Below are 144179 nucleotides of genomic sequence, written 5' to 3'. Positions count from 1 at the left end.
AGTGAGCGCGAGAAGTCATATGGATATGTTTTATTTGTTTTTGAAATATTTATAATATATAAGAATTTATGAAATATTTATAATATATAAGAATCGATAGAAATTGACTCTATAATAATCTATACGAAATCGGTATGTATCAAAATATCTTATTTAAGTGTATTTTATGACCTGGCTACGCCGAGCGTCCTTGCTTGCTTAGATAAATACTATTGCAGTTTTAACAAAATAGCTACAATAATATCAGGGCATTTCTATAGACGTTGAACATCTAGAGAATGCCAACACCAATATATTGCATATGAAAGAGTCCACTGTGGAATTTCTACAGGCCCCGCTAGTCGGCAATGTTGTGATATTGTAACATGTACCTCGCTTTTGTTACTCCTGATTGCATAGTTTGCTTGAAATCTCATCTTCGGGATCATTGAATAAGCGAACACATTCTCCAGCAAAATGAATACGGTAATGAACAGCAACACGAAACAATTGACGGCTGAAAAAATAAAAGAAAACTAATGAAACATGTAATAATATCAATTCGTGTACGTGTTGTTCATCATTAGCAAATGGCCGATTAGATTTTGTAAGAAGAAAAAAAAAACTGGAATTTAATTAAGTCTTCTGAAAGCGAAGTTATATTCATATATTCTGATAGCAGAGACATGAACCCATCATGCATCTCCAGTTAACTCAACTATGGTTATTTTGTTTCGGTATTAAATGGTCCAAAAGTGTCTGAATTTCCGTAAAATAGAGACGCCAGAACTAACTATATAAGAATCAGTCCAGCGCTTTGGCTACTCCCACAAAGGAGGGTATGTTTTCAGTCAACTTTCTCACTAGTTTTGTATAATGCCTAGTGTACACATAGCTTGACTAATCGTCAGGCAAATTGGTTAAACTACCGTTTAAATACCCAAATGAAAGCATTTCGTTTTCTAACTTGAGACTCGCGTTCACAAATTAATCTAGATGATGTAGTAAATTCCTGGATATCATTGCAATAAGTGAAGCTAACCTACACTCATCAATCCTCTCTAACTATTTAAACTGACAGGCAAATCTTTGCACTGGATAAGGCATGAAAAATTCGAGATGTAGACTCATATATATATATATATATATATATATATATATATAAATACTTCATTTACTCACATAAAATTAATATACGAAAGTATAGATTTATGCGTAAACTTTAAGTATTTACTTCAAAAGTGCTCGATACGTAGGTAGAGCTAGTTAGTAATTTATAAAATATATATGGCGATTAAGCTACACTGAATATTCGGCGTTTCATCCACTCTAGGATTCGTCAGGCTTATGCGCATAAGCCTGACGAATCCTAGAGTGGATAAAACGCCGAATATTCAGTGTAGCTTAATCACCATATATATTTTATAAATTACTATATATATATATATATATATATATATATATATATATATATATATATATATATATATATATATATATATATATATATATATATAGTCTGGCATATATAGCTGCTCGCGAAAATTAAATCTAATGGCAATTCTGGATGAAGGGTTAACACACAGAACCGCTAAAGATAAGATAAAAATCCAAATTTTCGTTGATGGCCATGTGACTAAACAGCAGGATATTGATGCAAATATGCTCTTGAGGCCAATCCTTGAACCTTCATTATTTCTTATATTCACAAATGACTTCCTGGATTAAATTGTGTTTGAGATGGGTGTGTTTGTTGCTGACAGCATGCTTTATAATAGACATGAGGGAAAAGCGAATTTTCCCATATTCATGGGGGTTGTTCTATATTGTTCTGAAAGCGTTTAATCGTTTCGTTCATTTCCGTTTGTAAACATTTTTCCTTGATCATTAAGATGGGAACAGAGTTCAGAAGAGGGACACTAACGACGCGGTCTTAACAATATGCGAATACAAATATGTGTGGAAGAAGGTGACGGTTAATGAGATATAAACGACGCAGACTAGCAACCTGGGTGTTTCAAGTTCGAATCTATTCGTTCTATATAAACATTTTAAATTAGATAAGTTAGCAACCTTAACGTGAATTTTCCCGTAAAATCCAGAATAACTTTAAAACTGAAAGGCCAGATGAACGATTATTATTATTATTATTATTATTATTATTATTATTATTATTATTATCATTATTATTATTATTATTATTATTATTATTATTATTATTATCATCATCATCATCATCAGTACAATTAAATAATAAGTAACACAGTTTAATGCAAACGACTCACTATCATGAAGGTGTATTGTTAAAGTGTCGATACAATAAAACGTACTCGCCATTGAACGAAAGCAGGCAGTGATCGATATGTATGCATTTGTTAAGTACGTTTGATAATGAAATCAACCTTAAATCGTCTGTGAACGATTCTTGATTGGAATGCTGTGACCAGTCTAAAGTAGTGACGCTGAAATGGCTATAAAAATAACGTATTAATATCAACGTGAAAACGTAGAGCAAAGTGAACGACTTGATCTTCACTGCAGATGAAAAACAGGCGGTTTTCAATCACTCGCCAGTCTTAATTTTAGTTAAAAAAAATGAAAAGTCCAGTTTCACTTGTTTATTCATGAAGGGGAAATGATATGAATTAAAGACAGAAATAATTCTGAAGATGTAACGCAATTTTTGACTCGCTAGCAATATTTGTCAATAAAAGAGACAAACAATGAAGTAAAACTAAAAAGAGCAAATTATAACTACACCCAGAATGTAATTACGTTCAATTATATTAATATAAAAAAATATAAACCGTTGTTTTTGCTACCCACAGTACAGTTTACCATGTTAACAAAGTAGCATCTAAAAGTATACCCCCCTCAAAACGCATTACATTAATACATAACATTTTTTTTTCTATATAAGAAATAATCCTTTAAAAAATATCCCCTCGATCGAAAACAGTTTGTTAATTACCAAAACCGATAAAAACAAAATGACGAAAGAGGGGAACTAATCTCGCTTTTATATCGTAAGATAAAGAAATCCAATATTGGTCTTAAATACGAGTTTAAAAACATTAGGACATGCAATAAAATTTTTTTAAAAGTGTCTTTCATAAGACCGTCTTGAAATATTTCTTTCTTTTCCGTCGTGTTCTCATTGCAATAGTTTTCCTTTCAAAATAGTCGCTTTAGAATTCTAGTTTTTTAATACTAATTCTTTAAAATGTTAAAGGTTCTTTAGTTTCTCGCCGAAAAAAAATTAAATGAAAAAAACAAACAAACTGTTCTTTTTATATTTTTCATTAAAACGTTTGTACTTGTCATTAGAGTTTCTTTTCATTGTACAATGCACTTTCCCTTCCATGAAAAAGGGTTTCATATTTGAGACTCTCTTTTTTTGGAATCTCCAAATTGTTTCGTGCTTTCTGCACCAGCAGTAGCATATATTAACCGACAAGATGAAAAATATAATTTCAGATTGTCCGACAAGGGAACAACTATAAGTTCAACTTGGCCGACAAGAAAACAACTACAATTCCAGAGATTGGTTAACAAGGGGAAATTACAATTCCAAAAATTGGTAGACAAGCGAACAACTACGATTTCAAAGATTGGGCAACAAGGGGGCAACTACAATTCCAGATATTGATAATCAAGATGACAATTACCATTCCAAAGATTGGTCGACAAGCAAAGAACTACAATTTCAGAGATTGGCCGACAAGGACACAACTACAAGTTTAGATTTTAGTCCACTAGGTAAAATTGAAAATTAGAAAAGAGAAAGAGGGTTACATAAGGTTACTTGTTTATAGCATTGCCAACGTTGACTGCTAAAAAACCCCACCCATTCAAACTTGCCAAAATATTAGGCGACAATGATGATGATGATAATGATGATGATGATGATGATGATGATGATGATGATAACCAAGCTTTACATAAAAAAGAAAATGTTGATCTTTCCCCCACCACACTGACACTGCTTAAAGGCAGAAGAAAATAACATTCTCGAAAAATTAGTTTTTAACAGTATTATATGATGAGTATTCAATTATTATTATAAATGTGCGCCACTATTGTAAAATTGAAAAAGAGTTCTTTAATCTTGTACTTACTTCGGAATTTAATCATATTGATTGTATTTGTTGGTCTGATCAGAATTCTTGACTTGTTTTCGTGCAGCCAATTCGATGACGACTCTTTTTTTATATTAGCAATTTCCAGCAGGGAGGGGGCGTTTATAAGATTAAGGAGAAAAACGAATGACGTGTTTTTCATTATTTCAGTTATATTATGCTTCACCTACCTTTATTATGTCAACCAATCAAAATAGTCGTCGTCTCTTTTTTCTTTATTTTAGTCATATTATGCCCCCGACACTTTTCTTATGCCACCCAATCAAAATGTACGTCTTCTTTTTCTTTTGATGCTCGACGATTAAACTGCTTTCCACGCGTCCTTTTAAATCAATTTCTTGTTTAACAACTATCTTATTCTTTAAATCCTTTTAATGACAATTTATAATACCGTAAGATATAACACTATCGTCTGCCGGGGAAGAGTTACTTAGTTGAGGAACAAGTTCCCCGGGTGTTAGTCACGATAGTAAACGATAGGCACGTGGAAGCATCAACATGTCTATATGTTATCGGCTATAACCGGCTGCCATGGGTCGCTTCTTTAGTCTTCATTGCGTACAAGGTTTTATCATTATTAATAACAGGAATCGTTGTGCTGAAATTGAACGCTGCATAGAATAAAGAGAACAATATATATTTTTAATAGAAAAATATATATTCTTTTTTTAACAATGGAGGAGCATATTGTGTATTAAGTGATCGTCGACCCACGCGTGCAGAAAAAAATGCTATGTATGTCCGTCGCCCACCAGATGCAAGTCTCAACTCCTTTTAAAACAATAGAATTATGATTAATATTCCCTTCTCTTCTTCATTGAACGAGAGAGAAAGGGAGTGAAAGAAAGAGAGAGAGAGAGAGAGAGAGAGAGAGAGAGAGAGAGAGAGAGAGAGAGAGAGAGAGAGAGAGAAAGGTTTATCGCCCATTATTTTTTTTAATTCAGCTACTCGCATGCAGGGTTGTCCTTTTTGTCACCTCGACTCTCGAATGATTTTCGACACCGCTGAACTTTTACAAACACTTGCTAGTCAAATCTGGTTGATATATTCTAAGATTTTTAAAATACAGCACCTGCATGACACGTGTGCACTTCTCTACAAGTACAGTACAAGTGGGGCACAAGGTTAGAAGTTAGGTGTATTTATGTTTATTAATGTAGAAGCCCCAGTTCCCCCAAAAGTGGCGCTCTTCATTGTGCCACAACGAAAACAATAAATAAAAAGTGTGATGTGGTGTGATGCAAATCTTTCAGCGAATTCTTCTCTATTTTATTTTCATGACAGACATCGAACACTCACTCTTTATGTAGAAGGAGACGAATGCGAGAAAATTAAAAAAAAAAAAACAACCTTAGTTTGTAGCACCCCCCCCCTAATGAACTATACTCTCTGGCGGATCAATGCTTCCCTGTAAGTTCTTCGGCCATAGACTGGCCAATCGACAGGCAGGGCGCATTGATCCTACTGTCCCCAAAAAAAGTGCAGGGGACATCCGACAGTCAGCACAGAGCCGCGAGCGAAGACACACCTTCCTCTCCTCCTCACCCAGCACCGACAGTCCGACTTGGACCTGACTCAATAACTTCGAGCTCCATCACTATTATCCCGTTGAACTAAAAGTTGTTAGGTAGAAGATTTTGCTAAAAATGTGATAGTTTTTCGCTGTTATAAATATCCAATTATTTTCGAGTAACATTTACAGCACATCTGATGAGTATTCTTTCTCAGTTGTAAAGTTAAAATCAATCCTAGCAACTTATCATAATAAAAAGTCTCCTCAAGGTAAACGCCATACATTTTAAATAGGGCAACAGTTTATAGTAAAATCAACTTTTTCATATAACTTTTTTATTAGTGATATGGACTTAGTCTACAAAAGATGTGCATTGTTAAAAAAATGTACATTTTTATGAATCAACATGATTCTATTTTTGACTTGTTCGATTTTGGTGCATGCATTTGTTTCATCGAATATCACTCACATTAAAAATTGGCCTTGTGTTTAACTTTTCCCTTGTGGAGTAGAACGTAAACAAGAGCCTTAATAATGCAATTATGTTATGCAACCGACAGTATTCGAACTTGGAAACGCCATGGTCGCTATTGCAAATTTATATCGACTCCACGCCAGGCAGCTGTTGTTTATTGGTAATTAAATGTCATTTTTAAAATAAATAATTGAAACAATTTTTGAATCAATATCACGATTTTATGCAAATGATTACATATTTACATATTTTACATAGCATTAATTGATTGATTATTTAATTTCATTACAATCAATCAGATATTTACGTATTCCTTCTAACATTACTGCTGAACTAGCAAGGCTATCCAGCGTAACCTGGACAAAGACAATCTAACAAAATAGAAGATGGTTAAAAATTATTTGTAGTATTTGAAAACTTTAATCTATCTTACTCTATCTTTCACTTACCTAATCTATTGTAGCCCTCTCTCTCCTCTTCTTCTTCTCCCTTTCTTTTTATCCCCCTTCTATCTCTCTCACTCATCCTCTTAGTCCATAATTCTCTTATTCATTAAATATATTGACATTTTAATAAAAATTACATGTAAATTGTGTGTATAACATGTTTATATTCAAACTTATATCAACCTAACTCCCACTTTTGCCTTCTCTCTGTAGATATACCTTTCTCTTCAGTTCTCTTTTTTTCAGTACCTCGTTCCCGTTCTCCATTGTTTATCATACTTGTTTTAAATTTGATTACAGATGAGCATGACAATATAAAAGATCAATTTGTCAAATGTTCATCGAGACAACACTGTGAGAACATTAAAGCAACACTGGATCACTTTTCTTAAAAGATGAAAATACACAATATATTTGTTTTAATGCATTCACAAGCAACGCCAACTTTATTATGCTATCTATTTACCCTGATAATATAATAGCACTTATACTTATTTTAACGCATTTACAGGCAACACCGACTTTCGTTTCCCCTCCTTATAAATATAATGGAAAGTATATTTGTTTTAACGCATTCACAGGCAATATGCAATTTCTTCCCTTTCCTCTTTTAATCATAAAATGAAACCTATATTTGTTTTAACGCATTAACGGACAATAAGCACTACCTTATGTTTCCATTTCACCTTAATAAACAATGAAACCTATAATTGTTTTAATGTATTCAAAAGCAACTCCGACTTTCTTATGTTATCTCTTCACATTAATAATATGATTACACCTATATTTGTTTTAACGTATATTTAGGCAACGCACACTTTCTTAGTTTTCCTCTTCCTTATATTATAATGAAACCTATATATGTTTTAATATTTTCACAAACAGCACCGAGCACCGACTTTCTTATCTTAGCTATTCGCCTTATTAATATATTTGCCCCTATATTTGTTTTAACGGATATTTAGGAAACACCCACTTTCTTAGTTTTCTTCTTAATAATATTAGGAAACATTTGTTTTAACGAATTCAACAACAACTTTCTTTTCCTCTTCTTACTTATATTATTACACCTATATTTTGTTGAAAGCATTCACGGGCAATAAGCACTTTCTTATCTTTCCCATTAAGCTCAATAATATAATGAAACCCATATTTTTCTATTGCAGTTACAGGCAACACCAACATTCTTTTCTTCTCTTTAAATATATAATGAAAACTATATTTGTTTTAATGCGTTCACGAGTAATAGGCACTTTTCTATTGTTGTGGTGTTAGTAGCTGAATAATTGCAGAGGAAGACACAGTAACAGTTAAATAAGTATGTATCAACGAAAATACATGAAGGAGTTATTTGTGCTATATCTTGGCTCATTGTGGAACTTGGGGTTACCACCATTATTTGTGCTATATCTTGGCTCATTCTGGAACTCGAGGTTACCACCATACTCCCCGCGTGTCCGTCCCCGACTGATTTGTTAAACAGGTTTTCGGTACCCGGAAGTGACTTAATGGAGGGAAGTGACGTCATAAAATAGTTCATTATTCTAGGCAGTAAGGGTCGTCCCAAACACCCTCCCTCCCAAGCTTTTTGTTCGTAAAAGCTGTTAGTATTTCTTTATGACCTTTCTTTTCCGAATCGACCGTCGTTGTTCAGGTATTGTTTGGGGAAGTTAGAGATCAAATTGCTTAAAAATAGTGTCGATCGGTTCTCGTTATATCGTTTGTGTCATCTTCCCGATATCTTAATTGGTTTTGGTGACATTTATGGTATGCTTCGGTCCTTGCACGATATCACAGACTCTCTTACTCATCGTACCCACACCCCATAATGAGGTGTTATTTATGTAAAATGTTTTGACACTTCATGGGGTTATGAGACGAATTAATTCGCCAATCATTTTTATAACCACCGGCTGTGCTAAACCACCGATGAAAACGTTTAAAAATTATTATAAAAATTGTCGAATTTTGGATTCAATCAGTTCGCCGTTAACTACGCCACGGATCGAATTTGATTCTTGGCCGCCATCTTGGTTACTGATCTGAACTACGCCGCCATCTTTGTTCAACACAGTGTCTAAAAACTTAACAGGTTATGCGCCCAGCCATCGTCTTTTCTTTAACGGATCGGAATCTAAATTCGAATTGTGGCAGGTAAAATTTCTGGGATATCTAAGGATTCGAAAACTACACAAAGTCATACCATCTCCAACAGAGAATCCAAACGACCCCGAATTTGTCGAAAAGAACGCGACTGTTTTTGCAGAACTGATTCAATGTCTAGACGATAGAAGTCTGTCTCTGATTATAAGAGACGCATTGGATAATGGACGAAAAGCATTGAACATATTAAGAGAACATTATTTATCAAAAGTGAAACCGAAAATTATATCCCTATATACAGAACTAACGTCTCTGAAACGTAACGAGGATGAAACGATCACCGACTGTATTATAAGGGCAGAAACAACCGCGAATGCCTTAACACTCTCAGGTGAAATAATAAGCAATAGCTTGTTGATATCAATGACCCTCAAGGAACTTCCAGCCGATTTTAAACCATTTACAACTGTTATAGGTCAGAAAGACAAACCCATAAATTTCAGCTAATTTAAAGTGGCATTGCGCAGTTACGAAGGGACTAATCGTATGCTCATGGACAATAATAACTCCAGCAATATTATGAAGTTCAAAAATGCTTCTCGAAAGCAGACACCACCAAATTACATACCTCACCGCAAAAGGTTAAAAAGAGAGTCGCCAATTTGATAGACTCTAAACTGGCATCTAAGCTTCAGTCTCTGTCCCATCGACGAAACTTTGCATCCCTCTGCCTGGTTCTACAAGTATTTTAATGGTGAATGCTCTGACGAACTGCAGACACTTGTGTCCCCACGACGTAGATATCCTCTACAAACCCGACTGGCAGCTAAATCCCACCCCCACACAGTAGAGATCCTTAGATGTAAAAGATCTTTCTACTCTAGTAGTTTCTTCCCCAGAACCGCTAGACTCTGTAATTCCATTCCAGTTCCCTGCTTCCCCAACTGTACTGATATGTAGAAGTTCAAGTGTAACGTGAACCGACATTTTGTTGCCCAAATATCAACAGTGGCCCAGTGGTTGTAGCCCCTGATAGTAGCCCCCTACACCAAAGTGGCAATGTGCCTTGTTTGGGGTGAAAATGTAATAAAAAAAACCCTATTCTCCAAAAGTAATTTTCCTAAGAAAAAGAACGAAATTATCTGCTATAATCGTGGACGATCCAACCACAAAAGTTTCCAATGTCGATATAAACGCTCTAAAATGGACTCTGTAAAAAACGTTGATAACTTTCATGAAGAACATACATTTCTATACACATGTAACTTTGACAATACCACAAACGGTAAAAATCTCCTTGTAGACTGTGGTGCTACAGCACACGTTATTACTAAGGAATCTGATTTTATTAATTTTGATTCAAACTTTAATCCTCAAAGTCATTTTGTCGAACTTGACGACGGTAGTCAAATAAATCATATAGTCTTGAAAAGAGGCGATGCTAAAATATCCCTAAAAAATAATAAAGGCGAAATCTGTAACTGTATTATAAAAAATGCTCTTTTCATACCTACATTTAAGCAAGACATATTTTCCGTGCAAGCTGCAATTAAATAAGGCGCGAATATACAATTTGGCCAAAATACATCAAAATTGATATACCCCAATGGAACTGTATTTGACATTAAAGAAAATGGCCGACTATATTATTTAAAAAGTGTGGTTCCCTCAAAAACTGCCTGTCATGACTTGGAAACCTGGCATAATATTCTAGGACACTGCAATACAGCTGATATTAAAAAATTACCAAATGTAGTCGAAGGCATGAAAATAATACCTTCAGACGATCTCCCAAATTGTGATGTGTGTGCACAGGGGAAAATGACAAAAGATATAAGCCGAACGCCAGACAAAAAAAGCTACGAAAATTCTTTTTACCTGTGCATTGTTACCAAGCAGGTTCGATCAGCCCGATGGGGAGAAATAATCTAAGGTACGTTTTAAACTTTATTCATGATTTTTACCGGTTTAATTATGGCTTATTTTCTAAAAAAACAAATCCGACACTATCCTCGGCAGTAAGAAATATTTAGCTGATATTTCCCCGTACGGTTCAGTAAAATGTATTCGCTCAGATAATAGGATTGAATTTACTAGTAAAGACTTTGAACTTCTATTAATTAACCACCGTATTAAACACGAAAAATCAGCGTTGTATTCCCCCTTCGAAAATGACACCGCTGAAAGGGCATGGCGAACCCTTTTTGAGATGACAAGATGCCTACTTATCGAATCGAAATTAGCGCATAGTTTATGGAAGTACGCTTTAATGGCAGCAGCATATATCAGAAATAGATCGTTCAATAAGAGGCTAGGAAAAACGCCATATGAAGCGTTTTGCGGTGTAAAACCTAAAATGAACAGAATGCATCTATTTAGTTCTAATTGTTTTGCATTCATAGAAAACACCAGTAAACTAAATACTAAGAGTGAAAAAGTACTTTCGTAGGTTACGATAAAAATTGTCCGGCATATTAAATCTACTTCCCAAAGTAAAATGCCATAAAAAGGGTTAGATGTGTAAAATTCAATGATACATTAAATTTAAAAAAATGGCGATCCAGTGGGTGGAAAACTTGAAATATTACCTAGCATCTTAATCGATCACAATGAAAATATTAATAACGACGACAATTACAGTAGAACTTCTGACGAAAATATTAACCAGACACGTCGATACCCAATAAGGGAGTGAAAAAGACCAGACTTCTTACAAATTGAAAAGATACAAGATTACGCCGTGGATTACTGTTATTCGTTGAACAGCGCACCGGAAAGTTATAATGAGGCGATTAATTCAGAAAATCACCAAGAATGGGAACAAGCTATGGTATCCGAATTGAAAGCTTTATCTGAAAATAACACATACGAAATAGTGGAAAAACCAACAGATAAGAATATAATTTCTTCACGCTAGGGTTTTTAAAAAAATTCACAGCTTCTAGTAGTAAAACTTTTAAAACAAGATTTGTTTGCAAAAGGCTTTTCACAACTTTCTGGAGTGGAATATTTTGCAACATTTTCAATAACGACAAATTTAACGACAATTAGAATTTTATTACAACTCGCCGCTCAATACAATTTAAAAATACATCAAATGGAGGCAATAAAATGCTTATTTAAATGCTCCGATTGACTGTGAAATCTACATTTACCCTCCAGAGGCATTTAAAATGAAAAATAAAAATTGGGTGTGGAAATTAAATAAATCGTTATATGGACTTAAACAAAGTGCACATAATTGGAATTTAATAATCCATAATTATTTAATAGAACAGGAATTCAAACAATGACCCGTAGACGCGTGCATGTATACCAAACATGTAGGTAATAAATTGTTGATTTTGGCTTTTTTGGGTTGACGATATATTACTCGCCTCAAACTGTGACAGCACTTTAAAAGATGTTAAAAATGAATTAAATAAAAATTTTAAAATGGCCGATCTTGGACGACTGTCATGGTTCCTCGGTATAAAATTTACCTGTGAAAATGAAACTATAACTATGAATGAATCACGATACATTGAAACAATTCTACTCAAGTTCGGAATGCAAGATTGTAAGCCGCGTTCAACTCCCGTCGAAATGAACATGAATAAAAATATAGGGACCGAAATAAAATCCATAGATAATCGAATATACAGATAATCGAATATGTAGGGAACCTCATCTACTTGATGACTGCAACAAGGCCTGGCATATGTTACACTCTAACAAAGCTATCTCAAAACTTATCGAAACCGACAATTAAAGACCTTAATCGTGCAAAACAAGTCCTTCGTGACCTAAAAAACAACCAAGGAACAATCTTTGATATTTAAAAAGTCTACATATCTTCTAAATTTAGAAGGCTTCTCGGATTCAGATTGGGGTAACTCTGAGGATAGAAAAAGTATAGCGGGGTATTGTTTTAGACTGTCAAAGACTGGACCTATGATCCCTTGGAAAACTAAAAAGCAACAAATTGTTGCCCTTTCTACTTGTGAAGCAGAATATGTGGCTCTTACTCATTCCGTGCAGGAGGCAATTTTTCTGAACACCTTTCTAAAATCTATTTTAAAACTAGATCTAAGTAAAAAACCTATAGTAATTCATTGTGATAATCAGAGCAGTATCTTATTAGCAAATAATTCTATGATTCATCAAAGGTTGAAGCATATTGATATCAGATATCATTTTATAAGTGATGAAATAAGGAAAAAAATCTATTACTCGTATGTGACGTCTGAGAATAATATAGCCGACATTTTCACTAAACCTATAAAAAGAATAAAATTAAGACATTTTATAACCGAACTTTTTTGGAGTCTAATTATGAATAAATCTCTTTTCAGAAACCCAAAAAGAGAGCATGAACAGTCAAAATCACACACAAAAAAATTGTAAATTGTCCCGGGCAGGACGTTAAACTGCGACCGTTTCTACCTTATTAACCAAATTAACAAACTAATACCTAACATAATGTTTCCAGTTTTTGTAAAAAAAAAAAGGTAACGTGTTAAAACCTTTTCTTTGTAAATTTCTTATTTGTCGAATAATTCTTTTTGTATCTATTTTTGGCAAACATGTGTTAAAAAAATGTATATTTGTGAATTTTTGTGCATATGTTTATACGTATTTGAAAAGTATTCTATTTGTATGTTCATATATATTTGAAGTGTTTATTTTTATGTATAAAAAACCAACAAAAAAACTCAATGTCATAAAAATGGCTTCTTTTTGCACACATTATACCAATATATTAATAATTCTTTTTGACCAATAAGAATAAAGACAAATCTCCCAAAAACCAGAAGAAGAACCCCCCCCCCAAAAAAAAAACAAACAAACAAAACAATTATTACTTATTGGTGCATTTTTCTTTCTTCATTTATTTGTTTATTTTTATTATTATTTATTTATATATTTATTTTTCTTTCCTTTTCTCAAGTCAAACCAAGTGCGTACTAAAGGTAAACGTTCTACTCGTTTTTAAGAAGAAACGTACCGTTTGCTGCAATTATGAAAACCGATAAGAAACTGAATTGGATACAAAAGGCCGAAATATTATCGAAAGTGAGCACCAATGATTGAGCAGCCCCTACTGTATATTACGCCAAAAGACCAATTAGTTTCGCCAACGTGCAGATTTCTCCACATGCCTGAATGCAGCTCTAAAAGATTACAACTATCCCATCCCCAGACCAGAAGAGACATTCAACAAAATAAACGGTGGTTAAATATTTTTAAGGTGGATTTATCCATCGGGGAGGAATGTTCAAAACTCTTCTGTATCAATACGCACAGGAGAAAGTTAGAGAGGTTTGTTTTCAGGGTCAACGTAGCATCTGCGATCCTCTAACAGGTTATGGATACCCTGCTGGGCAGTCAAGACTCCACTTGCGCTTACTTGGACGGCATCGTCATTGCCAATTAACCCACAGGCGATCATTGCAAACACATAATGAATAATAATAAGAAAAAATGCTATGCTGTAAGCTTGGAGGAGCGCGGTCATCATCGTCAATATCTCCGCAACAATCAGCAACAGTGCCGTCACTACCACTGCTATCTTCTCAACAGTCAAGCAGCAGCGTCGAATCTATTATTAAAATCAGGAGCACTACTGGCGCCTCACGATCTTCTCAATAATCAAGAAGCAAGGCTACCGCCGTCATCGCCAGCAATAAATAATACGATCAACAACTCTGGGACAAAGACTACTATTTATAGTAAACCAGCTACTCTTCTCGATTCGGTGGACAATTGTAACACCTTTTCTGATGAAGCTCGGTTAGGACCCCTGTTTTTCTGGAAATCTCGGCTCGTATCGACTAATCCTCCTCTGAGGGTTGTTACATTGGATCCTGTATGCTTAAAGCAAATATCGAAGCCGAAGGCAGGAAGAAAACAGACGTGAAACTCTAGTCTACAAAATTAATTTCACAAACGTATGTACAATTTTTTTTACAAATATCGTTCAGTTCTTAATAAGTTTTCAAAGTTTCAAATCTCTTTACAGACAGCGTCAGACGGGTGAGGATGAGGGAAAGGAGGGACATTAGCGTCCTCAGGGAACGGCGGTCTCTATACGATCTGTTCTCCCCGAAATCAAAAGGCAATCTCTCTTGGAACTCTCTGACTAATTTTCGCGCGACAGTCGTATATATAATGATGTATGTGGATGGGGTGGAAGTTTCCCCACCCAATAAGATTTCGCCACGAAATCAAAAAGCCCCAGATTTGCGTGTGTGCAATTTCCGAATCTAGGATATGAGTTCTACAGACATATTGATTCTCATGACCCCCCTAAGGTCAGATGTCAGTTCTGACATCCGACTTTGAGTTCACCAAGGCCAGACAATGTTATGCTTCCTGTCATCAACTTTAACTGCAAAATATATTTCTCTGGTTTCAAACAATATCTATTTTGACATGAAATAAAAAATATATATTTATATTCTCTATTTTAAATCCTCGAGGTATCAAGCGTCACCCGGGAACGATTAGCTATCTAGCATAGTTACTCGGCCCCTCCCAGGCCCTGGGGGGGGGGGTTTAACGCTCCCCAATGAGGGATTACGTCACACAGTGACATATCCTGAAAAAATAACAGAGGACAATACCAACCTCGCTAACCCATGCGAAATAAAAGTATTGATTTAAACTTCTTTGTCTGCCCTTCTTGCTTCTATTCACTCATTTATGTACAATAACTCATAACATGGGTTAAGATACAACAACTGGTATATATAGTGTAATATAACAGTTATTACTTTGTGGAGATAGAGAATATTGTTAGAAATTGAGTAATATTCTAGCAAGGTAAAGGGATCCCAACTGCTTTGCATTAACTATGGCATGTTTTCAACGTATTTGTTCTAATACAAATTGCCTGTGAAGGTTAAGCTTCGGAGTTTAAATGAGGAGATGTCTCGTATAGTTTTATTAGTCATGGCAACCGGTGGTCGAGAGATATTTCTTGAATTGTTAATTAATCCTTATTCCAGTACAAGCTAGAGGTCATGTTCTAAGTTTTCAGTCATTGCCTTGGATCTGTGTTCATTAATTTTGCAAAATGTCTCTTATAAAGCGTAGTATCCAGCAAATATACCTATCTCAGACACACTATTATGAGAGGAGTCATTTATGAATATCAGGAATAATAAAATTTCATGGATGTTTAACCCCTATACTCAACAGCATTAATATTATCCTTTCTGGACGTATAGTAATTAAGGGCGATATGGACTTTTTTATATTTTAAGAAGGATCTGATTATAGGTATATGTCCAGTAATATTGTGTGGTTTCATTCTCATAAAAATACTTTCATGCTAGACCTTGTCAGAAGCTATATATATATATATATATATATATATATATATATATATATATATATATATATATATGTGTGTGTGTGTGTGTGTGTGTATATATGTATGTATATATATATATATATATATATATATATATATATATATATATATATCAAGGGTGAAAGTCCAGATTTGTCGATCTGGTGTCCAAGGAAATCAAGGACGCTGCCACTGAATTTGCACTTCACGACATTGATTTTCAATCCGAACGATTGTAAACGTTGGAAGACTTCAGTTACGTAGATCAAGTGTTTTTTTCTGCGAGGAACTTACGATGAGGATGTCGATATACCCGAAAGCAAAGAGTAATCTAGGAAGGACTTCATCGATAAATCTTTTGAATGCCTGGGCGGCATTACACAATCCAAAAGAATTCAATATTCAAATAGCCCAAAAGGAGTACATATCGTGATCTAAGGAATGTCTTCCATGGTGACGGGATTGTATGCACGGACTAAATCGAAGTGCGAAAAAACTGTAGCGCCATATAATGATGCAGAAAAATCGTGCATGTGTGGAATTGGAAATCTGTCGGGAACCGTTGCTGCGTTGAGAGCTTGGTTGTCTTCGCAAGATCTCCAATCTCCCTCTGATTTCTTGGGTACCATGTAAAGTGGAGATGACCATACGCTATTTGAGGGCCGTATTATGTCGACATATATCGTGTGTTAAATTATGAGTGGCTCAAGTCTAATTTTTCCGGAGATAGCCGACAAGGTTTCGTATGTACGAGAGCACCACGAGTTGTGATATGATGTCACACGTGATACTTGATATTTTCTATGTGAGACAGGAAATTGATTCAACAGGTCTGTGAAAACTGCATTTCATGGACTTGCGGTGAGGATACTTGGTGTGTCATAGAATAACATACTTCAGTAGACAAAAATAGAAGTCTTTGTGTAGAATAAACGACGTTTTCTTAGATCGATGGAAAGTTGAAATTTCGAAAAGAAAATGAGCGCCACGAATACGTGTCTTTATCGGTGATGATGAAAATCAACGGGAAACTGCGCCGAAGTTCAAGGTCTATAGTGAGTGATGATGTACGAAATGTTCGGATAGAACTGCCGTTCGCGGCTTGCAGTGAAATAGGGTCAGCTGCTGTATTGTCATATCGTGTAGGTGGCATTACACTAACAGCGGTTAGTGTCTACAAAGAATTTCCGACGCAAGAGTGCATTGGATATATATAAGGGGTGATACGACTGGAGAAATGAAGTGGAATTTGTCACGCAATTCTACTAGTCTATCCGTTTAAATGGTCCGACCTTTTTGAAGCTGCACGTTTGTTCGCATTTCTTTGCCTTCTTCGCGAAACGACAGTGATAGTAACACCAGATGGACCGTGAAAGATCTCCGTCGTTGAGATGAACGTTTGTCTCGCATTTTGCGTCGGTGGCTGAGGCGTGAATTTTTGTCCGTCAGTAGCGATCTTATCGCTTTTGTAAACGCAGCCATTTCTGTCGATTTTGGGCTGGAATTAGTTGTAGAGGGTGTAGTGGTAGGTTGGGTCGCGACGATGGTCAAAGCTGATGTATGATGATAATTGCCTGCGACGCGGTCGACGATAACCATTAGTTACTCGAGATCCTTGTCTCCAAAAAAAAAAAAAAAAAATGAACAGCATGTGAGACATTTTTTGTGGAAGTTTGTATAACCACCGTTGCTTGAGAATCTTGTCGTCCATGTTGCGACTGCCAAGCAAACTTTTCATATTCCTTAAAAGCTGGAAAGGCTTTCGATTACCCAGATTTAAGTCATTGAAAAGTTTGACCGTTTCGTCTCCGATACACTTGTCCATTCGCGGATAACTTCCTTCAACGCCTCCGTATGGGGCTTCGCTTGAGGATGCTCTCAAAATGTCTTCGACTTCTTCAGCGACTTCTGCGGGCAGAGCTTTCACGATTAGAAGTACTTCTGGACTGAGGAAGTGATTTTTCTGTTATGCGATAATAGCCTCTATCCGGAAAAAACAAAATATGTGGTTTTAGCGCATTGAATTTAGGCACTCTAAAGAAAAAGAGGTTCTCTAGAGTGTCAGAAACAGACTTTTTCTCGGCCATGTCGATGCAGAAAAAATACATCATCGAATCAACGTATAATGAGGTTACTCTGTTTTTGTGTTTCTGAGAAAAATATTAAACTCCTTTTATTTATATATTTATTATTATTATTATTATCATTATTATTATTATTATTATTATTATTATTATTATTATTATTATTGATTGGATACTGCTATTTTGTTATTTATTTTTTATTCTTCTATGAGCACATAATATGGAGAAATTGACGGGAATGGGTTAAAACTCTGGCACGTGTTTTAAACACGTCGTTTGGCTATGCGTGTTTCTCTCCCCATCGCAAAGAAACGACGAAATGATGATTTTATTTTAAGGTTGTAACTCTGTGATGAAATGAATAACTACTATTTCTATTATATATAAGTGATACTTGACTTTTACATTTTAAACTTTAATTCAATCCATAATATATAATATAGTTTTATATACTCAACAGTAAGTTCTCTACAGTGCAATGCAGTCTACAATATATTGTGACTTAATCACTGTGAGAGTCATGTGGATCTTAGTCCCCGTGCACTACAATGAGTCACCAACAAAAGCAGTCAATGAAACGATTTGATTGAAATATAGGCAAGTTCACCGACTTTGATGACGATAAAAATATGTGAGCATCAATTATTCGTTGATCCTCATTTAATCGCAGCCAATATCGAGTCTCCTTGCGAGTATAAAGTTACATTTAATTTTAACACCATATCTAAAAATAACATGGCTCACAATGACGAATAGTGCAAGCTGAAAACAAACAGTGGAAGTTTGAAAAGCAGCAAAAGGTTAGTAGTAAATGACAGTAAATGCAATTAATAATCTTAATACAGCACTATCAGTGACTATCAGTGCCTCTCAGAGAGATCCTCGAATAGCCAGTGCGCGACAGTTAAAGAAAGACGATTTCAGTTGAGAGCATTCCAATAGAGGTCCACACTCATCATAACAGTCAGCAAGTTCCAGTTATAAAGACAGACAATGCCCATAAATAAACGCCAGTACTCGCAAGTAATCGCTTCAAACCAGTACTAATTGCCAGTAACAACTACTGCTGACAATCACAGTCAGTAGCTTCTGCTAGCTGCAACTGCACGAAATATCTGACAGTGGAAGCCAGATAATTACATTTTAGTCACTACTGTCAGTTCTAGCTATTTTTCTGAGCAAGCAATAGCCCCACTAACAACCGTAATTTAGTTTGTTTTCAATGGAAATCCTTCAGTGAATATGTTTTGGCGTTCTGTAATATTTCCACTGGACAATGCCAGTACACGGGTCCAGCTAGTAATACGATATAATAGAATAATACATATATCTTAATGAACGCGTCAATTACTTTTTAATTGTGTCGTTAAATTTCAGACACACACACTGTCTGGCACCGTCGTAAAGGAACAAATAAAGAAGAAATTAAATAAAAATCCGATTCAGCATCTTTTTAAAGAACAAATGAAATGTATTCATTCGAAGATCTTCTAAAATAAGGTATTTCATTATCTTGCAAAAGACTTGCGCACACGAGTATTTAAATACTTTCTCCTCGCTACCTCGTGCTGGCTATTAGCCAGCTCTTTCCTAGCCTCGCTATTTATACATTCAACTTCCCGGCACGCAACTTTCTTCTCTCCTTAACCATGTGGTGTATTATATCTCCTGTTGTTGTGACGGAAACTCGAGCACAATTACTAATTTGCGTTCGTGCTGCTGCTAATATTTTCACCAGCCAGTTATCCTTCGGCTGCTTCTAATTTTCACACGCGTTTTATTAAACAATACTACAATTTATTATTTACAAGTATTTTATGTGAATATAATATTTACTAGAGAGTCTTTAAAGATTTAATAAATTATATTGAAACGTTAATGTTAAAATGTTTAATTAATCGAATTATTAATTCACGAAATATGTTACAGTACACAGAAATCAAAAATTATATTAAACATTTTTTAATGAAATTTTTATTGAAAAATAAAATAATGTTAAACAACATTAAGCTTGTTACCTTTTTTTTTATTTAACCAATAAAATAAGGTACATGATAGTAAGCATTTATAAAATCTTGTTATTATAATCTCTTTGCTTTTTATTTACAGATTAGAGACTCTGGTAGAAAATATATGCCAGTACTGAGTGGTGAACGTACATTGGTGTAATTATTTTTACCATTAAAATGAACACAAAACAGAAAGCTTATTCTGAATTTTCTCAGATTAGCAATTTTTATTTATTTTACTGAAGTAAAATGAATAAAAAAGGGAGAAAAATGGCTGGCTTACAAACAGACGGCGAGTGCAGGTTCTGCCACTCACTTAATGTCTAGATTCCAAACCTTATTGCAGATGACCTTACTCTGTACGCCACAACAAAGTATGTAAATACCCCCATTGGAAGATCAGTGGAGAGGTGCGGCTTGAGAGATCGTCATACATCTAGGAACATGAATCATCACCGATAACATAAAACGGAAACGTGACATTGTTCTATAACAAAGACATATAGGCAGAAAGATGCATAAAAGAGGACTTAAAACCAGACATTGTAATGTGGAACAAGTATAAAAGAACTGTGCTCATTATTGATGTCACTGTCCCAAATGACTATGGTCTTAATAGAGCTTAACAAGAACAGATAACAAAATATCGGAACTTGAAGAATGATTTAAAAACGACATGTTCTCTTAAAGAAATCAGCATAATACACATACGGACATGACTGTATTACAAAGAAAAGAGAGTTAAAAGTCTTACAAATGAAAGAGAATAGCAATTCTACTACAAAATTAGCTCAACGAATCGCCAAAAACACACAAAGAACTTCTATTGCAAAAAACTGGACCAACCAACATCGTGCCAAGTATTTTACGGATGAATTCACCTAGGACAATATGGATGAATAAGGTACCATAGATTGGCTTAATAGAGGATCGCGCCAATACGATCAAGAGAGAATTATATTTGCTGCCCAAGATCAATGCTTGATGACCAATGCTTTTAAAAAACGAGTGTACTCTGCAATGACAGCAAGTGCAGATTCTGCCACACAGAAATAGAGAGTGTGAGCCAAGTGACACCCAACTTGAAGTTTTTGCTGGGGATGGCTATTATACGACTCGACACAATCGAGCGTGTAAATATCTCCACTGAATGATCTGTAAAAAATTGAATATTGAATGCAACAGTAAATACTTTAAATATATAGCAGAAAGAACAGTCGAAAATAAGTCATGCACCATCAAGTATGCTATGCAATTCCTACAGCTATGTAACATGCAAACAGACATAAAGCCTGGCAGAGTGATATGGAACAAAAACGAGAAAGAAGCAACATTAGTAGAAGTTAGTATCCCCAATTATACTGGGTAAAACAGAGCTGAAAGACGAAAGCGTACAGAATACCAAGGTCTTATGTATGACATGAAAAGAAACTAGAATCTGAAGAAGATATCTATTATTCAGTTATTATAAGAGCGACTGCCATTATAAAGTATTTCCAAAACTGGTAAATATACCCAGTGAACCAAATGCAAGAGAGATTAAGGCAATTGCACTTAAAGGGACGGTCAGAATCTTAAAAAGATCCATCGGTTACAATATCTGATAAAATGGGTGAATGTTTGGCATCAGGTAGGTTGTCCTATCTTCAGATTGAACAAATTGATAGGTAAAATAAAAAAGCAGTCGTGAAAATAAGATAAAAGAGAGATAAAGCACATGTGAATGCACATAAGGATTAAACCGTTTCGTTGTTTTATTATGCATTTTCAATGAATTCTTTTCTAATAGCAAACATATTATGTTGAGACTAGTAGCCACCACATTCTGTAACTTTACAGCTTCATTACAGACATATTTATCCCTCATAATAAAATCGTACATTACATTCTAGGTGCGACATTATCATCATCGACACTACCTTTAAGGGAAGTAGTTCCTATTTTCCCCTATTCCATAAGTCCTCTTACGACCCGATTCTTCACCGCATAAATTTATACTTTTTCCTTCTTTTTTTTATGTCTACGAAGCCATTTACTGGCCACTGAATTCATACAAATCGATTACTCTTACCACTTTTCATCTTCATAAAGAATGAGGTCTCCCTTGACGTATTCCCTGCATTTCGATTGGCTGAACTCTAAACATTCCTACATTCGAGATTAACGTTATCAGCCTCAAAACCGAACGCTTATATTTCAATATGGCCTCTTCAGATTACATACTAACGAAAGAGAGACCTTCTAGCTTATTATGGCATTAAACACATCGACAATGCTTACACATGTATTTACACATTAAAACAAAAAACGCAGCGTTACTGTGTGTGTGTGTGTGCCATTAAACTATTAGACCGTATAAACTTTAGCAGGCATGTGTTTCTGTTAATACAAATACATATGCGTGTATTTTTATTGTTTACTTGTGTGCGTGTGTTTGTGCATGTGTGTGTGTGCGATTAAACTAATAAGCCGCAAAAACGTGAGCACACGTGTTTGTGCTTATACACAGACATGTGCACGTACATATGTTGAATAGCAGGGGTCCATATTGGGACTGATTTTCGGGGACATATATAACGAATGTGATGATGAGATGGAGACATTTATACAAACTGGGATGCTTCTTGGGGACTTCATATTAATACGAGCTGGGCAATATATGAAGCAATTCCTTAACGCAGAGGAGGAGAGAGGAGAAGATACTTCACTTATGATGATGGTGGGGAGGACACATACTCTTTGAAGGGTTACACAATGTTCATCATAAGATGATAAACACAATTACCTTTCGTTCATGATGAAGGATGACACAAGGCAACAGTTGCAAATATAAATGGTTATTTCTTCATTCCTCTGATCGGCCGATCGATAACGTCAGGAATTCAAACTTGGATCTACATGATCAAATCTTCTACTCTTCGCTTCTAAGGGCTCTCTTCTCCAAATGACTATCCTCATCAACTATCGACTCATCAACTGACAACTAACTTGTAACTCCTAGATTCCTATATTGAGACAAATCTTTTGTTTATGACGTCAGAAGTGTGTTTACTAAACGTGACTAATTTTCACGTGGCTTTACATATGTTTGTCCAACACATTTTTGACAAACGAAAGACTCCTCAATTCTAATCTAACCTATTTTTAAACAATATATTTCTAATTTGCATTGTGTATTCTTTACTGACAGATTTGATATTCAGATTTCAAAAACAGTAAACAATAGTTTTGATTTATAACATTCCATTTCTTAACCTTACCTACATGGTTGGATTTTATGCTTTCCCTAATCTCATTTCCACTGACCTAGTATTCTTATTTACATGGGAAGGGGACATCGCTTTCCATGTAACACATACATACATGGTTGCGTGTTTATTTTTGTTTGATTGAGTCCAACTTTGTGTACGTGTGTGTGCGTGTGGCTACCATAAAACTAATTAAGTCGCATAAACTTGGGCACGCGTGTTTTGGTGTTCATACACATACATGTGCATGTGCGTGTATGTGTGGTATTTATCTTGCGTGAGTGTGTGTTTGCCTTGAGTATGTGTGTGTGCGTGCGTGTTTCTGTGTGTGTTTGTTGTACGTATGTATTCGTTATGTTAACATGAAGGTATAGCATCAGAATAGATAGTACACTTTCATCCTTAACCCGATAACCAAGTTATTATTCTATAGGGTGATCAAAAAAAGCAAAAAACATAGAATATATATATGCTGTAGAACGGAGAAAAAAAGGCCAAAGACCCTAGTGTTTTGATGTGATGTTTTTAATATAATAAACTACTTATGACCAAAGTTTCATTTCATTCAGACAAAGCACTAAGAAACGGGGCCTAATTAGAGTTGGGGCCCGTTTTTTGAGTAACCCTGTAGTTATTGTTATGGTGTTGTGGTCTGCCTTTTTTTTATTTCGTTTCCTTTTCGGTCCATTATATTCAAATAATTATATTTCATTTCAGTAAATATTACGAAATAGATTTCCTGAGTCTTCTGTATCCCAATTTTTCGTCTGCTACAATTGTATTTACGTGATTGTGGTAATAAATAAAATAATAAAATAAAGAGCAACTGACGAAATATTACTTTTTTTAAAGTACATTCTAATTCATTCATTGATTATTAAATTGTAAGGTGAAAGTACAGAATAGTTACAAAACAGATTTTTTTATAATTACAAATTTTAATCATTGTCAATTTATTCAAAGGATCCTTTATCTCGCTAGGTAAATCCCCTCTACCAAGAATATATATAATAGATGATTATTTGTTTTGCTCTAGAAAGACATATGCCAGCTACCAGTTGACAAAAAGACGGCGGACGGAATCTCTAGTGCAAAAACGTTAAGTATTTTTTTAAAAACTAATCCTAAATGTTTTTTATGTTACCTTGTTTTTAAACTTGTTTTTCGTGTTTTATTTATTTATTTTGTCTGTATTCTCCTGTCTTGTCTGTATTCTCCTGTATTATCCGCCCCCTCAGGCTACAAAGCTAAACGATAAAAACAAACAAAATGCCGGCAACTAACGATAAAAAAATGCCTGAAATTATTCTCTAATAGAGTAGATAAAGTTAGGACTTTATAAAAAAAAGGTTAGATCTTTTTTAACAATAAAAAATGTAAATTAAATATTTTACACATCCGAACGTAACGACTTTTATTCTATAAATAGTTGGGCACTCGACCAAGTTATTCGGAAGTAGAGATCTTCTTTCGCTCTAGAAAGACATATGCCAGCTACCAGTTGACAAAAAGACGGCGGACGGAATATCTAGTGCAAAAACGTTAAGTATTTTTTTTTAAAAACTAATCCTAAATGTTTTTTATGTTACCTTGTTTTTAAACTTCTTTTTCGTGTTTTATTTATGTATTTTGTCTGTATTCTCCTGTCTTCTCTGTCTTCTCCTGTATTATCCCCCCCTCATGCTACAAAGTTAAACGATATAAACAAACAAAATGCCGGTAACTAACGATAAAAGAAAAAATGCCGGAAATTATTCTCTAATAGAGTAGATAAACTTAGGACTTTATAAGAAAAAAAAGGTTAGATCTTTTTTAACAAAAAAAAATGTAAATTAAATATTTTACACATCAGAACGTAACGACTTTTATTCTATAAATAGATAGGCTCTCGCCCAAGTTATCTGGAAGTAGACATCTTCTTTCGCTCAAGAAAGACATACGCCAGCTACTAGTTGACAAAAAGACGGTGGACGGAATCTCTAGGGCAAAAACGTTAAGTAATTTTAAAAACTAATCCTAGATGTTTTTTAATGTTACCTTGTTTTTAAACTTGTTTTTCGTGTTTTATTTATGTATTTTGTCTGTATTCTCCTGTCTTCTCTGTATTCTCCTGTATTATCACCCCCTCATGCTACAAAGTTAAACGATAAAAACAAACAAAATGCCGGCAACTAACGATAAACGAAAAAATGCCGGAAATTATTCTCTAATAGAGTAGATAAACTTAGGACTTTATAAGAAAAAAAAGGTTAGAATTTTAACAAAAAAAATGTAAATTAAATATTTTACACATCAGAACGTAACGACCTTTATTCTATAAATAGATAGGCTCTCGACCAAGTTATCTGGAAGTAGAAATCTTCTTTCGCTCTAGAAAGACATATGCCAGCTACTAGTTGACAAAAAGACGGCGGACGGAATCTCTAGTGCAAAAACGTTAAGTATTTTTTAAATTAATCCTAAATGTTTTTTAATGTTACCTTGCTTTCAAACTTGTTTTTCGTGTTTTATTTATGTATTTTGTCTGTATTCTCCTGTCTTCTCTGTATTCTCCTGTATTATCCGCTCCCCCTGATGCTACAAAGTTAAACGATAAAAACAAACAAAATGCCGGCAACTAACGATAAAAGAAAAAATGCCGGAAATTATTCTCTAATAGAGTAGATAAACTTAGGACTTTATAAGTAGTGTACTTAATATATACTATTACTGCAAGCTTGCCTGTATTGAAAATGCTTGCTTCCTTGCTGGCCAATCAAACCATCTAATATAGTTAGTCTTATGTTCAAGTAAATTCGAAATATAATACAGTGCAAAGAAACAGTTACTCATGAAAACGAACCTCCTAAAGTAAAACCTTGAATAATTATCTAAACTCAATGTAAATTAATATTAAGCCGACTTTACAAATTGATAATAGTTAATTATTGGATTTTAATTAATTATAAGATGAAACTCTAATGATTTAAACTCGAAAGATAACGACAAACTTCCACCCATTTATATGGCAGGGGAGATTATCATCAAAAGTGTCCTGAATTGTTAACTTAGCACCGGACTTAATGCTTGGATATAAATAAGTCACTTGTCCCCATCCCCCCCCCGTTTTTTTTTAAATGGAGAGTAGATAATACAGTGGATGTGTTATCGGCAGCTCCAGTAACTCTCGCTTCCCTATTTTGTCATTCAGTCCTCATTCAATGAGTGATTTTTCTGACAAAGGGTGAAGAAAAAGCTGCTTAAAGGTCGGTAGTACTTGGTGACTAGTAGTCTGAGATGTCGGAAATTTTTCTGTCTCTCTCTGTCCTTGTGGCCATGTCACTAGTAAGGGTGCTGGTGGTAAACGTTTTGTCTGGGCTGACGTTAGCCGCCTGATAGTCAGGGACCCGAACCTTGGATTAATCACTAAGGAGGCTGTCCTATCAGCAGGCGCAAAGTACTGGGACTGCTGTATTGCCATTTGGTGAGTGGATCTGGACCATGCAGTAGTCTCTGGAGGGGCCTCTCGATGCCATACTAGTGGGTAATTGTTATGGCTTTACCTTTTTGTGTGCTACAAAAAAATTTCCTGTCTTTTTCTCTCTTACTTTCCCTCTCTGTACTGCTCTAACAAAGTATGGCGACCTATTCCACAAATCCCAAAACCTCAACATGAAATATCTCCAGAATAAAAACTCGATTAAACCTAGAATCCCATCTTCCAACGTAGACCCCTACTACCAGGTTTCCTTCTCCAACATCAGGGGTCTACGTTCCAACCTTCCAGATGTTGAAACCCAATTACAGGAGACGAAACTGGAATAGGGCCGACCACTTCCCTAGATGAGTTCATAATTAACGGATACTCTAATTTAACAGCTGAATCTGACACCCAAGATCGCCGTGGGCATGGAATATGTGCCTACATTAAGGATGACTTTCCGTGTGGCAGGGATATCTCTAGAGAAGATCCTAAGTTACCCTATATGTGTTTCAGGGTTACACTTGCTAACACCACTGCATTTATATTTGCCCTCTGTAGGCCTCACAACAGCGGAGTTACTATCTTTAAGAGCATATCTGAGAAAATAGACCACATACTGTCTTCACATCCCTCGGCTAACATCCACATCTGTGGTGACTTCAACGTCCATAACGTGGAATGGCTGACCCATTCAAATAAGACAGATGATGAGGGGAGGTTTTGTCATGATTTTGCCATTGCTTATGACCTCACTCAGATTGTTCGCGAACCCACCCGTGTGCCCGATACACCCGGTCAATATGCAAGCCTCTTAGACATTTTTCTCTCAACTTCCCCTGAGCTATGTTCATGTTCCGTTCATTCTCCTCTAGGATCCTCCGACCACTCCGTCGTATCAGTTAAGATAAAAACGAAATGTAAGAAGCCCACAGACGTACCCCTCCACCGTACTGTATACCGATACTCTATGGCTGACTGGGATAGCTTCCGTACATTCATATCTGATTTACCTCTGCACTCCATGTTTAAAAAGGAAGTGTCCTCTATAGTATCAGATCTGACCGAATGGTTAATTGTAGGCATAGACCATTTCATACCATCTAAAAAATTCCAACAAAAACCAAACAGCCAGCCATGGTTCTCCCCAGAATGTGCTGATGCTATCGCGCACAGAAATCATTTTTCCATGGCTACCAACGTAATAGATGCACTGAGACTAAAGCTGCTTTCAGGTCTGCCAGCAACCACTGTAAAAGAGTAATAAAAAATGCAAGAGAGCTATATGCCCAGTCTGTTAAATCCAAGGTAGCTGATCAGCGGCTTAGATCCCACTAGTTTTGGCAAATAACAAATAGGATCCTGAACAGAAGTGTGCGTTCTATCCCAACCATTATCAATGGACCAGAGGTCATATCGTCAGCGTCAGACAAGGCCAAACTATTTGCAAAGAGCTTTGCAGCTAATTCTACCCTATGCGACGAAGGCCATCAACTCCCCATATTGCCTCCTATAACACAGAACAAGCTAGGTAACATACAAATATCCGTGCATGAGGTCGGCAAGCTAATAAAGAACCTAGATTCCAGTAAAGCAACTGGCCCTGATGGCATCCCAATTATAATGTTAAAAAAGCTTCAACCAGAACTTGCTCCCATACTTACGAAACTATTTAAGCGCTGCCTTAAGGAGAAGTGCTTTCCGACTCCCTGGAAGACCTCATCAGTTTGCCCTGTATTTAAGAATTCAGGTGATAAGTCATCTCCCTCTCAGTACAGACCAATAAGCCTCCTGTGTGTTATGAGTAAGTTGCTGGAATCCATATTAAATAGTCAACCACCACAGCAGGAATAACCTTCTTAGTGACACACAATATGGTTTCCGCTCTGCAAGATCTACCGCAGATGTGCTGACAGTTATATCCCACAGGATTAGCGAATCTCTTGACAAAGGCTTCCTTTCTAGGGCAATTGCTCTTGACATATCAAAGTCCTTCGACAAGGTATGGCATAAGTGCCTACTTCACAAGATTTCCAGCTACGGTATAACTGGAAATGTTTTCTCACTCATTAAATCATTTCTCTTCGGTAGGCCCATAAGAGTAGTGGTAGATTGACAAAAATCGGAGGCCTGCAATATAAATGCTGGAGTCCCTCAGGGGTCAATCCTGGGCCCAACTCTCTTCCTGATCTACATCAATGACCTCCCTAAACACATACTTAAATCATTCGTTGACATCTATGCTGATGACACGACCATCTACGGCAACACATCAAAGGCTGTAAATGACAACTCTCTCCTCTGATCTCGAGCGCGTGGTTCAGTGGGGGAAGATGTGGCTGGTTACCTTTAATGCATCCAAAACCAAACTCCTAACCTTACATCATCAACGCTCTGATCCCCAGCTGGCATCAATTGTGATGGATGGCTATCGTCTGGGTGAGGCCCCGTGTTTTGACAAGCTTCTGGGTTTGACCTTTACTCCTGATCTGAAATGGGACACGTACATCAAGTCTGTTGCCAAGGTCGCTGGAAAGATGGTGGGATCCTTCTACCGCTCCAGAAGATATCTCACTACTGATGCAATTCTCTATCTATATAAAAGCCAAGTACGTCCAAGGATGGAATACTGTTGCCATATCTGGGCAGGAGCTGCTAAAAACAGCCTATCCTGACTTGACAGAGTACAAAATAGACTTCGTGGCTTAGTGGGGGATGCCCTTTTCTCTACCCTGCAGCCCCTCTCCCACAGAAGAGACGTTGCGAGCCTGTCATTGTTTTATCGTTATTTCCATGGCAGGTGCTCGTCTGAACTCCAATCTCTGGTCTCCCCTCACCAATCTTTCATTAAATACACCCGTCTAGCTGAATCCACTGTGAAAAATTTCCCCCACTCTATATCTGTGCCTAAATCAAAACGCGGATTCCATGGACAAAGCTTCTTTCTTAGAACTGCACGCCTGTGGAACTCTGTTCAGTTCGCCTGCTTCCCTCCGGACTACAACTTGGATGTCTTCAAGTCCAATGTTAACAAATTTCTAATGAACCGCCCCCTTAATTAAACACTTCATCAAATCTCCACACTAACGTAATGTACTTGCAATAACCCTTATCACTGAGTGGCTTCCGGGCCTTGATAAGTGGTGATCACTGTAAAAAAAATATCTCTATATATAGATTCAAGTTTTACGATATGTTTTTGTTTATTTAATAGTAATATGAAAGTACTGAATGGTTAAAAAACATCCGTCAGCTCGGTAACATAATTTCATAAGTAGCAACAACGTGATTTTTAATATTGTATTCAGCTAAATCCATAACAAGCGGCACTTAAATGAATGGTTTATTTTATTGTCGCTACACCGTAATCACGTGATTAAAATTTTAGCTGACGAAAAATTGGGAGACAAAAGGATCAGAAGAACCCAGTATAGTAATTTAAGCAGGTACGCATGGAAAAATATTAGAAATAACAATTTTGTTTTAGTAAGGAGAATAACGAAATAGTAATTCGTTCTTTTCTTGTAAATGCGTGCCTAAATAAAAAAAAAGTGCAGCAAAAACAAATAATAATAATAATAATAATAATAATAATAATAATAATAATAAGAAGAAGAAGAAGAAGAAGAAGAAGAAGAAGAATAGTTACACAAATAAATAAATAAATAAATGATTTACGTTTTATTTCATTTCGAGTTTCCGGTCCTTAAGGTGGATAGACGGGAAGTATTTTTTTTTTGCTGTGATAGTGCCAGGGTATTCCCGTTGTAACATTTACCCCCACCCCAAAAAAGAACATCAGACTCAACAATAAAAATCATAAAAATGATATTAAAAAAACTTTCTCTTTTTTAAACTCATCAGTTTTACGTTTGTAATCGATGAGATTGGCGTTATAAAAAAAAAACAGGTATTTTGTGTGGATTTCAGGGAGGAAGTATTTCCGTAACCATAAGGGTTTTATCCATTTTCACTATACCACAGCAACGCGTGGCCGGGCGCAGCTTGTCTTATATAAAGCAGCTATTTTAATTATCTGCAGTTGAAAATAAAACACATTGAATGACGTCGTTACCATTAAGAGCATGGATGTTTGCCTTATCGAAAATAAAATGCATCTAATAGTTTTAATATGATAGAAATCTAGGTGATAGGCAGAAACCATCGTATATTGCCAATAAAAAAAACTTATTATTTGATGAATTTGTGGGAAATTTGTTCTGCAACATTTAATGTGTATTTATAGTTAACGAAAACGAGTTAATAAAATCGATGAATTTAAAGTAAGTTGAGTAGTGGAGAATTCATGTTGACTTTAGTCCTATTTTATTATAAAACCAGAACGAGGTTGACAAGGTCATGCACGGAGCAGACAAAGAAGATATAAAAGGTTTTATAGTCCAAAAAGAATCATATAGGCGTTACTAAGAATACGGTGCAATAGTTTTATTGCATTTTCACCCTAAACAATGCAAAGTGCCACTTTGATGATAACAAATACTATAATAGTGCGTGTTCCTTAGAATTGTTTGATTTATCCCATGCTTCCTTTGTTCCAGTTCGTTGATTGATTGGTCTATGGACTCTATTAACTTGCTGTTTTAATATCTCATTGTAATACAGCTTCATATTTAAGTACGTTCCTTCCAATGCAAGATTGAGGAACTCTCTTCCTTCTCCCTGTTTTTTTTCTACCCTCAGCTATGGTCTTTAGAAAACTAAGATCAAGAAGCATCTCTTGTCTTCGTAATAATTGCTTCTTGTTCTTGTAAACCTCTTACGTCAAGTGTTTTCATTCCTTGTCGCGAACTATTTCCATAAAAAATTACTATATTAATTCGAATATTTATTTTGCAATTACTTGGAATATTGTCTATTCCGGGCTTTTGAAATCACAGAAGCTAGTGACTTTTTTGCTTACAGCTTCTTTAGTAACTTCCAGAGCTGGCATATAGTACTTTTTCCTGACGACTTTCTTTTAATATGTCTATACACTTTGCTTCCTTGTGTTTTTGGGTCCTCATATAAAAACTCCAGAATTTATTCACGTTTTCCTGTGTTGGGGGCATTATTACCTTTATTTTATCTCTAATAAGATTTCGAAAAAAACATCCTTGGATTTCTGTCAAATAATCTGTTTATTGACCTAGACTGTATTTTCTTATTTTTATTTTCTATTTGTGCAACTAAAACCTTCACTTACGCCTGGTTTTCCGCAATATTAGCGCTTAGCTTGTTTGGAGTTGGAAGGGAATATTTGGATTTTAGAGTTTTCACCTATTTTACGTTTAGTCCTGGAACTTCAATCGACCGACAAGTAACAATCTAGAGTATCTCTTTTCTGAGACGGTCTGTTCTTTTCTGATCATCCAGTCTAGTTCGCTTGCTTTTGGACTCCAGTGTGGTCTTTTATTTCTCTTGTATCTCTAGAAAAGGATTTTTGTCTGGGTAGAGCATGCTGCCCTATATGTAGCGTGGTTAATTTCACCAGTAAACTATCTGTTGTATCTAACAATGTAAGAACATTGCTTTCCCTTTAAACAACATTTTTGAAGGCCTTTATTATCTTCATTTGGACAAGTCTACTTCGGTCTAGAAATAGCAGATGTCTGGTTCTTTCTGTTTGATTGGTTAACATATTCTCCTGCTCTATCTTTTTCATATCGACTTATGTAGTTTGAAGAGTGGTTTTGCTGTGTCGTCTCTATCGACTCTTGTAGTCTTGTTTTTCTTTGGGCAGGGCATTAGTTGGAGAATCTTTTAGTGGATATTTCTTCATCTAGTGCAGAGTTTTTCACTGTGTCACGTTGCTGTTGTGCAGGAGTTACATATATTTATCATCAGAAATCTTTCAGACATTGGTACGGTGTTGTTGATTGGGTACACCCCCTTTTGGTTATTGCAGTGTTTCAGTTGTGTAATCTCACACTAGGAAAATGTCTTACTCGCCAAATCGTTGGAGTTTTGGCAAGTTAGGTATTCCTTTGGGAGGCCTCATTGTATGTGCAATGGTGCTAAAACTTATTTACCATTCTGCACAGCGTTTTTTCAGCCCTGCATATTTGACTTTCGCATATTTCATTGCTCATGGAAGGGGCCACTTTTCCAATCTGTACTATATAATTTTTAAGTATATTTCTTGGTCGTTTGGGGCATTGAAGTCGACCTCAGCGATATTGGTAGCTCTTTCTGTTTCTCGTCGATCTCATGTTAAGGTATATATTTTGTCAATTGGTGAGACTCTGGAGAGAATTTTTTGGGCGTAGTGGCTTTAAATTTTCCTTTGATTAAGTCCGTCTGTCTAACTTGCTCCTCAAATACCTTGTCTTATATTCGTACTATTCCTCATAGTTTGAGTATTTAAGCAGTAATGAACCTTTCTCTTTTCCCCAAAAGACAACCTAATTATTTATTAAGGTTTGCTGAAGTCCAGGATCAAGATTTGTTTGGTCTGATGGATTTTCCAGCTTTGTGCTGCTACCTATGGTAGTATCACTGAGGGAGTTATTTTCCATGTATGACCCAGCGTGTAGATATATTGAGAGAACCTATTCATCCTGGACGACGCCCCGCCAGTGTTTATTTTTTTATTTCTTATTTATATTGTGTTTGTAGAAAATTTGGACAGGGGTTGCTTTGTTTAGTAAGCATCTTGACACATCACTTTTGCAAGGACATGCAGAGATATATCAATAAGTACCTTTGCAGAGAGACTGAAGACATGAGCTATGTGCATTTTTAATAGCGCCAAAAAAGTTACTAGGAATGAACAACAAATACACGTTTGTTGTAATCGTAGGTTTACTTTGACCTCTGCTTTTATCACTTGTGATATACTTAAAGACTTTTAGAGGAAATACATGTCTGCATCTCTATAAAATAATTAATTTATAATTGAGCATTAAGTCGGAAATAAACAACATTTTTTAATTAAAACAAAAAAAAGTGTTTATTTGGACAGCAAAAATTTGGACTGTGAGTGAAAGAAGGAATAGAAAGTCCTTTTATGTAATGTCAGGCACAAGCCCTTTCTGGAGTCTAAGGTTGGCCGACAGTTATCTTCAGTGAAAATCGTCTATGCTGGTCTGTCCAGTGGACAGGGATAATAAGAGAGGAGAGGGGCGGGGCGTCTGTTTTCGCTACGTTTTAAACGTATATTTTTCCACAGTGACAATAGCTCCATTCGTCATTGCACTCATTTCCCTCGACAGTTGTGCAATTATCATCAGCAACTCAGCAAATGGTGTTATTTGGAAAACATATTTCTTGCAGTGATGTACACTTAAAATAGAAAAATAATCATGGATATTGTACTATGTAAAATATAATAAGGGATATTGTAGTATTATGAGCAAATAATGGAAAACGTAATTAGGGATATTCTAGTATCAAATGTAAAATATAAAAATAATCATAGATATAGTAGTATCCCATGCAAACTATAAAACATGTTAACTATAAAATATATAGCACATATTCACGAATATTGTAGCATCACATGCAAACTATAAAACATAATTTGTCAGATTTTGTTTAGTTTTAATTTAGTTGCAAATCTGCATAAAATTTCCAGTCTTTGTCGATACCAATGATTGTGCAAATATCAGGTATTTGAAATCGCCAACACTCAATTCAGCTAGTTTTCTTCTTACAAGTTTGCTGATTGCTCTTTCAGTGAAACATTTGCTTCACTTCATTTTTTTAAACTCATTTTGACGTTGACAAGTTTTTTTCATTTCTAAGTGAACCTTTCACTCTAATTTATTTTGTCAAAGATGATTTTCAGCTTCTCTTTCTTTTAGCTGTGTACTGTATTGCATACGAATGTCTTTCACCTTTTTCTCAAGTTTTCCATCAGCTTTTTTCACCTTAGAATTCAAAAGTTTCTTTGCCGTTTGAAGACTGTTTTTTTTCATTTTGACTTTCTTCCGTTGTTAATTGCGACTTCGAAAATTCAGTTTTTGCATTTTCTAATTCCTTATTAAAAACTTTAGTAGTTTCTCCCCGTGGTAAGTATTTGGACAAATACTTCTCTTTATTTGACAACTCTTTTTGCAATTGTACGAATTTTTTTTTTCCACTTCAATTACTGCTGTAACTTGGCTTTTAGGTGACTGTTTGCTGAGCTTGGACCTGTTGCAAACGATTTTTCTCTGTTTTAATATCATTATACTGCTTCAACATCTTATCTTTATCACTGAAAATATTTTTATCTTTGAGGGTCTCTTGCAGCTGGGACTTTAATGATTCTTTCTCTCTGTCAACATTTTGGTACTCATTATTAAGTCGAGTCAATCCTGACTGAGAGTCATTAAATTCTTCTGTTAGGGTTTTTGTTCTCCCCATCTAAACGACGCACATGCTTCTCAAGTTTTCTTTTTCAAACATCACTGTTTCCTTTACATTAATCAAATGGAATAAAAAATGGAATGTTATCATACCTAGTGTTCGGTAGAGAATGCACAAAGTAGATTCTGCAGTCCAAAAAGGAACTCGCATTGTTGATCACAAATATTTTGGCTTTGCAGAACTTGTCCCGAAATTTTATAGTGGTATTAATAAACCCTCGGATAGGCAATGCTTGTCTGGACATGTATGCGAATATGCAAGTTGTAGTGCTGTGTATGGGTGACTTATGTTTTAAACCAACGTGCGCACGCCCAGAAATTATATTAACACTAGCATCAGTGTCTAAAACAAAATTTACCTGGGAATTGTTCACTAGAGTAATGACTTTCGATGTTTAGGGGGCGTTGGGACCTTGATTAAGAACATAGATTCATCACTAGATGTGGAAGGAGATGCAGGAGAATGGGTCAGACGAATTTCTTTACTGTTTGCACACTCTCACAAAGTGGTTCCTTGTGTGGTATCTTTTAGATTTTTTTTCCTAGGGCTGGGCAAGTCATGTGTGTTGAGAAGTATCCGCAATAGTGTCAGGTTTGTTTTATGCTTTTTTTATTCACTACGTGTCGAAGTGTCACGAAGCTCTCCGCAATCTATTTTTTTTCACCACGTGTACAAGTGTCATGGCCCCTGATTTTAGGGCAGTTATTTTGAACGTTACAGCGTTTGTAGTCCTCGCGGCTGTTGAGCGTATTTAATCCTTACCTTTCCATGTCTGTAGCACGTGTATTAGCCAATTTAATTGCTCTGACCTCGTCCAGAACTTGTTTTAGTGTGGAAATGTCTCTTAAAGCTTTTCTTCTAATTTTAGAAGGTATGCATCTCTGTATAAGTGGGGCTAGAATTTCTTTATTGATGTTTTCAAACTCGCCTGTGGAAGCCAAGTTCGTAGTCTCATGTAGTATTCATGTAAACTTTCGTCCGTGTTTTTCATGGCTTGTCAAAATTTTAAAAAATCGTAGGAAGTGTTCTTCTGAGATGCGAAATGGTCGGCCAGCGACTTTTTTTTTATCACTTCGTATTCGTTTGATGCTATCGAGCCATCTCCTGTAATGTTCACATCGCCCATTCCTTTCTGCACATCTGTAAAATTGTGGTATATGCCGAGGATTTCATCATCTGCATAATGGAGAAGTATTGCTTTCCGGTTTTCGTCGCTATTTATGTCTAAAGCAACGAATAGGTTCTCAAGTTTGTCAATTTATTTTTCCCAAGGAATGCTGGCTGTGTTCTGATCAGCGTGCAAACTAAACGACGGGAACTTAGGTAGTCCACCGTTTGCCATTTTTTTTAATTTGTCATTATGTGCTTATTTAAACAGCGTATTTATTTATTTTTTTTTCAAAACAAAACTAAGAATAAATCTCGAAGTAATCGTGCATTTGGCATTTTCATGTTCTAAATATCCGTTTTCATCTTCGTCGACAGATGTAATTATAAGAGGTATCCCGACTCGCGGGTGTTATGCGTCAAAACTAACTCACTGCACGCTGCTTTAGTTACATTTTTATTCTACCAAGGGGAGGTAACTCTTTTGAGAGTTATTTTCTTTTGATCGAGATATTACAGTATTCTTCCACAAGACAACGAACAGAGTTTATCTCGATAACACATTTCTTTTATTAACTGCCCCCAAAACATAGTCTGATTAAAAACGGGGGAAGAGCACATTTTAAATTTAAATGTCTAACTAAATTCTAAAAGATGTGATAGTTTTATTCTCGCCAACTTTTTAAAGGAATTTAGGCAAAGAAAAAAAAATCAACGGTAAAAATGGCAGCAAAAAATAGCAAGGTAAAAATAGGAACAGTAAAAATAATAACGGTAAAAATAGAAAAAAAGTTTATAAATAGGAAAAAATAGCAAAGGTCGATAAATGGGAAAAATATACATGAATATCTCACAATGAGTTATTAAAATACAAAGGCAAAGTTATACACTAGGTCATTTAATAATGTGATGGAAATGTAAAAGGGAAACTCAGGATTGTGAGAAAAACTAAAATTCCACCCCACTTTTTTCTATCTTGATTGATAAATGTCCTTGTGGAAATGCAGTGAAAGATCTCTTTTCAAATTATTTAAACTTATGTGGAGGAAGGCTATGACTTGCTATGTGGTATCTCTCTCCCATAACCACTTTGAAATGTTGTTGTTTTTTTGTTGTTTTTTGGGGGCAGTATTTCTACTCGTAAACTTTTGCGTTATGGAATACATATTTATATGTTTACAAATAAATACACATTGCTATTTATTATAGAATGATGAATTAGAATTAAAAAAAAAATCTGTCCCAATTAGCTTTGCTCGTAAGGATCTCAAAATCGCGCCGACCCGATATATATATATTTTTTTTTTCAATAAATAAATAATAAATATTCCTTTCAGCTCGGGTGGAGCCGGCATATCTATGATCACATATCTTTCTGATGTTGCCGTCTGCTTTCGCTCGTGGCGAGATATTCTGTCAGCTGTGAGCGTTAGGGGTTTACAAGAATAAATAAAACAATGATATTTTCTTAAAACAAGATTAAAAACGTATTTTAAAACAAGCAGAAGCCAGCCCTTTATGTCAAATCAAAAATAAATTATATTGATATTTAAAAGTAAATCAGGACCCATATATATATATATATATATATATATATATATATATATATATATATATATATATATATATATATATATATATATATCCTATTCCACTCAATGAAATCTTACTTTTTCTCGCCGATTACGTGTGAACATCCTTAATAGTATTTTAGAATTTAGAGTGAGTGATTAGTTTCGCATATAAAGTTAATGCAAAATTATCTGTCATCCTGGGTCAGTTTTAGCCAGTTTAACAAATTATCTTTATCTCTAACGCTAATTACCACTGGCAAAGTGGTAAAACCATATGCAATTGCCTTAAAAACTAAAACACACAGAATTAAACCTCGAGTTTTAAACATGTTACCGATCACAAATATTTACAATAGCCTGAAATTACGAAAGTAATTTCTGTTAAATTAAGTAGCAAATGTTTATGCCCGCCAGTGTCTGCCAACAGTCACTATATAAAGGATGTTTTTTGCTCTTAATATTTTACAAATAAAAAATCTTGATTCATAAAAAATAAAATATTGGCCGATTTTACAATATTTCTCTTTTTCTTTTGATATAATTTTTAATACAATTAACATTAAAGTGTAGTAAGGAAAACGTAAATAGACCTGTCTGTAAACCATAATAGTATAATAAAATTATATTTGGCAAGTGGATAAATTAGACGTGCTGAACCACTGCGTGTCACCTCAGAATTGAAAAGTATGTGTTTTGCTATTGTATTGTATATTGAAAACAAAAATTTCGAAAGCAATAAATTAATAGAAGATGGTAATTGAAAACCGTTCATGCTGAACACAAGACTTCTCAATGCTCTTGATAGAGCAGGTGTATTTATATATAACGTAAGGCAGAGAATGAAAGTGAGAGATGGGGGAGAGAAGAGGGAGAGACAGATAAAGAGAAAAAAGTTAGTTGATAATCATACATGCTTAATTCAATAGTTTATATACTCTAGATATGATCGGTAATAATCGAGAAACACCGGGCAGAAGCTTTTAATTCTCTGTTATCTGTTTATCTATATATCTATCTATCTGACTATTTGTCTGTTAATCTAATTATCTATTTATCTAGCGGAGTAAGCAACTGAGATAAAATCATGGGAAGCAATAAGTTGAGTGGCGCTGCAGGTGCAGAAAGAGACAAAGGGCCATGTTGTGACATGTATCAAACTGGGTGCCGGTAAGTTGAACTTTGCGGGCGGGGACCGGATGTGACGTGTCAGGTGCTTCGGTTTGAGTAAGTCTAGCTGCGTTTGATACTGGACGCCGAATAAGCAATATGGGTAAGAAGATCTCCCCTATAAAGGAGGTGACAAGAACCTACAAGCCAAAGATCGTCGGTTACTCCATTTCTGCTGAAAGGATGCCTGGGAGTGAATAAAGTATATAGTAAAAACACATCGTCTTGGGACCCTGTCTTGAAGCGTCTTCGTTACAGCAGGTTTCGGCTCCCTCCAGAATCCTCCAGAAGCGTATCCTCCAGTAGCGGCCAGCAGCAGATAGGTATGCCACGTGTATACATAATATATGGTTTACACACACACACACACACACACACACACACACACACACACCCATGACAACTAAACGAGTCACGGGTCGTTCAGTAAATAAACATTAAGGGATTCCAGGACAATAGACCGTTAAAAAAAGCCGGTAGATAACACACAATAAAATAAGAACAAGCACACTACACAACAGATAGAGCAAGTGTATGTATTTATAAAGTAAAACACAGAGAGAATGACAGAGAGATAGAAAAAGCGAGAGAAAGTGCGTAAAGATGTAGAAAGAGAAACGTATTAATAAAAATGTATTCACTCTTACACTTTTTAATATTATTTCCACTTACCCGGGCAATGCCGGGTAACATAGCTTGTTGCCCATAAAGGTAAATTATAAACTGTAATATGTGGATGTTTTCTTGCATTGAAAGATGTAGTCAGTCACATCATGATCATGTTTGATTGATTGAAAATTGTGCAACTCATTCATTTCACAAAAGACATTTCATTACGAAACGATGACAGGTGGACGTGGATAAGTTGATACTAAACTGTAATAGCGACCATAATGTGCTTTAATCATGCCGGTTCCATACCGATATCTTTTTACTTTCCTCTCCACGATGGCAAAGTTTGACACAAACTCGTTATGATTGCTTTAGTCTAGAAAGAATTGTACTTCACTTTTCAAGAGACATGTACTACAAATTGCACATAATCAAATGTAAATACCTGATTCTCTCGAGAAATTAAAAAAAACAAATGTCAACAGCAGAATTGAGCCCATAAAACAGGTGTTATTTTTATTATTGAAAAATCAATTTTCATTTTGAAATAACTTAAATAAAACCATAAAATCGCGATATTAATTAAAATAAAAACCCGTATTAGTTGATTTAAATTATTTTCATTCATTAAATAGACCATGCAGTCGTTGTCAACTTTGAATCCATTAAATTTTATTACGAACGTTCGAATCTTCAATTTGCCTTAATTAAAATGTATTGAATCTCCTTTGAAAGGGGCTTCAATTTTGGTAAGCTTCTAAGAGTGAATTTCACTCCAGAATAAATGTGAAAATTTACATCGGATCTGTTGCAAAGGTCACTAGAAAAATAGTTGGATCTTGCTACAGATCCATCTTTGGAGCAGTCTTTCACTTGTATAAAAGTCAGATAGTCTTATGACAGAATATTGTAGAAGCATCTACGGAGGTATCAATTAAAGCACGCTCTTTCTTCTTATCAGAGTACGAAATAGGCTTCGAAATTTTCTCGTCTCTACAGCCTCTTTCTAAAAAAAACAGACGCTTCTCTTTTCATCTGTATTCTTTACTCTCCTTTTATTCTCATCGCCGATGCTCGACTGAGCTCCGCCACTAGTTTTCGCCTGTACCTCATTCACAGCAAAACGTCAAGCTAAAACCACTGTTAGGAATGTTCCGTTCTTCCTCTATTTACAGGAAGCGAAGCGGAATTACAATTACCAGAACTTGTCTCCCATAATTGGTGAATGCAATACGACCTAGTTGCTTTCCAGCTGACTACAGCACAGTCGTTTATAAATTCGCTGTAAACAATGTGCTGTTCAGCCGGCTTCTTATGTTATCAAGCTCTGATCGGATCCAATCCATCGTCTGAAATATACATGATAGTAATCTAGCCATCTATTTGATTTGTGCGAGAATAATGTCGTTTTTATATATAATTGAACGTCAAAAACGGCATTATTTTTGCACCAATCTAGTATTTGTAGCAGGACCTGCTCGAAAAGACAAAAAAATTCATCATGTCAAATGCTGAAGTCTAACACCAACAGATGTACGTAAAGTCTTTTCCCTTCCAATAGGACGGCCTAACTTTTCGTCTATAATGTATATATTCTAATAGTGACTATCCTCTTTTTCTATATTCTTACTAACGAAGATAATCAATACATTGTCATAAATCTTAGGAGGGTTATTCGAAATAACTGTACAAGCATGTTACAAATAAAAATGGACAACACATTTTTTTCGATGAGGGTTCTTGATGACAACTCAGTTTGTATAAACATTCTTTTGACATCTAAGACACCAATTTTTTCAAACTCACTCTATTAAAAATCAATATTAATGAAAACGAGAAGAAACAATTGACAATTATACCAAATGTCTTTTTTTTCTGTTATGCTTTCCTTCAAAAAATCCGGAGCGGTTTGTATTAACTTTGATAATATAGTATCCTTTTCTTTTGTCCAGCTTTCAGATAGTAGTAATTGAAACTAATGCAATCTCCTTACTCTCGTGTAATTGTTTGATAAACCACAGTTATTTCTAACTCTGCGTAAAAAAATCTGAAAAGCACATACGCGTTCTTGGAGTCAATCTTCGTAACTGAAAAACTTAATCTAAAAGTTGAAAGTAGATCTGCATTAGTTACCTATATCCTCCCAACCGTTCGCACTTTATATAAAACTTTACACTACACGACTAAATCTCCTGTAGATGAAGTACTTTATTTGGATCCAAACGCACAGATTTATGAAATTTTAATATCAACTATAAGAATCTCGGGCGTTTTCAGTTGAAAGAATAGCTCGATTACGCAGACTTTCGAAATAAACCACACCGAAACATATCGTTACATACGTAGTCAATAATGGTGTGTGTAATATAAAAATTATACTTAATATTGTGCAATATTTTATGAACGCACAAATTTCATTGAATTACCATTTAGATAACTACAGCAATACAATCAATTACGACAGAAGTTAAAAATTGAAAATACTATAAACCATTTATATTAAGTTTCTAAAAATTCTAAAAAAAAAAATTATATTAAGGTTTCCATGGCTTCTCTTTGAAAGCAATATTTTAGGAATTAATGTGGGTTCGATTTTATTCTTTCTTTGTTTCTCCCATTTTTATTGTCCTCCACCATATTTCCATTTTCATATGATTTGTTAATTATAATTTAACTTCAATTTAGTTGAGCGAGATATGAAACCGGTCAGCTAACGTAAATATTCATATTTTTAATTTATTACATTTAATACATTCGGTTTGTATTTAGCTATTATAAAATACCGTACACCAAAAGTTAACTGTTTTTTTTTTCACAAGAAACCAGTATTTTTTACGGTAAGAGTCTTTTCCTTCAAATGACTTGTTCAGATTAACTACCACAAATTCGAGTCATTATTTCTGATATTGGAACAAACATATTGACTATTTAGTAGTAAAACGACCATCAAATTTGACAAGAGAAGGAGAAATGGACTGTGAAAGAAAGAAAGAATATATATTCGTAAGGATTAGTGCTTATAAAACACTTGTTAAATAATCAAGTCATATTGTGCAAAACACAGAGGTTAAAAATAAAATGAATTATTTTCCCATACAAAAAAGCCGACTCGCTAAAAAGCGAAGGATTTTATTGTTTGCTACATAAACCACGTAATAGTAAAAAAAAAAAAATTTACAAATTTATTTTGACGGACCTTATTTCTTACAAGAAATAATATTGGGAAAACTGATTTTTTTTATTTCAAGTGTAAATTACTTTTCGTAAATTGAATTCGTTACAATGGGCGCTGAGTTCAGAAAGTCTCTTTTACAAATTCAAATTTCAAACAGAACAAAACCTCGCCTTGCAACAAAGACAACTTGAAAGTGAGGAAAATTTTAAAAATTTCAAGCAGAATAAAACCTCACTTTGCAACAAAGACAACTTCAAAGTGAGGAGGAATTTAAAAAAGAGCTGTTGCAACAACAGAAAAATTTTGAAAAATCTTGATGAAAACACAGGAAGAACAAAGGAAAATTCTGGAAGCAACACAGTTAACGAAAGCAAACGACAATCATAACGCATTCTCGCAGACGGCTGTGTGAAACACCATTGAAAACTTCAATTATAAATTAGAAGAAGTTATCACTTTTGCCCATTTCTATATGAGATATGGAGATATTTTTGTATCGGATTGCGGTACATAGACATACGCTAAAAATGTCAGGCTTTTGCTAAGAAAATTGGGAACAGCCGAGCATACAAAGTTCGTGAATTTTATTTTCCCCCCAAAAGACCAGTGAGTTAAACTTCCAAGAGATAGTTACGCTACAAACAGAACTGTTTTCTACAAAACATCTCCTTTTCACAGGTGATATAAGTGTATGAATATCACTAGAAGAAAGGAAGACGACTACACTACTTATGTAAGTATAGTAAACAAGCATTGCGATGACTTTAAACTGGAGGAATTACCATCAGATAATTTTAAATGTTTAATTTTATGCAAGGGCTGGTCTTAAATAAAGACGCAGAAATCAGGTGTCGTGTTTTAAATAAACTTGAGAACTATCCGAATTTAAAAGTACAAAGCTTTGCTGAAGACTGTGAACGGTTTGTTGCGTTGAAACATGACAGCTTTGACATAGAGGAAAGTGGAGTATCGCACATTAAAAAGATCCATCAAACGAAAAAACTGACTTTAAAAAAATACCAGAGGCAAAACCAGGGAAACGATCCACCTGGACCGTGTTGGAGATTTGGAGGTAAACATTGATACAATGAGCGTCCCTACAAATTTAAACAATGTGACATCTGCTACGAGAAAGGGCATAAAGCATAATATTGTAGGAAGAAATCTTGTAGAAAGAACACATCCATTAAACTTACAAAAATTGAATCTGAAGAACGAAATATCTTGAAATATGTACAGGTTAAAATGGTTAAAAAGAAAGTAAGACTACAGAATGATAGTGGGTCTGACATTTCCATTATTAATGTACATACATGGAAGAAGCTTGGGAGACCTGCTATGATTAAATCACATAAAACAAGGAGAGGCGTCAATGGTGAAAAATCATTTTCGAAGGAGAATTATTGAGGAATATTTTCTTTCGACACTAAAAAACCCTATAATTTCTATTCCCTTTCATTCTTTTACTTGGGACACAGTACTTCTTTTTTAAAAAAAAGATCTTTGTTATTTTGTTGTTAAAAGAGTTGTTGGTTAATTAGTCTGTTCTTCCGTATAACAGATTAATCTATGATAAGGGGCTTGTAGACTCTCGTATAAGCTCTACCTAACAATTGTGACCCGATGTCATCCGAGTGCTGGTTTCTGATTGATTCTCTTTGTGTTTTTCGCAGTTTTTTCTGCTATAAATTACTTAGAACAACATAAAAATATCAAGATCTAAAATAGGAATTACTGTTTGAAGAGAAATGAATTCCCGTATGTGTATTGAAAGAGAAGATTGTTCCCGTATGTGTGTTGAAAAAGAAAAGAGTTCCTGTATGTTTGGTGAAAAGAGAAGTGTTCCTGGATGTGTGTCTAAAGAGAAAAGAGTTCCTGCGTGTGTTGAAAGAGAAAAGAGTTCCAGTATATGTGTTAAAAGAGAAAAGAGTTTCGGAATGTGTGTTGAAGGTACGGCAGTAGCCATGATTGACTTTGCCTCCTTGTTGTTCCAGGCCCAAATACCCAATCAACTTTTTAGGAGAGAAGTTTGGAAAGAGATCCTGTAAAAAAAAAGAACTGACCCAAACCAAAACTATAACCTTTTTGTTGAGAGTAAAATTTCCTGAAATGCTTTAAAATGATTGGTGCACATATAAAAATTGATCATTTACAGAAAAAAAAAAAAACAATCAACAAACCATGCGCAGTTTGCGCACACGGGCTTTTTCTAACTTTGTAGGTTCTGGCCAGAGATGAGTCGGACTATTGTTAGGGATTAGAAAAAACAAAAGAAAACAAAACAGCTGTTTCCGTCTATACATGGGTTGGGTATAGAATTGAGGTTAGTGTTAAAGTTAGATTTAGAATTACATTTAACATGAGTATCAAGATTACCATGTGTAAGTGGATAAAACACTATTTCTTCGCCGTAAAAATTAACACTACTGTAGAACGCATCGGAGAGCGTCAAAAGTTCTGTGTAACGTAAAATGTACGGGACAAGATATTTTAAAAAAATTCTAATTAATGGTTTACCCAGTATTTTATCTGTCTTTTTGATGGTATTTTATTGGAATGGGAGAACATCTTCTGCAAAAAATACCATAACATTTTATGTCAAAAGAAAAAATAACAAATAAGTTTTTTAAGTCGTTTATTTACTAAATACGTGATGATGAAACTGGAATTTTTATTTAATAAAATTCAAAAAGCGACACGGCAATTTATCTGACGAAGTTATCCTCCAGTCGTTTTAATCGTACAAATTTTCGCAGTAACAATGGCTCCATTTATCATTGCACTCATTTTTCCCAACGATTCTGCAATCATCACCAGCACAACACTTGATGCTATATGGACTACACTCATTCTGCAGTTCTCTACACTATAAATAGAGAAATAATAATAGATATTGTAGTAGTATATGCAAAGTATAATACATATTCATGTATATTGTAATATCAAATGTAAATTATACAAATATAATAATGGATATTGTACAACCATATGTAAACTATACTAATCTAATAATGTATATTGTAGTATCACGAGAAAATACTGGAAAATAATCATCGATATTCTAGTATCAAATCTAAAGTACGAAAAAAATCATCGATATTTTATTATCACATGAAAAGTAAAAAAAATAATCACAGATATTGTAGTATTGCAGTTAAATGGGTTGGTAAACAGCAAAACAAAATTAAAAAAATGCAAAAAGCAAAAGTTCAGCTAGAATTCGTCACTGTCAACTTTCTCTATCAACTTCCAGCACGTCTTCTGCCGACCACTTCTGCCTATAGGCATTTTATTAGAAAACTCCCCCCCATTTCATTTGCATACATGTCCAGTGGAAAATGAGATCTCGTGAGATTCCACGAGACTACACCCTATAAATCCATGGCTGCCATCTTTAATTTCTCTCGCTCTCAGATCCAATCCGAAGGTAAGTTGTATAATCGCACAATACACACACACGCAAGCGTTTTCTCCTTTGATTATTACATTCAACTCTACACTACCCCTGGTCTCCAGACCACATACGTGGCATGTGGGACGTAGTTGTTTGTTGCGGGCACTTTTACGAAGGGGCATAGCTGGACTACTTAATCTCCATTGGAGCTCTCAGAAGAGGCGTCGAAACCACTGGCATCAGTGTTAGGGCGTACAGTCATACCATCAGGCTGAACTTCTTCATCTTCATCGGAGCTCTTAAAATGGGTGCTGGAACTATCGGCGTCAGCGTTGCGGTTCGCAGTTGTACCATCACGGGGAATAGGTCGGATTCACAGGTCATCGTTGGACGATTCACCATCACTGCTACAGACGGGCGTCAATGTCTTTGATGCGCACTCGATAGCAATTGATCGCATTGGTGGGTGTGCTTGCAACAGTCATGCCACCCTTTGGTTTTGCATTATATGTATAGACCGCCGCTGCAATCGTGCAATGTTTTCTTGCCGCGATCCTCTTCACACTTCGATGGCACCGCTCTGCTATGCCATTGCCACTCGGTACATATGCACGTCTGTGTCTGAGCTTGATCCACCACTTGTCTACGAAACGTCTGAACTCCCCTCTGCGGAAAGCCGTGTAATTGTCTGCGAGAATCTCTTCCGGAGGCCCCCTTTTATAAAATATAGACTCCAATTCACGGATGACACTGAAGAAATCCTGTCTTATTAAAGGGCGTCAGATCGCGAACCTTGTCGATCCGCAATCGATCAGGGTGAGGAAGTGCTGGCTGCCGTAATGAGTTATGTCCATACCGAGTCGGCTCCAAGTCGCGTCTACTCCAAGCTGACCTCTCTGCCACCTGGCCGGGGTGAGGTCTATTGACTGGCACGTTTGGCATTCCTTGACTTCCTCTTTCACTGCACTTTTGGACACCGACGGATTGGATAACTGCAAAAAATAACATGTCCGTCTCACTCCGGGGTGTCCGCTTAGGTGGTATATCTTCCTGATTTCATCCACCACCTCAATAGAGACGGCATATAATGGTACGGGCTCAGCTTTTTCTTCATGGTGTCATGCCATCCCTGTGACACCCGAGTGAGCCTATCAGCAAGGTTGCAATTTGAAGTGACCAGTACCGCATCCATAGATAGGTTATACTCTGTTACCAGATTTTTATCGTCTCCAACCTCTGTCTGATCAGCATCTCGCTGGCTGCTTTAGTGCGCACCCTGGTCTTGCCTGTCAGTGTGTCTTATATCTAGTGGTACACGCATAGAGATTCCGTGTGTATGCGTAATTTCCTGACTTTCCACTGGAGTGCAAGGTTGATACCTTTTATCACCGCATCCAGCTCTGCCAGGTTGATATGAGCAGCGTTATTCGCTGGTCGCAAACAGCAGGAGTCCTCAATCGCAGCCCCATTCTTTTCCAACAGCACACCAATTGCCAGAGAGCTCGCATCCACCCACACGTTCAGCTTGTCTTCTTGCATGCACCAATCTCTTTTGGCGGGGTCATCCTGCTTTACCCTTGCGATGGTCTTCTTCACCATGCAAACCAACAGATCGTCAGCTGTTTCATCATCCCAGGCTTTGGCGACTGCGCTTGCCCTCCTTTTTATGATGCCTGTTCCCACACGAGTCCATCCACACACCGGTAGGTGCCCCACAAGTTTTCCACACAGGGAGAATACTGCTCGCCTCGTGAAGACATCGGACACTTCAGAACCTGCAGTTCCGCGTCTCCATTTCAAAGTCCCTCGCTCCTGTCGAACGGTCAGGCCCAAGACATGGACGCCATTCTCCAAACGTTTTGGGTCCTTACACGTAAAACCAAACTAAGCCAGTTTGGACCTTACACATGATGATGACACAATGTTTTCGTTCACATATATGTCATCAAGGTACGCCGATGTCTCATCTTTTATTGTTTCTTCCTGTGACAACACAGTGTTAATAATGGTCTTCATTATTTGGGGTGCCACGTCAAGCCCGAAGCCTAGTCTGGTAAGGCAGTACCTCCTGCCAGCAAACCCCACCGTCTGAAATGGCCACATTGTTTCACAGATTCGGACCTGCAGGTATGCTTTTCTTAGATCCAGCAGGGATCCGCTTTCTTTAAACACCAACTATAGGTGAAGATCAGATATGATAGAAAGAGGCTGTATTGCGCGGTATTTGACAGAAGATTGATACATGTAGCAAGTATGTGTGTACGAATATGAACCAAATTTGAATACGTGTTCCTCGCCTAGGTGCGGAACATGCAGTTCCATCAAGTGTAACCTAATCTTTAGCTTCTTAACTAGCCGAGTGAGTGGCCCATCCTTCTCGACTAGGAAGCCTCCAATATCCCCATTCCCTCCTCTGCAATATGTCTTTTTATCCCTCCCTCTAAATTTCACCCATCTTTGAGAAAAAGTAATCAATCACTAGCAACATCTCACCCACCAATGTTTTCTTTTCTCCGTTTCGTCACATCTAAAAGACATCCCCACTTAGAGGCTGTCCCGCAGGGGCCTAGGTTCCTTGAAAAGTCGAAGTGAAACGGGTAGTCTATCAACTAGACGGGTCTGGGAGGGTCCTTCTAACTACTTTTTAAAAATGTTTTCTTCCTCCGCCTTCGACACAAATGATTTATTGTATCATCATTATTGTTATCTTTTTTGTTTTTACACATTAATAAGAAAAAAACATTTTAAACAATTGGGTTCTAAGTAGGATGTCCCCCAGTACGAAAGGGTGAATTCGTATTATGGTGGAAGAACATACTAGCTATAAAAAACTTTTGTTTAGTTCTGGAGTGACAAGGTGACCAACGATCCCCATTTCCCCACTTGTGAGTCGGCCTTTTGCCTAAAATTTTTGTTCGTGTGGAACTTTTTAGCCTAAATAGATTTAATACCTCAAAGTGAAGTATCTGTTCTTCTGTATTTGGACCCTGCCAGAGTGTTCCCTTGGGGGAGCTGGTTTCCCCTCCACATATCTGTTTTGATGATTCACGTAAAGTAACTAAGTTTGGTGAATGTGGAGGAAATATTGGAGGTTTAAAAACAACGCTATTTCTGCAAGTCATCTTTTTGATTGACATCAATAAATTTCAATGCTTTACATTTCCGGTCGCGTCATGGCGTAGCGGTAAGATGTCAGATTATCTTTCTTTTCTGTCTTCATGTCACGGGTTCAACCATACCTGCCTACTACCACTTATTTTTTTTATTTTGTTCAACACACACCTCAAATCACCAGGGCAACACAGGACATTAGTCAAATAATAAAAGAGTGATCATTTGCAGAACGCAAAATAAATAGTCCAAAAGACCAAGCGCAGTTTACACACACATTATTTTCCAAACTTGGTAAATTCCGGCAAGAAATAAGTCGGAATATCATTAAGATTTAGGGATCATTTGTGAGAAGAAAAAAATGAATAGCTTCATTACTAATTCTTTGTTGGTTCCATCTAGACATTAAGCGGGTATAGGAGTTGGGTTAGTTTAAAGTAAAATTTAGAGTAATGTTTAAGATGAAAGTCAAGATCACTATCTTTAAGTAGATAAAATACTAATTTTCGCCGTAAAAATATAGATTGAACGCTATTGTGGAACGTATCAAAAAGGTTACAAAAGTAATCTGTTTAACTTAAAATATAAGCCGTAATATATGATACAAGAAAATATAAGCCGTAATATACGAGACAAGAAAATTTCTTGCAAATACTACATAATAATCTATCCCGTACGTTATCTATCATTTTGATGGTATTTTATAGAATAGGGTGAAAATATTCTGAAAAAAACCCCCATAAGATCTTATGTCAAAAGATAAAAATTATGAATAAGTTTTTTTATAACTCATTTAATTACTAAATACGTGATAACGAAACTAGCATTTTTTTAATTAAATAGACTTCAAAAAGCGTCACGGCTATTTATCTAAGAACGGTCTTCTCTACTATTTATAAGCTTACGTACTGTAACAGTAACAATGGGTCCACTTGTCATTGCAATCGTTTTTCTTAACAATTGTGCAATCACTAACAACACAGCAAGATATATTAACTGGAAGACATTTTTCCTGAACTTCTATACACTGCAAATAGAAACACAATCACAGATATTGTAGTATCAAACGCACATTATATAAATATAATAATAGATATTGCAGCATAAAATGAAAACTAGTAAAATATAATAATGTATATTGTAGTATCAAATACAAAAATTAAAGGTATATTAATGGATATTATAGTATCAAATGTAAACTATGTAAATATGATTATGGATATTCTATTATCATTTTCAACTATAAAATATGATAATGGATATTGGAGTATCAAATGTAAACTATATAGATATAATAATAGGTATTGTAAAATCAAATGTAAACTATATAAATAGAATCATTTATATTGAAGTATCACATGTAAACTACATAAATAAAATAATAGATATTGTAGTATCAAATGAAAACAATAAAATGTAATATTGAGTAATTTATACTATTAATACAATTCTAACTGTTTATATTAGTCTTCGCCCGAACGAGTAGGACATAAAATGTTTTAAATAATAATAATAATAATAATAATAATAATAATAATAATAATAATAATAATAATAATAATAATAATAATAATACCAATAACAAAGACTTTCGCTGGCGAGGACTACTATTGACCGTAAGCAGTTATATAGTCCTTTTGAAATTTTCATATCTATTTTTCTCGTTATGTACTGAATATTTGTTAATGAAACCTCTATGAAATATGTTCCTTATTAAATTTGAAAGATTTTCTATTCTGAAAGAAGCTTAAAAAATTTAATCTAAAAAAGTTAATTTAAAGTTTTTGTTAAAAAATATTCAGATTTTCTCATTATTCAAACCTGCATTACAAAGAAGGAGTTGCAAAAATGAGTTGTGGTGTGAGGAGAAATGCAAATTGAAACAGAGAGAATATTCAGACATGTAATAATACAAAGAGGGAGTTGTATAAATTAGTTGTGGTGTGAGGAGAAATACAAACTGAAATAGAGAGAAGGAGAGTTTTAAAATATAATCTTAAAAAGATAAGATACAAGTTAGAAAAGCATTTCATCCAAGGCATGAAAATTGTGAAACAAAATGTTTTTACGATAGGCTTTAAAAATAAAGGTATAAGATTCAATTTGAAATTTATTTATCTTCAAAGTGCACTTTTATAAATTATATAAAATTTTAATTTAAATTGAATCAAAAAATTACCTTGGATTTATTTTATGTAATGTACATTTTTTTTGCAATTTACAAACATTATCTTTCATCTAGCAATTAATGATATAGATATAACATTTTCAATGCTTTTTTTTTAAGTGCAACAGAATATACATTACATAAAATAAATCCACGCATTAGAAGATTCCAGGTTCGAACCCTGGCAAGTTCTTAATAGTTTTAACCATCATTTTAACCAACGTTTACTCATTATCCTTGCCCTTTGTTAGCGTATTTTTGTTTTTTCAATGATTTTGTTTTGTGCATATGGGAATTTCCCATACTCCGAGTTCAGAGGGGAAGCATTGATGGTAAGACGACGTTGAGTGTACTTGGTTGTACAAATATAATAATCGTACTGTAGTATTATTAAAACTATAGAAATATAATTATAGATATTTTAGTATCGAATGTAAACTATACTAACATATTAAGAGATATTGTAGTTACAAATGTAAATAATACAAATATATTAATATATATTGTAATATCAAATGTAAACTATACAAATATAATAATAGATATTGTAATATCTAAAGAAAACTGCAGAAATATAATATTTGATATTGTAGTATCAAAAAGTAACTATACAAATAAAATAATTGATAATGTAAAGACAAATATAATTAATAAAAATATAAAAATAGTTATTGTGGTATAGAATGTAAACTGTAAAAATATAATTATGGATATGGTTGCATCAAATGTAAATTACACAAATCAAAAACGATATTGTAGTCTCAAATGTAAACGATAAAAATATCATAATGTGAATTGTAGTAGCCAATAAAACTTTTCCAAATATAATAAAATGTATTGTGTAGTATCAAACACACACTTTACAAATAAAAAATGTATATTGTAGTATAACAAATAAACTACACAAATATAATAATATATATTGTAGTGTAAAATGTAAATAATAATATTAGAAATAATAGATATTATACTATCAAATGCACAGTATACAAATATTATAATTGATATGAAGTATCAAAGAGAAAGGATAAATATATAACAATGGATAGTGTAGTAGCAAATGTAAAATATACTCATAAAATAATGGGCATCATAGTATTAAATGTAAACTATAAAAATATAACGAGTGAGAATGTATTAGCAAATGTAAACTATACAAATAGAATAATTGATAGTGGAGTGTACAAGATAATCTATGAAAATATTATAATAATTCTTTTTTAAGTATATAAAACTGTTTCCTATTCTTACAGTTACTTTACTATCTTGATAATAGGTAATAAATGCTCATTTATGATAACTATTTAAACTGATATTTTCTTGTAATGGGGTAAGCGAGCTTATTTAAGCGAGTCATTACGAAAGATAAAAATAAGCATGACTAAACCGTAGGGAACGCCATTATATATGTTCATAGGTGATAGTTCTAAATTGGATAGCACTGATTTATCTCTCTTGGCTTCTTTATTAACAAAATCTTTCCTCAGTTTATAAATAGTTAAAAATAATAATTAAAAATAATTAAAATAAAAAGTTTCATATACAATTTAAGTCAACATATTTTAACTGTTATAGTGGGAAATTAAACTTTTTTTTTTAAAGAAATTATCCATTTTTGCCTTAACACAAATTTCTTATATTTTTGGATTTAAAACGTCAACTATATTTTATGTTTTATACAGCCATTCAGAAAAAAAAAGTATTTAACCTCGTACACAAAATTTATTTTTCATATATCGAAAAATATCCTGCTAAAGAATACACACACACACACACACATAATTTTTTAGCGTAACTTTTGTCGAGCAACGCTAAAAAATGGTAGCCGCTGCGTGTTTATTTAAAATGCACACACTTTTCTAAACAAACACACAAACACACAGGCACGCACATATATATATCTCCGAGTATAGTAGGTAGCCGTTTCATATTTTTTAAGTCCACATGTTTAAATTGAATAAATACACACAATTCTTAAAAATCAGTATGTTTATTTTATATAATACCCATAAAAAAATTAATGCTACAACACACACACACACACACACACACACACACATATATATATAAATATATATATATATATATATATATATATCGTGCCAGAAGGCGATGAAAAAATTGAATAAGTGTTCGATGCAGGAGAGGATATACTAGCTTCAAAATTAAATCTATTGTTTACACGGCCAAAATCATTCCTGGATATAACGCAAATAAAGAAGAAATTTACATCGGGATCACTCAGTGTACCTTCAAGCAGAGACTATATGCACACAATTCTACCGTCAGGTACTCTGAAAAGAGATATGACATCTCTAGCCACAATTTGTCCCTTACTTTTGGACGTTCCTATTTTGAAAATAAATAAATAAATGTTATAATTCTTTTTGTATCCTTTGCAAATGATTCAAATTTTAGTATGTTATTATGGATGATAACAACTACCAGTTTTCAAAGTTTCAGCTTTTCACAGGTATTATTTCTAACAAATATTAGGTTTTAAAATTTTGTCCCTTTGTTTTGGACGCTACTGTATGCTATATATATATATATATATATATATATATATATATATATATATGTACAATTGTGGAACACCATATGACCAAACTTACTGCATAGGTTTGCTGATTTGAAGTGGCAAACATTTTGATATGTAGATAAAAGCAAAATATATTGTATGTACATATATATATATACATATATATATATATATATGTGGGGGGGACGGGAAATATTGTATTCTGTGCCCAGTGTATGGTAAACTTTGTGAGAAGAGGAATCTTCTATGAATGAAGACACTGTAAAGCGTTGATTTGCTCTGATTTAATTTCCCAATGTTACTTTACATGAAGAGGTGTGTACACTGTTAATTGATATATCATGAAAGAATTACTGAATAGGCAAACGATCGAAGTAATTTTGTACTAAAATTGATACGCGAATTAATATAATTATAATTGTTACCACTTTTGTTAACAGGGATTTCCGGTTATCTTCGCTGCGTTTTCTTCGCATCTTGGAGATCATTGAAGAAGCGAACACATTCTCCATTAAAATGAAAACGGTAAGAAACAAACACACGTAACAGGCCAGAGCTGAAAAAATTAAGAAAAAAATTGATGACATCAAATTAAGTTCTCGATTCGAAGCTCATAAACCGTTGCTAAAAAGGACAAAATGCTTCTAAAAACGCTGATTAGGAATTTTGTCAAAATATTTGAGTCCATAATTAATAAAACTCTTGTCCATCAACTTACAGTTGCGAAATTTCTGACCGACCAACAATATGGATTTAGGCTAGCCTGTTCTACAGCAGATATTTAAACTGTAATCGAACGTATATAGCATACACTGGACAAAGAGGGGAGGGTAGCTAGTAACCCTAGATATGTCTAAGGCTTTTAATAGAGTATGGCACGATAGTCTTCTCAGAAAAATCAAATCATTCGTTATCACGAGATGAATATTTAACATAATTAAATCCTTTTGAAACAAGAGAAGAATATAGGTTATCCTCGACGGTCGTATATCTAAACAATATGATATAAATGTAGGTATACCTCAGGGTTCGATCATTGTTATTATTCCTAATATTCATAAATGATCTCTCTGATAAAATTGTCTCTGAGATGGGTATATTTGCTGATGACACAACGCTCTATAACAAGCACGAGGGGAAGAAAGGCAATGGCAGACACACTAGAGGAAGACCTCCAATCTGTAGTGGAATGGGGACAAAAATGGTCGCATTCAATACTGCCAAGACTAAACATGTTTCCTTCAATAAGTCAAAAGGTGGCTGCTTTTCTGTAAAACAGCGAAACTAGAATCAACTACATAGGAATCAGTGCTCTGCATCCACTTTGGTTATCTCTACATATTGATATATGCACGAACTTGGTCTACATTCACAACACTATTCTTAACTAAATACATAGTCTAGAATTAAATAACCACACCTTTATGTGATTCAAACTAGCCGTACAATACTGCATAGACCTCTCCTCACGTTCCCGATCCCAGGCTCAAGAATCGTTGGTAAAAATTACAAAATGCTTAAAAAAATCCAATTTACGAGGCATCCGAACACACATCAGAAATGCCTCATAAGTTGCAGGAATACTATGTACGGAGTTTAGCAGCAAGATGTCTATTCACGTTACACTGGAACTTATGCATGTCAGTACAGTTGGGACAGCAGGAAGCCGGAAGGTAATGCCAAAGTATAGCAGTGCTAGGGAAGAAACAATTAGAGTGGAAGGTTTTCTTAGATCTACGGATCTCTACTGTGTAGGGTAGGACTTTGCTGATTGTCGAGTTTGTCGGGGGGTTTTTTTTTAGGTCGAAAGGTACAAACGCTAGTAGTTCGTCGAAGCATCCACCATTTAAATACTTGTAGAACAGGCAGAAGAATGCAAGATTTCGTCAAGGGAACAGAGGCTGAAGCCTAGATGACAGTTCAGGACCTATCAGATGGGCAACTCTCTTTTGAACCATGTAAAGGAGTGAGAGACTAGTAGCAGATGCACCAGCCGAAATATGACAACAATACTCCATACATGTGGGGATAGTGGCCTTGTAGAGGTACAGGGTACTTTCATGCGTAAGTAACTTTCTAGCACGGTAGAGAGCGCCCAGTATCTTTGCAACAGCCTTGACAATGCTCTCAATGTATCTGTTTAAACTTATGTTCCCTGTAAACGTTTAGCTGCGGAGTTTGAAAAAAAGTACTTTCAGGTAATGTTTCATTTAGTAATAGCTATTTGTTATTGAGAAGGTTTCTTGAAATTATTGAAGGAATCAATCTTAGTCTTGGAAGTATTGAATATGACCATCCATTTTTGTCCCAATTTCATTACAAATTGTGAATGAAGTATTTTTGTATGTAAACGAAAAGGATATATAAAGTACGTGTATTATTTAGACACTCTCGAGAGTAGCTGATTACGAATAAGCGACAATAACGGATTACAAAGATTAGATCGACGAGTGAAATTAGTTAAACTTAACTGATATCCTTGACTTAAAATATGGGGAACAAGCTCAGAAAAAAGAGACTAACGATGCGGCCCTAACGATATACACATACGATTACGTATTGAGAGAAGTGACAGTGGCTAAAAGGTAAACGACACGGACTAGCACCCTGTATGCGTGAAGTTCGAATTTATTGCGCTGCACATAAGTATTTTCAATTAGGATTGTTTGCAACCTTCACTTCAGTAAGTGCTCGATGTGATTTAGAAAGTATTCTAAGTAGTAAAATACCGGGGAACGAATGCATTTTACAACAATAAGATAGTTATAAAATGTCTGTCTCTGTCTATGTCTGTTGTAGTTATTGTGTGTGTGTGAATTTTCTTGGTAATCGGCAATACAACAATCGACTCGACCAAAAAAATGAAATTAAGGAAATGAAACATTACGTAGACAGCAATTTTGGAGTCGCCATTTGTTAATTGCAGGCTCGGACGTACAACACATCGTATAATTCTAAATTGCAAACGTAATAAACAATAATTTAGATGTAAAATTTTCATAATATTACAACATACAATGAATGGAATTAGTGTTCACATACATTAATTCCATTTATATCTTGCAATTTTATTATCTAGTTGCTTACAAACGTTTTATAGACGATGCATTTAATGCACTTAAGTTGGATGCAACTAAGCTTATTATGAGAGGCCACATCTTAGTTATTGCAAACAACGTCCCCTCTCAAACCGCATTGATAATAAACGTGCCAAACTCTATATGAGATGTATTCAACGACCAACCGTTATGTAGATCTCATTAACCTACCGTCACAAGTTAACGCTGCAATATTAACTACTTGTCTCTCTCCTTCGCTCTTATTTCTTATCCATTTCTCTCCCCCTCTGCTTCGGCCTTCAACATTTTACCCATCTCACGCCCTTCTTTTTAACCCTTTCTCCCCCCCTTCCGTCTATTCCTATCCATATTTTGTTTAATATGTTACACTCTCCCTCGCCTCTTATTCCCTTCCAATGTTTTTTTTAACTTGACTACTGCTGATGTCTGATTGAAGTCCGCTATTGTGCTTTTTCTTTTTTATCTTTTTTTCCTCATCATAATAATTATTTCTCTAAAGTCTGATAAAAGAATCGGATCGTTGATACGATTCGGTAATCGAAACATCTGTAACCAAGCATATAAAATGGTAAAAAATATATATTTGCTCTGCAATAGTATTAAGCACTCTCTTCGGTTGTTTACTAATTACCATTTTATATATATATATATATATATATATATATATATATATATATATATATATACAGGGTGACAAAAAAAACGGGCCCCAACTCAAATTAGGCCCCGTTTCTTAGTGTTTTGTCCGAATTAAATGAAACTTTGGTCATAACTAGTTTACTATATTCAAAACATCACATCAAAACACTAGGTCTTTTGGCCTTATTTTCTCCGTTCTACTGCATATGTTCATGATGGCCTCCATTTAGCTTTTGTTTATTTGGGGTCACCCTATATATATATATATATATATATATATATATATATATATATATATATATATATATATATATAACCGGTAGTAGTACGCGTATTTTTATGTGCACATACACTACCCTGCACGTCCCTGCACACATACACACATTGAACCAAATATTAATAAAATATTAACACATACCTTTCATTTTTACTTCCTGACAATAATTCTTGCGCAGTTATTGTTGATAGTCTGTGTCACTTATCGTTTGCAAAATGTACGCTACAACAACAACACGTATCTATGCTTTTTTCTGAACGTGTGCAATAATGTCGCTCGTCTTCGTTTGCAACTCGTTTTATTTTTTTCGCTTGAAACAACCAATTTACATATAAGTTTCTATCTTTAAAACAATGCAAACATAAAATATAACCAAACAAGTAGACAATAGTAAAAAAAATCTTAAGACGCCTTTCTGGGGGCGGTCCAATTACTATAGACATCAACACATGCGGCAGGATATCACATGAATAATGGGCGTGGTATTGTAAAGGCAATGCTATAAAGAAATGCGTGACTTCGTGTCAGTCGTCTTTATTATAATGTGTATGCGTTTTTACATTAAACCTTATTCATATTATTGAAATAAAAAAATATTTCTCTTGCGGCTTATTTATCTGTTTTTCCATGCTTCGTTAATGCATGTGTTGCCAAATTCCACACATAGACATATATATATATATATATATATATATATATATATATATATATATATATATATATATAGAGAGAGAGAGAGAGAGAGAGAGAGCGTGAGGAAGAGAGGAAGATATATGTATATCTGTATTAGATAAAAATGAGGAGTAAAAGTTAAGAACTTTATTATATCATTACACCAATATATATGAATTCCTCCTCTTAACTTTGCTTCATTGATATCGCGAGCTATTTCAGTGGCTTTTCGCTCTAGGTTGAATCGTAATAAGAAAATTGTGCGACTTTGATTTTTTTCCATCTTGTATTCAACGCACTGTAAATAAGACATAATTGTTTTAAAACCATTGTAATGTAAACGATTGGATAGAGCAGAAAACGTTATTTAAAATGATATATAAAGTAAAAGTATTATAACGAAAACTTATTTGAAAATACATCATTTAAAATCAAGATTAAAATTCCGCAATGACTTTCTTCTCAACCTAATATATTATCTTTACTACACAAAAAGGAGGCGATAATACCTCGGAGAATAATTTTTTAAAAAATTATCTTCGGCAAAATGATGGTCTAAAAATTTCATCACACCCTCTCACATCGATTCAATTTCAGTAACGACCCAATTGTGAGACTTATTTCTGTCGCCTTGTTTCTGTTCTTGTTTTCCTTCTAAATGTAATCGATATAGGCAGTTTTTAAACTTTTAAAAATAAAAAAAAGGATTAAAGAAAGAAAGATCTGTTTAAAGGGAAACAAGGCCGATAGCCATTAGCCGTGTGCTCTCGTGTAATGAATGAATGCGTGAATGTAGGATTGGCATGAAATTCTTAAAGATAAACTAAAATCACCGAAAAATGGGCTGAAATGACTTAAATAAATAAAAAGTAAATGACTTAGAATGACTTTAATGAACTTAAGGATGAATTGAATGACCTTAAGAATGACTTGAATTCATAAAAAATAACTGGATTCCTTCAAAAACAACTTGAATGATCTGGAGAATGACTTGAATGGCTTTGAGACTGACTGGTTGTAAAGTGGGTGATAATTTTACATTAAATTAGTACAGAAAGTGATCCCCCACTTTATATCACAAGGTTACAAACATAAGTACAGCATGTAGTAAGAACAGATACTACACTTTGATCTTGGCCAAAAGGACAAGAAAAGAGTATTTATTTGCTCCCCCACCGAGCAAATTAGGCACAAGGCTGATTTTTAATGTGAGGGGTGAAGGGAAGGGGAAATGGGGACCAACTTCCCGGGGAGTAGGGGAGCTGGAGAGTGACAATTGGTATGAAGGGTTGCCCTACATTGACCAAGGTCTTATATGTGGCGTTGGTATTTATTTGCTTTCCCACAAAGCAAATTAGGCACAATGCCGATTTTAATGTGAGGAGTGAAGGGGAAATCGGGACCAACTCCCCAAGGAGTAGAGGAGCTGGATAGTGACAATTGGTATGAAGGGTTGGCCCTACATTGACCAAGGTCTTATATGTGGGGTTCCCCCACATATGGTCTTTGCTTGCAGTATCTGCCGGAACAGATACTATACTTTGATCTTTATATATAATTTATTTCGTGAAAATGAAAATTACAATCAAAATAATTCAATGTAAAATTAAAATAAATTAAAAGCAAAATTTAAATTTACAAAACAAATTTAGGCACAAGGTCCTTTTAGATCTGGGTGGGAGAGTGTTGCAGGGTCTTTGTTACTACAGTGAAAATGGAGTCTTTGGAGATTTACTCTTGACTGGCAACATTTACCACAATACCTCATTCACTCTGTGAACTCTAAACTAACTAATGAAAACCCCAGCGTTTTTACAAAAAATAATATATTTACAATTACTTTGTGTGTGTGTGTGTGTGTGTGTATGTGTGTGTGTGTGTGTGTGTGTAAAATTTTGACCAAGGTCTTAGATGTGGGATTGCTCCCACGTATGGTCTTTGCTTGCAGTATATGCTGGAACAGATGGTATTTATTTGCTCCCCCACCGAGCAAATTAGGCACAAGGCTGATTTTTAATGTGAGGAGTGAAGGGGAAATCGGGACCTACTCCCCGGGGAGTAGGGGAGCTGGATAGTGACAATTGGTATGAAGGGTTGCCCCTACATTGACCAAGGTCTTATATGTGGGGGCGACCCCACATATGGTCTTTGCTTGCAGTATCTGCTGGAGCAGATACTACACTTTGAGAAATTAAATCCTTTATTCATGTTAAAAATACATTGAAAATGAACAAAAAACTTAGGCACATGACCAACTCAAAAGAGTGGATTGTGGGTGTCGTTGGTCATCCTTGTCACTCCAGAACTAAACAAAATCAAAAGTTTCTCCCAGCTAGTATCTTTCACCATAATACCAAATTTACCCTTTCATACTGGGGGATATCCTACTTAACTCCCAATTTTTTTAAAACATTTTTTATTGACGTGTAAAAACAAAACAAAATAACAATAAAAATGATACAATAATTCATTTGTGTCGAGGGTGGGGGGAAAAAGGGGGGGTAGTAGGACCCTTCCAACCCCGTCTAGTTGATAGACTGCCCGTTCCACTAGGTTTGTAAAAGGATCCTGGCTTCTGCGGGTCAGTCTCTAAGTGGGGATACCCTCTAGATGGGGGTGAATGGAGAAAAGAAAAGAAAAGAAAATTTTGTGGGTAAGGAATGGGGGTTAGTTTGTATTTCTTTCTCTCCGAGATGAGTGAAATTTAGAGGAGGGGGTGAAAACAAAAATTGCAAGAAAGAGTGGGGGGGGGGTGAGGATCTTGGAGGCTTCCTAATCAGGGACGGATGGAACACACACTCAGCTAGCTGAGAGGCTATTTGTTAAATTTTACTTTACGGAACTGCGCGTTCCACACCTAGGCGGGGAACACGTATTCAAATTTGGCTCCTCTTCGTACACGCAGAATTGCTACATGTATCCATTTTCTGTCAAATGCCGCGCGATGCAGCCTTCTTCTATCACATCTGATCTTCACCCGTAGTTGGTGTTTAAAAAAAGCGATCAGATCCTGATCAGAAAAAGACAACACCCCCCGGCAATCTTGCAGACGCGACGTCCAAATCACCATTCTCGCCACGGCCAGGATTGTAACGTAGACCATTTGTCTTTTCCGGTCCCACGGTGGCCTCACATTGTCCACGACATTGGATACGGTAATTGGGCGAGGATGCTCAGGATCGATGCGAGCCGTCACCTCACCAACATACGACCAGTACCGGCGGAGTTCGCGGCAATAAAAGACAGCATGATCAGTCGTTTCTACGACCATTGTCTCACAACGGGGACAATCAGGCGACTCCAAAAACCCAGAACTGCATTGTACGTTGTTGAGTGGAAGTGCATTTCGGGCCAATTGCCAGGTGAGAGAGAACTCCGAATTGTTCAGATGACTCGAACCTGGCGCCCAGCTCCACGCGGAGCGGATCTCACTCTGCTGCCAACCCAAACGCGCGCATAGCGGGTCGTCAGCAGCCCCCCTCACTAGATCCCTGTGGAGTTCCCTACGGGTAGCAGTCACAAGGTCGCTGGATCTTGGTAGTCGTTTTAGCGCGGCTCGGCACTCTTTCATGTAGGCAGATTCTCTCCGTGGCCTGCGACGGCTCTCGATAGAAGGGTCAAGAACGAGGTCGGGGAAGGTGGCAGTAACCACGGGGTGCCAGGGTTGGTCATCTTGCATATAGTGGCTCAGGAAGGCAAGCCTCTCAACGTCTCGATGACACTTCAAGTCCGGCATTCCCAAGCCTCCCTCACACAGACGTTGAATACAGACCTGTCTGCTCACCCAGTGTCTTCCTCTGTCCCAAAGAAGTGAGGACAAGAGTTCGACGAGAGCTGTTAGGTGTTGTGTAGGCAGGGGAAGTACGGCCAGTCGGTAAAAGATGAGAGGAAAGACCTAAGTGACGCACGCCTCAGCTCTACCCTTTAAGGAAAGTTTCCTAGGAAGCCACGAATTGACTGCAGCCTCTACCTTTGACCGTACTTCCAACCAGTTTTTGTCAAGCTGGAGACCTGGTCCGAACCACACGCTGAGGATCCGAACCGGGCCATCTGTCCAGCTGAAGGGCGCCGGGAGGTTGGCGTTGCCACTCCAAGCGCCCAACCGCAGTCCTACCGATTTGCTGCGGTTTATCTGGGTCCCTGTAATTCTTTCATACTGAGTGTGTGTCTCCGACACGATCTCGATGTCTCTGAAGCTCGACACAAAGACCGTGACATCATCGGCGAACGCGGATACCTTGGCGGCTGAGCCATCGGGTATTGCAATTCCGCGCAGGGCCAAATTTGTCTCCCCACGTCTCAGCTTGCGGAGCAGAAGCTCCAAAGCACGGACATAGAGCAGGGGCGACAGCGGACAAGCTTGACGAACCGACCGAGAGATAGCAAATGGTTTCGAGCGCTTTCCGTTGACTTGCACGACGGCTGTGGGCTGTCGATACATCACGGAGATCCACTTGCAGAAGTCCGGTTTAAAACCGGCGGCCTCTAAGACAGATGCCAAGAAACAGTGGTCGACCCTATCGAAAGCTTTGGACTGATCTAAGTTGATCAGCGCGGCTTCCGTGTCGTCATCTATCCCTCCCTCTAGGATCATGCGGATCAGGTGCAAATTGTTCTGAATCGATCTCCCCTTCACAGCGTAGTTCTGTTCTGGTTCAACCAACTCGCCGATAACAACCTGCAGCCGATTCGACAGGACCTTAGCCAAAATCTTCAACTCTGTGTTTAGCAGAGTTATGGGCCTGTAATCGTCTAACTCTTCCCCACCATGCCCGTCACCTTTCCTCAGCAATGTGATCACTCCTTTGGTGACTTGCCCCGGGATGGATCCCTGATCAAACCAATGGTTGAACACATCCGTCAGAAAAGGCAGAAACATGGGTGACAGCCTCAAATACAGTTCGTATGGCAGACCATCGAGTCCTGGCGATCTGTCACAGCTGACCTGCTTCAGCGCAGTAAAAACCTCCCACTCCGTCACCCGGCCCTCACAACTAGCCGCTCTAGCCGCCTCAAGGCGGGGAGAGTCAGCCAAATAGTCACTAAACTCAAGGACCGGAAGATCGGGCTGCTGCGTAAAACGCTCCACGAAATGTTCTCGAACTCCCTCGCAGATCTCCCGAGTCGATTCAAAGGTGCGTCCATCTGGATGTCTTACCTTTGCAATGTACTTGTATGAGCCACGCCTAGAAATTTCACAACGCATGTCAGTGTTGGAATTGACTGCTTCATTGCCTACCTTTCTAAGCCTATCTCTGACTACTTGACCTTCATAACGCTCGCTATTCTTACGCAAAAGGTCCTGCTTAGCTAGTTCCTGACTAACCCTATCACCCTCCCCCGTAGCCAGGGCTAGTTTCTGCTCTAGCTTCTTCTTCGTCTTGTCCTTATCTAGTGCGAGGCGCTGGGCATACTTGACGGAGAAGGTTCTAATTTTGGCTTTTAGACCTACCCACCACTTACTCCCGGTAACCGCCCCCACTAGTACTTTTTGAATTAATTCTATTAGCTTCTCTTGGAAGTCTTGTATCTCCAGAAGGGAAGTGTTTAACTTCCAGTGAGCCACTAACTTTGGCCTATTTACTAGCTTCAGCCGGGCCATAACTAGTTTATGATCCGTCTGGCCTAGCCAAGTGAACGTGGGACAAGATAAGAAGTCTACTTCGCCTCTCCTAACTAACATCCTGTCCAAGTAAGTGTTTGGATAGGAGGAAACACTATTGGTCCACGTCTACATCTCCCGCCCCGGATGCTCGAACCGAAACCTGTCGACCAGACCGCATCTAGCCATCAGATCAGTCAAGCTAGACTCGCACATCTCCGATCCTCTAGCATCGCCTCCTACCTTATCTATCTCGGGGTCTAAGATGGCGTTCCAATCTCCTATTAGCACTACCCGCTTCCGACAATCTACAAACGCGTCAAGCTGACTAAAGAATGAGACCCTCTCACGAGCGGTGCTGGGCGCATGAAGCGTGATCACTCGAAACACAGAATCTTTTACGGCAACATCGGCCACAACCAGCCTGCCCACCGCATCTCTATGGACAACGTCGACCGTCGCCGACAGGGTACGTTCAACCAGCACGGAAACACCCTTCCCCCGCGGGCTGCCATATGCTGAGAAAACCTCAAAATCTCAGGCCAGCACCTGACAGTCCACAGAGGAAACGAAATGCGTCTCCCGAATCGCAGCCACATCCACTCCCAGGGACAAGAGGTCGTGCCGGAGGCGAGCTCCCCGGCCCGGTGATCTCAAGCCTCTCGCATTCAAACTAGCCAAATTCAAAGCCATGGTACCTACCTTAGGGTGTGTTACACTCAGCTCCGAAGTCAGCTGGGGAGAGGACGCCGACGTTATGTGCCATGCTCAAGGTCGTCAGTTTTTTCATATCCTGACCTTCTCTCGCAATGCCGTCGACATCCAAAGGATAAATTAATTTTATGGCCATGTAGAGTGACGGATGGGCCAACACTGGGACACTTCCCTTGCATTGTTTTGACAGTTCATCAAGAGAAGGGTCATTTTTTTTCACCAGTTCAATTCCCGGAAACGCCCCTCAGCGGCCTGCAGCCTTGTCCACAAGTTGGTCTGGCCGGCCTCTGGAGTTCTGACAAAAGTTATTAGGAGTGGGGCGTCCGGGAAATTTGAGTGGATATTTACATATTTCCCCTCTATCTGTTTGTAATCGAGCAGAGGTTTTAAGTTTTTCCTCTGCCGATGGGAAATGTCGGTGGCCACAGATAGAGGGTCTACATAACATAGTTCCTCAGGGGCAAGGACCTTTAGTCTGGTTGGTCTGCAAGAGGCAGAGGAGTCTCTCCCCTCCCTCGGTTCATTCTTTTCCTTTTCTTTTTGGAGTAGTGGCTCAGTTTGCCTTGGTGTGGGGACGGGTGTTTGTGTGGTGTCTGGTGTTGGTGTTGGTGTGGTGTCTGGTGTTGGTGCGGTGTCTGGTGCTGGTGGGGTGTCTGGTGTTGGTGCGGTGTCTGGTGTTGGTGTGGTGTCTGGTGTTGGTGTGGTGCCTGGTGTTAGTGCGGTATCTGGTGTTAGTGCAGTGTGTGGTTTGGGGGTGGAAGTGGATTTTGTTGTTAGGGGTGGTGTATGTTCAAAGGGAGTGGGGGCCACCTTTTCTTCCTCTTTTCTTCTTTTGTTTTTCTTTTTCATTCTTTCGAATGAACCGGGGAGAGGTGAGGTTGAGTTCCTCTCCCTCTCACTTGCGGATTCATCCTCAGAGGAGCAGTCTTTTCTCCGCTTGATCCCCGTCTCGATTAGTGTGGGGACCGTTGGTTGTGTCTGCTCCTCTAGTTGCTGCTGCATTTGTTTTTGTTGTTGCTGCTCTCGCTATTGTCCTTGCTGCTGCTGCTGTTTCTGCTGCACTTGCTGCTTTTGCTGCTGCGGTAGTTGTTGCTGCAGTTGTTTCCGCGGCATTGGCTGCGGTGGCTGTTGTTGTTGCTGCATTTGCAGAGGCTGCTGCCTCGATTTTTGGCCAGGTGGTGGGACGGTGGCAGAAGGGATTATGTGCTTCCGCTTTTGTCTCACTACCGTGCTCCATTCTTCCCCCTTGGCCTCCTGGGTGGTTTGGGTTTTCCTTGGAGCTGGGGTTGGTGCTGCAGTAACAGGGGGTGTTGCCGCCTGTTTTGGTGCGAGCGTTGTCTCAGGGGTTCTGACCGCTTTTTGGGTTGTTTGATGAGGGGTTACCCTTTGAAGGCAACTCCTAGCCATGTGGCCCTGCTTTTGGCAAAACCAGCAGTGTGGACGACGGCCCTCCACCACTACCGTTATGCTGGCGTCTTTGTATGTCAGCAGCGGTGGTATTGCTCGAACACCCTCCCTCTTCAGCCTCATTGCTATTGTGTAGCAGCCCAGGTGAGTCTCAATTTTTTACCGTACTGGGGTCACCTGTTCCACCTCACCGTACTGGCTGAAGAGGCATCCTAACACTTCCGCAGGTATTTGGGTTGGCACATTAAATACCTGCACCCGAGTCCTTCTCTTGCCCTGGTATTCAGGTATTAGTTTGACTCTCCCATGCTTTATTTCTTGGAGGGAGAGTCTCTCCGCATCGTCCTTGGTGGGTAGGAGGATGTCCCACACAGCGAAGCTATTCTGGTACAGGTATAGTACCGGGATGTTAAGTTTGTGGAGGAGCCCCGCCATATCTTCCTTCTTAATCCCTAGGAGGCGGGTTTCCGGTATATCGCAAATGGCAAAGGACAGGAGTCTGCCCTCAATCGCCTCCCAGGCACCTGGTATGGTTTTATATCTGCCCCCTCTATGTATTGTCTGTACTTTATCAGGTACAGGTCTCTATACTCTTGAGAGGACAGTTGTTTTTCTACGGTCTTCCCCCACGCAAACCCTCTTGGTGGTGTTGGTGTTGGTGTTGGTGTTGGTATGGGGTCTTTGATGGGGCTAGACCGTTTTTGGTCTTTTATGGAGGTCGCCCCTGCCTGTTTATTGGCGACGCTTCCTGCCTCCCCAGATTTCTTGATCAGTCCTTTTGTGGGAGTGTCACATTTTTGGGGGGCAGATCCCTTTTTAGTGTCTTTTTCGGGAGCAGCTTCCCGTTTTGGGGAGTCGGCCTCTTGGGGAGCATGATCTTTTTTGTTTACTTTGAGGCCATCTGCCCCTTCTTCGTTTGTGAGGTCCAGGCGGTATGCCCCCTCATTTTCTTGATCTGCTCCCCTTTTGGGAGAGCAGCCTTCCTGGGGAGCGCTATCCCCTTTTTGTGGTTGGAGTGAGATGCTACGACCGATTTTGGTTTAGCTCCCCTTTGGGGGAGTCGCTCTCGGGGGAGCTGTTGTTAAATTTTCCCCCTTGTGGGGAGCGTCCAATAGTGTCATACCCGGGCGGTACGCCCCGTCAGCGGTTGTTTTTTTCTCATGTTGGGGAGTCTTCCTCATGGGGAGCAGTAGCCCCCTGGCTGGGGGTATCCATATTGGTGGGCCACTGGCTGAGGGTATCCATATTGGTGGCCCCCGGGCTGGGGGTGTCCCTTTTTAAAAATATTCACTGAAAAATGTGACGTGAAATCATCGTTTAAAGTGGGGAGCCGACTTTGGCGTCAAAAAGAAGTGGCGCCAAAAGGCGGCAAGAGGGGAGATAGAACTGAGAGAGGGAGTGGGAAGTTAGTGGAGGGAAGAGAGAAGGTGTTTCCGACCTTCCCTCGCGGGAAGGTCGTAAATTATCAGCTCGGATCCCCCCGTGGGGGAGGGGGGAGAGCAGAGAAAGACAGACAAAGTGGGGGTGCGGACAGAACGCTACCCAATAAGCTCGTCAGGTGTTCCGGGCACGAGAATGTGTCGCCAGAACAGCACTGCCTCGCGTTGTGTATGTATCAGAACAGATACTACACTTTGATATTGGCCAAAAGGCCAAGAAAAAACATCTATTGACAACAGACCTTTTATCTTAACCAAAAAGGCCAAGCACAAAAGTGTTACGGACAGATCGACCGACAGATCAACGGACCGACGGACCGACAAAGTGACTTATAGAGTCGCTTGCACGCGACTAAAAAATGAAACGTGTGGCAAATTTAGAAGGCCGTCATTAATGGCCGACACATTACAAATGGGTGGAGCTAAACAAGAAACACTTGTTTTTCTCCCCTTTTTCTTTCCAATGACATCTAACCTCGTCATTATGAGTATAAAAGAAAGAAATCTTTCAGAATAAAAACGCTTCGAATTGTACAGATACAAGTCAAGAATTTATATCGGTTCGACCAATTTCAATTAAAATGTACATATTTCGAAGTAAGTACAAGAGTTGTTTTTTTTAATAATGCTCGTTTAATTTTACAGTAGCATGATTTTTTTTTAATTATTGCTCCATTTTTTAATAGTAGCGCAATCGAAATTTTGTTCGATTATTTTTTGTTAATAAAGAGAAAAGTATTAATTCTGGCCAGAAATTATTTTTAATCTCGATTTCACAATAGTGACGAAAACGGAATTTAATCATATTTTCCTTTTGCCTTTCATCTTTAATCTATATAAATAAACAGTACATGTATGTATGTGTGTCTGTCCGTGTGTAAGTATTTAACCGCTAAACTCTTAAACCACTAATCACATAACATGGAAATTAACAGGAAATATAATCATACACTAAGAGTAGTTTACAACGAGTAAGATCTTTGTCTGAGCGGATGAATAACGCGTGCAAAAATTAGCAGGTTGAAACGCAAACTGTCCATTTCAACTTGCCGAGAATTATATTAGTTTGCACATGCGTAAACTAAGGATAGCTAAACGTGTTTTAATTTTATAACTTTTGTATCTATTTGTCGGGTTCGCACAAATTGTAGCGAACGAGGCTAAAGCTCTTAACGTTTCGGTTTCGATTCTATCTGATGACACCCAGTCATTTTTTAATTCATACTATATATATATATATATATATATATATATATATGTATATATATATATATATATACATATATATATATATACATATATATATATATGTATATATATATATATAACACGGAAATTACATAATTGTCGATGCAATAATTAATTTCAAACTTATGGTATTGTCAAGCATCTAAACAAGACAATTACATTTTGGATAGTTGTTGCAAAATAAATAGCATTTAAAACTACTTAAATCAAACAAACAAAAAAGCAGGTAGATGGAAAACTTTATTTTTATGGTAAGATTTATTTATTGTATATTTGATTTTTACCCTTAGTCGTGTTTTAGCTTCACTGCTAAATCACTGAATACTTTTAATAAAAAAGAAAAGGCTCTGCATATTATATATTTCCGTCTGCTACCAAATTAAATCGCAGCGCTAAAAGTGTGCGTATTTTTAAAGCACAATATTTTATGTACAAGTACACGTTATATGCACATTTTGATAATAATAATAATAATAATAATAATAATAATAATAATAATAATAATAATAATAATAATAATAATAATAATAATAACAAATTTGTAAATGAGTTCCCCTTTTTTGCAATAACAAAATGTTATCATGTCTATAAGCACATGCGCAGGCGCACACTCTAAGTAAACACCGAATTTCACGAGCGTCTGAGACGCGGAGGTGCGAGAAGCGACAGGTCCTCAGCGACCTTTATCGGCTGTCTAAAGCGCGCATGCGCACAAGAGAATTATATTAAGAAAGTGTAACTGTGAATTGCACAGCTCCAAGGAAGTTTTATTTTTATTTTTATATGAAGATTTGGAGATACCGACATTAAACTTAATGATTTTATTATGTACACATAGAAAAAAATACAATAATAATAATAAAAATCAAACGTATTATTTTTAATTTTATCATTAATATTGTGTAGAAATAACTTAGGGGTGCTACAGTCCCACAACTCCATGCACGAGCCGCCACTGACCCTCTGAAAGAGCGATACCCCGAGAGCATAATATCTTAAAATAACAAAAAAGGATTTATACTGTGGTGGTCAACTAGACCATTTCTTTTAAGGAGGTTCACTTTCGCCAACGCCATTTTTGGTAAGTCACATACGCATTTCTGTCTATAAACGTTATATTTTCGGGGTCCTAAGTCATTATTGTTCGGTGGGGAAAAGCGTTTGCCTCGTACCGTTTTCCCTTCTTTCGCGCCCCAGGTTCGAGTTTGCTTACTGCGGGTACGTTTTGGGTTTTTTTTTCGCGATCGCACGAGCATTCGCTTCTTTTTTTTTCTTGATACAAAAGTTGTTTTGATTACTTTTTGTTAGTGGGGGTCCAGTTTGTCACCTACTTTTTTCTGTTCTGAGGTTTTGTTCAATATCCTTAGTATTGCAGCTCTGTCCAAACCGAATTTCATATCCACCGGGGGAACGCTGGGTATTAATGCTAATATATATATATATATATATATATAGTGTTATAATGGAATAATTCCAGGAGGAAATCCGGGTATGAGAGCTTCATGTGGTAAACAGAGCAATGACCTAAAAATATAACACGGAAATTACATAATTGTCGATGCAATAATTTATTTCAACCGTATGGTATTTTCAAGCATCTAAACTAGACAATTACATTTTGGATACTGAAATAAAGAATGAAAAAGAATCGGGCCCCGACCGTCAAAAACCAGAGGGGGTGGTAGTAGCATTCCACTTAATACATTTTATAGGGAGGGTGGGAATTAATTTAGTAGGGGAGGGATTTTTTTAAAAAACAAACAGAAAGAACATGACACTTTACGACTGTCCGGTAACCCGACGTAACAACAGACACACACACACACACGCACACACACACACACATATATACACACACACACACACACCTAAATATGCACGTTCTTACCCGTAAATGACTTGACACGCGTTTACTAACCTAGGAAGAAGAGGGAGAAATATACGGATATAAAGAGAAAAGGAAATAAATACACTGACAATCCGCTGCGCGTAAGGGAAAGAAAAGAAGAAAGAAAAAAAGAAGGAAGAGAGTGACCATCCGCTGCTTGTCATATGGTTTAATTTAGTCTAGACTCTCAGAGAAAAAGATTATACGCGCGTCATGGAATTAAGAGTCATGGAAAATAATTCTATTAAAAGATATATAAAAAAAAATTATATACAAAGTTTTAAAAACTATCTGTATGTTTTCATGTTAAAATTAGTTTGAAATAAATATTATCTTATAATACGTTTAAATTTTCTATATTGTATTAGTAATATATTACTATGAATTCAAAAATTGTTTCCATTGTAGTTAATATTTTAGTATTTTTATGTAATTAATTTTATTGGTGATTATAGCGGTCGTTATTATTTTGCTCACTAATATTTCACTTCCTAATTGATTAAGATGCAGAAAATTGCATTATTAGTCGCCCTCAATTCCATAGGACGTATTTAGTTTCGGTTAATATATACTTTTATTCATTCCGTACACAAAAGCACTTTCATGCACGCGTAAAGAAATAGATAAATAAAATAGTTATATTTTAAATTTTTGTGTTAATTTATATTAGATCTAATAATGTCTAGTGGTAGTATTTGATCTTTTTGACTTATATCAGTTTAATAACTAATGTATTATCTGTAGAAAATTTTTTTTCTTAATGCTATCTTATTTATTTATAAGTAATTTGGATAAACAGGTACCTCGGAATACGTACACCCAACTTAAATTCGGACAACAAATATCATCAAGTCGTTATAACCGAGTTTGTACCGGACAGCACTATAATTGCCAGTGGGGTGGGGTGGGAGGGTTTATCGTAAATAATCTAGTGGTATTAAATTCGGTCTCTTTACCGTTATAGAATTATCTGTTCGTCGGATCTGAAGTTGTTAGTTATTTTAAATTTACATTTATGTCTGCATCTGGCCATCAGTTCATCTCGTTTATTTAAGACATTATTGTGTTCGTACTTCAGGATTCTTATTTTTTCCTCGAGGCATAAACTGCATCTCTGCCTAAAGCTGTTTGGAACATCCGAATAACATAGGATTGACCATGAGCTCTCATACCCGGATTTCCTCCTGGAATTATTCCATTATAACACTATATATATATATATATATATATATATATATATATATATATATATATATATATATATATATATATTAGCATCAATACCCAGCGTTCCCCCGGTGGATATGAAATTCGGTTTGGACAGAGCTGCAATACTAAGGATATTGAACAAAACCTCAGAACAGAAAAAAATAGGTGACAAACTGGACCCCCACTAACAAAAAGTAATCAAAACAACTTTTGTATCAAGAAAAAAAAGAAGCGAATGCTCGTGCGATCGCGAAAAAACCCCAAAACGTACCCGCAGTAAGCTAACTCGAACCTGGAGCGCGAAAGAAGGGAAAAAGGTAAGAGGCAAACGCTTTTTCCCACCGAACAATGATGACTTAGGACCCCGAAAATACAACGTTTATAGACAGAAATGCGTATGTGACTTACCAAAAATGGCGTTGGCGAAAGTGAACCCCCTTAAAAGAAATGGTCTAGTTGACCACCACAGTATTAATCCTTTTGTTGTTATTTTAAGAAATGTGCTCTCGGGGTATCGCTCTTTCAGAGAGTCAGTGGCAGCTCGTGCATGGAGTTGTGGGACTGTAGCACCCCTAAGTTATTTCTACACAATATTAATGATAAAATTAAAAATAATACGTTTGATTTTTATTATTATTATTGTATTTTTTTCTATGTGTACATAATAAAATCATTAAGTTTAATGTCGGTATCTCCAAATCTTCATATAAAAATAAAAATAAAACTTCCTTGGAGCTGTGCAATTCACAGTTACACTTTCTTAATATAATTCTCTTGTGCGCATGCGCGCTTTAGACAGCCGATAAAGGTCGCTGAGGACCTGTCGCTTCTCGCACCTCCGCGTCTCAGACGCTCGTGAAATTCGGTGTTTACTTAGAGTGTGCGCCTGCGCATGTGCTTATAGACATGATAACATTTTGTTATTGCAAAATAGGGGGAACCATTTACAAATTTGTTATTATTATTATTATCATCAAAATGTGCATATAACGTGTACTTGTACATAAAATATTGTGCTTTAAAAAATACGCACACTTTTAGCGCTGCGATTTAATTCGGTAGCAGACGGAAATATATAATATGCAGAACCTTTTTTTTTTATTAAAACTATTCAGTGATTTAGCACGACTAAGGGTAACAATCAAATATACAATAAATAAATCTTACCATAAAAATAAAGTTTTCCATCTACCTGCCTTTTTGTTTGTTTGATTTAAGTAGTTTTAAATGCTATTTATTTTGCAACAACTAAACTTTACAAAATAAAAAAAACTGTTTACAGTTTTTCCTAGAAGCAAACAAGCAAGAAACATTTTATCTTATTAAATCTTTTTAACTTGTATGTTTTTATATATAAAAAATTAGCATTTATTTGCCTCCAACGAGGACAATGGTAGAAGTTTTAGACTTTGAAAAATGTTCTTTTTACACAAGTTTTTTTAAAATGAAAATCTGTTTGTAAGTAAGAAAAAAACAGCAGTTTTTATAATTATATATTTCTAAACTTTACATCGAACAGTTTTTATAATTATATATTTTTAAACTTTACATTGAATTTGTTAGTAGATGGGGCAGATAATATGCATTAAAAAAGTAATTAGAAATCCTTCTGGACAAAGGCAATTTTAATTTTTTGTTTTCTTTGGAGAGAAAGCTACATTAAAATTCGATGTCCTATAATGCTTATATATGACACCCTATTTTCTTATAATAAATCTCCACTTTATGTCGATCTTTACCGGCATGGGAAGGTCAGTAAATAGCCAAGTTTGTTTGTTCTTTTTTATATAAAAAGCAAGTTGGTAAAAGAGTTGTAAATAAAATTTTGTATTTTTAAAAAAATTTGATTCGTTTGCTTACTATATAAAACTGTAAACGCTTTATTTTGTATTTTATTTAAAAATACGTTTGTTATAAATATATTTTTCCAAAAATAAAATTTGTAAATAAAACTGTTATCAAACAAAACGCTATTTTCAAATAGTAAACTTCTAAATTAACCCTCGTGGGGAGGCAAGTAAATTTATAAGTTTTTTTTTGTTTTATATAAAAAATGAGTTATAAAAAATTGTAAATAAAATGTATTGTTAAAAATAATTTTTTTTTTGTTTGCAAAAAAAAAGCAAACTTTTATTTAATCTGAAAAGTTACAAAAATAATTGTATATATTATTTTTATTATTCTGTAAAGTGTACACAATTTAAAAACATATTTTTAATAAAAAGTTTTTGCGTATCATCCATTTCTGATTGATTATTTGTCTTTGTTATATATTTGAATATTCATTTGAATGTTTTTTTATTATTTGATTAAATATTGACATGATATAAAAACAATACGTAATATGTTTGAAGCAGCACCCCCACTAATCTCAGGCACGAGCCGCCACTGCAGAGGGTACCGGCTTCCAATGATCAGATGATGTTGTCAAAAGTTTGTAGCTGATATACGAACACACACACGCACACACACAAACCAACGGCTGATATATATATATAAGACAACATGTGGCGCCCAGGGTTTGTAAAAGAATGTCGGTAATAATTATTCAAAATAAATTAAATAAAATGTATTATCAATATAAATCAATTTTAAAACAAATCTCTCGATATAAACGGTAACAAACATGCAGCTATTTAGTAAAAGTTATTAATGCAGTTATTCTTCAGCGTATATTTTGCAAGAATCATACTGTATATAGAAATAAATGAAATAGGAATGTAATGGTTTTGATGTCGGTTTTTGTATACGCTTTCAAAGCACAAAGGATGCTCTGCGCAGCTTTTGCAAAAGATGTTTGCCTTTCAAATATAATAAACAACTTTCGATTAAAGAACAAAACCCATAATAAATCATTCTTACAATTGTTGTTATTATACGTGACATCTCGTTTCTGTTTTTATTTTCTAGCCCTGAACTGCTCTTTTCTCTTTTCATTATAATGGAGAATGTCTTTGCTTTTCATAACCTCTACGAAGCAAACTGGAGTAACAGGACCAAGAGATCGGTAACGATATCCATTCGAGTATCAATTTCAGGGTTTTCAAATAAAGCCATTATTTGATTACATTGTTATAAGTATGACCATAATAAATGCATGATTTTGGACCCCCTTGATAAATAAGAACAGTGAAAACTTGTAAAAAGAAATTGATTAATTTTAATTCTTGCACTATTCTCAGGAAGAAAGATTCATAAAAATCTCATATTTTTACTCTTCGTAAAATCGGTTAATTTTTTAAAAATTCCCTAAAAAGCTAAAAACGAAAAATTGGAACCGCATAATATTTCTAAATATTTTGGCATAAACAATGAAAACAACGCGATTTTAAATATTCTCTACAAATCAAATAATTGTACAATTTCTTTAATTTTTTACAGAATTATTTTTATAAAATCTGATATATATATATATATATATATATATATATATATACATATATATATATATACAAATACCCCATCCACACACACACACACACTTATATATATATATATATATTTATATATATATATATATATATATATATATATATATATATATATATATAAAATCTGAAATAAAATAATATACAAAAGAATTATTATGTTGTCTCCCCCTAAACGAGATCTTTTCAAAATATTTTTTTGGGGGGGAGGGGTATTTATATCTTTTTTTATATTATTATTAAAATACACTGCAACGATGAAATAAATTATATTTAATTTTGGGTCAAAAACCTTGCTTTTATTGATTTCTCCGAAAAAAGAAGTTAGAAAATATATTAAAATTATTTAGGTTTATGAAATTTTTTAGAATTATTTATTATTTACATTTGGTAGCCTTCAAACGATTCACAAAATAGTTTCTCATATTTTTAATGATTGAATTTTTCAAGTTTCGTGAAAAAATGTGGAAGATTCGGTCTAAAAACTTTTTTGAATAAAGAAACAATCTTACTGTTAATTAAGTTTTTTTAATCAATATGGCTTTTACATAGCGATTAATTCAGAAAATATATATTAACAAATTAAACGTGAATAATTATTCTACAGAAGGCCTGTGGTGCAGTACTCTGTTCGCGCGTCTCTGATGGAAATATTAGCGTTACTAGTTTCTTTTATCAGAACAAAAGTGTTTTTCCTATATTGTAAATGTTTTATAAGACCTGTTTTTCATATATCTTTGATGCAATGTTATATTCTTATTGTTTATGTCATGTTTATTTAGTGCCGTTCAGATCAAATTGATCGTTTTATAAAATCATACAATTACGCAATAAATTAATTTTAAATAAATATATTATTTTATCATTTATAAGGAACTACAAAACTCATACCGCATAATAGTATATATATATATATATATATATATATATATATATATATATATATATATATATATATATATATGGGTGTGTGTGTGTGTATATATACAAAACCCATACCGCATAATAGTATATATATATATATATATATATATATATATATATATATATATATATATATATATAAAGCAAATAGTTGATAAAACATGTTAAAGCACTCTGAAATGAGTTAAAAACATATTTAATCTGACAAGGAAACACTAGTCCTTAATCCGCGGAGTTTCGAAGAAATACTTTCCTTCTCATCAGAGGGTAGGAATTAGCAAAATGCGGGATCGGATTTTGCATTCAAAAGTATTTGATGAAACAAGAAATGAGTCAAAGATCTTACTTGATAACAAAAAAGTGAAGCAGAGAGAATATGGTGAAGAAAAAGGTGATTACACGTGAATGCATATGCTAGCCATGTAGGTAACGATTTTTTCTTCAGTTCTACCTTGGCTCATCCCTCCGGGCATGTCTGCCTTGTGGATACATTTTTAAACTTGTTATTATTATTATTATTATTATTATTATTATTATTATTATTATTATTATTATTATGTTCGTTAACTTAACCATGTGGTTGTTTTACACCAATTTTTCACTCAGGAGCAAACTTTTGCACCAAAACTAGTGAGCATTGCCAACAATTCAATTAGATGGAAGGTGTAGGATATTTTCTGTGCCATGCAGAAATTACTTCTGAAGTACAAGTATGTTGTACTTGATTTCCAAGATGTTCAATTGTTTCTCAAGATCATCTGGAATTGAACTAAGTGCACCTATGATGATTGGCATGATGGGGGGTTTCTTATTTTACAACCTAGCAATCTCCCACCTGTTTCGGATAATTCCGTAGTTTCTCATTCTTTTTGCCTGCTAAGTTAGGAAAGCCACATCAATAATTTGTCATTCATTGTTTTTTCCATCACGACTACAATATGCGGTTTCCTGTGAGTTATATTTCACTCTTACTGAACCATGAAACCCATGCGAATTTTAACGTCTTCATTCTCCACTACCGTTTCTGGGTGCTGTGGGAACCACTTGTCCGTCACTTAGATTCCAAACTTTTGACACAAACTGCAATGCGGATTTGCTCATACTTTTCACTCCTTTTGAGCAGGGTTAGAACGTGCACTAACAATAACTTGGGACAACCCATCACTAAGATGTTTGTAATGATTGCATTAGCATTTAGTATTTGCTCCTGGGCAGCAAATATGATTTTCTGTCTCTCTATTCAAGTCACCTTTAGACAGAAAATATCACGTGTCCTGACATTTTAGTGTCTTTATACATCGCTTAAACTGACAATTAAGTTTAATTCCTACCAATTCAGTCAACTTTTCTGCTTCGATTATTTCCTTGTACTTCTGCTTATCTGTCAGTGATTCTTTATCTAATTTTTCCTCTTTCGCGACTGCTGAAAATAATACTTCATGGCTGTGAGCCAAGTAGTTGTGCTCATTTAAAAATTATTCCTCAACACATTTCTCAATCTTAATTAGCTTTCTCTTCTTCTTCTTCTTCTTCTTCTTCTTATTATTATTATTATTATTATTATTAATATTATTATGTATTTATTTATTTATTAGTATTTCCTGGCTTATAAATGGTCTGGAATGACGTAACCTTTTGAATGCTCTAGTTTTTATATTGTTTTACAAAGACTTTCCATATGGTTGGTAAGCAGGTAATAGGCCTGTAGTTATTAGGATCAGTTCTCTGTTCCGTATATTTCTGTGTCAGTATGGTTCTACATTTGATTATCCATTCTAGTACGTCTGCTTCTTTGATACATCTTTTCAAGTTTTATTATTATTATTATTATTATTATTATTATTATTATTATTATTGTTATTATTATTATTATTATTATTATTATTATTAATATTTTTAATATTCTTAATATTATATCATTACAGCCGGAAAAGATTACGTCGAAGGGAATAGAGTCTCATGTGTGTACTATCAATACAGTACCCATACGACAAACGTTTGAAAACTTATTGGAAGTACCTCGTAATTTCGTTTGTTTTTATAGCTTGTATGCTACAATATTCATGATTATCTTTTTCTATTTCCAGTGCATTTCATACTTTAAGTGGTGCCATCACGATAAGGAAAACTGCTGTCCTGGCCTTGACTGTCTAAATGTCTTAGGAAATGAATGTCATGGTGGGTATAAGAAGAGGTATAGGGAGTGCATTTGCAATGTATACAGGCTGAGGTAGAATTTGGTAACACGCGACGACATACGCCAATGTAATTGCTGTGAAATTTTTAAATTCTTTTCAAAATAAAAAAAGTTTAAGTTGTATTCTGCTGCGTCACCATTCTTGTACACATTGAGTTTCTTACTTAAAGATAAAGACAATCTGCTCGTTTTTTTTTTGTCAACTATTTCAGATTCCATTTTGGGGCCCAACTCACTTCCTAATCTTCATCAATGACCTTCCAAATCACATTCTTAGATCATCCATAGGCATTATGCAAACGACACCAAAAAATATGGCAACACTTCAAAGACCAGCAATAACCAAGATCTTTCTGATTCTTTCTTTTTTCTGGTATTGAAAACATGGTACAAGGGGAAAAAGGTGGCTGGTTAATTTTAATGCATTGAAAACCAACCTTCTCTCCGTTCATCATAAGCGCTCTGACCCCCTCACAGCCTAATTGAAATGAATGGTTCTCGTCTTGAATAGGCTTCATGTCTTGACATAATTCTGGGACGTATCTTCACCCCTGATCTGCAATGCACATACATCAAATCCGAATTACCTAATGTAGTGGAATCGGGAAAGGTGAAAGTAGAAAAGCACGACGACTGGTGAGAATACGAAGAACATTTATATCCAGAACAGGGTTAGTGGTACAGGAAGATTAGTAAGTCCGTGGGGAGTTGTCTCTGTACGACATTCGGATAGCTCTCATTGAGCGGTCTATACTTGCTGCTTGTATGGCTAATGGATAAGTCCATCTTAGTGATCATAAGGGTGTATATGCCCCCACAATACCCCTCTCCCACGCTTTTTTGTTCCGGGGGAAAAAGTTAATATTTCTTCCTTTTTGGATCGATGATTAGGGGTTCAGTAACCTTTCTCTTCCCTGTCGATCGACGCTGTTCTAAGTTTGCTTGGGGAGGCTCGATATCGAACATATCATATAACGTATCGCTAGCTTCTTCCTCGACTTGAGGTGTGTCTTCGCCATCGTTACGACGACGTCTAATTTGATTTATGTATCTCTTGTGAGTGGTGGTACGGCCTAGAACGATGTAGGTTGTGTTTCCAATTCTTTTGTCAATTTTTCCCTGTTCCCAAAACGATGTATTGTTTCCGTATGCTTTAAAGAAAACTTTTCTTCCTGGGTTATACTTTTTTGTGGGCACGGTAGTGGTCCTACCTGAATTTGCTTATTTTAGTAGTAGTTTTTCGAATACTGGTCGTATTTTTCGTGAAAACATGGTCTCTGCAGGAGACGTTGCTTCAGGAGTATTCGGGTTCGGTGTGAACCTGTAAACCTGTAAGAACTGTTGTAAGGCCTTATCTGAAGGTGTTCCCGAAACTTTCTTCAATGCTCTCTTCAAAGTGTCTACGAAACGTTCTGCCTGTCCATTTCATCTTAGATGATACGGAGATATAGTAATGTGTTTTATTTGAAAACTGTCGCAGAATTCCTTAAAATCAGTTGATGTGAACTGTGTCCCGTTGTCGCTGACTAAGCAATCGACAACGCCAAATCGGGCAAAAAGTTAATGGAGGAAAGAGATAGTGACCCTGTGGTGGGTCTCTTGCACCTGAGTACTTCTGGCAATTTTGAATAGCTATCTACTACCATCAAGAAGTAAACATCCTCCACTGGTCCTGCGAAATCCACATGTATTCTCGACCAAGGTTGGTCTGTCTTTGGCCATGGTTTGTAGGTGATTGGTGGTACTTTAGCTGCTAGAGAACAATCCTTGCAAGAATCCACCAAATTTGAGATGTCTAAATCCATATTTGGCCAGGATACATTACTCCGCATAAGACTTTTCATTCTATTCTTCCCTGGATGTCCTGCGTGAAAATCTCGTAGTATTCGTTTCTGTAAAGTCTTGGGTATAACCACCCTTTCACTAAATGCTAGTACGTTGTCACACAAGGAGAAAATGTCCGCTATCTGTCGATATTTTTCCATGCTTTTCTGTTTTGTGGAGCAAATGAATTCGTCTTCTTGGGCTTCGCATTTTATTTCTTGTAGGGTAACTGGTAGTTCTTTAATCACGTTCAACATCAGATTCTTGATTTCGCTGTCGTTTTTTAAAGAAGCGATCACAGTGTCTTCCAGTGGTTGGCTTTGACTTGGAATTAGCCTTGACAATCCATCAGCATGACCAATTTTTTGTGAGGGTAGGTATTCTAACTTAAAGTTATAGTTCAGTAAGATCGTACCCCATCTCAGCAATCTGTTTGCTGTATACACAGATAGTCCTTTCTTCAATCCGAAGATAATTAGGAGTGGCTTATGGTCAGTTTGCAAATTAAAAATCTTCCATGCAAATAACGATGGTACATTGTTACTGCGAATATTATTGCGAGGGCTTCCTTCTAGATCTGCGAGTAATGTTTATCCGAAGGTAATAACGTGCATGACGCATGTGCTATTTAGTTTCTTGTTTCCATCCAGCATTTTGTGTAGTATGCAGGCGCCTATGCCATGAGAGCTTGCGTCGCTGGCAACTATGATACCTAATTCTGGATTGTAATGTGTAAGAGATAGGTCGAACGTCAATGCAGTTTTTATTTTGTTGAATACCTCCTAGCATTCAGATGTCCATTCCCAAGTACTGTCTTTCTTCAAAAGTTTGTTAAGTGGGACCCGAAGATTATGCATGTTGGTATAAATGATTGGTAATAGTTGGCCAGTCCTAGAAAGCTCTGTAGTTCGGCGACGTTCCCGAGAGTTAGCATGTTCTTTATTGCAGTTGTCCTGTCAGGATCTGGTCTCCTTCCTTCTTTGTCAATTATGTATCCTAGGGATTAAATTTCTTCTAGGAAAAATTCGCACTTTCCTTCGATTTCTTTTTTTACGTACACGGTAGGAGCTCCCCATTGGCTGAATTCCACTTTTGATAAGATGGCAGTCTTAACTAGTCTGTCAAGTTCCTCATTAATTTCTTCTAGCGAAGTGAATGGTACATTCCCCTTTTCCCTAAAAACTAGTTCTGCATTGGGTTTCAGTTCAAATTTGGCTGTTACTTCCCTACATTTACTCAAGCCCGCTGAAAAAATTCCAGGAAAAAGCTTTTTTAAATCCACTTTAAGTTCTTGTTTTTCTGTAGAAAACGATTCTACCTTTCAGCAAAAGGTATTGATCGGTACATCCCACAGATTAAATTCCTCAAACCAATCGGTCCCAAACAAATTTTCTATGTTTTTGAGCACAAATAATTTAAGTTTTTTCGTTGTACCATTAAAAGTGACATTTGTAAGTTCTCCTTCAAAATTTATTTTTTCTCCAGTTACGGTTTTTGCTGACTTGCCAGTTTTACGCATAGTCGGCCTATTTAAATTTCTCCACGTCTGTAAATTTATTATCGATAAGTCCGACCCTGAGTCTAACTGTAATTTAACGTCCTTGTTTAAAATTCTAACTAAGACGTATTTTCGACTGTTTTTTTTCGTCTTTCTTATTCTGTTGAACCTGAATTTTACTTTTCTTCTGCTATTTGCAATGTGAGCTTTTGTGTCCTAGTTTTTTTGCAATTTAATTATTCTTTGGTACGAAAAAGGCAATCCTTTGACCAATACAAGTTTCCGCAGCGAAAAAGGGGTTGAAAGCTTCTGGGTACCTTGTCTTTTGTGCTTAAGTGGAAGATAGCGTCTAGTTTCCGTTTTGTTTTCGGGAGAGTACCCCTTAGTTCTTCCTTGTATGTTCTTTACATGTGCAATACCAGTTTATTCGATGTTTTTTTAGTCCTTCTTGATACTAATGATTCTTTGGCAATCTTCCGCCAGCTTTAGTACAGTTAAGCCTGGTTCACTTTCCAGTTTTGACAAAACTCTTCGACGGATCTCAGAGTCTCTTGTTGAAGTTAAGTAGCAAAAAAGACACCTCTCTCCGTTTGTCCCTGTCCACTGGACACACCGCCATAGACGATTTTCAGTGGAGATAAAACTTTACCAACCTGGATCCTCGCAAAGAATGTGTGCCTTACTAAGACATACAAGGAATTTTCTACGTCTTTTTTCCCAACCCAAATACATTTCTCTTTCACCTTTCACCTTTCTACTGTCCAAATAAATTATTTTGTTGTTTTTGTTTAAGCTGTTTTGTTGTTTATTTCGTGATACGGTTCACCGACTATATTGATTTAATTAGAGCTGTTAATAAGCAACCCTCTTAAGGGACATGACTCGCTCACACAACAAGCATTTAAATGGTCTTAGCTGGAGTGAGTTAAAAATACATCTAATCTAATATAGAAAAGGCTAAATGTGTGTGTTTGTATGTCTCGCAAAACTTCTGACACAGGCGAGAGATCCTCACGACATCTATATCGTTTTGAAGTTCAGTTTTTCGGACGACAAATATAAAAAGAATTGCCAAAAATATTTATTCCTTCACCCTCAACTCGGCAATTTTTACAAGGAGGGGTATTTTCTTTCGTCGACATTGGATTGACTACGCTTAATTTCAACGTTCTCGACCTCCGCATGCGCCATGAACGCAACGCTTTAGCCGATGCGTCCATTGGACGCATCGGCTAAAGCGTTGCGTTTTTTCACCCTTCGCGTTACAGGTTTGAGCCTGTCTGCCTACTACCGCATTTTTAACAACATCTCTTTCTACACAAACTGCTTACTGCTGTTTTGTTCCCCCGTTACCACCACTTTTTTAATTTCCTCTGGGGTTCCTTACTACACCACGTACAAACACCCGATCAAGACCGGGTGCCCCCACTAGTAATAAATACATTTTACTACTACTACTACTACTACTACTACTACTACTACTACTAATAATAATAATAATAATAATAATAATAAAGCACATCAGGTTTTTTTCTAATAATAAATACCAACAAGATATTCCTCTAAAATCGGCGAAGAAAAAATAGTAAATGTTAAAAAAGGCCAATAAAAACGTTTGAAGATCGTTTACTTCAAAAATACCTGGTTATAATGTTTTAATAAATATTGACATCAAATATATTTTAAAATAGTTAAACTCAAAACAGAATTTTAAATAAGCCAACACCAATTTGAAGATCCAGCTGCGTAAAACAATACGTTTCCACTAATAATTATTGTCAATAGATGTTCATTTAAAATAATCGAAAAGATAAAATATTTTTCAAAAAGCCAACTCAATTCTGTAGCTGAAACAACTTTAAAATGTGTAGAGACACATTAGCCCGAGTTTTACGCATAGCGAACACACGACACAATGTACAATACTTTCAGTTTCGAGACACATACGATTATTGCCCCTATTACATGTTTCAGCCGATAAGTGGCGATATCAATTTTCTCTCTCTTCCTGTTTTTCATTCTCTTTTTCCTTCCTTTTTTCCTCGAGTGAAACGTACACGTGCGCCATGTGATCCGAGTGTGTCCTACACACGCAAACCGACGCTGTAATGCACATCTCAGCTTTATCGAGGTAAATTCAAACATAGCAAATCAGGAACAAACAAACGCTACGATTATGAATCACCTCGGTAATAACTTCAAACAAAACATTAAATTAAATCCATACTTGATCGGCAAAGATCAACAACACGCATGTACGCACGCACACATATACGTTATGCATTTTCCACCAAAAGCTATGATCTATAAAACATTGTAAATATTCTTTAATTTTTTAAACGCCAAATACAGTTTTTGAAGGTGAAACTGCTTTTGGTCCATATATATGTAGGGAGTAATGTATATAAAACATGTATGTATAAACAAGGGTACCAAACCGTGTATATGTTATATAGACGTCTATGTAATGTTCGTTACGTGGTATCAAATGTTTGTCTAACGAATGAGTGTATACAGAGTGTATATACGTGTGTATATACATGTGTTCGTCTATGACAGTCTAGCGTTGTGATCGTCTAATTTATAGTTCGTTATGTATGTTGAACAGTTTATGTAAGGGTTAGAATTTACACAAATACCTTTACAACACAAAAGATCAATAATACTTATTTGGGTTTTAACATCTAGCCAATCGCGAACGTATCTACTCCATTTTTGTTCTTTTTTGTCGAAAAGCTGCAATGGAAATTCTTTACAAAAATTACAGAGCCTCGGATTTTATTTTCGGCAACTTTTTACTCCAGAGTGTTTTTCCCCATTTTTAAAAGTTGCAAAGCTTATTCGGACTATCGCCATTTTTGACCACCTTTACTTAGAGCCATTTTAATCTGAAACCGTCTCTGTAACCCTCTCTTCTTTTAATTGACTATCTGTTTGTATATATTTAAACTAATCTTCGTTATGGCTTAATTCACCTCACCTCTTGAACCATATGACTTCAAATCACGTTTTCCATCTGTTGGAAACATTTAATTCTTTCCTTGATTGTCCTAAGTTAACCTAAATATTTTATTAAACATTCCTTTTTTCAAAAACATTCTCTCTGTATACCCTGTTCTACATAACACATAACACAATAAAACTGATCATTATCTTATATTTTATTTTTTAATAATAAAAGTCGATTTAGAAACATCAGCAAGGCAATCCAATGTCGCCCCATATAATCTAACAAAAACATTAATTTTTGCAATCTTATTTTCAATTTTAGCTGCGGCAGATTGAGTTGATTTTAGTTAGTGGATCTATTTTTGTTTTTTTCTATACTAGGTGCTTTACTGAAGCCGAATCTCTGACTTCTTGTAAATATTTATATCAAGATCTAAGCTACACCCAAAATAAGAAATATTGTTTTCTTCTTGTGTTAACCCGGAGCAGAGTAAAACTTTCAGTGGGTAGAATTTTTTCAAATAACAGTTCGTCTGTGAAAATTATACAGAACTGGGCTGCTTCTCAACCAAATAAAGCATGATTATTCACAACTCCAATACTAACAAATTGTTAAAAAGACATTTCCTCAAGCGATCATGTACTGTCGCATCGTTTGTATAGCCCACGGCGTTTTTCTCAAAATAAATCAGAAATTTTTTACCTCTTGTCCTCGAGTCGTCTTTCGGCCTCAATAAGAGGGGACTACTTAGTAAAACAGTTCATTTAATCAATGTTTAGATTCTTTCCAACTCCCCCCCAAAAAACGTTTACAATGACGACTTTTGTAGGGTTACAGAAATGCTGAAAACGAATATAACATTTAAAAGTGGAACAGAGAAATAGTTTTTATATGAAAAATTACTTTTTCAAGAAGTGGGGATTACTTTTCTATAAACATTTACCATAAAAACAGCACCCAATTTATGGCCACCTTATGATATATATATATATATACGAAAGTATAAATTTATGCGTAAACTTTAAGTATTTACTTCAAAAGTGCTCAATACGTAGGTAGACCTAGTTATTAAGTTATAAAATATATATGGCGATTAAGCTACACTAAATATTCCGTGTTCCATCCACTCTATGACTCTTCATAAGCCTGAAGAGTTCTAGAGTGGATGAAACGCGGAATATTCAGTGTAGCTTAATCGCCATATATATTTTATAACTTGCTATATATATATATATATATATATATATATATATATATATATATATATATTGTATTTTTGAAATCTTTATTTCATATTTTTTTACTTACTTTCCCCCTTAACAATCATCTTTAAAATGACGACCTTCAAAAGTTTGAGGTATAGTGAAAACGAATATCACGTTTGAATTTATCGCAAACAAGTAGTTTTCCAGATATTAAACAATAATTCCTTATGTTATCAGTGGTGGCCATTTGTGTACGTGCATGCGCGCGCATATTTTTGACGCATGATCAATTTAATGAACGAAATTTTCATCAATGAATATGACTGTTTGTTTCATATGACATCGCGATTCATTTTATATATTGATTTATAGTTATTTGAAAATGGAAAACAATTTTTATAAATCAAATTGACACCATTTTTGACCGGTTAGATTCTGTTGTTGGCATTAGTTCCCCAATCTATTTGAATTTTTCGATGAATAAATTGTAGTAACTATTTTGATGCTGCACTTCGCCTTTTTAATCCTCGACCATTGAAGTAGAATTATTTCTAGATTAAACCAATCACAACGGCATTGTGTCTAATGTTCCTCTTGTTGAAAGGAAAGTTAATAAAAACATCCATATGGAACTGATACGATTAGATCCCGTTATGGTGGCTATTACACGTTTATATCGACTTTAATATGTCCATCCGTCGTCGTTTTGTAATGAAATGTCTATTGTGTAGTGAATGATTTGCCCAATATTTCAATCAATCAATCATGATCGTGATGTGAATGAGTGCATCTTTCATTGCAAGAAAACATCCACATGTTACGGATTATAATTAACCTTTATGAGCAACAAACTAGGTGACTCGGCGTTGCTCTGGATCAGGGAAATAAAATCGAAAAGGTTAAAAGAGAGTATTATATTTTTCTATTAAACTTTTATATCTCTACCTTTCTATCTATCTCTGTCTGTCTGTCTGTCTGTCTGTCTCTCTCTCTCTCTCTCTCTCTCTTACACATACTCTTTATACATACATGCACACACACACACACACACATATATATATATATATATATATATATATATATATATATATATATATATATAGGGTCATGACTTATAATTAACTTAATTGACATCAACTTAAGTTACTCAGCGTTGCTCTGGACCATAGAGATGAAATCGAAGAGTTTAAAAAGAGTGCAAAATTTCCATTGAGACTTTTCTTTACCTTTCTTCACTCTCTCTCTCTCTCTCTCTCTCTCTCTATATATATATATATATATATATATATATATATATATCTATCAATTTATCTATCTCTTTCACTCTTTTTCTCTCTGTTTTACTTTATAAATACATACACCTGTTTCATTTAGTGTTTTGAGAAATACTGGATTCAGCATAGACGATTTTCAAGTGTAATTCTGTATTATTAATTTATTATTTCGGTCAACAAACATCTTCGCTTCCTGGTGTACAACACGATAACAAAACACATGCAGCATTTAGAAACCTACTTTATCCACTTACCAAATGTAATCCAATGATTGATACTCTTATGGATTCCAGGGAAAGGCTAATTATTTATTATTATATACTAAACTAGCATGGATATCCAGCGTTGCCAGACTCGACATGAAGTTCAGATTGGATACACCTGCTATACTAAGGATAGTGATCAGTTTTTCATTATTATATGTCGACTACATCGTTACCCCATTAAAAATTTTAAAAAAATGAAGGAACGGATGAAAACACGAAAATGTAATCGCCCCCCCCCCCCAAGAAGTACGTGACAAACTCTCCACTTGATATTTCGGCAAAAGGAATACGAAGAGAAGCTAGTCTCCGGAATTAAGCGGCTTGATATGACTATATATCAGATAAGTGAATTTCTTTAATGTTGCCTCAGTCTAGATTTGTAATTACGGTCTGTTGCAACGAAAACAAACTGTAGATAATTTAGCTTCAAAAATACCAAAGTAGAATTTGTGTTAATCGACACGTTTTTATGTTATAAAAATGATAAGTTATGACTTAGTGTGTTATTAAAAAAAATTTAGCAGTTACGATGTCAAAAAATGTGAAGAAAAACAAAACTGGTAAAAATATGTAAATGAAAGTTTTATTTCCTTTTTTTTTTTCGTTTTAAATAAAGAATCGTAGTTGAATTAGATTATTTGTTTATTGGGTTATTGTTTTATTTTAAAATAAAAATCAACTGCACCACAACGTTAATTGCGAAATCAAATTAAACTAATTCCGAAAATAATTATTGAAAGTTTGTGTGAATAGTTTTTAGTTTTAATATCCGCCGAAAAAAAAAAAAAAGTTGGCACCCAACTCAAACCGATTTCTAAAAATAATCAATGTCGGTAAAAATAAATGGAATTTAATGAAATCGAGTTTCCTTAATGTAATATGCAAATGAGATCACCCCTTAATCGTATATTTTGCAAGAATCATATTATATATAGAAATGAATGAAAAAATGAAGCAATGTGCCTTTTTCGTATAATAATCAAATTGTGAACAAACAGACAGGAATACGAATTTATATATATATATATATATATATATATATATATATATATATATATATATATATATATATATAGAGAGAGAGAGAGAGAGAGAGAGAGAGAGAGAGAGAGAGAGAAGAGACAGATAGACAGACAGATAGAGAGGGAGAGAGAGAGAGAGAATTAAATGTAGTTTAAGAACTAATGAAATTTTATATTGCAAATTAAGTTCTAAAAATTTTTTTTAAAATAATGTCTTGTACACAGCACAAAAATCAGACAAAATTGTTATTGCTCCCGGGCAATTAAATATTTAAAGCCACCTGATCTACAGTGACCCTTGAGCCTTTTAAATGAACGTACACCACTTTGGTTTCGGAAACTGCAGATTATGTTTTTGTATTAAACAGTACGACAAATCACAGTGGATTGAGTTCTACTCGGGCAATGATACGTGTCAAAAGTACTTGTTCTATCTCGGAAATTGACTAATTTTACCATACTATATACACAGAATGTTGTTGTTGTTATTATTATTATTAATATTATTATTATTATTATTATTATTATGATTATCATTATTATTATTATTATCATTATTATTATTATTATTTAAACATACGTGTTATATCTAAGATATTGAGCAATTTTGGATTAACGTATGCCACTTAGATAATGTTATGCTGCATTGTTATTTCATTGATTCAGGGCAACTTTATATATTGTATGCAACTTTATAAAAGAAACTAATTCTTTATCATAAATTATGATCACGAGTAACACCCACGTCCCTGTGAGGTATACCATATAATACTAATAAAAAACAAAGAAGCCTTTGTCGCCTGGGCTTTTTTTTATTTTTTTTGTTTTGATTACATTTTCACCCCAAACAAGGCACATTGCCACTTTGATGTAGGGGGCTACTATTAGGGACACAGGCTACAGGGGGTACTAGGTGGGAAGTTGGGCAGAAAGATGTCGTTTCACGTTACACTTGAACTTCTGCATGTCAGTACACTTGGGAAAGCAGAAAACTGATAGGGAGGTCCAAAGTCTAGCGGTTCTAAGGAAGAAACTACTGGAGTAGAATGCTCTCTTACATCTAGGGATCTCTACTGTGAATGGGTGGGATTGTACTGCTTGTCGGGTTTGTCGGGGGTATTTACATAGAGGGGGTACAAGTTCTACTAGAAGGGCTGCTCAGAGTGTGAACACATCTGTTCTATATTGCCATATATATATATATATATATATATGTATATAAAGCTGAACGTCTGTGTGTGTGTCTGGTCACGAATAGGCTCCTATATGGTTGACTGTTATAGAAAACTGATCACATATAATAATAGACGATATATCGAGACACAGGAATGGGTATGTTTTATCTGGCATAATGATGATTCATTTAAATTGTGGGGTCTGCGTTCGCGCCTGGTCCACAAATATGGAAATAAAAAATTTAAAAATTAAAAAAAAAAAACGTTTACAAGTGTTTTTGATATATATGTACATAATAATACTTTGATAAGTATGTTTTAACTTAAATAGTGATGGTAGATTAAAATTGTGAGGTCTGCGTTCGCGCCTGGCCTCCATACAATGGAAATAGGCACAAACTTTAATAAAGACTTTTCATATCTATCTGCGTAAGTATACTTTGATAATTATGTTTCAGTTTGAAGAAATATGGTATAATAAAATTATGAGGTGTTCGTTCGCACCTGACCTCCATAGGATGGAAATATGTCACAAAGTTTAACAAGGTTTTTTAATATAGATCAACAGAATATTGTGATAAGTGTTTCAGTGTGAACAGGTATGGTATAATAAATTATGGAGTTTATCTGTTTTATTTTTACTTTCATCATATTTTGCTTTGGTTTTCATACACCCAAATTGGAAGCTATCTCTTTACAACTGATTTATGAAAGTATGATAGGTTATGAAAAGGAAGGGTTGTAAAGAGATAGCTTCCAATTTGGGGGTATGACCTATCGTACTTTCATAAATCAGAGTCCATTTTCTGTAGGCTGTTTTTGAACCCAGTCAACGATGGGTACTTTTGCTAGTATATATATATATATATATATATATATATATATATATATATATATATATATATATATATGTGTGTGTGTGTGTGTGTGTGTGTGTGTGTGTGTGTGAAGCACGGTAGTGTTTGAATATAGTGTTAAGTGATAGTTTTAGTCATTTAGAACTGCTTTAAAGCTTCACCGCTCATTCATTTCTCGATCAAATATCAAACAATTATTACAGTTTATACATCACCTTCTCAACTATATTGTGCAAAATAAATTTCCAATGTTCGTTCAGCAAAATAAAAGTTATGATGAATTTTCTGGTGTTCAAAATCATAAATATATGTAAGGAGGTGAGCGACGCTATTTAGGATTGGTTTCCGTAGCAACCACGTCGTTTCAACGACTGCTTTTGCTACTAATTCACTGATGTCGCGAAAAGAGAAGTAACAAGTGAAACGGAGAGAATAAAAGTATGAAAGGGAGATAATTAGGGGATTTTATTGTATTTGATGAAACTGCAAATACTTTTCTATGCAAAATCCGATCCCGCATTTTGCTAATTCCTACCCTCCGATGAGAAAGAAAGTATTTCTTCGAAACTCCGCGGATTAAGGACTAACCACTTATTTAGTATTTCCTTTTCAGATTAAATATGTTTTTAACTCTTTTCAAAGTGTTTTTAACATGTTTTATTAACTATTCGCTCTTTTTGTAAGCTCTATCACCTATCTTGTTTTATCGAGCTTTTATATCCGGATGAGATTACTTTATAAATATCAATTCTTTAATATTTATAATATACTTTAGTTTTACCATCACGGATTTCAGGCGAGCATCAGATGGGGTAAGAAGATTATATTTAATTTTTTTGTATCCAGAATTTCTTAGGGCATTGTTGAAGAAGGTGGCATTTTGGTAAAAGGTTTTTGTCGGCGGAAAGCAGTTATTCTTTTCGAGACTGATGATACTATAGACTTTATAATTAAGTAAGGGTGGTTAGAGGAATTCTGAACGTATAAGGATGTAAAGTTGGGTTCATGGTAGGGGCTATAAAAACGAAACATGCAGCCGCAGCCGAGGTTCAACTCAATACACAAGTTTGTAGTGTAATTCAAATCTTACCGTATCTGAATACTTGATGCTTCGCTAGGGCTATCAAGAGTATTTTTATCGTGACGCGATCACTAGATGGATTGCCTACCACGGTAAAAGAGAGGCCCAACTACCCCCGAGAAAAGCATAAATTGCGCCAGTTTCCCAACCTTGTATTTTACCTCGGAGTACATACAGCGCCTCGACTTCCCAAATGGTCACCCAACTGGTACTGAACCGGCTCAATGTTGCTAAACTTCGGTGATCTGGCGAAAACCAGTGTGTCAATGTGATTATGCCGTAGGGGCTATATGTCTCAGTGTTAGGATTTGATGTAAAATATAGAAAATTAGAAGTTTTTGGTAGCTTTGATAGTTATGGAGAGGCTGAAGACATTAAAGAAAACGTAATTTCTTAATTGTGTTATTCTATTCTCTTGGCCTGGCTTTAGTGATAAAAAAGGCGGCGTCTCTGTATAGGCCCACTAGGATATGTTTAAAGCAGTGTTAAAGTTCTTTCAGTGAGAAGAGCCCCACTAAATCTCTCATTCGTTGAATCAGAACTCATTAAACTATCAAAGTTATTAGGGTTGTCCTTTATGGTCTAAAGCTTATTGTTAAATTGCATTAGTGATCTTCTAGCTGGGTGGATTAATTTAATTTCTAAATTTGTCAAACCAGATTTTTTGGGGGAAGTGTGAAGATTAGGGCTTTGTTTAAGAGGATTGGAGAAATAGATTATTAATAATTGATGATATCGAAAGTCATGAAGTTAAGTAAATGTTTGTTTTTAAGGGAAAGGAACTAATTAATTACGGAATCAGAATTTAGCCAGAGAAGAAAGCTTACTTTTTCTCTTCTTCTGTTTAGGATGTTTTTGCTTACGCCGCCCACATCCGAGCTAGATTGGCAAGTTAATTTAATGGAATGGTCATCATGAAAGCTAGCTTTATGAGTCATGAGGTTGAATCTCAAGATAGAGCATAATATTCATACGAGCTAGCGAGATTAAAACGGAACAAATTTATCTAGTTCAAAACTTTATCGGGTTGATTAAATTGGAGAAAACAAAATACTAATACAATATATGAAAATATACTTCGAGGGATTGCAAGTTAAAAAGATGCGAACATTAAAAATGCGTCGATAACTGTAGAAGAATTATAATAGGTATAAAACAACTGGGACAACTTTGTGTTTTAGAAAAGATTTTATTGTAATTTTCTCGTATTAATCTCATTCTGCACAAAGAATGAGTGTTCGATCTTTGTAATGTAAAAAATAAAGATAAAGAAGAGTTCGTTGAAAGATTTGCGTCAAACCACATTACACTTTTTTATTTATTGTTTTTGTTACGGTAATATAAATTGTTATTAACAAGATTTTAAGATGAAAAGATTGTTAAACAAAAACATGGATTGAAAAAGACGTGTGTGAAAAATAGTTTAATCGCCGAGCGAGAAAAAGAAATAGTAGGCGTACATTTTGATTGGTTGATATAATAAAGGTGGGTTGAGCATAAAATAACTGAAATAATGAAACACACGTCATTACTTTTTTTTCTACTTCATCTCTTAAACGATGCCCCCACTAAAATTGATAGAATAAAACATTTTTTTCCTTTTAGAACTTCGAAAACGGTCGTTGTCGAATTGATTGTATGGACACAAGCCAAGAATTCTGATCAGATCAATCATTTCAATCAATATGATTAAATTCCGAAGTAAGTACAATGTTAAATAACTCTTGTTCAATTTTACAATAATGGCGCATATTTAAAAAAAAAATGATTGAATACTCATAATTAGAACTATGACAAGAGAATATTCTTTTCATTATTTTGACTCTCGAGTATATATCAGTAAATATCTTATATGTTTTTGATAGAGTGTTGTGGTTCCCGATTGATTAACTGTGTCTAACTCTGTAAGATATAGACTACCGGCAAAAAGAAAGTTCGCACTTGTAATTTTTTCAAAAAGTGCAAATTTAAGCTAAATTTAATGTAACTATTTAAACCTATACCTCATTTAATTCACCTTTTATTCCTCTATAAGTTTACCTATTCATATTTGACTTTTAATTGAAATATTCTTGTGTTCACGTTAATTTGAAAAAAAAAATACTTCAAATTGAGGAGGCAAAAAGAAAGTCCGCAGCAACAAATTCGCTTAAAACCAGCTTAAATTATCGCCCCTAAATCAGTTGAAAATATCCACAAACAGGTAACAAAGCATCGGTAATCGTAATTGTTGTTGTGCCAGGTTATATAGCCTTACATTTAGTCCATATGCCACGACATTCTCTTAGTGGTCTTCAAGAGCTCATTAATCCCCACCTTTCTGGTTTATCCAATCGAGAAATCGGCCTCATATTGAAATGTGATGAGAAACGATATGAAAGAATGTGCAAAAGCACCAAAACATCGGCAGTGTTCGTAATGCCCATAAATCTGGTCGTACTAGAGGATCTTCTAACAGGGAAGACAATGCTATCAAAATACGCAGCCTGGGAAACAGATTTGATACGGCTCCCCAAATTCAATAAAAGTGCAATCTGGATAAAGAGTCTTTCCTTCTACTGTTAATAACAGATCAAAGGAATTTAATTTGAGAGGATATGTTGCAAGACGCAAGACAATGATTTCTGTAAAGAACAGAAAGCGCCGTCTGGAATCGTCAGATGCAATGAAGATCATGACTCCTCATATAGGTCAAAAGTGTTTTTTAGCGACGAAAGCAAGTTAAATAGTCTAGGCAGTTATGGTAGGCAGTACGTCCGTCATAGGAAAAACAGGGAATTTAATCCTAGATGCTCAGTTTCAACGGTGCAAGGTGGTCGAGGTTTAGTTTTGGTGTGGGGCATTATTAGTACAAATGGTCCAGGGCCTATAGTTCGCTTGCAAAGTCGAATTAATTCAACCAAGTTCATTAATATGTTGACTGAGCATTTTCTACTCTACTTTGGTCAGACTTTGGATGATAATCACATCTTCATGCAGGATAATGCTCACATTCACACAGCTGGCAATGTCAAGAGGTTCCTGGGAGAGCATGATATTCGTGTTTGAATTTTCCTGCACAGATCTCAATCCTATCGAAAACGTATGGAATTACATCAAGCAACAGCTACGCAATGATAAAATTTCAATTATGAAAGAACTTTGGATTAAAGAAAAGTGGGATGCCCTTTCCCTGGAGTATTGCGGTAGTAGTTATACCAGAATTTTTGTAGGAATTTTTGACACCCCTAATACGAAAATGTGAATAAAATATAAAAAAACTCGTAATTTCTCTTAAAAGTGAGTTGTTTATTTTCTTTATGGATTATACTTCCAAAATAAACTATTAAACTTGTATTAAAAGTAATAGAAATATTATTTTTATTTTTTTTAAAAAAGCAGTAATGAAATTAATTGAATTTTACGAGTTCAGTATTTTTCAATTTTTAAACTTTAAAAATCTCGAGAATTGTAGTTGTCCTCTTGTCGACCAATCTCCCGAGTTACAGTAGTCCTCTTATTGACCAATAACTGAAATTGTAGTTGCCAACTTGGTGATCAATCTCCGGAATTATAGTTGTCCTCTTGTCAATCAATGGAATTGTAATTGTAATCTTATCGATCAATCTCTGGAATTGTAGCCGTCCCCTTGTCGGCTAATTTGGAATTGTAGTTGTCCACTTGTCGACCAATAGAATTGTAGTTATCCTCATGTCAACCAATTTGTGGAATTGTAATTGTCCCTTTTGCGCTAATTTGGAATAGTAGTTGTCCTTTTGTCGATTAATCTCTGGAATTGTAGGCATGTGCATGCGTGTAGTATATTCTTCCTAAATAGTTGACTTCTTGTAAGTAAAAAAAAATACTCGAGCTGAGATCAAGCGAAAACTAAAAACCTAAAAACAGTAAGTCATATATTATAACAATTAGGCCAGCTTGAAATGATCTTTAAATTGTTTTTAAACCTATTTATTCTAAAAAAAAAATAATAATCTTTCATGTGAACGATTCATGCACGCGCTTTCGTGAAACAGTTGACAAAGAGATAAAAAATATTTTTATGGAAGTCTGTGACATATTTCCATTGTATGGACGCCTGCCGGGAATGGAAACCGCACGATATTATTACCCCTCTTTTGACAAAACAGATAATTCATTTGGATCCTAGCAAGAAGACCAAGAAGGTATTATATTTTAGTTTGAGGTGCGGCCGAAAAGCGTCAGAATTTTTTTTTTTTTTTTTTTTTTTTTTTTTTTATTATTATTATTATTATTATTATTATTATTATTATTATTATTATTATTATAATAATAATAATAATAATAATAATAATAATAATAATAATAATAATAATAATATTTATTTTATTCATTTATTGTTTTTACGTCTTATCATCTTCTGTCCTCTTTTGTTATAAATAGGATCTCCCGATCAAATAATCTATAATCTGGAAACCGTGATACACGTACGTACGTACGTATGTACGCACATTAAAGGTACTACGGTATTAATATAGATAAAACCGCAGGTGAAAATATTTTTAAACTATGAATCAGTATCATGGTGGTGGTGGCGAACTCAACCTTTCATTTCATGTAGAGTATGGCTCTCTCATCATCATCATTGTTGTCATCTCATAGTTTGACTGGAATGGCTTGGTCGTGTGAAAATTCAGCGTTGGCGATAGTGAATCAAGTGAGCTCATTGCTCCTTTCCCCAGGTAGACTTGTAGATGTCACCTTGTCGGTTACTTTCTCCTACTACCGGTGCAGATTTCTACTTCAGTAGCAGAAGGCTACACTTAGAGAGAAGACGTGTGTTGTGCGCCGTTGATATATCGAATTGTCTTAGCAACACACAGAAAAAAATCACCTATATATATATATATATATATATATATATATATATATATATATATACTAATGATGAAACGATTCCGATATTGTTCCCGATTCCGATACATCAGCGATTCCGATTCTTTATAAATCTCCAAATATTTTACAATAAAATTGTTATTTATTCCTGATTACCGTCATAACACGTTAATTGTGCATATATCATTACTAAAAGGGACAGAAGATTTTGCTTTAAACAACATCAAATAAAAAGGCAATTAAAAGAATCGTTTTCGGCACCTGTAAATAGGAATAATTTTTTCGGATTTCGATACAGATTTCAATAGTCCTTAAAGTTTTGATTCCAATTAATGGTCCCAACACTAATACATGCAGGGTGTCAAAAAAGTCACTGAAGTGCTCCAAATATTTGTCAATCTTTTAGATATTTTACAGTAAATATTTTAGAAATTAATTATGGATAAGTATTTCATTGGACAATTCAGGTTATGCGTTGACGACATTATCTCCCTGTATGTTAATGTCAAATGCCAACGGCGTTCCCCGGACTTTACTAACCCCAACTTTTTCTTGTAGGGAGATCTTGAAAAAAAAAGAGCCTATGTAAACAAACCCCGAAACCCCGTACGAATTGAGGGAATACATTAGGAATGAAATAAGGGAGTTAAATCACAACTCAGAGATTCTGCAATCTGGCATAAATAATGTTTTGGAAAGAGCAGAAATTGTTACATAGGGGTGATTTTTAGAAGGGATGACGTATGTATTCGTTGTTCGTGTTAGTAAGAGTGAGTCCTAGAGTGTTCATGTTGTGTGCAGACGCATCGCGTATAGATAAAGAGAGACAGTTCTGTATATATAATGATACAGGGTACATGTTAATACAGGAGAGTCGACGACATGTAATACACAATGAGAGGAGATTTGATATATAGATAGATAGACCGAGAGATAGTGCGTTTGACAGAGGAGATTGACATTTATACATTTGACAGTTCTGTGAATGGGATTGTTTCTATAACATTGACACATATATTTCTTTACCTATTTTTGAGATGATGATTTCCACAAAGTTCTTATAATATAAATTGACAATACCTTCCTGTTGAATAACATAACACGAAGACACAGATACAAAAAGATGGTGATGTTGTTTATTCCATTCCGACCGATCAATGGCTTTGCATTAAGGAATTCAATCCTTTACATGATTCTTTCTTCACCCCTTCGCTTCCAAGGTTCTATGTCAGCTCTGTCTCTGACTCCTCTTCTCTCTTCCTCCCCCTGACTGACTGACTGACTGATTTATCCAACTAAAGCTCTCTATATTGAGAACTCATGAGGTCATTGCATGCCCAACACGTGCATATCATACTCGTGGCTTGACATGCTTTTTCTAACCTAATTTTCCTAACCCACTTTACAAATATGTTTAATATTTTCCATTGTCCGTTTTTAAATTGCTTATTTTAATTTCATGTCTTTAACAGAAAAAAAATCACATCATTACATACCTTTTTCAATAAACAGATATCTAACTATTTTATGTGAACTAAACAATAATAATTCTACATTCCATTTTCAATAACATTCTGTATTCATTTTAACTTATGATTGGAATTCTCAATTCCAAATTTAGCTTCGCAAGTTCGAATCCTAGGCTATCCCATCTCATATTTACTCACTTACAAGAACAGACGGCTGTTCTTTAACATAATATGCTAAACTGAAAATGGTCAACATAAAAAAGACATTATTTTTCATAAATAAAGAGTATTTGAATTTTTCTATTTGTTTTAGATTTTCCAATGACTGTAAGATTGTGTTAAAATTACATAAATATATCATCAAAAATAAAGAATCTATTTAAGTTCAAAATCCTTCAGTGACTTTTTGGAAAACCTGTACACACACGCACATACACACACACATATATGTATATATTAGTTCTGGGAGCAGTAATTGGAGTCGGGATCAGAAAAGTCTCTCTCTCTCTCTCTCTCTCTCTCTCTCTCTATATATATATATATATATATATATATATGTATTAATGCTGTAGATTCCGTGTATTAAAATTTTTTCATTATTCAATCATCCATTGATACTATTATTAAATAAGGAAAACTCAATTTGTTTGCTCATCTCACATGACATGCTATTATGTAACCATGTGATGATTTTGTTTACTTATATATATGTATATATATATATATGCATGTATGTATATAAGAACAAAGAATTAATAAAACATGTTAAAGCACTTTAAGAAGAGTTTAAAAAAAATTAATTTTCAAAAAGGAGACACGAATTAAGTGGATTGTCCTTAATCTGTGGAGTTTCGAAAGAAATATTTTCCTTCTAATCAGAGGGTAAGAATTAGCAAAATGCTGAATCAGATACTGCTTGCAAAGTATTTAATGAAACTACAAGTAAGCCATAGAGCTTACTTGGTAAAAATTATAAAAAATAGTGAAGCAGGGGAAAAAAGAAAAATGATTTCACGTGGATGGATGGTCGAGTGAAGAGTAAAATATCCAATGACGGTAAAATCAAAGAAAAGTATGTAAATATCGGTTTCCAGAAGTAAAAATCCAAAGGAATCGCGTTACTGGAAAATATTTCAATGCCATCCAAAGGGCAAAATTCCGTGAAATAATTCACAAATGGGTACAGGCGAAAAAGAGTGAGTTCAATATATTATTATAAAAAGAAGGATACCTTGTGCGTAGATTGAAGTAATGGAGAGTATTCAATACGAATAAAAAAAACAGACACGATGAGGGGTTATTGAGTTATTTTTAGAATAGAAAAAGCAATGTCACGATGATCAAGACAAAACAATGTTGAAGTGGTGCAAGAATTAAGGCAGACTATATATATATATGTGTGTGTGTGTGTGTGTATATGTGTGTATGCGTATATATATATATATATATATATATATATATATATATATATATATATAATCAATAGTAATAAAAGACTCATTTGGGCGAAACTTGGACTTCCGGTTCGTTGATAGTCATAGCTCTTGAGGGCTTCGATATTATTTGGTTGTGGAATTTATTATATATAATCTCTCACATTATTAAAATCTTATCATAATGTATTCGCTAGGTTAGCATTGTAGAAATTTTATTTTCCTTTTTCTCTATTTACCTCCCCTTCCCTTTTCCCGCTATTAGTGTCTTTCTACTCTCTCCATCCCCTTTCTTTACCCCTCTCTAATTGGTGTATTTTCTTCTCTCTTTCTCCCCTTCTTTTCTTTCTCTCTTTCGGTGTATCTTGTGCTGCTACTTCTTGGTGTGTCACTCGGGATTCGATTGGCGAAAACATTGAGCGCGCCATTTAAAAAAGAGTGAAACCAGCAGAAGCTGGGGAAGAAAGAAAAAAAAAAACAGAGACTGGCAGGACACTAAAAGCACCAGAGCGGTGTTGGAACTAAAAAGCACCACAGCGGTGTTAAGCTTTGAAAGCACCAGAGCGGTATTGCGTCGAACTGAATTACACCAGAGCGGTGTTGCGGCGAACTGAAAGAACCAGAGCGGTTCTGCGACCTTCAAATTACACCAGAGCGGTGTTGCGACGTTTGAAATACAAGAAGACAGTAATATTAACCTTCGAGATTATTAAACTTACCGACCAAATTCTGAACGGAATCGAAATTAGATAAATTATGAATTCGAAAAACAAGCAAAACAAAGTCTGTTTTCAATTTCCCATGACAACAGTTAGAATTACTATTTTATTCGATAGAATAGTATCTATTTTATTCGATATCTATACGTTATTTCCGGATGAATATTAATTCGATGTTAAATAACCAAAGAAAAGGTTGATATGCTGTGAAAGAAAAGCAAAGTAAAAGAAATAACTTTTGGTAACGGATCCTCCATCGATTTATTTCTAGTGGTGAGAAGTCTGATAAACTTAATTGGAAACTGCTAATGATTTATGCATCTTAATTCTGCATTGAATAACACAAAAAAGGGTCAGAAATGTTGACGTGTCCCAACTACGCCGAATTTTTTTGTAAAAGTATAATTGTTAAAAAAGTTTAAGAACCGTCAGAGGGATTGATTTGGCAGCCCAGGCGAACTATACATTTCCGTTTCTATCATTCTTTCCTTTTCTATTTTTTTTTTATAAAATTTTATACCAATTTACCTTGGTCTCTTTATTTTTTATTAAATTTCTTTTAGAAATCGTAGTCTCGTGCAACGGGATAAAATTCGTTGAACGTAACGATAAAGTTTCCGTTAGGATTGCTGGATGGCATCGTCCTTTCGAGTTGAAACTCCTACTTGTGAGACCTCGACTTGGTGTTATTAGCTGGGTGGATTACCGCGTCCCTTGTCGAGAAGTAGGTACATTTCACAGTCGGATTTTGGCGCGGTTTGCTTGATCTGTGTTGGTTAACTATGTCAGAAAAATACTTCCGGTAGGGAACATAGACAAGGAAATAGCTGCGAAATTTTGTTAATTCTTCTACCGAATAAAAGTTCCAGTTTCATTCTATCTGGGATTCTGATGCCATTTGGTTTTATTAAATAAACAACTATTTTTAAATGTGTGTTTATGTCTCGTCGATTTTCTCCTGAGAACCATAAGCTTTAGCATTGCCCTTAAACATTTCCCGAATCATATCATGACTCATGTCTAAACAGAACTCAAAAAGAATTGTAAGTAGAACGATTCATGTTCTTCTTATCAGAAACGATACATATATGCAAACCGTAATCAGACACTTTAAACAGAACCTACAAAATTAGGTAAAAGTCAAACACCGCGAATGACTCTTTAGACTGATTATATTGTCTTTCACGAATGGTCTCTTCTCGATCAGATGATATGTACGACAAGCACATTGTTTGTGCGCAGATTCAGGTACACTTCGCTTGACAAATCGTAAATAACCTTGGTTCAAATATCGGGCATTATATCACTAAAACTGTTATATTTTGGAATATATAGGACAAAGTCAAGATTGCACTTTGCTTTTTTCATGATAATAGAGACTCGCTATGTAGTCAATCTTGTAGCAACCAAACCCCCGCATTTTAGACGATTTGACCTTCCTGTTAGTAGTTCGTTGGGTTCGAAGAGGACACTTCATTTTGGAAACTCATTGTGTGTTCGGAACTTACTGTGCAATCCTAGGCTGGGGGCGGAAGATCTGCCACTGTAGGGCACCGAAAGTCAATAGTTTGTATCACTGCTGATGATACTCTATAGCGCTGATCTCTGGCGGCAGTGAGCTTCTGGCGAAGAGCATCCTCAAAGGTGATAATAGCTTTGTGGGTGGTGATTCACTAGTTTGATCGATAACTGACACGTGCCACCATTTCTTTTGGCTCAAATTCTCACCATTGAAATTGGTCTTGCATGTGTCATTGTAGTATTTTGGGAACAACCATGGTTATTCTTCACGTTCTTAATGTTTACACTCAACAAGCGGCTTGGCAGGCGATATTCATCCAAGTGGATGGCATAACATACGCACAACGGTTGGATTCTGATGAGCATACACCAAACCTAAACATTAGGAATGCATAATAATAAAGTAATAAAAAAGTAATAAAAAGTAATAGAGAGAAAAGAAAAAAAGAGAATTGTCATTATGATAGAGAATGAAACGTTAATAGACTAATGCAGACATATTCTATACTGAGACATCCATCCATATACATACATACCAACAACATATGCACGTACATATTCAAACACACGCATACACACACATACATACAAGAATATACACACACACACGAATACCCATCTATATACATGTTTACCTTCAAATAAAAAATATTTTGCTCTTGTTATTGAGCACTATCTAACAACCTCGTTGTATTCATTAGTCCCGACTTTTGAACATCTCAAACCTGAATATATATATATATATATATATATATATATATATATATATATATATATATATATATATATATAAGGTACTACTATATTATATAGACACCTGCGTTATCTAAATTGTAAAGACTCTACTGATTACGGATATACCACTTACCAAAAATAACTATAGTATTATACATACCGGCTCTATAAAAGATATTGAACACATCCTATACAAAATATACATTTGATCAAATGTATTAATGTATTTTAAGCACATCTTTTCTATCGAGAGTATTGAGCAGTTCCCTATTCAGTATATATTCGTTACTAAGTTGTATATAATACGTTTATATATAGTATATAATACGTATATTATATATTATATATAATACGGTAATATAATAAGTTTAATAATATTACATCAACTTACTCTATCATAAGATATTGAGCACTGTATGGTTCAACATATATCGTTTTAGGATTCAACATTTACAAGTATCGAAACATATTTTTACATTAGCCTGTTCTGTGCTGGGTAGTAAGCACTATTCGACTTAGCTTATACTTGTTAGCAAATGTTATAATGTATTATCGCTTCGTTGTAGTCGAGCAATACGGATATTATTTCTATCGTGTTCCACACTGACAAATTTATCTATCTCTTGCAACATTTGCTTTCGTGTATTATGTGCAACAATGCGAAAAACACAATTAATGTGTGTCTTTTTGCATTGTTGTGTTCAAAGACACTGGAAGTTTATGCACTTTAAATTAAACGTATGCCACTTAGCAAATATAATACTGTATTATTATTATTATTATTATTATTATTATTATTATTATTATTATTATTATTATTATTATCGTTCAACACCGAGAGTCTTGTCCAGTAAAAAGCCTTATAACAATACGAAATAGACATTGAATTTATTGCTTTCAGATAGTGCTGCGTTAAAACACTCTTGATCTGTCAAAAGTATTGGGTTCTTTCTGTTAACATCTACATTTTTATTTATTTATTTTTTTTTTTTTTTTACACAGTGATCACCACTTATCAAGGCCCGGAAGCCACTCAGGGATAAGGGTTATTGCAAGTACATCACGTTAGTGAGGAGATTTTATGAAGTGTTTAATTAGGGGGGCGGTTCATTAGGAATTTGTTAACATTAGACTTGAAGACATCCAAGTTGTAATCCGGAGGGAAGCAGGCAGACGGAACAGAGTTCCACAGGCGTGCAGTTCTAAGAAAGAAGCTTTGCTCATGAAATCCGCGTTTTGATTTAGGCACGGATATAGAGTGGGGGAAATTTTTCACAGTGGATTCAGCTAGACGGGTGTTTTTCGTGAAAGTTTGGCGAGGGGGGACCAGGGATTGGAGTTCAGACGAGCACCTGCCATGAAAATAACGATAAAACAAGGATAGGCTCGCAACGTCTCTTCTGTGGGAGGGGGGTTGCAGGGTAGAGAAAAGGGCATCCCCCACTAAACCACGAAGTCTATTTTGTACTCTGTCAAGGCATGATAGGCTATTTTTGGCAGCTCCTTTTTAACATGAAATACAGTATTAGATTCGTATCATTGCATTATTATTATATTCAAATTATAACAACACACTATGAAGATAGTGTGCTTGTGCCATGTTCTTTTTAAACACACTTGTTCTATTCACTATGTTGAGCAATTTAAGGTTACTCTATATTATAATTATTAAAGGATGGAGGCTAATGCGTTTCAGGTGAGACAACACCGTGATTATCAGTGATGGTGGAATTTGGATAAAGAAATCATTTCTTTTAGAGAACAACTCAAGAAGATGATAACATTGGCCTTGAAAACGATCATGTTATAGTTAGCTGGGAAGCAGTTCTGTGGTATTGTGTTCTGGAAAACTCTACTACCGAATTGTTGTTTAATTTTAGGCAGAGATAGAAAGGAAAACTGCTGATAATGATTGTAACTATCAGGTGTTTGTTGTGAATGCCTTAAAGGGTGGAGGTTGAACACAGATTGAAGCTTAGCCGAGTACATACTATGAAAACATACCTGCTCTGTAAGAAATGTTGAGGCCTTTCTGTTGACATATACATTTTTGAACATGTAATCTATGAAAAGAAGTGTATTGAACTTGAAAACAACCCGTAATAGTCAGTGATGGTGGAATTTGGATATGAAACACTTTCTTTTAAAGGACAATTCAAAAACATGTTTACATTGGACTTGAAAAAGACCATGTGTTAGATATTGGCAGGTGATCCCAGGAAGAAAAACAGCCGATGGATTGCACACACGCAGATGGATTCTATGTAAGGAATCTAGGACTTATCACCACTGTCTAATAGAATGCATAATTTGACCCTGAAGTATATGAACAGATATCGGTCGAAGGATTAAAACAATAGACACTAGGAAATGTTAAACTTTCTTGTGAAAAGAATGTTTATATAAACAAATTGTCACAAAACAGGCAGTCGGTCAGAGAGAAGTGGAATGTCTCATTTGTTCTCCGCCAAAGTCCGATCCAACCACGGACCACCTCACACGCCTTCAGAAATGTCAAAGCACCAGTAATAACTTATAATCCAAACCTGATTTGTTGATGTGAAATTAAAACAATATATTTTTATAGATTAACTATGTTGTGTTTTACATGCTGTCAGTGAGTACATATCTTGGACCCGTGACAAAAGTAGATTAAACAATCATATGGTGCAACCCCACGCGGTCCCACCGACAGGCCGCCGATCCCAAACGTTGTGTGCGCCGTGGCGTTTTCTTTCATCTTCTTGTTTTCTTATAGCCGTATCGTCATTTTCTCACTGCCGACTGGCGATGGGAACGCACACGGCAGTCGGTCAGAGAGAAGCGAGTCTGTTGGTCACAGAGAAAGCGGAGTTTTCACCTTTATTCGCTTACATCCGACCCACCTTACGCGCCATTATAAATATCAAAACACCAGTAATAGCTTATAATCAAAAATTAATTTTTTGGCGTGAAGTAGAAACAATATATTTTTTTATAGATCTACTAAGTTGTCTTTTACACGTTGTCCGTGTGTATGTATTTTGGATACGTGACAAAAGTAGATGTTAACAATTGAAAACGCATTTTGTAACAACCGGTCGCAGCGAATACAAAACATATACTGGGAAGAAGCTCTGTAATATTGTGTTCTGGGGGGAAAACTCTCTTACAGAAGTGACGTTTAATTTTAGGCACAGATAAAGGGTAATGATTGCAGCTATCGGGTGTTATTTGTGAATACCTTAAAGGGTGGGGAATGAACATAGAGTGAAGCTCGGTCAAGTACATACTATAAAAACAGATTTGCTTTGTCAGAAAGGTTATGGCCTTTCCGTTAATATATACCGTTTTCAATATGCAATATATCTTAGGACTTTTATTGGACAGGAAGACAACTATCTTGGACTGGGGACAAAAGTAAATGTTAACCATTATATAGATTGGATAACGCATTTTGATAAGCCGACGCAGCAAATACATAACATATGCTATAGTTAGCTGGGAAGTAATTCTGCATTATTATGTTCTGAAAAGAAAACTCTAATCACAGAAATGTTATTTAATTTTAGGAATAGATAGAGAGTAAGGAAATTTGCTCGAGTGTTTTTCGTGAATGCCTTATAGAATGGAGGATGAACATAGGGTGAAGAAGCTCAGATGAAAACATACCATAAAAACACACCTGCTGTCAGAATGTGATAAATCATAAAACAGTTATTGAACTTGAAAACAACCATGCTAGAGACAACTGACAAACAGCTTCCCCGTATTTTGCTCCACAAATAAGCAGCTCTGGAAAAAATCTTTGTTCATGGAATTTTTCTTTAATTTTAGGCACAGATAGAGAGTAAAGCCATTTGTTGATTACGGTTGTAGCTATCGGGCTTTTGTCGTGAATGTCTTACAGGGTGGGGGATGAATATAAATCAAAGCTCAATCGAGCACATGCCATAAAAATAACGATAGAGCAGATATAGATATTTTATCGATAGCTGGGAATCAGTCCCTGGGTTTTGTGTTTCACAGACAAATATGTTTTGGGAATAAAATCTCTAGTCAGGATTTTTAAAAAAAAATTTAGGCACATATAGAGGGTAACGGAGATTGCGGATAGTTGTTTTGCTAGGAAGGAGATGACACACCGTTTCCCGATGGATTAACGTGGTTAAGCAACGTTGAACTTGGTCAATACTAAATGGGTGACCATTTGAGACTTCCAGATGCTGTATGTGCTCTCCGGTTATATCGGCATTGCTTCCAGTCGTTCTGTACTTCTCATTGCCGCTGGACTCAAACAGTGCCGATTCAAGAGAAATGTGGCTGAGGTTGTGCAACCCTTGCTTCACAATTACACGTACAGCTGCCCCATATAGGGGCTATCCTTGTCTTTCGTGACTGAACAAAGGCATCGATGTTTGCCGTAAATGCATTACAGCGAAGACCATAGAGTGAAGCTCAGTCGAGCACATACCATGAAAATAACGATACAATAGATATAAGCTAACAAGATCATATCAGCTCGAAAGAGGTGTGAGGAAATAGTAGGGAACAAGATTTTCATGTCGGTTATTGTACGAGGGGCGTGCGATAAGTAATGCCCTTGACCCACTTTCAGTTGTTTGATCTAGCTGAAATTTTGCATGTGCAACGATTTATATCTCTACGGGTTATGTGGTAAATTACAGTGCTGAACTAATTGTGGTTTCTGTTTTACAGGTGTTTGAACTGAGTCAGGTGTGAAATGGAGCCTGTCGAATGTCGAGCAGTGATTCGTTTTTTTTTTTGTATTTGAAAGGATGCACACCACAGGAGACTTTTGATGAAATGAAAGAAACTTATGGTGATAATACCCCATCATATGACCTTGTAAAATGCTGGCATTGTGAATTCAAACATGGCCGGAAGTCTGTGTAAACAGCTCCCAGACCTGGTCGCCCCCCTTCTGCCATTGATGAGGCATCTATCCGTCAAGTTGAGGCTGCCATTTTGGAAGATCAGTGCATTACTATTCGCCAAATAGCCCAATATGTCAAGATTAGTAGGAGGTCTGTGGAAACTATCATTCATTACCATATGCATATGCATAAGGTGTCTGCCAGATGGATTCCCAGGTTGCTCACACAATTCCAGAAGCGAGAACGCATCGAGTGCTCGAGGATTAATTTGCAGATGTGCCAAGAAGATGAGTCAAAGTTTTTCAAAAGACTGATTACACAGGATAGACCTGGGTCTATCACTATGATCCAGAGACCAAAGCCCAGCCAATGCAGTGGAGGCACTTGGACTCATCACCTCCAAAGAAGGTAAGGGTGCAGCCCTCCGCTGGCAAGGTCATGCTCATAGTCTTCTGGGACCAGAACGGAGTAGTGATGACAGATTTCCTGGCAAAGGGTACTGCAATTACAGGAGCCTATTATGCTTCACTTTTGAGGAAATTAAGGGAAGCTATCAAAATCAAGAGGCGGGGCAAGATCAACAAAGGTACCCTCCTCCTGCAGGATAACGCTCCGGTCCACAACTCGCATGTCGCCAGATCAGAAGCACAGGCGTGTTGTTATGAAATCTTATCCATCCTCTCTACTCTCCTGACCTTGCACTCTCTGACTTTCACCTCTTCCCAGCCATGAAGTTGTTTTTGAAAGGAAAGCGTTTCCCAGATGGTGCAGCCTTAATTTCTGAAGTCACGTCCTGGTTGGAAGATCAACCTAGGGTGTTCTACAAAAATGGTCTCCAGAGCTACATCAAATGATGAAAGAAATGCATAACCCTGCGTGGTTCCTGTGTAGAGAAATACTAATAACTGTGCCAAGTTTCGTTGCTCTACTGCTATGGGAAGTGGGTCAGAGCATTAATTATTGCGCGCCCCTTGTATACGCTTTCAAAGTACAAAAGGGTGCTCTGCGCAGTTTTTACAAAAGATGTTTCCTTTCAAATATAATAAACAACTTTCGATGAAAGAACAAAACGCATGAGAAATCATTCTTACAATTGTTGTTATTATACGTGACATCTCTTTTCTGTTTTGTTATTTTCCAGCCCTGAATTGTTGCATGTGGCTGCTCATTTCTGTTTTTATTATAATGGAGAATGTATTTGCTTTTCACGGCCTCTACGAAGCAAACCAGAGTAACAGGACCAAGAGATCGGTAACAATATCCATTCGAGTATCAATTATAGGATTTCCAAATACAGCCATTATTTGATTACATTGTTATAAGTATGACCATATTAAAGGCAGGATTTTGGACCCCCATAACAAATGATAACAGAGAAAATTTAAAAAAAGAAATTGATTAATTATATTTTTTACAGTATTCTCTAGAAGAAAGATTCTTAAAAATCTTATATGTTTTACTCTTCGGAAAACCGATCAACTTTCTAAGAATTTCCCAAAATTAAAAACGGGAAAATTGGAACCGCATAATTTTTCTACATATTTTGGCATAAACAATGAAAACAACGCAATTTTAAAAAGTCTTTGATAATCAAAGAATTTCACAATTTCGTTAATTTTTTACAGAATTATTAAAAAAAAAAAAGATGAACTATATATAAACGGAAATAAAATGATATACCAAAAAATTATCATATTTTCGCCCCCTAACGGGATCTTTTTTTTATTATTATTAAAATACACGGAAACGATGAAATAATATTTCATTTGGGGTTGCAAACGTTGCTGATATTTACGGCTTTTTTTTTCGATTTCTCCACAAATAGAACTTAGAAAATATACGAAAGTTAATTTAGTTTTATAAAATTCTTAAGAATTATTTATTATGTACATTTGGTAGTTTATACCTGTGTAATTTTAAACGATTTCCGAAATAATTTCTCATATTTTAATGATTGAATTTTTCAAGGTTCCTGAAAAAAATGTGGAAGATTCGGTGTTAAAACTGATTTTAAATAAAGAGACAATCGTACTGTTAATAATAATTTTTTTTTAAATTAATGCCGTTTTTGAATATTGAATAATAAACAAATATATATTTAGAAATCGAGCGTAGATAATTTTTCTACAGAAGGGCAATGGCGCAGTAATCTGTCCGCGCGTCCCTGATAGAAATAGTAGCGTTACTCGTGTCTTTTGTCAGAACAAAAATATAATTTCTAAATCAAGTAACTGAAACAATTATAATTTAAGAGTTAACTAAATTTCCTTGTGTACGGCATGTTATACAATCTGTTAATAGTAATTAAAATTGTGATTTTTAGTTTATAACTCCATACAAAAGATTTAAATTCAAAATAAGTTTCCGAAAGTTAATTTAAGGATTTAGTAAAGCTTTAAAAAAGGTTCTGCTTCAGAAATGAAAATTGATATTTTCTAGAATAAAGATTAAGTTAACAAAAATGATTTAAATATTACCTTTTCCGGGTATAAATTACGATATTAACTATAAACAAATAAGGAAATTCTGTCAATTAACGACTTCCGTAAAAATGTAATTATTTTACGTGTTGTCTGCTAAAATGATAATTTTTTTTTCTGTGTATACATATCTACATATGTATTTTTCATAAAATGTCAAGCCAAAGGTAAAAAAAATTCACTGTTATATTTCACAAAAAATTTTTTTTTAAATATATGATATACATTTATACGAAGTTTGTTTCCCTATATTGTGAATGTTTTATAAGAGCTGTTTTTCGTTTATCTGTGACGCAATATTATATTCTCATTGTTTATGTCATGTTTATTTCAGATTAAATATCCTCCGTTTTATGAAGTGTAAAATAAAGAATGTACACATGCGATGTGAACCCGAATATTTTTACTTCAATATCGAGTAAAAATTGCGATGAATTAATTTCATTTTATTAGTTTTACTTGTATTGTTGGGTATGGGTGTTGAAAATTAGTTACATAAAATAGAAAATACCTACATTCTTACAATAATTAATAATGTACTCACTCGATTTTAAATAAAAAATATGCTTTGCCAATTTTCCCACTCATTAGTTATCTATATACATTGCAAAGATATTTATATAAACTCGTACAATTGCGCAATAAATTTAATTTTTAATAAATATAATACATTATCATATTCCTTATAGTAACTACAAAACCCATACAGCATAATAGCATATATATATATATATATATATATATATATATATATATATATATATATATATATATATATTAGCAGTTCCGCCCGGCTTGGCTAGGTCCCTATGTACTGTTCAAAACTTTATGTGCATATGTATATATTAAAAAGCGTGAACATGTACAGTAATGCGTTTCTATATAATAGGCTTCCTTAACTACCATAGAGAAAAGTTGGTAGAAACCTCAGACGCCAATATTTTTTTTAACTTTGAACCCAATTTTGATCCCTCAACATTTATTGTTTTGGTCTCAAATTGAATTAAAATGTTTGATCCATGTCCAAGTAACCTACATCTAAACTTTCAAGTGTTACGACCCAAAATTGGTGGAGAAGTTTGGTAATGTCTGCAAAGGTCAACTCTTAAAACTCTGACCTTTTCTCAGCCAAATTTTCGATCGGAAACTGATTAAAAAGCTTGCTGCATATTTGAATACACTTTATGTAAAATTTTAAATGTTTCGACCCGAAATTGGCTTAATAGATTGCAAGAGACTGCAAAGGTATATATAGTGAATAAATGACAAAATACTATATCCCAAAGTCTATGATGTTTACCATTTTATAATTTATTCTTTTGATTCAGTTGACATTTACAATTCTTGACAATATTTGTTTCCTAGCGCATGGGTTGCTGTTATTTCTTCTTTTTTATTGGAATACTTTTAGACGAGTAATTTGTATATTTATTTATTTATTTATTTATTTATTTGCGAAGTTGTTCTTGTTTCACCACGTTTCGGGCAACTATTGCGCTAGTATTCTTCAGAGGGTTACCCGCAACGGGATAGGAATGCTGAGTCTCTTAACTGTATCCTTAGTAATTACTGCCTGCTGCAGTTGGCGTTGTTATCTCACCACGGGTCCAGTTGTATTGTCCGAAGACAGCGGTTTTAATTCATATCCAAGGCAAGCCAGAGGAATAGTTAGCTGAAACCTGCTGAAACACGAACAACTATGAAGATGAGGATAACAATCCCTAAATAAATAAATTATCAACAGTTGTTAGGAGAGTGGTAAATTTGTTCTTTATAGTTGTTCTGTAAGGATTTTCCGTATGATTCATAAGCAGGTAATATGCCTGTAGATACTGGAGTCAGTTTTGTTTTCAATACATTTCTGTATCGGTGTAGTTCTTCGGTTGAATGTCTCTGGTAAATTCGATACATTGCTGTAAAAGCATCACAACTTCAAAACATCACAACTTCAAAACTTGTCAGTGTTGTCAAAACATCCAACTTGATACTCCGTTGTGTAAACGTCCAACTCCAATACTCGACACTTTGTTGTCAAAACTTCCAACTTCAAAACTCGACACTTTGTTGTCCAAATTTTGAACTCCAAAACTCGGCACTCTTTCAAGTTCACTGGCACACGTCTAACTACGTAGCACACGCCTAACTACGTAGCACACGCCTGTTTTCCAACTCGTTCCTCTGTTAATTCCACGTCCGTTTTTATTCACCTGTCTCGTTTGCACAGAAACGGCGTTGCTCCCGTGACCCTCAACCATAAACTCAACTGAGTGGCGTCATTTTAGCTTTTCTTTCTTTTTTTACACGACTGATCCTTTGAAGCAAGCACACATGCTAGCCAATAAGTTACGATTTTCTCTACACTCCCGTCTGATGATGTTATCCGTTTTTGTCAAATACTTTTTCGAAGAATCAGAGGTGTTACTTCTTCGTTTCCATCTTCCTAATTACTATTGTCATCACCACTTGTATGTTCCATTATCCCCCCTTCTGGTTCTGTTGGTAATGTTTCTATGCTCATTTGAAGGGGCAGTAGGGGATCAGAATAATCCTCAAATAGTGTGTAATCTTCATCGTCTCTGAATTAGAAAAGGTATAATAAAGGCGGATATATTTGAAATACTTAGAGGTCTTACTTGCATCATTAGAACGCCAACTAGCTGAATTACCTTTATCAGTACATATCGTGAGAGCCATTACATTAAAACATATTTGAGAAAAGTCATTAATCGTCATAGACCTCAGTTATTGTTTTCTCCACTCTGACAGCGATCTGTGTTAACTACAGACCGGGAACATCTCGTGTTTCCGAATGCTGAACACTGCATATCATCAATTTTTTACGCAATCAACAGGAGATTCGGTATTTATTGTTTGGCAAGAGGCAAGGAGGGCGACAATGCTCTGTTTCTAATATTGTTTGGAAACAATTTGCGAGATAGGTTATCCAACTCCTTGCAGCGATCACATCGTTCTGTTTTGTGTGTTCGTGAATAAACACTCCATAACATTTCGACTCCAGCACTCTTTAGCAAAATGATTACGTACCTCACATTTATAGCACACTGAGCGCTTGCGCTTATCGCTAGCTGGGGGAAATCCCCCCAAATTGTCTCGTAAAGTCCAGATGCGTCATGACAGGTGCTGTCTGCTGCTGCAATTGCTTCCGGTTTCTTAAAGATGTTTCGAGTTTGTACCAACAACTCATTCGTTGTTAATTCGTTAATTCTATGACGATGCTCGCAACATTCTACTTACATACTCAGGTAAGCCTACTATGATTAAAAAGGTATAGCTTAATATTCTATCGTTGAGCATTATAAACGGTACAGCTAACTTCCGTAAATCGGCTAAGTATACGTAAACCGTTTCCGTGGGGTGAAGTCGCCGGCTAGTGAACTGTTGCGATGTTGTTGCTTTACACCAATCTTTCACTCAATAGCATGCTTTTGCACCAAAGCGAATGAACATTGCCAAGAAGTCACTTAGATGGAAGGCGTAGGATATTTTCTTTGCCACGCAGAAATTACTTCTGAAGTACAAATATGTTGTACTTGATTTCCAAAGTGTTCAATTGTTTCTCGAGATCGTCTGGAATTGAATTAAGTGTACCCATGATGATTGGAATGATGAGAGTTTTCTTATTCCACAACCTAGCAATCTCCCACCAGTTTCTGATAATTCCAAAATTCAGAAACTCCAATGCAGATTAGCACATACTTTGCACTCCTTTTGAGCAAGTGTAGAACAGGCACTAACAATGTGTGGCACTGTTTGAAGACTTAAACCACACAGCCCGCACTTAGAACAACCCATTCCAAAGATGTTTCTATTGATTGCATTAGCATTTAGTGTTTACTCCTGAGCAGCAAATACGATTTTCCGTCTCTTTTTTCAAGTCACCATTGACAGAAAATTCCACGTCCTGACATTTTAGTGCCTTAGTACCTCGCTTAAACTGACAAATAAGTTTCATTCTTACCAACTCAGTCAACTCTTCTGCTTCGATTCTTTCCTTGCATTTCTACTTATCTCTCAGTCATTTTTATTTAGTTCTTCCTCTTTCGCCACTGCTGAGAATAATACTTCATGGCTGTGAGCCAAGTAGTTGTGCTCATTTAAAAGTTGTCCCTCGGAACAGTCCTCAATTTTAATCAGTTTCATTACTATTATTATTAATATTCATTTACTTAATAAATAGTACAGTACCCATACGACAAATGTTTGGAAACTTATTGGTGGCACCACGTAATTTCGTTTGTTTTTATGGCTTGTATGCTACAATTTTCGTGATTATCTTTTTTCTATTTCCAGTGCATTTCATTCTTTAAATGGTGCCATCACGATAAAGAAAATTGCTGTGCCGGCCTTTACTGTCTAAATGCCTTAGGAAATAAATGTCATGACGTGTATAAGAAGTGCATGTGCAGTGCTAAAAGATGGAGTTAGAAGTTGGCAACACGCGACAACATACGCCAATGTAATTGCTGTGAAACTTTTAAATTCTTTTCAAAATAAAAAACGTTTCAGTTGTATTCTTCTGCGTCACCATTCTTGTAAAATTTTGTTTCTTACCTGATAAAGACAATCTTCTTTTTTTATTGTCAAATATTAAGGATACCATTTTGGGGCCCAACTCTCTTCCTAATCTTCATCAATGATCTTCCAAATCACATTCTTAGATCATTCATAGGCATTATGCAAACGATACCAAAAAATATGGCAACACTTCAAAAACCGGCAATGACCAAGATCTTTCTGATTCTTTCTTTTTTCTGGTATTGAAAACATGGTGCAAGGAAAAAAGGTGGCTGGTTAATTTTAATGCATTGAAAACCAACCTTCTCTCCTTTCATCATAATCGCTTCGACCCCCATGACACCCCAATTGAAATGAATGGTTCTCGTCTTGGATATGCTTCATGTCTTGTCAATATTATGTTTATTGTTTAAAAACTGAGAGGAAATTTCTAGCAATTCTGTAATTGGAGATCTTGTGAAGCAAACCTTTATGCCACACTCTATAAATAACCTTTAATATGTCAAAAGCAATTGTTCCAGAAACGAATTTCCCATCGAGATATTCACTAATACTAACTAATGTGATATTACAGTTAGTACATCAGATGTAGATATAGCAGAACGGAAGCCATATTGCATGTCGCTGAGTAGGTTAATTTTACTGAAATGGTTGACTACTCCTCTATTTAACACAGAATCCAGCAGCTTACTCATGACCTACATGAGATTGATTGGCCTATATTGAGAGAGAGATAATCGCTTTCTTGAATTTTAAAATACGGGGCGAATTAATGAAGTTTTCCAGTGTGTTGGGAAGTAGTTCTTCTAAAGACAACATTTAAGCAGCTTTGTAAGTACCGAAGCTGGTTCTGGTTGAAACATTTGGATTATTTGAATCCTTAGGGTTAGTAGTTTTACTAGAGCAAAGGTTTATGATAAGCTTGACTACATTACGGACAGATATTTTTCTGTGTCACATAATGTGTTTTCAGTCACATGGGGTTAATACTGGGTGTTATGCTACTCTGATCGCAAAGGGTAAAATTTGTTGCAAAGTTCTTAGCAAAGAGTTTTATTGTCAAATGCTGCCAAGATTTCATAATCGTTGGGATAGAGGACACCCCTCTGTACAGGTCCCTGTTTGCTATCCGTCAAAATTCGAGTCGTTGCTAAGTATCTTCTGACTCGACGGACTGAGCATACGACTCTCTTGTGTTCTGTATTACTATTTTACAGTGATTGCTGGCAGACCTAAACGCAGCTTTAGTCGTACTACATCTATTTTGTTGAAAGCAATGAAAAAAATGGTTTCTGTGTGTAATGACAGCGACACATTCCGGAGAGAACAACCGTTATCTGTTTGGTTTTGTTGGGATTTCTTGGAGTGTATGAAGCGGTCTATACCTACAATTAACCATTCCGTTAAGTCTGATACTATAGCGGATAGATTTATTTCAAAAATGGAATGCAGGGGAAAATCTTATATAAATGTTCGGAAGCTATCACAGTAGGCCATAGCGAAAGGACATTTACTGAGACAACCGACTGGTCTAAAGATCTTAGTTGGAACATGTTCATAAAGGACTACGGGTAGGATGATAACCTCTATTAAAAGGTTGGAGCTGAGAGGAAGCTGTCCTGTATGAGTACCGAGATCGGAAGATAAATAATTAGAGTATTTGAGGCAGCTTTTTATTCACAGGTACGCCATTACAGAAGTGCTCCAGTAATCGAGAGATTTCGAAAAGGAAGCCACCAGAAAATGTCTTTTTTTTTGTGAACACACAGTCACACACACACACACACACACACACACACACACACACACACACACACACATATATATATATAGTAATTTATGAAAATATATATGGCAATTAAGCATAAGCCTGACGAATTCTCACGAGAATGAAACGTGAAATATTCTGTGTAGCTTGATTGCCATATATATTTTCATAAATTACTACCTGGCTCTACCTATATATTGAGCACTCTTTAAGTAAATACTGAAAGATTTACGCATAAAATTATGTCTTCGTATGTTAACTTATGTAATTAAATGAAGTAATTATATATATATATATATATATATATATATATATATATATATATATATATATATATATATATATATACGTATGTATGCATGTATGTTTGTTTGTTTGTTTGTTTGTATGTATATAAGGCGAACACGCGCTGAAAAAGCTTACGTTAACAACAACAACAGCACACCTCAGACATAACAAGACAAGGGTTTTAATTGTAATGAGAACAAAAACAAGCAATCTCTATCTCTCGTTTTAAAGTTGGGCCTACTATTGTAAAAAGATATTCAGAAAAATTATTTTAAAAGAAAATAATGTCAGTAAAATATTTACGTTAAATGTTCAACTGTAGAATTTTTGCTGATTAAAAAATGTTATAAATAGAAGGAAAAACATAACTTAAGGGACACGTTAGCCGGAAGAAATCAAAATTAAATGCTAGTCTGTAACGGAAAGTTTAAGAGAAGAGATGGCGGTTAGCTAACTACTGGGTTAATCAACGAACATGAGTTGCCTCTGTGACACGATAGAAGCATCTACTAACAAACTAAGGACGATGTAATTGAAAGTCAGTCTGTAACAGAAAGTTGAAAGGAAGAGTCGGCAGTTAGAGTTGGGTTAGACAGCAGACAGGAGTTGCCTTTGTGGCCCGATAGAAGCATGTACTAACCAACTAAGGAAGATGTAAGAGTGAAGATTAAGAGTTGCAAGCTCTGAGACATGGAACATTTTAAAATAACGGTCTGGAAATGATAATTCAGCGTTTGGCATTCTATTCGCAAGATGCTTTCATTTAAGGTAGCTGCGCCAGAGGAGAGGGAGCCAATGAAAAGGTATGTGATAATGCCGGGTGTGAAGCAGACAAGGATGTTATTCGTCATTTGTCTTTTTCGTTATTGTCGTGTATATGTGAAAACACCCACATACAAATAGAAAAGGTATTAAATATATACGTAACAGATCGATACGTACACACACCCTAACTACAAAGAAAATGAACTGTCCTTATAGTTCTAACCACTAAGCGATATACGAGCATGGATTACAGAAATATGTATACTTTCTATACACTAGACAGACATATACACATTTATATAAACACAATAATACACCACTTGTAAATAAGCTAGGTTGGGTTAACATAAAGATGATAATAAGCTACCTTGAGTTGATAAAAAAATAATTATATATATATATTAAAATAAAAAGGGTTAGTATTCCATCGTTCAACAAGTTAATAAGTAATCTTTACTTGGATGCAGTAAAGAACACAGGAGGTGATGTAGTAGTTACAAATAAAATCTATTTTTTCTTATCAATCAAAGCCCATCACTGTTAAGTTATTCGAAGACACACTGACCTATTAGCTGGGAAATCGAATCAATTCATTTGTCTCCTTAGGGACATTTTCTTTGGAAACCTCGATCAGTCCGCAAAGAAGACCCAGTAAGTAGCGAAAAAGACACCTCTCTCCGTTTGTCCCTGTCCACTGGACACAGCACCATAGACGATTTTCTGTGGAGATAAAACTTAGCAAACCTGGAACCCCACAAAGAATGGACGCTTGACTAAGACACCCAAATAATTTTCTATGTCTTTTTTTCTTAAGTCAAACACATTCCTCTTTCAACTTTCACCTATCTACTGTCCAAATAAATTATTTTGTTGTTTTTGTTTAAGCTGTTTTGTTGTTTATTTCGTGATACTGTGTCACCGACTATATTTATTTAATTAGAGCTGTTAATAAGCAATCCTCTTAAGGGACACGACTCGCTCACACAACAAGTATTTAAACGATTTTAACTGGAGTGTGTAAAAAATACATCTAATATAATATAGAAAAGGCAAAGTGTGTGTGTGTGTGTGTGTGTGTGTGTGTGTGTGTGTGTGTGTGTGTGTGTGTGTGTGTGTGTGTGTGTGTGTGTGTGTGTGTTTGTATGTCTCGCAAAAACTTTCGAGAGAGGCGAAGGAGCCTCAGGAGATTGGAATCGTTTTGAAGCTCGGTCTTTCAGACGACAAATATAAAAAAAATTGCCAAAAACATTCATTCTGTCACCCTCAACTCGGCCATTTTTTACAAGGAGGGGTCGTTTCTTTTGTCGATATTTTCGCAAGTCATCGTCTCCGATGAATTGACTACGCTTAATTTAAACGTTCGCGAATTCTGCTTGCGCCATGGACGCATCGGCTAACGCGTTGAGTTTTTCCCTCCTTCGCGTTACAGGTTTGAGCCTCTCTGCCTTCTACTACATTTTTAACAACATCTCTTTCCACCCAAACAGCCTACTGTTGTTTTGTGCCCCCGCTACCACCACTTTTTTAATTTCCTCTGGGGTTCCTTACTACACCACCTACACACACCCGGGTAACACCGGGTACCCCCACTAGTAATATATAAAGTTTCTCTAATAATAATAATAATAATAATAATAATAATAATAACAATAACAATAACAATAACAACAATAATAATAATAATAATAATAATAATAATAATAATCATCATCATCATCATCATCATAATAATAATAATAATAATAATAATAATAATAATAATAATAATAATAATAATAAAGCATATCAGTTTTTCTAATAATAAATCTAAGGAGATAATGCCTTGCAAGACGTTTTATGACTAAAGAATAAATATTACTTCATCCGTACTAACCAAGGATGATCCAACCACATGCGGTCATCGGATTTTACATTAATAACAGTTATAATAGAGCAAAATAAGAGCCTATATTATGTTATCAATCCGGGGTAATACTCAGTTGCCTTACTGACTCCATTTAGGTATAGCTTCATTTAGTGGATTTGGGATTGCTAATAATATGTGCAAAACATTGTTTTGCTAAGAAAACAATTGATTTCGAGAGAATAGTATTGAAAACAGTTTGGGAGTAGTATCTGACCATCGTAATTTAAACGATTGGATAGATAAGAAAATGTTATTTAAAATGATATATAAAGTAAAAGGAAACAATTGATTTCGAGAGAATAGTATTGAAAACAGTTTGGGAGTAGTATCTGACCATCGTAATTTAAACGATTGGATAGATAAGAAAATGTTATTTTAAATGATATATAAAGTAAAAGGAAACAATTGATTTCGAGAGAATAGTATTGAAAACAGTTTGGGGGTAGTATCTGACCATCGTAATTTAAACGATTGGATAGATAAGAAAATGTTATTTAAAATGATATATAAAGTAAAAGGAAACAATTGATTTCGAGAGAATAGTATTGAAAACAGTTTGGGAGTAGTATCTGACCATCGTAATTTAAACGATTGGATAGATAAGAAAACGTTATTTAAAATGATATATAAAGTAAAAGGAAACAATTGATTTCGAGAGAATAGTATTGAAAACAGTTTGGGGGTAGTATCTGACCATCGTAATTTAAACGATTGGATAGATAAGAAAATGTTATTTAAAATGATATATAAAGTAAAAGGAAACAATTGATTTCGAGAGAATAGTATTGAAAACAGTTTGGGAGTAGTATCTGACCATCGTAATTTAAACGATTGGATAGATAAGAAAATGTTATTTAAAATGATATATAAAGTAAAAGGAAACAATTGATTTCGAGAGAATAGTATTGAAAACAGTTTGGGAGTAGTATCTGACCATCGTAATTTAAACGATTGGATAGATAAGAAAACGTTATTTAAAATGATATGTAAAGTAAAAGGAAAACTTATTTGAAAATACATCATTTGAAATCAAAATTACAATTCCGCAATGACTTCCTTTTCAACCTAATATGTTATCTCTTCTACACAAAAAAGAGGCAATATTGCCTCGGAGGATAGTTTTTTGATAACATTATCGCTCTACGCGTCCAAAAATGTAGAAACACAAAACCCAAAGAAGACGAAGAATCAATTTTTTTTTTTTAATGTACCTTGGCGGAATAATGGTCAAAAAATTGCATCACACCCCCTCACATCGATTCAATTTCAGTAACGATCCAATTGTGAGTCTTACTTCTGTCGCCTTTTTCCTGTTCTTGTTTTTTCTTCTAAATGTAATCAATATAAGCGGTTTTGAACTTTTAAAAATAAAAAGGATTAAAGAAAGATCTGTTTAAAAGAAAAAAAATGAAACGTGTGGCAAATTAAGAAGGCCGTCATTAATGGCCGACCCATTACAAATGGGTGGAGCTGGAGCTTAACAAGAAACACTTGCTTTTCTCTCCTTTTTCCTTCCAATGACATCTTACCTCATCATTATGAATATAAAAGAAAGAAATCTTTCAGAAAAAAAACAACAAAAAAAAAAAAAACGCGTCGAATTGCACAAACACAAGTCAAGAATTTATATCGGTTCGACCAATTTCAATTAAAATGCAGATATTTCGAAGTAAGTACAAGAGTTGCTTTTTTAATAATTCTCGTTTAATTTTGCAGTAGCATGATTTTTTTGTTGTAAATTATTGCTCCATTTTTCAATAGTAGCGCAGTCGAAATTTTGTTCGATTATTCCTTCGTTAATAAAAACAGAACAGGGTTAATTCTAGCCAGAAATTCTTTTTTATTCCCGATTTTACAATAGTGGCGCAGTCGGAATTTAAACATATTTTCTTTTTTCCTTTTGTCTTTAATCTATATAAATAAATCAGTATATGTATGTAAGAGTGCCTGTCCGTGTGTAGGTATTTAACCGCTAAACTCTTAAACTACTAATCATATAACACGGAAGTTAACAGGAATTTAATCATACACTAAGAGTGGTTTATAACGAGTAAGATCTTTGTTTGAGCGGATGAATAACGCGTGCAAAAATTAGCAGGTTGAAACGCAAACTGTCCATTTCAACTTGCCGAGACTTATATTAGTTTGCACATACGTAAACTAAGCATAGCTAAACGTGTTTTAATTTTATAACTTGTGTATTTATTTGTCGGGTTCGCGCAAGTTGTAGCGAACGAGGCTAAAGCTCTTAACGTTTCGGTTTCGATTCTAGCTGATGACCCCAAGTGATTTTTTAATCCATACTATATATATATATATATATATATATATATATATATATATATATATATAGTAAAACTGATAATTAGTAAAAACCTGAAGAGAGTGCTCAATGCTATTGCAGAGCAGATATGCGTTTTATTTTTTTATTACCGTTTTATCTATTTGGTTACATATGTTTCGGATGTTGGACCATGTTTACGATCCAACAGCCTCGTTGGACCTTACAGAAATAGTTGTTAGTATTTAGAAGAAGTGCTTTAGAGGAAATACGAGAAAAAAACGCGGTAAGAGATAATAACGGGAAGGGAGACGGATATTGACAATATTTAAGTTTTAAAGATTAAAATACATTAGATTGTAGTGTATGTGGGGAGGTAGCAGATTCAGGTAGGCGTGAGTGGAGATATATGGATATAGGGAGGGGGAGAGGATTGTAAAAAAGGGAGGTAAGGAGAGGAGAGGGAAGAATTTCAATTTTTAGGTTTGGACTGCTTTTCGTTTGTTTAGCCAGGTATATGAAATAGATGAGAGAGATATGGGAGGGGGGGGAGAAAGAGAGAGAGAGAGACAAAGGGTTTGTGCAAGTGTCATATGGGTTTGACAAGTAAAAGTCGACTCGTTCATTTCAGTTGACAATGAGTTGTTTTTAGGTAGTTAAGGGTTTATATATACGCCAACGCACGCGCAAATACGCATACATGCAGACACATATATATGTACATTTCTACACATCCACATACAGACACATACGCACATACCCATATATATATATATATATATATATATATATATATAAACACTGCATATGCAGACATACATGCATTTATGCAGACATACAAACACATACACACAACTCCTATACACAGATACATACGCAGGGTGACAAAAAATGGGCTCCAACTGTAATTAGGCCCCGTTTCTTAATGTTTTGTCCGAATGAAATGAAACTTTGTTCATAACTAGTTTATTATATAAAAAACATCACATAGCGTATTTGGCCTTTTTTTCTCCCTTGACTGTAAAATGCCCAGAAAAACAATTGAATGTCATCTGTTTTTTGGAGGTCACCCTGTATATATATATATATATATATATATATATATATATATATATATATATATATATATATATATGTACCTACATATATACATATACGTGGAGATATAGATCTCCAGTAAGAAGTAGATGTACATACATGCATACTCATGTACCCATATACACGTATATACAATTATATAAATATACATATTCATTAAAATAAAAATATACAGATATATAAATAGACATATATATGTGTGTGTGTGTATGTGTGTGTGTGTGCGTGCAGATATGTGTATATTTATACTAAGTAAATAAAGTAAAGTTAAGATAAATAAATAAAAAATAAATAAATAAACGGGTGTAGTTAATAATGCGAGGTTACGTAGACGCAGTGTAAGATATGTTCAGAATATATGTTGTTGGTTTAATATTTAGGAGTCTGTATTGATTTGCTTTGCTTATTGGATAGGGATTAAATTATAGTGTCTAGATAAAATTAAAAACGGGGGTATAAAGGTTTAGCAGTTAAAGATTATGAGAGTGGTGGTTAAGTTATAATGAGTCAGGGGTTCTTGTAGTTCCGTTAAGTTCATATATATATGGGGTTGGCTCCTAACATGGTGCTTTGGGTAGTGGTTATGCTTAACTTTATTTTCAGTGTCAAATGTATTGTGGATATAGGCATATGTATACATTCAAACACATATATGCATACAAACTCAGATATAGCTATACCTATATACATACGTTCACCCATGCATACACATAGATATACATATATATACAGACACTAACACCCAGATGCACGCATACACATATATGTGCGCATAGATATAGATATACAAATATATATCCATGTATATACACACGACCCATGAGTACATAATCCATACACGCGCACATAGAAACATATACATAAAGACATATAAGGATATATACATAAACCCAATAATGCTCGCACGTACATGTATCTTCATATGAATATGTATGTGTACCACTTGAAATTTTAAATGTAGGATACTTAAACATAGATCCAACTCTTTAATTTGATTAGAATCCGAAACAATAACTGTTAACGTGTCAAATTAGGGTCAAAATTTAAAAAAGTTTGATCTGAGCAGTCTCTACCAAATTACTTAGCCAATTTCTGGTCCAAAAAAATTAAATTTTACATAAAAAGGTATCCAGAGATAGAGCAAGCTTTTTAATCAGTTTGCGTCGGAAATTTGAGCTACCAAGGTGTTAAAATTCAAACAATTTGACTTTTGCGGTCTCTAGCAAATTACTTAACCAATTTTTGTTCTAAACATTTGAAAATTTACATAACGGGTATTCAGACATGCGACAAACATTTTAATCGGTTTTGGAGCGAGAATTTAACTGCCAAAAAGGCAAAGTTGAAAGAGTTGATCTTTGAGATTTTACCAAACTCCTTCACAAATTCTGGGTGTGAAGACTTGAAATTTTAGATCTAGGTAACTTGGACACGGGTTAAACCTTTTACGTCGATTTGCGATTAAAACAATAAATGTTTAAGAGTCAAAATTGGGGGTCAAAATTGGGGGTCAAAATTTAAAAAAAAATTACCTCTGCTGTCTCAACTTAACTACTCAGACAATTCTTGGCCTAACATTTGAAATTTTACATAAAGAGTATTACCACATAGGGCAAGTTAGGAGCAGTACATAGTGGCCGAGCAAAGCCGGGTAAACTGCTAGTAGATATATATATATATATATATATATATATATATATATATATATATATATATATATATATATATATTCTGATGAACAGCGAGTGTCCAGCGCCGTATAAATGGACCTCCACTGCCTTGTGGGCCAAGGGTCTTTACCAAATGTTAAGGGTGAGGTAACCCTAACAGAAACCTCCAGAGGAGCTTAGGCCCTGTAAGCTGCGGCATATATGATCCACCGGCGTATGGAATATGCTCTAGTACCCATCAACCTAAGTCCCAGTCATGGATCAAATGGCATGTTGGGTGGAGATAGCTCCATAAACCGTGGTGAAGGCACGCTCAAGGAGAAGGAAAACTCTGATATAAAACCTGCGGGGACTGCTGCATCCAATGATTTGCCCTTCTTTTTGGTTCAGTGTAGCAGTTGGTTAGAGAGTGGAATTGTCTCGGTGCAAAGTTTTTCCTCACTATAAAAAGCTTCAAGCACAGGCATTACTTGATATGTAATGGAATACACATTTTACCATCAGTGTGTATCTTGATAACAAAAAGGCTGTAGCCTAAAACGGCAAACGGACACACAATTAGGACTGATGCGGATATGGGCATCAATGGCAATAGAGGCTCTGGAACATCCAGGGTCTGGCCCGGCAGGTGTATAGGGCAGCACAGCCTGGACCCGGTTATCAGCAGATGTGTATGACTGTAGAAGGTTCATAGATATCTGACTTTTTTGTAAAATTGTATTTGCTCCCAGATCGAGATTCTAATGTATTAGACGATTATATGCAAATAAAGATAGTATGTTGGTTTATTCGGAATGTCTATAAGGAGAAATTGAATAGAGTTTTTTTTTTAAACTAAAGCAGCTATATGCGTGTTTTAGGCAGAGGTGACTGAAGGGTTAGAGATCCTCGTACTGCTTCTACATCATTACCATTTTAATACGTGTTTAAACAATGGATTTTCGGCAAGGCTCCAGACAGGCCCTTGTCTGCATATCGCGTATACAGAGACGATTTACTGGAATTTTTCGAATGCAATGGAAGCTATATAGCTTCAACACTACTTCTTTACTAACAGCTCTTCCACATTGATGAACGTTTGGACATCGAGGACGGGGTCCACTGTACGACGTCATTTTGACATGGAAAATATGTTTTGGTTTCTGTTGCTTTTTTTGTCATCATTATCTAGCATTTAAAAATATTGTTGAAGAAAGATACTAAGTTTTTTTCTAGCGATCTACCGCTCATCAAGCCCAAAAGCCATTCTTTATCTTTATGGCTTTTTTAAGTAGATGTGAACCTAACATAATGAGTATTTCAGACGATTAATTGGATCCGAGCAGAACTTGATTACTTAAGAGACCGTCTCAACAACAAATTATTGATAGTGAAATTAGAAATGACTATGGTATAGTCGGCTGGAAAACAGCCCGGACATATCACATTCCACAGTTATGAAAAACAAGCTCAGGTAATTAAAAGTTTTGTTCCCGATAAACGAAAGAAAAAAATGACGACTTTGTAGGTTTTTGAAGGTGCTGAAAACGAATATAACATTAAGAAATGGAACAGAGAAATAGTTTCATATGAAGAAATTACATTTTCAAGAAGTGGCGTTCACTTTTCTGTACAAATTTACCATAAATACAGCACCAAATTTCTGGCCATCTTATGATATATATATATTTTTTTTTACTTTTTGGGTTGCCTGAAATCTTTATTTGGTAAATTTTTACTTCCTTTCTACTGTAACAATCATCTTTAAAATTACGGCTTTCAAGGGTTTTGGGGTATGCTGAAAACAGACATCGCGTTTAAATTTGCTGCAAACAATTAGTTTTCTGGATACTAAACAAGATAATTGCTTATGTTATCAGGGGTGGTCATTTGTGTACGTGCAAGCGCGCATATTTTTGACGCATGATCAAATTAATGAATGAAATTAATTTTCATCAATGCATATTTATTCTATTTGATATCGCGATTCTTTTTATATGTTGATTTATAGTATTTTAAAATGAAAAATACTTATTATTAATCAAATTGACACATTTTTAACCGGTTCTATTCTGTGTTGGCATTGGTTTCCCAATTTAGTTTAATTTGGCGATGACCAAATTGTAGTAACTATTTTGATGCTGCACTTCGCCTTTTTAGTCCTCGACCATTGAAGTAGAATTATTTATAAATTAAACCAATCACTACGGCTTTGTGTCTAACGTTTCTTGTGTTGAAAAGGATGTAAATAGAAACATTCATATGGAACTGATACGATTAAAGCATGTTATGGTCGCTATAACACGTATATATCGACTTAACTACGTCAACCCCTCGTCGTTTTGTAATGAAATGCTTATTGTGAAATGAAGAATTTGCACAACTTTTCAATCAATCAATGATGATCGTGCTCTGAATTAGTACATCTTTCATCGCTAAAAAACATCCGCATGTTACGGATTGTAATCAATATTTATGAGCAACAAGCTGGGTGACCTGGCGTTGCTCTGGATCAGGGAAATAATGTCAAAAAAGGTTAAAAGAGAGTGTTATATTTTTCTATTAAAACTTTTATCTTTCTACCTCTCTCTCTCTCTTTCTCTCTCTGTCACACACACACACGCACTCTTTATCTATCTATCTATCTATCTATCTATCTAGGTCAGGGCTTATAATAAACATTTATGATCATCAACCTGAGTTATTCGGCGTTGCTTGGGGCCATAGAAATACAATAGAAAAGTTTAAAGCGAGTACAAAATTTTCCATTGAGACTTTTATCTCTTAACCTTTCTGCTACCCTCTCGCCCTCTCTCTTTCTCTCTCTCCCTCTCTTACTTGTTTTCTAAATTTCATTCTTTCTCTCCCTGTCCTACTTTATAAGTACGTACACCTTCTTCATTTAGTGTTTGGAGAAATACTAGATTCAGCATAGACGATTATCAAGTGTAATTTTGTATTATTAATTAATTATTTCAGCCAACAAACTTTTTTGTTTTCAGGTGTACAACACTATAACAAAAAAAAACACATGCAACTTTTAGAGAGACCTACTCTATCCACTTACCAAATGTAATCCAATTGATACTATTGTAGATTTCAGGGAAAGCTTATTATTTATTTTTATATACTAAATAATCAAATGTAGTTTCGGAACTAACGAAATTTTATACTTTCAAATTTAATTGTCCCAGGTAAAATTGAGTTTTTAAAAAGGTTTTAAAAAATCATGTCTCGTACACAGCACAACCAGACACTATTGTTATTGCTCACGGGCAATGAAATACTTCAGAACACCTGCTCTATGGCAAACAGGCAAGAAAAATTAAGGTACAAAAACTGAAAAGCTATAACACCTTTTCAAATTTTGAAGAGAGAGAATTTGCCATGAGTGGCGATCGACGAAATTTGAGTTCTTATCGTAACTTAAATTTCGTCCATCGCCATTCATGGCGAATTCTCTCTCTTCAAAATTTGAAAAGGTGTTAAACCTTTTCAGTTTTTGTACCTTAATTTTTCTTAACTGATTGTATCTAATATGATTGAAACGGTCTGCATATCGTAGCAAGATATGACTATTTACATAAAAAATAACTATATATATATATATATATATATATATATATATATATATAAATATATAAAAGTACATAGGTTTAATAAAATATGTGGACAAACACTTTGACAAGAGATAAGCACATATTTATTATTCGGAAAGGAAACACAAATAAAGGTGAAAGTTCTTAATCTGCGGATTTTTGAAGAAATACTTTCCTTCTCGTTAGAGGTGAGGAGTTAGCAAAATGCATAAAACATGCCTGGAAAGTATTTAAAGAACCTTAGTATGAAAATGGTCATACTCACCTGAAAATTAAATATAGAACAATGAAACAGATGGTGTGGGGTAAAAAGGAAAAATAGTTTCAAATGAGAGGGCATTCCCATGATTGTTGAGTCCAAAATCTGGTGAATCCAGGGAATCGGTAGAAGTAAAATACCCATGTTTATAATTGTCCGAATGCATTTTGTTGGAGTGTATAAAAGGTCCAAAAAATAAATATCCGTGTGAATGGGCACAGATGAAGTCCAGTTTGTGATTTTAACCAAAACAAAGCGATTTGAAGAATAAGTAGGAAATGATTGTACTTTGGACAGTGTGGGGGCCAGTGGGAATAGGCCAGTGGATACAGTTTAGTGAGATTATGGGCAGAGTTAACGAGGATAAAGAAAAATATATTTTTTAAAGTTTTCTAAAAAATTGGGGGATATAGGTAATTGTGAAAAAGAATTTATCTGGAACATTGGAGAGTTTAATTGAGAGTTTTAGTGGATTGTTGGGATTAAGGAAAGAATAAAAGGTAATTAGAGGAAGAAGCGGGCGGCTGGCACTTGCAGGCTCGGTTATAGTGCAACCATAGAAAGAAAAGAAGAAAGAAAAATAATTATGCTCAAACTCCTCTACAAATGTATATATAACTATTTATAGCCACACTCAAATGCACACATGGATACAAGCATTAGAGGGCATATACACGTCAGATTAAAGATGTCCAGATCTTCATCTGCACATAAAAGAAATACATGTACACATGCATAAGCATTCTAGCAGCATCTGTGGAGGGGGGCAGCCGATCAATGGGAAAGAGAAGAGGATAGGGAATATAAAAATTAATGGGGTAACATAAAGTGCTGAAGAAGTGAAAGAAAGAAATCTGTAATTGATGGAAATGAGATTTAAGGGAATTATTTAAAGTTAAGTAATTAAAAAATTGGCCATATTTAAATTTAGTCTTATGTCTGCAAAAGAAGACTAGTTCGCTTTTAGAGTTTATTATATTATTGCTTTGAAGAAGTGATTATTGTTATAGCTTCAGATGTGCAGAATGCCACGACTTAGAGTCTGGGGTGTAAGACTTAACTTTTTTTTAGGATAGTTTATTTAATTTAAAAATTATTTTTATTAGATTTAATTTTTTAATTAAAGTAGTAAGAGAGGTTCTTGGCATATTATTAGTGTTTTGTTAAAGAAAGAATTGTGTTTAGATATTTTGGTCTTAATAAGAGTTGAGAAGGGGCCGATATAAGCATGTATGAAGTTGAGTAAATGTTTGTTTTTAGGGGAAAGGAAACAATTAATTACGGAATCAGAGTTTAGCCAAAAAGGGGGGGGGCTGATTTTTTTCTCTTATGGAGGAGATGATCCTATCTAGGATTTTTTTTTTTTTTTTTTGCTTACGGCGCCCACACCCGAGCTAGCTGGGTAGGTTAATCTAATGAAAGGGCCATAATGAAAGTTAGGTTTATGGGTCTTGAGGGTGAATTTTGGGAGTCCTGGAGTAAGTATTTCAATGAAGTTGTGGAGGATGTTCATTAAGGTAAGTAAGTTTTTGGCATCCGCATTAATTGAATCTAATGTACTGAGAAAGACTATTTTTTAAGATTTATTGAGTTTCTTATAGATGATTTTTTATAGGTAGGGAAGTAATTCCTAGCAATTTTTAGTTTTGTCAGCCGGGATGAAAATATGTTTAATGTTTGTAAGTTTATCGGCAAAGTTATTAATTTTTCGGGTGATTGGATTATGATGAAATTTGTTTCTTAAATTTAATTTTCTTTACTGAATTTAACATGGAATTTTCATACGTGTCAAGGTGGGGATTCTGATAGTGGTGGGCAGTGGATTTTGGTCCGTAGAATTTGGCAAAATATCCGTCAACCTTTTTTGTTCTCTATGAGAGTTGACTAGGGGTCCTTTTTTATTTTGGTGAAGAGGCATCAGCTGAGACAAATGTTTTCGACTTGTTGATGTTCAACTCATAGTGGTAAGCTTTCCATTTTATGTTTTTAGGAAAGTATTTACAGCTTAAATGAATTTATAGATGTATTCTAGTTGGGTATGAATAGGGACATTTCCAGAAGAGAGTGGAATGTGTTCCTTTTTGAGTATATCTAAATAAGATTTTTAAAAAGTTAAACCAGGAAGAAGTTTAAAGTTAAAATGTGATAGTACAATCAGGTTTACATGATGAAGCAATACAGTCAACTCAAAACTGATATAGATATTAGGTTTCTGATATCTATAAAATAATCTGAACCAGATGTAAAAGCGCAATAATGCCAAATAAGTTTTACAGATTATAAGTAGATAGGTTTATTAAAGTATGTTTAGAAACACTTTAGCAAGAGTTAAACACATTTATTATTCGGAAAGGAAACACAAATAAAAGTGAAAGTCCTTAATCCTTAATTTATATATATATATATATATATATATATATATATATATATATATATATGTATATATATATATATATATATATATTTCTTTGGAAATATTATTTCTTCCATTATATTGAACTTTTTATATATGCAAATCTTAATTTAAGAAGCTCAATGTAATTACGGGGCATATAACAAATAAATGCCAAAAGTCCATATGTCTTACAATTTATTCCTTTAATTTCGTTGGCAATTCTTGACATTAACTGTTTCGTAGCGCTAAAATCGTTCATTTTATTATTATATCAATCAATGAATCTATTTTGCTCCTAACTCATCAGAAGAAATAGCTACTATCAATCCACCAAAAGAAAATAAAATGCATTTGGGCATGATTACAAAATTCGAAAATTGGAAGAGAAGTTGAATTTACCCTGTTTTTTGCTTACATTATGCCACTTTGAACTTTCGGTGGATTGCTAGTTGCTATTTCTTTTGAGGAGTTAAAGGCAAAATAGATCCATTGATTGATATAATAATTAAATTAATGATTTTCCGCTACGAAACAGCTAGTATCAAGAATTGTAAGTGTCAACGGACTTAAAGGAATAAGGTTTTAGATGAGCAATATAATGTAATTTGGAATATACACTTCTGTCATTTATTTGTATATATACATATATATATATATATATATATATATATATATATATATATATATATATATATATATATATACATGTGTGTATGAATAAAACAGCAATACAAAAATATGTAAATGTTTATATCTTTTCTGTATTTATTTCCTCTGTGTTGACTTGCAGAAATACAAAAAGTCTTTCAAAAAAACGCGAAAATGTTTCTTTCAAAACACATAATTTTTTACTGATCCTTCTGTCTTCTGCAGTGTAAATGAATGGAATATGCGTACAGGGCACGTAAATTTAGCAGTAAGAGGGACACAGGTATAGCCAATAAGGTTAATATATAACTGAATATGGCCCTTCCAATATTTTTTTACTTGGAATGGTCAGCAACTTGTGTGGCGTCTATTCAAAGCTAAGTCTTCATAAAACATTGAATTAGGCACCCACGCACCCCACCTACGCACTCGAATATGTAAACATACATGCATGTACACTCTCACACTGCCACATTGGCTTCTATACGTACCTATACACACAGAATACGCACACACGTTTATAGACTTACGTACAAATACACCTGGAGACTGATAAACAGATGTGGACCCATAAGCTAAGTGGAAGTTTCTCACAAAAACCTTGGAATATATATATATATATATATATATATATATATATATATATATATATATATATATATATATGTGTGTGTGTGTATATATATATATATCCCCGAAACACTGTTTCATGGAAAACAACTAATCTTGAAAAGGGTTGGCTGAAAGACGCCTTGATAGGTTGTTTCTGTCCCACCCCTTATTTATCCTCTTTATCTAATTTTTACTAAGGATAAATATACTTTAGAAGTGTATTTTGGTCTTGTCGAAAATTTCTTTTTAATGATTTATTTTAAAACTAAAAAAAAAAAAAACTAAACCCTCAGCAATTAATTATGGCACTCTGTTCGGTGTTCTTTAAAAGTTATATATATATATATATATATCGCTCAAAACCAAGACAGAGCATAATATTATAATATTCATACGAGATGGCGAGATAAAACGGAACAACCTAAGTTATATATTCGACAACATTTCGTAACTATTTCAAGACTTTCTCGGGTTGATTAAATTGTAGAAAACGAAATACCAATACAATATGTGAAAATATACTTCGAGGAATTGTAAGTTAAAAAGATGCTATTACATGAAGGGCTGTCCCCTTATCATGTAAGTAAGAAGACATACTAGATAAGTGAAAATGATATTAGGATACGGTTAGAATCGAACACTGTAGGCAAGTGTTACAGTTAATGGAAAAATAGAATGTTAGAAATTCAGTCTGAGTCGATTGTCCATTCTTTTAGAAATCGGAATATTAAATATGTCAGTTAAAAGAATGAACAATGCAAATTAAAATATATTGTTAAAAAATAGGTTAGATATTAGAATTGAGGATTCTTTTGTTTGCAAAAAGTGTGTTTGGACAAGCATATGTAAAGCCGTGTGAAAATTAGTCACGTTTGAAAACACACTTCTGACGTCATAAACAAAGGAGATTTCTCAATATAGGATTCTGTGGGGTCGAAATTTAGGCAGCCAGTTGAGAGTCAGTTGTTAGTTGATGAGTTAGAGTCACTTGGAGAGGAGAGCCCCCTGGGAGCAAAGAGGAAAATGTCTTCAAGTCCAACATAAACAAATACCTGATAACGCCCCCTTCAGTAAGACACTTTATCAAATCTCCATTATAAACGATTACTACATTATCCCATTTGTAAAGTTTCCAAGTCGACTATCGTCGTAGTCGTAGTTTTTCTACCGGTGCGTGCGTGCGTGCGTGCTCTATTTATGCTACTCATCAGACGACGGTGTCACTCTTTTGTGTGTCCCGTCTTAATGGTCGTTCCTATTCTCTACATGCCCTCCCCCCACCATGTGACCACACTACCGTCGTTTTGTGGTCATGTGACTGGAGAATTCCGTGTAGTAGTGAGTTGGTCCTTGCATTTGAGGGGAAAGTGGCCTTGGTGCTCGTGTTACCCTCATGCTGCGTCGTGCGACCGGACTCGTCTGCATTGGCTTGTGGTTGATCGGATCTTGGTCCACCTCCATATCTGTTTCTGATGTGTCACAATCAGCTTCTTCCACCTCCATCATCTCATGCATGTTGCACGGTGGTTTGCTGTCCTCCCTTCTTGGTGTTTGGGGAGGTGGTTGATGGGGTTGTTGAGTGGGTGGATACTCCGGCGTATCCATGACCGGTTTGATTTTCCTGAGGAAACGGCGATTGCGTAATGTGATCCTGCCGCTACCATCCAACCGTATCCTGTACTGCCTGTTACCCATTGTCTCGACGACTCTCCCAGTTTTCGCCCATCGTCGTGGATTTGGTCCCTCCTGATTCTGCACCTGCACAGACTCGCCGACTCGGAGCTGTTGGAGGGGGCGGCTGTGTATGTCGTACTGTTCTTTGTTAAGTACGTGCCTTTTCGCCATCGCCCTCTCTCTCAAATCTCTGATCTCCGTCCAACGCTTGTGGATGCAGTATTTTTTGCGAAGTGCGGGGAGATGGCCCCTTACTGTTCGACCATATAGCATTTCCGCCGGCGACAATCCAAGGTCCTGACTGGGCGTATTCCTATGAGTCATCATCGCCCGTGCTGCCCGATCATGATGTAGGTGTCCGTAGCCATCAACGCAGTCCATCAGCATTCTTTTGGCCGTTTTTACGGCCAGTTCAGCTCGGCCATTACTCTGGGGGTAATGTGCAGATGATATGCGCCTTTTTACGCCCCAGTCTTCTAGGAACGATTTGTATTCTAGTGAATCGAATGGTGGCCCTCCATCGGATGATATTTCCTCCGGCGCACCATACGTGCAAAACCAAACCCTCAGGGCGTTACACACCGCTGCAGCCCTTCCTGATGGTAGTGGTGTGACCTCAATCCAACCGGTATATCGGTCCGCGTATACCATGTAACTTTTCCCGTGCATATCTAGCAAGTCAGTGACTGTCTTTTGAAATGGGAATTCCGGGTTTATGGGTGGCATTAATGGTTCCCTAGGCTGGGATGGGGCGATCGAATTGCAACTCCGACATTGCGCCCTTGTTTGTCGGATGCTGGCGTCTAAACCAGGCCAAAATAACCGTTGTCTGGCGTTAGCCAACATACCATTCGCCCCTTGATGGGCGGAGTGTAATGCCTCTAACACCTCGGCTCTAAGCCGTTTTGGTATCAAAATTTTGTCCCCTTTTATGGGTACCCCTTCCAGACAATATAGTTGGTCTGCCATCGGTCAGAATTGCCGGATTTCTGGTGGTAGTTCGTGGCGTGACCTTGGGAACCCGTCTTGAATGTATGAGGCCAACGTTCGGCACTCCTCATCGGTGGCTGCAGCTGCGACTATCCTATCCCAGGTGATCGCTCGGAACTTGGAGTCATGTGCGTATGCAGCTATGATGGATGCTTGTATACTCCCCTCGATTTGCTGGGAAGTGTCAGTGCCCTTTAGTCTGCTGTGTCTTGACGGCGCCGGGTATCGGGATGTGCAGTCCGGTGCTGCGTTGAGTTTCCCGGGAACATGCTTAATCTGGAACCTGTACATCAACGACCGCTCCTTGAATGAGAACAGGCGGGGATTTTTTATATTCTCCAGGATCTGATCCGAGAAAATTTTCACTAGGGGCTGGTGGTCCACGGTGACCAATAGGTCTGGGGATCCCAGGATGAACATCCTACAAGACTCCAAGCCATAAATCAGCGCTAGAGCCTCCCCCTCTATAGGGGAATAACGAGATTCTGCATCTTTCGTGAAGCGAGACCCGGCCAAAATCATCTTCCAGTGGTCCTTACCACAGTTGGGACCTAATTCCGTTGGGCATTGGCAATGCTTCTGGAACAGAAAATACCCAATGCCAACCTTACTGAAGTCGGTTGAAAGGCAGGTCGCTCTGTTCATATCGAAGGTTTTCACCCCTTCTTCGATTTTCTGAACGATATTCCTCCTTGACTCTTCGAAAAGTCTATTCAATGTGTCGTCCCAGTAAAATTTACGGTTCTTTGTCCGCAGCAACTCTCGAAAAGGGGCCATTATATCGGCCTGTGCAAATGTATACGACACCTGGTTAACTAAACCAAACCAGGACCTGATACCAGTAATGCTCGTTGGGGTCGGGAAATTGAGAATAGCCTCCGTCATTTTTTTAGTTGGCTTCACGCCGTCCGAGGTTATCACAAAGCCGGCAAATTCAACTTCATCGTCAGCAAATTGAAATTTGTCAGGGTTAAAGACTATCCCACTTTTACTACAATGGGTAATATAGTCCACAGTATGCCAGAAAGCCAATTCTAAGGACCTGTCCCATAGGACGAGTGTGTCGTCTATGCACCGGGCCTTTCGAGGCATGTCAACTGTGATGTCATCGAACCGGCGCGTGTACCCGTCCCCGGATGCGTGAAAACCCTGGGGAGCCCTGAGATACCGATAACGGCCCCATTCCGTTATGAACGTGGTTGCGTCCCGGGCTTTTGGGGAGAGTGGCAGACTATGGTACCCATTCCATGCGTCCAAGACAGTCTTTTTGGTTTGGGCAGGCACCACGGACACCTGATTAAAAGGGGACGGTGTGTGATGAGTCTCTCTCATCGTTGCTGCATTCAATTTTTGTAGGTCTACCGTCCTTCTTGGTGACCCGTCTTTCTTTGGAGCGACTACCATCCTCGAACACCAGATCGTAGGTGTGCCTGCTGGTACCGGTTCGATAATACCCAACGCAACATCTCGATCCAAATCATCCTTTACCCTTTTCTTCCAGTGATGAGGGACTGGAATGGGTGTGTGTATGGCCGATGGTTTCGCCCCCGGGGTAAAAGTTATATCCAGCGGCCTCCCTACCATGACTTGTAACGGTTGATGGGGGCAGGTGTTGAATGCGCTGGACTTAAAGTGTTCACGTAACCACTTCTCTAACCGTTCCCTATTATCTTCAGTGGGGGTAAACGGGATCCTCGATGGCTTATCCGGGACGGATTCTCTTTTCGGACATCCACACGGTGCTGTCCCACTTTTTGAAGCCGATAAATCGGCCTTTGATACTCGATGCGGGAAGTCGCGATTGATTACTCCTAGGTCTTTGAGGGCCGATTCTGACAAGTAGAATCCTGACGTGTTTTCTGAAACGTAGACCACTTGTCGCGTTTCCTTCTGGCCGAGCTTAATCTGAGTCAGGACCACCCCCTTGATATCTAGGGGTTCGTCTGTGATTCCTCGTATCCTATGGGTGGTAGGTATCAAGATCCTGCTGGTGCACCCTAATATTTTCAATATTTCTGGGCCACTCGAACACGTCTGGGCACCGGTATCTGCAATGGCCTGGATGCGGTGTTTTCGACGGCTTACTCCCTTATCCAACGCGCACTCGAATTTAGCCTGGGACTCTGGTATCAGGGACACATCGACCATTAATGAGGGTGGTGGCTCAGGGGGACTTCTCCTGAACCCACCACTGCTCCATGCAAGGTGTGGCACTGCTGCTATTCTACCTTTTTGATTGTAACATGACGGTGCCCCCTCCATTCTGCTGCCGAAAATACTCGATTGACGTGTGGCATCGTTTGTTGACTCCGCCGTCGACCTCTCCTGTTTCCGGCACACTCTTTGTATGGGGCCTGTGACGCCACAATTAAAACATTTCAGCCCCCTCGCCGGGCAGTTCTTCCGCCCTTTTAACCCACTGGCGTGTGAGGTCCTCCCACACCCTTCACAAGGACTATTCTGAGGGTTTTTGAGCGGCTGCTCCTTCCGAGCTGGTTTTTTTTGGTTGTTAGTAGGACAAAAGTTGAGTGTCCCTCTGAGCCTCGTTGCAACTGAGGAGCAGACGTCTCTGTAGTTTCTAAACTAACCAGCCTGTGAAGCTTCTGCTCCACAGTGGTTAGAATATTTGCTTCGGCCAGCAATTTACACTGGTACTCCGCATTTGCCAGACCAGCTACGAGTTGGCCAGCTACCATGTCCTCCGAATAGTTTACGGCTTGCCGGCAGTTCTCGTTGGGGCACAGAACCGTGAAATTGCAAAACCGTGCCTGGGACCGAAGCTTTGCCAAGAACTGTGTGGGTCCCTCCCCCGTCTGTTGTCTGATGTTATGAAATTTATGTCTATGCACCTCCGGGTGTAGACCTTTCACCGCAATGAACTGTATATGCCTTAAGAGTTGTTCCTCTGTGACAGAATTGAGGGTTCCAGGCCCAACTAAGTCAAATAAAAGTCTATTTACCTCATTTGAGCAGGCTGTCCTTAGTTCATTGCGGATTTCCACGGGGTCGGTAAGGCCGCACATTTGTTTGTATCGGGCCCACGAGTCGATGAAAAGCGCCCAGTCCGCGTCGGTGAATCCATATTCGATACGTGGCCGGTCTGGTTTCTTGGTGTTAGACCGACTCGAGGCACTCCCTCCGCGAAGCTCATTGTTTTCTCTTTGCAGATTTATTAGTTGTTGAATCAACTGCATGTATTGGCCGTCCTCGTGTTGTCCTGACGCCATTATACTCCAAAAATCGTGCAAAAGAAATTATGTTGAAAAATAAATCCTGTTCGTAGCGCCATGTAAAGTTTCCGAGTCGACTATCGTCGTAGTCGTAGTTTTTCTACCGGTGCGTGCGTGCTCTATTTATACTACTCATCAGACGACGGTGTCACTCTTTTGTGTGTCCCGTCTTAATGGTCGTTCCTATTCTCTACACCATTGACTACTGTATACGTAATAACCCTTATCCCCGAGTGGCTTCCGGGCCTTGATAAGTGGTGACTCCCATGTAAATTTTTTTTAAATAGACCATGTAAATAAAGTTTGAATTCCTGACGTCATCGACCGGCCGATCAGATGAATAAAGAAATCATCTATATTTTGTAAGTGTTGTCTTTAAAACCAAAAAGGTCAATGTGTTTTATCATCATTTATAATGAACATTGTAAACCCTTCCAAGTTATGTGTCCTCCCCACCATCATCAGAAGTGCAGTATCTCCTCTTTCCTATATGTGCAATACGAACTGTTATAAATGTTCCCTAAGGATCGCCATTCGTGTATTATATGCATCCCCGTTAACGTGTCCCGAATGTGAGCCCCCGCTACACAATATAACAATGCGACCATTAAAAATGCGACGATAACTGCAGAGGAATTATAATAGGTATTAAACCAACTGTGACAACTTTGTTTCTTTATGAAAAATTTTATTTTAATTTTCTCGTATTAATCTCATTCTACACAAAGAATGAGTGTTCAATCTTTGTAATGTAAAAAATCTAAAGAAGAGTTCCTTGAAAGATTTGCATCACACGACATCACACTTTTTATTTGTGGTTTTTGTAACGGTATTACAAATTGTCATTAACGAGATTTAAAGATAAAAGGGTTGTTAAACAAACAAGAAATGGATTGAAAAAGACGTGTGTGAAAAACAGTTTAATCGTCGAGCCAGATACAGAAAGAGAATGCGCATATTTTGATTGGTCGATATAATAAAGGTAGGCGGGGCATAATATAACTGAAATAATGAAAAACACGTCATTCCTTTTTTTCTACTTTATCTTTTAAACGATATTCCTCAGGAAAATTGATAATATAAAAGTTTTTATTTTAACTTATAAAACTGTCGTCGTCGAATTGATTGTATGGACACAAGCCAAGAATTCTGATCAGATCAACCATTTCAATCAATATGATTAAATTCCGAAGTAAGTACAATGTTAAATAACTCTTGTTCAATTTTACAATAGTGGCGTATATTTGAAAAACATAATCGAATACTCATAATACAATTCTGTTGAAAAATACTTTTTAGAGAATGTTATTTTCTTCTACTATTAAGCAGTGTCAGTGTAGTGGTGGAAAGATCAACCTTTTCTTGCTGATGTTAAGTTTGACTGTTATCATCAAAATCATCATCATCATCATCATCCTCGTTATCATCTAATATGTTGGCATGTTTTTGACTAGGCGAGTCTTTTCAGCAATCAACGTTTATAATAGTGTACCAAGGAACCTTAGAAATCCTCTTCCTTCTCTAGAATTGTACTTGTCTTCTTGTCAACCAATCTCAGAAATAGTAGTTGTCATCTTGTCAGCCAATCTTAAAAGTTATATTTGTCTGCTTGTCGATCAATCTCTAGAATTATAGTTGCTCCTTTTCAATTAATCTCTGGAATTTTAGTTGTCGACCAATATCTAGATTTGTAGTTATTTTCGTGTAAACCAATCTCTGGAATGTTAGTTGTGCTTCGTCGGTCAATCTTGGATTGTAGTTGTCCCCTTGTCGACCAATCTCTGGAGTTGTAGTTGTCCTCTTGTCGACCTATGGAATTGTAGGTGTCTCTGTCGGCTAATGTGGAATTGTAGTTTTTCTCTTGTCGACCAATCATTGGAATTGCGATTAACCACTTTCTGACCAATCTCGAGAATTGTAGTTGTCCTCTTGTCGACCAATCTCACGAGTTGTAGTAGTCCTCTTGCCGACCAATTCCTGGATAGGTAGTTGCCAACTTGGTGATCAATCTCTGGAATTATAGTTGTTTTCTTGCCACTCAATGGAATTGTAGTTGTAATTTTGTCGATAAATCTCTGGAATTGTAGTCGTCCCCTTGTCGGCTAATTTGGAATTGTAGTTTTATCTCCTGTCGGCCAATCTCTGAAATTGTATTTTTCCTCTTGTTATCCAATCTCTGGAATTGTAGTTGTCCACTTGTCGACCAATAGAATTGAGGTTGTCCTTTGTCGACCAATTTGTGGAATTGTGGTTGTCTCTTTGTGCTTATTTGGAATAGCAGTTGTCCTGTTGTCGTCTAATCTCTGGAATTGTAGAGATGTGCATGCGTGTAGCATATTCTTTCTAAAATGTTCACTTCTTGTGTGTAAAAAATACTCGATCTGAGATCGAAACCAAAACTAAAAACCTAAAGACAGTGAGTCAAGTATGATAACCATTAGGCCAGCTTGAAATGATCCTTAAATTGTTTTTAAACTTACTTATTCTTAACATGAGCACTCTGTCATGAGAACGATTCATGCATGCGGATTCGTGAAACAGTTGACAAACAGATAAAAATATTTTTATATGAGTCTGTGACATATTTCCATTGTAAGGACGCATGCTGTGAATGGAAACACAACGACATCATTACTCATCTTTAGACAAAACAGATAATACACTTAGATCCTAGCAAGAAGACCAAGAAGGTATTATATTTTAGTTTGAGGTACGGCCGAAAAGCGACAGTATTTTTAATATATTTTTTTTACTTTGCGTCTCATCACCTTCTATACTTCTTTGTAATAAATAGGATCTCCTGATCGAATAATCTATAATCTGGAAACCGAGATACACGTACGTACATATGTATGCACGTTAAATGTACTACGGTATTAATACAGATAAAATCGCTGGCGAAAATTTCTTTTTATGAATCTTATTTTCATAAACTATGAATCAGTATCAAGGTTTTTTTACAAGGTGATCACCATTTATCAAGGCCCGAAAGCCACTCAGGGATAAGGGTTATTGCATGAACAATACGTTAGTGTGGGGATTAAATAAAAGTGTCTACTTAAGGAGGCGGTTCATCAGGAATTTGTTTACGTTGGACTTGAAGACATCCAGGTTTTAGTCAGGTGGGAAGCAAACAGACGGAACAGAGTTCAACATGCGTGCAGTTCTAAGAAAGAAGCTTTGTTCATGGAATCTACGTTTTGATTTAGGCACAGATAAAGAGTGGGAAAAATCTTTGACTGGTTTCAGCTAGACGGGTGTTTTTCGTAAAAGATTGGCGAGGGGGGACTAGAGATTGGAGCTCAGACGAGCACCTGCCATAGGAATAAGGATAAAACAAGGATAGGCTCGCAACGTCTCTTGTGGGAGAGAGTTTGCAGGGAAGAGAAAAGGGCACCCACCACTAAGCCACGAAGTCTATTTTGTACTCTGTCAAGGCAGGATAGACTGTTTTTAGCAGCTCCTGCCCAGATATGGCAGCAGTATTCCATCATTGGGCGTACCTGAGTTTTATATAGATAGAGAATTGCATCAGTAGTGAGATATCTTCTGGAGCGGTAGAAGGATCCCACCATCTTTCCAGCGACCTTGGCAACAGACTTGATATACGTGTTACATTTCAGATCAGGAGTAAAGGTCAAACCCAGAAGCTTATCAAAACATGGGGCTTCTCCTAGACGAGAGCCATCCATTTCAATTGATGCCAGATGGGGATCAGAGCGTTGATGATGTTAAGATAGGAGCTTGGTTTTAGATGCATTAAAGGTAACCAGCCACGTCTTCCCCCACTGAACCACGCGCTCGAGATCAGAGGAAAGAGAATCAGAGAGAACTTTGTCATTTACAGCCTTTTATATGTTGCCGTAGATGGGCGTGTCATCAGCATACTTTTCATTTCGATGTAGAGTATGGCTCTTTCATCATCATCATCGTTGTCGTTTTATAATTTGACAAAAATGGCTTCATCACGTCGGCAGTTAGCGTTGGAGATAGTGTACCAAGGGAGCTTATTGCCCTCTTCCCCTGGTGGACTTGTAGATGTCGCCTTGTCGTCTACTTTTCCCTACTATCGGTGCAGATTTCTACCTCAGTATCAGAAGGCTACACTCAGAAAATATGTGTGTTATGCTTCGTTAATAAGCCGAATTGCCTTAGCAATAAAATCACCTATATTACGGATATATATATATATATATATATATATATATATATATATATATATATATATATACATATGTATAATACAAAACTTTGTTAAATTCATAGACTTACATTTTTTTTTATAACTCTTAATTATTTCATCCTTGATCTCTTAATTACAGCCGTTTCCTTAATGGGATAGCAATTTTATGATTTATGTTTACATAAAAATCCCCTTTCTCACCAACTCGTCGGATGTGATTTCCATTCGATGTAACCACCAAAAGAATAATTTGTACATGATAAACTTGGTGTGTTCGTTTGGAGAAAAGGAATTTTGTCCCCACATTGTTACAGGTTGGTCATTTTGGGTACTGTGCAAAAAACGATTCCGATATTGTTCCCGATTCCAATACAATTAGCAATTCCGATTCCTTATAAATCCCCAAATATTTTACACTAAAATTGTTATTTATTTTTGATTACCGTAAAAACACGTTAAATCTGCATATATTTCTCAAACGTAAAAATGTCATTACTAAAGGGGCAGAGTATTTGGTTTAAACAAAATGAAATTAGAAGGCAATTAAAAAAATCGTTTTTCGGCACCTGAAAAAAGGCACACATTTTTCCGATACTGATTTCAATACTCCTTAAAGTTCCGATTCCAATTAATCATCCCAACACAAATATGTACAGGGTGTCCAAAAAAGTAATTAAAGTGTTAAAAATCTTTATCATTTTACCATTAATTTTTATTTTTTCTCTATTTCAGATATTTTACAGAAAATATTTTGGAAATCAATTATGGATAAGTATGGCATTGCACAATTCAGGCAATGCTTTGGCGTCATTATCTCCCGCATTATCGCGATGTCAAATGGCCACGGCTTAACTAGCCCCAACTTTTTCTTGTGGGATATCTTTTTAAAAAGCGTCTATGTTAACAAACCTTCAAACCCCGCAAGAATTGAAGGAAAACATCAGGAATAAAATAAGAGAGTTAAATCACAATTCAGAAATTTTGCAATCTGCGATGAATAATTTTTTGAAAAGTGCACAAATATGCGAAGCTGAAAATGGGCAACATTTAAACGATTATTTTTTTATAAATAAAAGGTGTTAGAATTTTGCATTTTCTTTATGATTTTCCAGTGACCTAGTCAGATTGTGTTAAAATTACAGAAATATGTCATCAAAAATCTATTTAAGTTCAACGCCCTTTAGTTATTTTTTGGACGGCCTGTATATATATATATATATATATATTAGTTCTGGGCTCATTAATTGGAGTCGGGATCAGAAAAATTGGAACTTTTAATAGTATCGGATTCGGTATCGAAATTGGAAAATTTTGAGCCTAATTTTCGATCCAAAACAAATTCTTTTAATTTTTTCGTGGCAATAAAAAACTGAAACAAGCACAAATTGTTTCTTTATCATTAGAAGTTGTTAATTGATAACATAAGACTAAGAGCCAACGAATGTGTTACAAATCCCATTTATAGATTTAACATTCATTCACAGAGATTAATTTATTTTATTTGTTCACCATTATTAAGATATTACTTATTCCCTTTGTAAACTTTTTGTTTCTATTCGCTAAATAGCTATATACCCCATCCCAGAAAGTTTATTTGATTGACTATTAGAGGATCTAATTATAGTTGAGTTAACTCGGTTAAAATGGTGGCTTCATAATTTTGCCTTTATTTATTTATTTATTTTTAATTTTTTCAGCTTTGACTCGTTCCGCGTGGCTGCTATTTGCTGCTTTCATTTTGCAGGAGAACGTGTTCGCTTCGTCAATGATCTCCAAGATACGAATAAAACGCAACGAAATAAGCCAGAGAGACAGGACCAAAAGAGCGGTAATAATCATAATAATATGGTCGGAGTATCAATTATATATCTTAGCATTACATATACTGTTTGCATGTTAAAAAATTATATATATATATATATATATATATATATATATATATATATATATATATATACATGTGTATCACCTGTTGCTTAATTAGGCTCGCTGTTTGCTGGTAAATAAACAAGCAGTTCAAGCACTGTAAAGTGGTGAACGAGTGTTTATTTAAATGAACCTTTGATGAGTTCGTTTACAGGCACCAATCCCATGGACACGGGTTAGAACTGCCGAATATCAATTAGATGGTTGTAGGTGCCATTCCTGGTTTGGGATTAGTGCAAGTCTAGCCGCACTGATGAGCTGTGATACAACTAAATAGTATTGTATGTGGATTATATATATATATATATATATATATATATATATATATAAATGCTGTATTAAAAAATGTTTCAATATTCAATCATCCATTGATACAATTATTAAATTTAAAAAACTCAGTTTGTTTGCTCATCTCACA

The 144179-nt window shown here is 35.6% G+C and overlaps 1 protein-coding gene, 3 long non-coding RNA genes and 1 pseudogene across 13 annotated transcripts in view; 2 read left to right on the top strand and 3 right to left on the bottom strand.

The window, feature by feature from the left end:
- LOC145246181 (uncharacterized) overlaps nucleotides 1-4868 on the bottom strand; it is a 25716-nt gene extending 20848 nt beyond the window's left edge. The window contains exons 1-2 of one of the 2 annotated variants that reach the window (XM_080108052.1): nucleotides 4098-4868; nucleotides 372-496 (exon numbers count right to left, since the gene is read on the bottom strand). In XM_080108052.1, coding sequence (XP_079964178.1) covers nucleotides 372-496; nucleotides 4098-4260 — 288 coding nt within the window. In that variant the 5' untranslated portion in view covers nucleotides 4261-4868. The remainder of the gene's footprint in view (nucleotides 1-371; nucleotides 497-4097) is intronic. The other variant, XM_080108051.1, reaches the window with a different exon arrangement.
- Nucleotides 4869-45394: 40526 nt separating this feature from the next.
- LOC145246180 (uncharacterized) lies at nucleotides 45395-58360 on the bottom strand. Of its 2 annotated transcripts, XR_013863115.1 has the most exons (4): nucleotides 58128-58360; nucleotides 54416-54546; nucleotides 50191-50308; nucleotides 45395-45642 (listed from the first exon to the last, which is right to left on the bottom strand). It is a non-coding gene; the product is annotated as an uncharacterized LOC145246180 (long non-coding RNA). The 2 variants fall into 2 exon arrangements; XR_013863114.1 differs by lacking the exon at nucleotides 50191-50308.
- Nucleotides 58361-59679: 1319 nt separating this feature from the next.
- Nucleotides 59680-59815, bottom strand: LOC145246348 (U2 spliceosomal RNA; annotated as a pseudogene).
- Nucleotides 59816-68287: 8472 nt separating this feature from the next.
- On the top strand, nucleotides 68288-114486 carry LOC145246178 (uncharacterized). Of its 5 annotated transcripts, XR_013863109.1 has the most exons (6): nucleotides 68291-68417; nucleotides 75076-75172; nucleotides 78605-78695; nucleotides 93472-93567; nucleotides 108616-108725; nucleotides 114266-114486. It is a non-coding gene; the product is annotated as an uncharacterized LOC145246178 (long non-coding RNA). The 5 variants fall into 5 exon arrangements; XR_013863110.1 differs by lacking the exon at nucleotides 75076-75172 and having other exon boundaries at nucleotides 68288-68417; XR_013863111.1 differs by lacking the exon at nucleotides 78605-78695.
- Nucleotides 114487-120725: 6239 nt separating this feature from the next.
- LOC145246177 (uncharacterized) overlaps nucleotides 120726-144179 on the top strand; it is a 24929-nt gene continuing 1475 nt past the window's right edge. Inside the window, exons 1-2 of one of the 4 annotated variants that reach the window (XR_013863105.1) lie at nucleotides 120726-120886; nucleotides 143533-143663. This is a non-coding gene — a long non-coding RNA (uncharacterized LOC145246177). Of the gene's footprint in view, nucleotides 120887-138686; nucleotides 138845-142567; nucleotides 142931-143532; nucleotides 143664-144179 lie in introns of those variants that run through there. The other 3 variants (XR_013863108.1, XR_013863106.1, XR_013863107.1) reach the window with 3 other exon arrangements.

The sequence above is a fragment of the Euprymna scolopes genome, chromosome 23 (assembly GCF_053919585.1).
Source record: "Euprymna scolopes isolate OS-2025 chromosome 23, ASM5391958v1, whole genome shotgun sequence".
Classification (NCBI taxonomy): domain Eukaryota; kingdom Metazoa; phylum Mollusca; class Cephalopoda; order Sepiida; family Sepiolidae; genus Euprymna; species Euprymna scolopes.
This window is presented reverse-complemented; position numbering and strand designations above follow the sequence as displayed.